The sequence below is a fragment of the Nelumbo lutea genome, chromosome 7 (assembly GCF_056320005.1).
Source record: "Nelumbo lutea isolate HS-2025 chromosome 7, American lotus-T2T, whole genome shotgun sequence".
In the NCBI taxonomy this organism is placed as follows: Eukaryota; Viridiplantae; Streptophyta; class Magnoliopsida; order Proteales; family Nelumbonaceae; genus Nelumbo; species Nelumbo lutea.
In genome coordinates, this window is record NC_142690.1 from 32,033,204 (window position 1) to 32,177,382 (window position 144,179).

Genomic DNA, 144,179 nt, shown 5'->3' on the forward strand with positions numbered 1-144,179 from the left:
ATACAATTTTGACCTCACTGGGATTGATCCCAAAATCAATCTCCACAAAAAGAGTTTTAATTTCTTAGGAATTTTTAATTTCCAGGTGCATTTAAACTAAATTAAACCAAAATTTCTCCTAATCGCTTATTCGACCACAGTATTGTGTCTTCCCTCTTATTAAAAATGTGTGTGCCTAGGATTATTTGATGATATTCCAATGGGAAAATAGGCTGAATTAGATTCTAATTCCATTGACTCGTACCCTGAATTATTAGGTCTTTCACTGTTAAGACTTTTATGTTGTTTCTCAGGGGGGACCCATTAGACAGACAAATTTGCCATCCTCATAGATCCAGGGGAAGTCCCATATATTTAATTCAGAACCTTTTTGGATTTGAAAAACTAGTTGGCCTGCTAAGGCTCAGTTTGGAAAGACAGTACAAATAGATACAAAATATTACAAAATACCAGATTTTGCACTCTATATATTTGTATTTGTACTCCTTCCAAACTGAGCCTAAAGATTAGTCTCTGGTTTAAAGCTCTCCAGACATGAGAAGCTTCCTTTGGCACTTTTTTAGGGGTTTTCTTATTTGGTTTCGAAGATATTTACCTTTTAAAACTTTGGCCTACAAAGTGTCCTATTCATGCTAATTTGACTTAACAGCCCTTTATTAAGCCAGCCTACGTTTATAAATCCTAACCCCCAAAATTCTTTGGTGCTCTCAGCTTCTCCCACCCCACCCATCTAAGCTTTCTCTTTCCATTCCCTTCTTGCCATCAGAAGTTTCTCTCAACTTTTTCCATCTCCTTAATGCTATGTTTGGTTTGAAGGAAAAAGGTAAGGAAAGGAAGGGAGATGTAGAGAAACCTATACAAGGTTTGTAAAAGGTTTTTCTACATTTTCCCTTCCTTTCCCTACTTTTTCCTTTAAACCGAACACAGTCTAATTGTTTTCAGAGAAAATTTGGTGACACTCATGCTATAGAGGAGAACCGCATGCAACACAGATTTATCAAGATAGGGAAGAAGCTTTCCAGCTGTTTAATTTTTGGTGCATTTTTTCCATCACATACTCTAGAGACTGATGTTTTTTATTTTTTCTTTCAAACACAGAGGGACCTTAGATATCTTGAGTTTTTATCAAGATCAGCCATTTTCATTTGTCTCCTTACCATCCTTTCTCTCCTGTGGAGAGTATTTTTACTGAAGAAGATACCTGATTTTTGGAAATTGACTCAAGTCATGAAAGTTTTTTTAACACATCTAAAATATTAGCTGCCTCTTCTCTATTAGTTTTTCCAAACAAAAGAACATCTTAGCAAACAGTGTGAGACTTGAAGGGACCATTTTCTTACATATTTGTATAAATCCTTTACTTATGTTTCTTTTTTCTTTTCTTATCTAAAGTGGTTGAAAAAAGAGAGAATGTAAATTGCCTTGTCCATTTTTATCATTTTGAAATGTCATCCTTTCACCCATGTGAATTTTGAAAGAGTATTTTAGTAAATTAATCTTTTTTCTGTTAATCTAGTTAATAGAGGAAAGTGCTGAAATCTAAAAGTTTAGGGATTTGTCTGGTGGTAATCTATAGTTTCAGAAGAGAGGTCAACTGATTTATATTCAAGATTAACTGGCAAAGGTGTGCTACAGGGGAAGCCTCTGGTGGAGTGTAAGTATTCTTATCAGATTCGGACTGTAAGCGCTTGGTCCAGCTAGGTGGATAGCTTATAAGTTCAAAGCGCTTCTCCCTGATAAGGCTAGAGTACTCATAAGGATCACAAAACTGCCGGAAACATTGAGAGTTGTAGATTGGGTGGAACTCCTTGAAGAATTAGCGTATAAATCTTGTTGAGAATCAGAAAAGGAACGAATGGATCATGTTGAACGCGCTCCCTGTCTCATGAGAAGTTAGTTAACTTTTCCGTTCTCATGCTTAAGTTGATGTATGCATGTAATTTCACCTGTCCAAACCTTTCTTCAATGAAGGCACTGTTTTCAAAACCGGACCGGAAAAATCGGAAACCGGTCACCTGATCAGTTCCATTTTCTTCTAAAACCGTTTTCCTCCCAAAACTGTTGATTATAGTCAGCAAACCACTGAACCAGCCGGTTAACCGTTCACCGTTTTTCAGTTTCAGTTTTTTAATTTTTTTTATTTTTTTTTTGTCAAAACAAGCCAGTTCGATCACCGGTTATTTTTAAAAACCATGAATGAAGGTGACAATATGAGGACATTCTTTTTTGGATTTTGAGAGGGGAAAAATTGGTCAATGAGATATTGGTTTACCCAAGATTCTCCTAGATGAATAAATAACTTTCTCACCTAAACAAGACAAAAAATGCCGTTTTTAATAATGAATTTTATGACTAAAATAACCATTATCTTATTTACTTACCCAGGTATGTTTCCTAGAAAAAACTTAACATCGCGTATGTTGAAGTTCTTAAAAGATCCAAACTACCATTGAATTATATTTGATCCAGATGTTTTCTTCTACTGAGGAACTCGATGGTCTCGACAACTATCCATCAACAAAACCATATTTATTTTTGGCTCGTAAGATGTTCTTCATCGCACGTTTCCAAGTCCAGAAATTGCCTCCAAGGCAAGAAAAATAAGACCAGCTCCGGATTATCACAAGGATGAGATAAAAGGGCAAATTCATCGGATCGGATCTGATTTCCATGTTGGAGTTTCCCACAGTGGAACTGGAACCTCCGCCATTAATGCAGACCAGAGCAGAGCAGTCGGAGAACAAAGGAAAAAAAGAAACAGATCAGAAGAGTTGGTTAGGCGTTGATACATAATAACTAGCACCGAAGAATGGTGCAAACTGACACAATATTATTCATTCGATGAGTATTTATAGATACAAGTGTTCAACAGCCTTAGACAAGTGGGACCACGTGGCCTTTATACAATAAAGTTGTTACAAGTTAGAACCGACTATGTCTTGCTCTCGTCTAACAAGGAGAGAAGAAAAAAAGAAAAATCTTTGTCCATGTCTGTAGTTCTTGAAGCATTGTCCTTGTCATCGCCACCGGGGTAAAAGGAGGCTAACAGATCAGGTTGGTTTTAGGCATAACGAACTTGTTTGGTGGAATCAAATCCCTTTGCTTCCGACCTTCCAAACTTTGGCCGAAAGCACACTACCTTCACTAATTCTAGATATACTAATTACACCAAGAAAACCAGTTAAATTAATCTCAAAACTAAGCATGAAAAGAGACGTGCATCACATCTATCACATACTTGAATTATAATCTATTACTCAGCAGTGGAATCCAGAATTTAGGAAACATGTTCAATGCCAGAATTAAACTCATGGGGTCCCAAAATGGTCTTAATCATCAATCAGGTTTCTTCAAGTTTAAACAGTTGTCTGCTGCTTGGTTAAATAGCTCCTGGACCTGTTTCAATTCCTGTTCTGGTAGCAATGAAAGCATGGAGTTAGCTAGTGTAAAGCAAATAGAAAACTGTCTAAGTTTACAAATCTATATATAAGAGCAAGAGGAGTGTGGGGGGGGCCAAGGGTCTCTCACCGTAAGCCTTGCACGGAGTCTCTCTTCCTCTCTCCTTCATACATGTAAAATATTAAAAACCTACTTATGTCTCCTTATAAAACCCTCTTATGTCTTAATTTTCTCTATTAAAATAAATCATTACTCTTCTCCAACAAAATAGTTCTTAATTCTCTCCCACCATCTTTCTTCGATAGTCAATGTATATGACATCTTCCCTTCCCCCATTAAATCCCTTTTATCTTTCAATCTCTTTTGGCCCTGTTTAATAAAATATGGGTATAAATTAAAATGGTCGGGTGGGGTTAAGGACCAACCTTGAACAAAGACCTTGGCCTGGAACCAAACTGATATCAAAACCTAAATTTGCCAACCCAAATCTATCAAAATTTTTATTCAACCCTATGCATTTGCATGAGTTTGCTTGCCAGTAATGGTATAAAGACCCAGTGAGCAATGCACACTGAAGTAAAAAGGGAAACATGGGCAAAAAATAAGGAAAAAAACATCAATAAATGCCTGAAGTGAAATAAACAAGTAACTTGTCATTCTGGACCATACAATCTGTGGTGTAATTTTTTTCTGAACCATATGCTATCATTATTTTGACTGTGCAGTTGTTTAGTCATAGTGATTTATCATAAAGTAATTTTCTTGCATGGTCCTTGTCAAGGCAACGTCTAGGTGACAAGGCACCCTTGGAGACTCACCTCACCTAATCGCCAAGCAGTTTTGTATTTGTGTTATAAATACTTTTATGTTCTTAATTTTTTGAGATTATAATTATAAAGTAGACATTATTAAACTAAACTATTCATTTTGTGTGTTTATATACTAATTTCTTTATATTATTTTCTTATTTGCTACCAATGTTTTTAAAATTGTGAGATTCATGATTTGAATCATACGACTCATATCGAATCAGCCCCAAAACGATTCAAATTGTATGTCCTAACCGTTTTTTAAATTAATCGTGTGATTTATGTTCCAATCATTGTATCAAATCGTAAATCACAATTTAGAACCGACTTAAAACGATTAGAACCAAAACATAATTTAAGATAAAAAGACCATTTAGTCCTCCACTTTTTTAAAAGCTATACATTTACATCAAGGGGCAGCATTGTCATTTTATTTTTATCAACTTAAATAGCATCTTTAATCAATCAAAAGAGGCTTCTTATTGAAGCTCCAATCCTCATCCCCTTGTTTGCATGAAAGGTAAGGATTTTTCTTCTTTTTTTTTTTGATCAATAACAATGAATTTTATTAATAATTGAGAAAATCAGAATTACAAGGGAATGAGCAAAAGAATCTTAACTCCCTACTACCCAATGTACACCCTAACCATGAAACAATTACAAAACAGCCCAAAAGATAGAGTTTCTGTTCACCCCTTGCCTGGCTAGACCATCTGCCAATGCATTTGCACTTCTCTTTATCTATGTACAATGAATTTCAATGTCCTTGGTGAGCCACTTGAACTTCCTCTTTCATTGCTGTATTTCAAAAGCATAGAACTGTCATCTTTTAGCCAATTCACCACAATTTCAGAATCACCTTCTATGATCAACTTTTTAATATTCATTTCCTTGACCCTTTGTATCCCTTCAAGAGCTCCTAGACTCTCAGCCCTCAAGGAATCTCCCACCCCAATTGGACCAGGATACATAGCTAACAAGTTCCCTTTTTCATCTCTTATCACTCCCCCTACTCCAAAGGGCCTTGGATTGCCCATGCTGCTGCCATCAAAATTCAGTTTGGTAAACCCATGAGGTGGAGGTGTCCAGCAGGAATTTAAGGTCTCCTTAATTGAGACTGAATCTGCAATACCCTTCCAATTTCTTATCATCTCATCAACTGAGAACATTGTAAACAATTCCAAGGTTTTCAACCAATTTATCACCCTAATGTGGATAGTCTCCAAGGTTACTTCCAAACTTTTCTCCATATTTGAGAATATCCTTGAATTTCTCTCCTCCCAAACAATCCAACACAATGCAGCCCTACCACATCTCCACATGATCTTGGCCCTTTTGGTTGGCCAGTTAGGCATGGAAGTAAATAAGCTTTGCACATTCAAAGGGGGAGTCCACCTGCACCCAAACAAAGAAGTAAACCATTCCCAAATAACTTTAACAAACTGACAAGAAATTAATAAATGGTATCCAAACTCACCATCGGATTTACAGAGGACACACCAGTGAGGAGACAAACAACTATTGGATCTTTTTCTTTGAAGTGTATCCCCTGTATTAACTCTTTCTAGAAAGGCTTCCCAACAGAAACTCCCAACCTTTGGAGGTATAGGTCAACACCACACTTCTTTAACAAGGAAAGACAATCCAATAGGAAAAGGGGGTAAAAGGGCCTTAAAGAAAGAGGCACAAGTGTAGGAACCCGAGGGAGTGAGTGTCCATATTCTATTATCTGTCTTTGATGGCTCAATGAAGACCCCTTCAAGAATGGATAATAAGGCTAAAGTACAGGCTAACTCTGTGTTCTTGACATCTCTTCTCAAGCTCAAGTTCCACCCAAACCCAGAAGGCGAATTAAAAGGTACAATAAAAGAGGAAACTGGTTCAATTTTTAAGGGAAGAGATAGCAAAGAGGCCTGGAAATTGATCTTTCAAAGAGGAATCCCCAACCCAAACATGTTCCCAAATTTTAATGAGGTTACCTAAGTGCAAATCATACCTGATCCATGGAGAGAACAAGGGCAAGATGGCTTGAATAGCTTTCCAAGGAGAAGCTCTTGTAGTCCTTGTTAGGATCCCAGAGTCCCATCCATTGTCTGCCAGCCCATGCATACTTCCCACTATCTTAACCCACAATCTTTCTTTCTCCAATAAAAATCTCCACAGCCATTTCCCTAATAATGCTAAGTTCCTAATCCTTATGTTCCCAATTCCCAAACCTCCCTCCTTCTTCTCCTCCCCCAGCTCCCAAATAAAATCTCTCATTAGTTTTTCTAGCATGCTAGCCACCTTAGCCGGAATCTTAAAGATTGACAAAAAATAGACAAGAAGGTTAGCAAGACTAAACCTAATTAAGGTGATTCTCCCTCCAAGAGAAATAATTTTTCTTCCAGTTGGCAAGTCTCTTTTCAAACCTCTCCACAACAGGGGCCCAAAAAACACCTTTTTAAGGATTATTCCCCAGTGGCAAACCAAGGTAGTTTAAGGGCCAATTAGATACTACATACCCCAAAATGTTTGCACACTCACATACCTCCCCTTCCCCCGTATTGACTCCAACTATACAACTTTTCTCAAAGTTCACTCTAAGGTTTGGCATTTGCTCAAAAAGTTGTATAGTGAGCTTCAGGTTTCTAATCCTATTGATATCCCCTCCTTCACAAAACAGAATTGTGTCATCGGCAAATTGTAGGTGTGTAAGTGGTATGTTTTCTCTTCCAACTCTCCAACCTCTTATTAAATCCCTAGAATCTGCTTTGGATATTAGTCTCCCCATCACTTCTGCAACCAATGTAAACAAAAAAAGGGGATAAGGGGTCTCCTTGTCTAATCCCTCTCAAAGCTGGGAAATAGTCTACCACTATCTCATTCACCAAAATGGAATAATGACAACCCCTAATGCAGCCCATCACCCATTTGCACCATCTGTCTCCAAACCCAAAGTTAATCATCACCTCCAATAGGAATGACCAATCAACCAAGTCATAAGCCTTTTCCATATCTAATTTACAAACCACCCCTCTTCTCCTAGATCTCTTAAGTCCTCTAGACTCTCATTTGCTACAAGTATCTAATATGTTATCTGCCTCCCCTTCACAAAAGCTCCTTGATTATTTGCTATGATTATTGGGAGCACCTTCCTAATTCTAAAGGACGACACCTTAGTGATGATCTTATAAAGGCTATTAACTAGACTAATCGGCCTATAATCCTTCGGAAGACTTGCATCACTTTTCTTGGGTACCAAAGCAATGAAAGTGGAGTTTAGCCCAGGGTTAATTACTCCTCTGGTATGGAATTCATCGAATACCAACATTAGGTCCTTTTTTATTATTTCCCAAAAATCCTGGTAAAAAGCCATCATAAAACCATCTAGGCTCGGTGCCTTTGATCTATCCATTGAAAAAACTGCATCTTTTACCTCTTCCAAATCAAATTTCTTTTCCAACCACTCCCTATCTTCTCTCTTCAGTGTTGGCATTTCAAACCTTCCAGCCACACCCTATTATTTAGGGGCCTTCTAAATATATGCCTAAAATGATCTGTAAATGTTCCTGCAATTTCTCTTTGACTTGTGACTATTACCCATTCAATCTCCAAACTGGAAATAAAGTTTCTTCTCCTTCTGCCACTTGCTAAAGCATGAAAGAACTTAGTATTCCTGTCCCCCTCTTTCAGCCACTTGCATCTTAACTTCTGCCTCCAACTTATTTCCTCCTGAAGTATATAATCCTCTAACTATTTAGGCAATTTCCATCTTTGTTCCCCATCCTCTACTGTTAGGTTGCCTCTCTCTTCTTTCCTATCCAGATCTTCAATTTGTGTAGTCACACTCTGCTTCCTTTCCTCCAGTCTCCCAAACTCTAGTAGATTCCATTCTTTGATTCTAAATTTTAGATATTGGAGTTTTTTGTGAAACCGCATCCCACACCACTCCACTGTTGGATTGCTCTCTGACCACCATTCTTCTACTTTCTTAATGAAACCAGGGTGTCCAAACCACGTGTTTTCATATCTAAATGGAGTGGAACCCGCATTTCTCACCTCCTCCTTATAAAGTACAATAGGCCAATGGTCAAAGGTCACCCTTGGGAGCGCTCTAGAGTTCAGATTCCCCCAATGTTCTTCCAAATCATTTGAAAACAAGAATTTGTCCAGCTTAGAGGGCTTGGAGATTGGACCATGTATAACACCTTTGTGACAATGGAATTTCCTTTAGTTCAAAAGCATCAATAAATTGGTTAAATCTCCTCATAGTTGTGGTAGGCCTTTGCCTAGGACTATTAGTTTCTGCCAAGAATCTGATTACATTGAAGTCACCTAAGCACCATGGCCCATCCCACAAACCCCTTATGTCAGCCAGTTCTTCCCATAATTTCCTCCTTTCTCTATAGTCATTTGGCCAATACACATTGGTAAGCACCCATTCGAATTCATCTTCCACTTGCCTAAATTTCAAGGAAACTGAAAATTGTCCTATCAATTCCTCCAGACCTACAATTACCTCATTCTTCCACATTGTAACAATACCCCCTGCAGACTCCCATGAAGGTAAAGCCACCCAACTAATCCCCCTACCTCTCCACACACTCCTTGCTCATTTGATGTCGAAATCTGCTCTTTTAATTTCTTGTAACAGTACCACATCTGGATCTATTTTCTTGATGGCCTCTTTTATTACTGCTCTCTTTCTTGCACTACCCAGTCCCCTAACATTCCAGCTAATAATCCTAATTATTCCAGCTAATAAAAGGGTTTTTCTTCTTCTTTTGACGCAAAACAGGGGCTCTGCCCATTTCTTTCGTTCTTCTGTTTTTTTTTTTTTTGCATGGAAGGTAATGGTTTTTCTTTTTTTTTTTCTGATTTCTGTTATTATTTTAGTTGTAGATGAAAGGGGTAAGGTCCAACCCTTCTTTTGGCGCAAAACATTCCTTCTATTCTGTTTTTGCATGAATTTTTTGCAATGAAAACAGGGGCTCCGCCCTATTGCATTTTGCTCTTTTTTTGCTTAATTTTTTTCCTGTTTCTTTTGTATACAAACACAGGGGCTTTAACCTCTTATACTTTTCTTTTTTTCTGATGCAAAACAAGGGCTCACCCCATTTTTCTCCATCTTATTTTTGACCCATGTTATGCTTTCATTATTTCATAAGACTTTCATTTGATCCATGCGTCATATTTTAATTTTTAAGTTAGTTGTTCTTCTTGTTATGTGTCCTTTTGTTTATAAATGGTTGGAGGCAACAATAGAATATGGCATCCTTGCTGAACACTGAAGAACTCTATATTCCTTATTGATCAGTGAGGATTTTTTTGTTAGCTTCAGTGTATAAGTCTTCATTTATGTTGGTTCAGTGGATATGGTTAGGCTTATGATTTGGCTAGATTTGTAATTTATTATACATGTCCACATAGCGTCTCTTTGGTTGTTTAGCAGTTTATGTCAATGGATGTGCTTATGAGTTATGGCCATTATGCAATGGTATTAATTACCAAAAAAAATTATTAGATTTCAGAATTTAATTTCTTTAATTGCATTGTTTCACTATTGTATTCTTGTATTGATGACTTGGCTTAAATTATTGAAACTTGAAAGACATGAAGATGAACATGATGTCATGTAAAGCTCATATTTATATAATTATTAGATCATATCAAATAGCGATACAATTAAGGATATAATTTTTTATTGCTTAAAATTGAAATTGAACTTGATCATGCCCATGGCATCTATTGAATTACGATTTATGAAAGTGGTGTAATTGTTAGACTCAGTACCAATCTACTACTATAGTACTACTACTTCTACCTATTTATTCTATGTCTATAGGCTAAAAATTAGTACAAAGTCGTTCATTTTCATAATTTTTTAGGGGTTTAGGCATTTTTGTAGTTTTTTGACAATTTTTAGAAAAATCAGAAAAAATCTTACAACTTATGATATGATTCGATTTAAACCTCTTTACGGTTTACGATACGATTACGATTTTCAGAACATTGTTTGTTAGGGTTTAATCAACATAGATGTTGCAAACTGCTTTATTGAACCCTCGAAGACTTCAAAACCTGAACCAATAAGTAAGGAAGAACTTAAGATTTTGTCCAATCAACACATTTTCTTCCTTGTAACATCTTCAACATTTTCTTTTCTTCTTTTCCTAAAACAAAAATAGGGGTTCAACCCCTATATTTTTGAATTTTCTTTTTTTTCTCATGAATATGCTGATTTTCTACATGAAGTCTATACTTATGAAAATTATGATATTATTAAGGAAATATGGTTATGAAACTTAGGGAATGCCCCTAGAATATGTGTTTTTTAGTTAAAAATCCATCCCCTAGGTGACTAGGTGACAAGGTGCCCCCTGTTGCCTAGCCTCGCCTTGGTGCCTTGAAAACTATGGTTCCAAGTAAATGGTGAACTACATGATATAATTTCTTGTGGTTCAAACATAAAATAGATGCCTAATTATGCATTTATGGGTGTGATTCTGTCCCCTCTGTACAAGCCTCTAATATGGTATTAATATTGTCCTCTTTCTTCTAGATTACACTAATCAATAAGAGAATATAGATACTAGGATATAAATTAGATATTAGGATATTTTCCTCTCTACCAAAAAAAAAAAAGATGTTAGGATATAAATAATCCGGTTTTAATGACTTCCATAAGACCCATATATGCTAGTATACTACAAAAGAGCATTTGAACAGCAGAAAAGGCTAAAGAATTTACCTGCAGCTTCTAGTTGCCTCTGAAGTTCTTGCCCAACAGCTTCATTTTCAGCCTGGAAAATTATGAAATCAAGACTTAGCATTGATTTCAGGATCTATGTAGCAAAATTTCAGAACAGGGGTGAGATTGCAGGAACAGAAAATTTTAGAAGCTCCTAACTTTAGGAGTGCCTTAGGAGTCTTTATTTGTGCATGTATACATGTACACGTGTTTGAGAGTGTATGTGAGAGGGTGACTGAGGCAAAGAATAAATGAAGAAAGAGATAGAAAGGGGGTAAAATGGATATATTAAAAATTCAAAAATAAGGCAGAAAACGGAATTTAAATAAATTTTGTTTGAAAGATAAAAAAATGAAAGAAAGAGAATGTTGGATGGTGGCAATACTTATCAATAATGAGTGATGATTTCGAACAGAGCTTTCAATTGTCAAGTCTATCATGAAACAATAAACACACTCAAGAATATTCAAAGGATAAGGCCCTAATAATCTTCTGCAATTTTGTGGCAGGCACTTGTATTATTTCTCTTCTTTGTTTGGGTGCAGACAGACTCAGCGGTGAGACATTAAAAGCCTCTTCAGATCATGTGGAAATGTATAAGTGCAGCATTATTGGGCTGCATGTAAGAAGGAAAGCAAGAATTTTCAAAGGTAAGTCTAAAAGTAAAGAGGCTATCATAGAAAACATTATCATCAAGGTTTTGGACCCACACCTCATTTACAGTATCCATCCACAAATAATGCTGGTTGATATGAGGTTGCATGAAATTTACTAACCAGCCCACAATTGTATAATTTTCTTGTATTCACCTTTTATAGGCAAGACCATCCTCCTTGGGTTGCTTCTTACTCCTAGTAATATACCCCCATTTTCCTCTACTGCAGACATGGATCTTAATTGACTGGGACCATGCTAGATAATTAGTCCCATGTCCCATCTAACTTCATTGGGGTTATGCCCCCAACAGTCTCCACAAACTTTGTTGGGCCAAACTGGGAGTTTGTAGGTTGTTTCATTTTCATCTCACCTCCAATTTGCTCCATTGGCCAAACGGAAACAAATGAAAATAAAGTTAGAATGCTACTAATAAAGACTCACTGCCCTAAGGCCAGAAGGCCCAGAACTAGTCTTCAATCAACCAAAGAAAGGATTTCACCGGACCCGGCAATACAAGAGAAAGGGAGAAAGTCTAGCCGCTCATACCAAAGTCTCCAGAAACCTCTCCAACTTGGAATGATCTCAAAGGTAATAAAAAACTTACTATTCTTACCCCAAGCACCACTTCCGAACTCCCTCTATACCCGAAACTCTCTAGTTAACTAGGGTTTTCGAGAAACTCTCCAAGATCCTGCCTTGGGCCTCAAAGAAGCACTACAATCTTCTCCACTCCAAAATCCTCCTCCAACTGGGCTGAATAATTGTTAATCAATCAACTAATCATTGTACTCCTTCCAAACTGAGCCTATGGTGTTTGCATAGCAGTCCGTTTCCAAACATGAACAGCAATTTTAAAAACCTACCTCCCCCTATATACACAGTTCTGATTACTAAGGTCAGGCAACAAATTAATCAACACCATACCTGAAGTTCTGCAATCCGTTTCAATTGTGCTTCTTCACCTCCATCTGACAATGGAAGTGCTGCAACCAATGCATCAAACTGGAAAAAAAGAAAAACCATTATTTAACTGCAAACAATGCAAGGTGCCAACTGGTTGGTTGGTAAGGGGCTTGGGATTGAATCCTGCCTACATCAAGGTTGGGAGATGGGCTACCCCCCCCCCCCCATTGTGTAGCCCCATCTATAAAAAAATAAAAAAAACAACTTGAAATATTTCTCAAAAAAACAGATATAAAATCCAAACAATTTAGACAGTAAGACACCAATTGACAGTAACCTGAACAATCAAAAATATATATTGATCATTATGCTCTCAAAGTTTCATAATATTCTGTCAATAAGCAGCAGATATCATTAGGAACACTCAATGTGCACAAAGAGTTAAAGACACAATTTACAAGTCATATGCATTGCTTGAGATTTTGGACGTGGTGCTGTTTCAAATATCAAACTAGTTAGAAAATGGTCAGCAGAGGCCAACCTAAGACAACAAATTATTCTATAGTCAGGGCAAGAATCATAACCCTGATCTTTTTTTTTTTTTTTTGATAAGTGAATTTAGATTTTATTAATTCTGAAAAATATAATCATTACAAGCATCCCTCAAAGAGGCATGAGATGCTACCTCTCTATAAACAAAACAGAAAAATTACAAGTGAGCCCAAAACAAAGATTGTCTATTCACCACTTGCTTGGCTAGAGTATCAGCTAATCCGTTTGCAGATCTCCTCACCCATTGTATCCTCAAATTCATATTCTTGGTGATCCATAAAATCCTTTTTAATTCATCCCTGTAGCACCATATCACAGATTCTGGATCCTTTAACCACCCCACCACCAATAGTTAAATCAGGGCAAGAATCATAACCCTGATCTAACTATTGATTCATTGAATGCTTGGAAATAAACCAAGAATGGTGCCACAACCTCCCTATGCATCATCTTTTCAATGGGTATATGGTGTGGCATGGCTGGCTTCTCTCTATATGTAGTTAGAACAAAATTATTAGGCTCATGCTAGCAACCTCACTTTTGAGAAAAGGGGTGATTGATGATGGTGAGCATGAGTCCATAAAGATTTCGTTGACATTTTTGTTGGTGTATTTTGGAAGGAAGGATTTAGTAGTTTATTGTGCAAGCTATGGGATTAATTCCTTAAGGATGTGTCTACACCTATAAATAGTAGTCCACCCCTTATTTTCCAAAGAAATGAAACAATCATTTTTTTTCTTTTTCTTTCCCACATAATTTGATTGTTTGTTTTTAGAACTAACTCTACTTTTGAAGGTGAAGAAAATTTTCACTCTCCATTGAATCGATCACGTTGCAATGGAGTAAGACTCTAGCCATCATCCACCACTATCACAATCTCTTCCTATTTTCCTCCTTTTCTATGCCCAGCCAACATTAAACTTCTTCACACCTTAGTTCAAAAGCAGTGTTCACACTACCAAGGAGAAGCCAAGGGGATATCCTACCCCCCATCCTTTGAAAATGTGCCTAATATATGTTAGAACTGGTAGAAAGACACCCTCCTCAGTGATGAACCTTGGTTCCACTCCTGTGTACCAGATTTTGGACCATGCAATATTAATGTATTTGTAAGAAGACCAACTTTCAAAGGGAATCCCAAGTACCGAACAGGTAAAACCTTAACACGTATTGGGGCTTTTTGTTGCCATGTTGGACACATGCACTTATGCAAGAGGTTAGATCCAACATTAATGAATTACATATGGTGGTCATACAGGGGGAAGGAGGGAGAAGACCTGATCAAATGATATCATAACAATCTATTACATTCTTTACATTTAACACAACCTAATCCATCATCTTATTGGATTTGTCATTAACCTTTACCTTTAATGGACCTTTTGCCATGTCAAGTTCCTGTTTGATTGTTATTACCCACTATTCCATTTAGAAGCAGTACTTTACATGCATAAGATACTACTAATTTTTTTATTAATCACTTCTTAAGAAAAAAATTCACCTGCTTAGCAGCTTTAACCAGAGTAGCACTCATGAGCTTGGGTTGTTCTGCAACATTTATTGCATCCTCTGAAGGATTAGCAGGTGGTTCTGGATAGTTTGGAGAAAGCCGCACAGGAGGGGCATCTCTTTGTAGTGTCCCAAAGGTATTGAAGGCAAGAGCAGCAATTGTATTGACTTGTTCTTGCAGCTGAGAGATGATGTCCATCTTACACTCTAGGGCTTATAATTTCAAAATGAATGATCCTGGATAAGAAAATGAATGAACAATCAACAAAATCAATATATACTCTGTTACGACCAAAGATTCCTGAAAGAATCTTAGGTTTGATCATCTTATACTTGTTCATGAGTAGCAATACAATGATTCACCTCATTGTTTGTAAATTATAAAATCTTAATGCTTAAGATTTTTATGCCAGAAAGCAGAGCTTTTAAGTGCAACAAAGTTGCCACCTACTGCTACTAATTTCACTTTGGTTGAATCAAGAGTTCAAGACACTACAACCATCTTATAATGTTCAATTTTCATCCATTTCCTAAAGAAAAAGAAAACAAAGAATGAAAGAAAGGGAGAGTATAATCAAAAGGTCTACAAACTTTGGTTCATAAATTAATAGTTAATAAAAAATAGTTAAATATATAAAATAAAATAAATTCAGATGTCCTTAGTTCTTCCATGCCATGCCAGACCAGCTTTATGAGAAGTACACATATGTCTATATGAAGAACTTAGTAAATTGCCTTTATTGGACCAGATCCAGATCTGGAAACGGGGGAGCAAAAAGATCCTTCCCTATGAAGAGCTTCCCAAATCAAATCCCAAAGAGAAAACCCTCTTCAGTAATGATTTCCTCCATCTATCCTAGTTGACTGAAAGTAAAACCTATCACTATCACTAACATGCACTGCCAGCTTCTCCCAACCACTAAAAACTAGTGGCTATTAACCTTGCATTCTTTTTTTTTTTTTTTGAGAAAATATTAACATTGCTTTCTACCTCTCATGAACTATGAGAATGTTCAGATGAACCTTGTAAACATGTTATACCGCTATCAGAATTTTCACATTAACATCTCAGTCACGTCCATGGTAGTAAGAAGTTTGGGCGTATCTGTTTTAAAACATCCTTTCATGGACTGCAAGGGACATGTCCATTTAATTTATGCTATTTGTCCGATTTCAAGTATGGACTATGCTTCCTTTCTTATTGCTATTAGTTGTACTGTACTGTGAGAAAGTTGAGCTTATTTTGAGTCTAATGCCCAATGTCCAGCTGCAAAACTATTAGAATCATCTTAGTTTGGATGCACTCAGTAAGTCAGTAGGTGGTCAATTAAACAGTCCAGGTAAGTAATACATGAAGTTCAACCATCTGCTTACAGATCAAAACTCTAATATGGAACTTTGCCCATCAGGGGAGATGGATAACTCACAACAAATATTCAGAAGCTTCTTTGAAGACATTGCAACTAATGGTTGTAAATTCTGTTATTTGTGACACAAGGGTACCCTTGTCTTTTTACTCTTAATGTACTGCCACCCTAATATAAATAAGGTACTAGGTGCTCCCAACCTAGTCTTTTTAGACTCAAAACTTTTCTCTCTACTTCTCTTCTTCCACTCTCTTGTTTTCTCTTATTTCTTCTTGGATAATATGGTATCAGAGCACTTTTCTAGGTGATAGAAGCAGATCAGTTCATGTTCTATGTCAGAAACTTTCCATTTTTCTTTTCTTTTTTTAATGAAGACTGTAGAAATACCTCTCAGCCTGATCTGAAGAACTAGTTTCCCCCTTTTTTTCTCTTTTTCTTGGTTGTAGTGCCAAGAAATATTATTTTGGTGGTGGCTGAGTGCTGTAATGGAAGCCTAGAGACCCCATGAGTTTGTGGATCATGGGGTCCTTCTACAGCTAGGTGTAAGCCTTGAAAGTGAGGTATGATAATGTTTTGCTACTGCTGAATGTATGATTAGTGCTTATGGTGAAAGGGTGAAGAAGTTACCCCTCATGGTTACTGAGGATTTGACTACTGTTGTTACCTCTTCAGAGGCTATGCTGAATGATGGGACGGACAGCACAACTTTTCCTATGGCTATCACACCTTTGGATGGGCTAAAATTCCTGGAATGGTCCAAGAGCATTAAACTTTACATTATAGGAAAGAGGAAGGCTGGTTATATCAATAATACAGTTAAATAGACTAAGGTTGGGACTGTAGAACATGATAGATGAGACTAGGAAAATAGTATAATTATGTCTTGGCTCCGTGCTTCTATGCAGCCACAAGGAAGAATTTCATGTAGGCAAACACTGCTTATGAGATGTGGGAGAAAGTGAAGGCGACCTATGCAGAATAGAGGCATTATGCTAGGGTTATACCAGCTACAGGCTGATAGTTGTCAAGACGACTAGGCAAGGCTAGGCGACCATGGGGCGCCGAGGTGCATAGGCGTCACCTAGGCGATGGAATCTATAAATTTAAAATCTATAGATTTTTATACTTCCTAAAGGACCTAAACTATTTTATAAATTACATTTGCTTACTAGCTACACATTACACTAAGCATAATCAATTCAGCATAGCATACAATCAAGTTTCAGAATTCAAATTTTCAAAATAAAGCATAATGCAAATCAGAAAATTCAATATTGCAATATTCATGTATTTCCTAAATCCTAAGTAAGCAAGCAACCATAATGCAAATCAGCAAATATTGCAATATACTTATATACAAATAGAAATTAAAAAAAAAAAACAGCCCTACAATCAATACAAAACTGATAAAAAAAGAAAAGAGCATTAGAGTAGTTCAGTCATGTAAAAAAAAACATTAATGAAACAAAATAAAACTTAAAACATTTCAAATCTCAGATTTTAGATTCAGCATAGCATACAATCAAGTTTCAGTTCAGAGTTTCAAAATAAAGCATTTCAAATCTCAGATTTTCAAAAAAAAAAAAAAAAAACAAAAGAATGGACTCAACTCAAGGAGTCAAGGGGCAGACGACTGTTGGACTCATGGCCTCGTGGGGCAGAATGGAAGAAGAAGAAGAGTGGAGAGAGGACTGACTACTGAGAGGAATAAAAGGGCTCCGCCCCTGTTTCTTCGAGAGAAAAAAAAAGAAAGAAAGAAAAGGAGGTTTTGTGGAGCCCCTGTTTTTTCAACTGAAATTTGAAAGAAGAAGAAGAAGAAGTGACTACAGAAGAAGGGAGGACTGGTGCCTAGCCTGGCGGACTGTTTTTTCGAAAAAACAAAAAGGAAAAAATGTTGAAGAAGAAGAAAAACTTACCTGTCACTGCCGAAGTTGGGCTGGGACTCGGACACTCGGTTCGGTTCTCCTACCTCTCCAATCGAACAGAGAAAACTCTTGTCTTAATACTAAAACCTTTTTGTTAACTTATCTTAATATTAAAATGATACTATAGCTGAATCTTCAAAATAGTGTTCCTTGCAAAAACAAGGAAGAATTTCTGCGGTGTCAGAGCAAGTGAAGACAATCTATGCAGCATAGAGGCATTATACCGAGGTGTACCAGCTATAGGTTGAATCTTCAGCTTGTAAGTAAGGAGAATGTAGTCCATCAATTAATTATTCTGCTCTTACTTTGGTGTGGAATGAGTTAGATCACTACCAGAGCACTGACTAAAAGGATCAGGAGGATGCCAAAGCCTACAAGTAACCAGTGTCACAATAGAGAGTAATTGCTTTAATGTTGGATTTGAACTTGACCTTACTCATCAAAAAAAAAAGGAGTAGGAGAAATGCTATGACTACTTTCTGAGGGGAGCAGATTTTTCTAGTTGCAGAGGGTGGTGGTAATGGCGTGAGGAAGGGTGATCCCCATTGTATACCTGAAACCGTAAGAGAACCATTTTGCTCCCACAACTATCATGTGAGAGATACGGGACGGGTCAACCCATAGAAGGGTTTCAATTTATTCAAATGAACGATTTGAACACCTATTGATTCTAACAACTGATTGCAGAGTTGATCATTCAGACCTTTCAATTCATAAATGTGGATCTCGGACCTATGAATGGGGATATTCCTGAAACTCACAAAAAAAAGGAAGTGACTTAGACAAAAAGAGAAGTGACTTGGACAAAAAAACGAGGTGACTTTTGACAAATCTTGTTTGTCAATAACCTCGGGCCAATCAATCGAATATTGATTAATACTTAATCAATCGTAATCAATCGAACACTACTTGAAAACGGCTCTTCTGCTCAGAAATGAAATGTTCCAAATGTTCCTAGAAATTCTTGCTCCCATTGAACCATTTGTGTCAATATGCATCAACCCAAAAATTGTAAAAAATGTAGAAAGATTACGGAAAATTGCAGAAATTTTGCCAAAAATATTGCAAAAAAGTATGAAAATGCAGAAAATAAATGAAAATGAAAAACAAAATTGTAGAAAGTGCAAAATTCTGCAGAAAAATTACATAAAATGAAGAAAATTGCAGACATTGCAGAAATTTTGCAGAAAATTACAGAAATTTTGCCAAAAATATTGAAAAAATGTATGAAAATGCAGACAATAAATGAAAACGCAAAAAAAAAAAACTGCAAAAAGTGCAAAAATTTTGCAGAAAATGTAGAAAATTTGCAGAAGTATTACAGAAAATGAAAAAAAAAATGCAGATATTGCAAGAAAATAGAGAAAACCTATCTTCTTTAAATAGAAAAACCGTCATTTTTATTGCTTACATCAGAAAAACCTAATACATTCTTTAGAAGTGAGGAAAGCCATGGTTTTGCTGGTACGTATGGAGGTGAATGAGTGGCTCAAACCGTTCATGGAAGGAGCACTACAGTCAAGCAAACTTACAGACTGGAAGAGCTCTAAAAAACAACAAGATCGAAGATACCTAGCAGAAAGAAGATGGAATATAAAAGGTAGATTCATTGCTCTGACTGAGTATTTTGGAGAAGGAAAGAAACAACTCGTCTGCTTTCCTGAAGGTAGAAAAGGCATGGTTTGGAGGGAGATTAAAAATATTCTACAGGACTTCTTGAAAGAGATGAAGGAAGGTACCGAGGGTGTTCAGCTTACTGGAGAAGCAAGAGTATCTCCAAGGGAGAAGGAAGAAAATGCTGGGAACATTCTGGTGAATGGCTTGGGAAGAGACAAGTTGGTTTTCAATACCGAGAAGATAGAATGGGAAAAAAAGTTGGTAGTTGAAGTCAAAAAGAAACCAGAAGATTGGAGGGTTGTAGTAGCAGATTTACTCAAGATTCTGAAGGTAAAAGGTCCAGTAATGATCACCCCTTATGAAGACTGTAAAGCAATTTTAGATCTGTTGGAGGAGGTCTTAGTAGTTAGTGCTTCAAACATCCAGTTGCGGAATGGAGCAGCTACAGTAATGAGGTGGTTTCCTAGCTCAAGCGTGAAGGACTTCTCAGTGGAGGATGGGGTAACCATAAGGCTTGCTGGCCTACCCTTCCATTTGTGGAAGCTAGAGTTATTTCAATTCATTGCTTCCTTGTGCAAAGTTAAAATGGAAGGTGTGTTCCTAAAAGACCTTCGATCAGCAGCTATGAGAGTAAGTGGAGTAAAACCAGAAGAAATTACCAGGAAGATTGAGGTTTATGTTGACAGTGCTTTCTATTCGGTGTGGCTATTCCTCCATTGAAGTAGCTCTGTGGAAGGAGTCCAGGAGGAAGGAAGATGAGGAGGTAGAAGACTACCTACGTGGATCACAAAGATTGGTGCATTTCAAATTAGCTGAAACTATCACAGAATTGGAAAGCTTAAGATGAGACAACAAGAAAGGATTACCCGAAGAGGAAAATGGAAAGAGTGCAAGCAAAGGCAAAGCTTCAGAGTTTAAAAGAACTTTTGCAGAGGTGGTGACAGGTGTGTTAAATGCAAAACCAGACTGTCAAGGCTCTTGGATTGGTGGGACTGACAAGGGGGCTAAACAGAGAGAAGTAAATGTCACTTCAAAAGTCCAAGGAGAGAATGGGCCTAAACAGACTTTAAGTAAAGCAATAAATGGGCCTTCAAAGGGGCTTACGAAGCAGGACAAGTGTTTGGGTTTGCAAAGTGGGCCATCAGATGGGCCAGGCGGAACAAGTAGAAATGGGCCAGAAAGATTAGAGAGGAGGTCATGTGACTTTTTAAGTAACCATGTGACTTTAGAAAAAGACAAAAAGAAAGGGGACAATAACTTGGGTGTATCATCGTCCCCTATCCAACCTGTTTTGAGTCTTCCCCAGCCGAGAAGCTCTGTTATGGAGAAATTTGAATGGAGGCCAAGGCTGGTCTGCTACTCAACCACCCCTGAATGAAGAAATCCGAGGTATGATAGAAACAAATAGGAAGATGGAGATTTTGACTTGGATTGGGTAAGCTGTGAAGAAGAGAATTTAGAAGAAGAGTCCTATGGCCAGTCTAGTATTGGCAGCATTAAAAGCAGTGCACGGAATGTTCTTCTGGAGGATGTAGATTTAGGAACAAGGCTACTCTTCCAAAACTCTTTGCTGACCCCAACCAAACTTTCTTTGGAACCTCAGAAGAGCGACGGTTTGAAAAGTTCTCCCTTGAGAAGAGAAAACACCCCATTCAAAGACAGTAGATCCTTCCCTTTCTATGAGACAAAACCAGGGTGTTTGTAGAGAATTTACAATTTCTCATCAATCGGAAACAAAAGCTGTAGACGGCTCCCCTTCCCCTGCTAGCTGTTCGAAGGTTAGATTGGAGGAGAACTACCCCAACATCGGCCCTGTTCAGAGTCAGCCTTCTTTTTATGACAGTCCTCCTTTGTTTCTAGGTTCTGGTATGGTTTGTCAATTTTTAGATAATTCTATCTGTGTTTCAGCTAACCCTCCCCACCCTCCTGTGTTTGTGGTCTAGCCTTCAGGTGACACCTATTCTTGTCCAGCAACTGCCAATTCTAGTGTGTCGTTGGAGGCAACAAAAGTGTTAGGAGATATTGAGGTTGTAGAGGATCCTGAGGAGGAAGGGGAGAGAATCTGGGAGATAATAATGCAGCTCTTTGATCAGTTGGTTCAGGTAGAAATATAGTCTAGAGAAGGTTTGGAGGAGGAAGGTAATAGTCCAAATCTAAAGTGCTTGAAGGAGAAGGAAGAAAGAAAGAGGGGGTTGAAAGTCAAAAACACGAAAGGAAAAAACAACAGAAAAAAGAGGTAGGAGAAAGGAAAAGATTAGAAAATAAGGAGTTAGAGTCTTCAAAAAAAAAGAAAGAAAAAGATGAATGAGGTGGAGAGGCTGAGATGTGGAGTTGATTATGAAAAAGGAGGTACAAGCAGATAGGAAAAGAAATTGGGTTAGGTTAAGAAAAAACTCAAGGGTCTCAACATCTGATTTCTCATGAAATAATCAGTTGGAATGCTAGGGGGTTGGGGAGTCAAAGAAAAAGAAGGGTGATTAAGGAAGTTTTTAGAAAAGAAAAGTCGGATACTGTTCAAATTCAAGAAACAAAGTTAGAAGAGGTGGATAGAAGATGGGTTAGAAGTTTGTGGTCAGCTAGAGGTTTAAGTTGGGCTTGTGCACAGTCGTGGGGAGCCTCAGGAGGCATCCTAACAATCTGGAAGAATGAGGAGATGGACTACATTGAAAAACTGATCGGCAACTTTACAGTCGCAGTGAAGTTTAGGAGAAAACAGGACGGGTTAGAATGAGCTTTAACTAATGTCTATGGTCCAAATTTATACAAGAAAGGGAAGAGTTTTGGGAAGAACCAGTAGCCATAAGGGGTCTCCGGAGTGGGCCTTGGTTAATGTCATTAGATTTCTAAATGAAACAACGAATCATAGCCATAGGATCACCTCTAGCATGAGGAAATTCAACCTTCTTGTGGAGTCCTTTGAGCTAAGAGAGCTGCCCATGCTACAAGCCAGTTTCACTTGGTCCAACTTTCAAGAAGAACCCGTGTTGTAAGCTAGATAGATTCTTATTCTCTGCATATTGGGAGACTGCTTGGAGGAGAATGGTAGTAAGGGCACTTCCTAGACCAACTTCGGATCATTGTCCAATTAGGCTCTCACAAGAGAAATTAGGAGGACGACCTTGTCCGTTTCGTTTTGAAAACATGTGGTTACTTCATCCTGAATTTCTAAAGAAAGTACAACAGTGGTGGGAAGAAGATCAGGTGGAGTTCAAATGCAAAGGTTATAGATTCTACAAAAAGCTACAAGTTCCAAAAGCTATGATCAAAGAGTGGAACAAAGAGAAGTTTGGAAAAGTCAAAGAAAGATAAGAATGGATTGCTAAAATGTTATGGTCACACCATCCGGCAGGCCACACAGCAGCAGGCACCGCCGCACGCACCACCGATAGCGCGCAGCACGCACCGCGCACACCCCCGGCACCGCACGGCAGCGGCATCATGGCGCGCAGCACGCACGCCAGGCTGCAGCGCGCACCGCAAGCACTGCACGGCAGCACGCACCGCGCACATGCCCGGCACCGCACAGCAGTGGCACCATGAGCCGCACGCACGCACTGCGCGACAGCGGCACCATGAGCCGCACGCACGCACCCGGCAGCAGCAGAGCGGGGCCCACACAACAGTTCATAAGGGTGGGCCCACCCTTATCTGGACACGTCAAGCCAACTCGCCGCCAGCTTACCTTATCCTTATCTTATCTTAAGTAAGAGTTACCACTAGGAGTAGGTAATTAGGAGTTTGAGTTCAAGTTGGAGTTTGAGTTTAATTAGGAATTTCCTTCTGTAATCTCCTATTTAAGGAGCTACGAATTGAAATAAAGGATTCAGTTTTCGCAGTCAAGAAAGAGAGTGAGGAGAGTTCGGGTGATCTCTTGGACAAATCACCCATTAGGAGAGTTCGGGTGGTCTCTTGGACAAATCACCCACGAGATAGTCAAAATAGGGCCTGTATGTTATGGGCCCGAGCATAGGATCGCGTCACGGTTGCTCCACCGCAGGAACCTCAGATCTTTCCTTGCCCTTGGCCTTGCGTACAGGCCCTATTTTGACTATCTCGTGGGTGATTTGTCCAAGAGACCACCCGAACTCTCCTAATGGGTGATTTGTCCAAGAGATCACCCGAACTCTCCTCACTCTCTTTCTTGACTGCGAAAACTGAATCCTTTATTTCAATTCGTAGCTCCTTAAATAGGAGATTACAGAAGGAAATTCCTAATTAAACTCAAACTCCAACTTGAACTCAAACTCATAATTACCTACTCCTAATGGTAACTCTTACTTAAGATAAGATAAAGATAAGATAAGATAAAGATAAGGAATAAGGGATAAGGGATAAGATAAGGATAAGGTAAACTAGCGGCGAGTTGGCTTAACGTGTCCAGATAAGGGTGGGCCCACCATTATGAGTTGTCGTGTGGGCCCCGCTCTGCTACTGCTACCGGGTGCGTGCGTGCGGCTCATGGTGCCGCTGTTGCGCGGTGCGTGCGCGCAGTGCTGCTGCCGCGCAGTGCGTGCGCGCGGCTCATGGTGCCGCTGCCGGGCGTGTGCGCGGTGCGTGCTGTCGTGCAATGTGTGCGGTGCGCGTTGCTGCCTGGCGGTGCGTGCTGCGCGCCATGATGCCGCTGTCGTGCGGTGCCGGGCGTGTGCGCGGTGCGTGCCGCCTGGCGGTGCGTGCTACGCGCTATCGGTGGTGCGTGTTGCTGTGCGGCGTTGCCAGGCGGTGCGTGCTGCTGTGCGGCCTGCCGGATGGTGTGACCATAACATCACACCCCTCCCGGACTACGAGCTTGTCCTCAGATCGCTCCACCGCCAGGATTCAATTTTCGCAGTCAAGAAAGAGAGTGAGGAGAGTTCGGGTGATCTCTTGGACAAATCACCCATTAGGAGAGTTCGGGTGGTCTCTTGGACAAATCACCCACGAGATAGTCAAAATAGGGCCTGTACGCAAGGCCAAGGACAAGGAAAGATCTAAGGTTCCTACGGTGGAGCGACCCGTGACGTGATCCTACGCTCGAGCCCATAACATTTTGGTATCAGAGCCAAGCGTCATGGGCAACATGGAGCAGCTATTGTCCAAGGTTCACGAGCTGGAACACCGTCTCGTGGAAAATCACGCGGAGGTAAGAGAAGTTAAAGAGGACGTCAGGGAACTTCGGCGTCTACTGGAGCTATACTTCTCCACCAGGGAAGGAAGCCCTGAAGGGGCAGCCACTAACCACAGCCACCACCCACTAACCATAGCAATCATACCCAAATACAGTCGTCTGGAGTTCCCCTCATACAGCGGCAATGGTGACCCACTTGGATGGCTGTACTGTTGTGAGCAATTCTTCCGCAATCAGTGCACGGAAGAGAAGGACAAGGTCAGCCTGGCAGCATTCCACTTGACCGATGAAGCACAGCTCTGGTTCTACCGAGTGGAGCAGGAAGAACCAAGCCTTAGTTGGGGCCAGTTCAAGTCGTTTTGCCTCCTCCGGTTCGGGCCCCCATTAACGAGCAACCCCTTGAGGGAGCTCATTAACCTCAAGCAGACCGGGACCGTTGCGAAGTATCAGCGGCAGTTCCAGACCCTTCTCGCCAGGGCCTCGTCTGTACGCCCAGACCAGTAGGTGGATATGTTCACAGCTGGTCTAACCGAACCCCTAAGAATTGATGTAGAGATGCAGAGCCCGCCTAACCTGATCATGGCAATGAATTTGGCTCGGGCCTTCGAGCACAAACTACAGATCAGCCGAGGGCTGTTCAGCATGGGATGCCCAGCAACGGCTTGGACAAACCCGAAGCCTACTAGAGGAGGGTCCTCGCTGACAGCCAATAGGGAACCACTCGAAATGGCTCCATATCCAGTAGCCAGCCCAAAACGGGAGCCACAGACGAGCACCAATTCCAGATCAACATCCAGTGTGGGGAGTAGCGGCGGTACACCCCCTATTAAGCACTTGTCCAGGGTGGAGATGGCAGAACGCAGGGCAAGGGGGCAATGTTTTAATTGCGATGAACTCTACTCAACAGGGCACAGGTGCAAGAGACTTTTCTGCCTCCTGGTGAAACAAGAGGAAGATGAGGATGAACCCCCTCCATGGGAACCCGATCCAGGAGGGCAAAGCCATCCAGGACTCCTGTGAGGGTGTCGTCGACACCCAATTCGAGCTTGAGGACAAGCTCGTAGTCCGAGAGGGGTGTGATGTTATGGTCACACCATCTGGCAGTGCCGCACAGCAGCACGCACCACCGATAGCGTGTAGCACGCACCGCGCACACGCCCGGCACCGCACGGCAGCGGCATCATGGCGCACAGCACGCACCGCCAAGCAGCAGCGCGCACCGCATGCACTGCACGGCAGCACGCACCGCGCACACGCCCGGTAGTGGCACCATGAGCCACGCGCACGCACCGCGCGACAGCGGCACCATGAGCCGCACGCTAGCACCCGGCAGCAGCAACAGCAGAGCGGGGCCCACACGACAGCTCATAAGGGTGGGCCCACCCTTATCTGGACACGTCAAGCCAACTCGCTGCAAGCTTACCTTATCCTTATCTTATCCCTTATCCCTTATCTTTATCTTATATTAAGTAAGAGTTACCATTAGGAGTAGGTAATTAGGAGTTTGAGTTCAAGTTGGAGTTTGAGTTTAATTAGGAATTTCCTTCTGTAATCTCCTATTTAAGGAGCTACGAATTGAAATAAAGGATTCAGTTTTTGCAATCAAGAAAGAGAGTGAGGAGAGTTCGGGTGATCTCTTGGACAAATCACCCATTAGGAGAGTTCGGGTGGTCTCTTGGACAAATCACCCACAAGATAGTCAAAATAGGGCCTGTACGCAAGGCCAAGGGCAAGGAAAGATCTGAGGTTCCTGCGGTGGAGCGACTCGTGACGCGATCCTACGCTCGGGCCCATAACATAAAATGATTCAGGAAATTGATATAGAGGAAGTAGAGAGAAGATTAAGAGTAGAAGAAAGGGGAGAAAGGTGGAATTTGAAACAAGAATTAGAGGAAATCTTAAGAAAAGATGAGGTAAGTTGGAGACAAAAGTCTAGATGCAAATGGCTCAAGGAGGGAGATGGAAATACTAGATTTTTTCATACCCTGGCAAATGGCAGGAGGAGGAGAACACTGTGGAGAGGTTGGAATGGAATGGAGAAGTGCTTACAAGGGAGGAAGAGATAGCAAGAGTGTTTGTGGACCACTTTAAAACCATTTATGACAGTCCTAACAGGATGAGAGAGGACATTTCTGATTTTCAGTGGCAAATAGGGAGTAGAGAACTAATGGAGGAATTGGAAAGAAATTTTGAAATCCAAGAAGCCAAAGATGCCATTTTCTCAATGGAAATATCTAAAGCCCCATGTCCAGATGGATTCACAATGGCCTTTTATCAAGATTGCTAGGGAATCATAGGAGAGGATTTAATTGAGGTGTTTTTAGAATTCTTTGAGAGAGGGAGGATTAATTCAGGTGCTAATGCTACTTTTATAACTATGTTCCCCAAAAAGATGGAAGCAAGACACCCAAAGGATTTTAGACCCATTAGTTTGATTGGCAACATGTATAGGGTCATCTCTAAGGTGTTAGCCTCATGAATTAAAAAGGTACTTCCTTATCTGATCTCTCCAAACTAGGGAGCCTTTGTGTATGGGAGACAAATCACTGATCAAATCCTTATTGTTAATGAGTGTGTTGATTATAAAAAAGAGAAAAGGAGAGAAGGGGTTGATCTGCAAACTTGATTTGGAAAAGGCTTATGACTTGGTAGATTGGGATTTTTTTATTAGAAGTGTTAAGAGAACAGAGGTTTTGGAGAAAAGTGGTGTAGATGGGTAAAAGGTTGTGTGACTTCATGCCACTACTCTATTTTGGTGAATGGGGTAGCTAGGGATTTCTTCCCTGCAAAGAGAGGTCTAAGGCCCTCTTTCCCCCTTCCTTTTTACCTTAATAGTGGATGTTTTGAGTGTTATGATCTCCAAAGATGACTCCAGAAATATTTTTCATGGGTGGAGAGTAGGGAGGCAAGAAGTAGCGGTTACTCATTTACAGTTTGCAGATGATATAATTATCTTTTGTGAGGGAGAGCCTGAGGAGATGATCAATCTGAAATTGTTGGTAGAAGGTTTTGAAAAGGTCTCTAATTTGAGAGTGAATTGGAATAAAAGTTGTGTGGCTGAGGTTAATAGATCAGATGAGGAGGTGTCTTCCTTGGCTAGGTTGTTAGGCTGTGAGTGGAGTGATTGGCCTATAAAATACTTGGGTTTACCCCTGAGGGGAAACCCAAAGTCAAAAAGTTTCAGGTACCCAGTCTTGGAAAGATTCACAAAGAGGCTAACAGGGTGGAAGAGGAATTGCATCTCTTTAGGAGGTAGAATCACTTTAATTAAGTTAACTTTAGCAAATTTGCTAGTGTACTTCCTATCTACCTTAAAAGTGTCTGTCAAGGTGGCAAATCAATTGGAAAAAGTAATGAGAGATTTCCCCTGGGAACCTAGGGAGTCAAAAAAGGATCACCTAGTGAAGTGGGAAATGGTCTCTAGGACAAAAGACAAAGGGGGTTTAGGGATTGGAAATATCCATCTAAGAAACATAGCACTCTTAGGTAAGTGGTTGTGGAGGTTTCCCAAGGAGCAAGAAAGCTTGTGGCATAGAGTGATAGAAAGCCTACATGGATTGGCAACAAATGGATGGGATGCTGGTATCAACCCAAGGGCTTCTCGTTCCTCTCTGTGGAAAGACATTGTTGGTATCTTGTCCGCCTTTTCTCCTTTCATCAGGTATGTCACTTGTTCGGGTAATAAGGTCCTTTTTTGGGAGGACGTTTGGGTTGGGGACCAGCCTTTTAAGGATAGGTACCCGGCCCTCTACTCCTTGTCCTTGAACAAATTTAAAGTCACCTCTACCTTTCATGTTTCTAATGAGGCGTGGGATTTAAGGTTCAGGAGAGGGTTGAGGGAGTCAAAAATAGAGTTGACAAATGATCTTTTCTCCCTTTTAAATTCAGTGTTTTTGGATCATTCTTGTCCTGATAATAGAATTTGATCTGAAGAGTCCTCTGGTTGTTTTTCATGTTGTTCTTTCTTCAATGCTTTAGTGCACTCTTCCAATTTAGTTTACTCTTTTCCTATAAAAGAAGTGTGGAGTGCTCTTGTACCTCCAAAGGTGAGGGCTTTTGTTGGGAAGTGGTTCTCCAAAAAATCAACACTTTGGACTTGCTTCAGGAAAAAAAAAAAAGACCGAATTGGTTCTTATCCCCTTATGTTTGTAGCCTTTGCTTGAAGAGTGGTGAGACGGTAAATCATCTACTAATATCTTGTCCTTTTGTTACTCTTATTTGGAATTGGTTTTGCTCTCTCTTTGGGTGTAGGTGAGTTCCTCCTACAAGCGTGGTGGATCTTTTTGAATCTAGCTTTTTTCATCAATCAAAGAAAAGAGGAAGGGTAATGTGGAGAGCAACAAGGGCAACAGTTGTTTGGGCAGTGTGGGAAGAGAGAAATAACAGAATCTTTCAAGGGAAAGAAAAATCAGCACATGAAGTCATAGAAGGGATCACTATCAAGATCATACATTGGCTGAAATCGCTGGATCTGTTCAGGGACTTCTCTGTAGATGACTTAATTAGAGGGTGGAGTGCGGTAGCAGCTTCTTCCTGCCCCTCTTTAGCTATTCAAGAGGATTGGTCGCCCCCGTTATCTTTGGATGTTAAGTTAAACTTTGATGGCAGTTCTATAGGTAATCCAGGCCCCTCTGGAATTGGGGGTCTTTAGAGATGGGGGAGGAAATGTCCTGGCCCTTTATTCTGGCCCGATAGGACTGAGGGACTCTCTTAGAGCAGAAGTTCTGGCACTCCTACAAGGGCTCAAACTGGCTAAACAGCTGGATTTTCAGAAGTTGGAAGTGGAAGGAGACTCGAAATTGGTAACAGGTTGGATGCAAACAAACAGCTTAGGCACCTGGTCCCTTAGACAACCTGTAAGGGAGATTATGCAACAAACAAGGGAGCTTAAAGTTAGGTTTAAATGGAGTAAGAGATCAGCCAATGCAATGGCTGATACTTTAGCAAAGCAAGGAGTTAGTAGGCAGAACCTTTTTTGGGCCTGTTTGTAATCTGTGGTGGGGTCACCTTGTTTTTTGAAGGTGACAGTTGTACTAAGTTTCTTAAAGAATTAATGAAAGTTACTGTTTTCAATCAAAAAAATTAAAGAAAACTGAAAAAAAAAAGTAGAAATTTTGCAGAAAAATGCAGAAATTGTAGAAAATGAAGAAAATTGCAAAAAAAAGTGCAGAAAATGAAGAAAAATATAGAAAATTTGCTGAAATTGCAGAAGTTGCAGAAAATGCAGAAATTACAAAAATGTTGTAGAAAAAATGCAGAAATTGCATAAATTGAAGAAAAATACAGAACCGTTGATGAAATTGCAGAAATGCAGAAAATTTACAGAAATTGCAGAAGCAAATATGCATAAAGATTGCAGAAATATTACAGAAAATGAAGAAAATGCAGAAATAGGGATGGCAATTTCACGGGAATTTTTTGGGTATCCGACCCATCCCAACCCTATTAGGACCCATTGGGTTTTGAGACTTTAGGGTATCCGATACCCGGTTTTAGTTGACATGGGTACATATATATATATATGTGTGTGTGTGTTTTACTTTTTAACATTAATAAAAAGGTTAACCAAATATTAAATTCTCAAATATAAATTCAATTATCATTTAACGATTTATACAAATATATAATTTTTACTCCAAATAAATCAACTCTGTTAACTTTTATAAAATATATCATATGCAAATTCATAATTTTTAATTACTAAAATAATTATTTCATTATTAAAATTTGAACTTCTATCTGAAATTTTATGTAATGAAATGCCAGGTAGCAACTAGAAATCATACACTGAGAAACAGCGGTGATTTGAGATAAATAAGACGATTCCATCTTGATTTCCTACTTCAGTATGCAATCACCATATAACAACTATGAAATTAAAGAAGGTGAACAATGTCCAAAGATTTACCTATCCAAAGCTCCGATCTACACGTGACTTAAGAACTCTGAGAAACAACGGCGTTGAAGATAAGAGAAAAAACTTGCTTCAATGGAAGAACATACAGAGAATTGAGAGAGCTGAGAAAAAACTTCGACCCTAACAGCTTCAAAGGCGAAACAGCGGCGTTGAAACCCTAGAAGCTTTCGACCCTGCCCTCCATTTGGTGACGAGTGGAACAGAGAACTGAGAGAATAACCTATGACTAAATTTTCAATGGCGGAACAGATTCTAGGTCCTAATAGATTTCGACCCTAACAGCTTTAATAGTGAAACAGAGAACTGAGAAAAAACTTGGAGAACTCTGTTCGACTGTTCCGACTAGCAGTGTTCTCTCTCGACTCTCTCCTCCACCTAACTGACCCCGACCCTTTACGACCCAATGGGTACCCCTCGACCCAACTCCACTCTCACCCAAGGCTGCGTTTGATTGCAGTGTAATTCTATTTGCATTAATACAAATGTACGATAGTGCAAATTTTGTTTAATTTTGAACTAGATAATGACCCCATCCTAAATGTGTGTTTAAAGTTTAAGTTATCAAAAATTAAATTAAAAAAACTAATATAGGTCTTGCATCTTTGTAATTGATAATCTATTCTGATTTATTTTATTTAAAAAATATTATTATTTTATTTTTTAATTTAATTTAATATATTAAATGATATTTTATTCATAAATAATAATCCATTTTATTTAGTATTTATTATTTATCTAATAAACATATTTTGAGTTACTCATTTTTAAAAGTTAAATTAGATTGCTTCTTAAAAGTTAAATCAAGTTTGTAGTTAATAAAATATTAGCAAAAGGGGACTATGTTGCAGGGGTTTGCTCATAAACTATTAGGCTCGAGTTCGGTTTGAGTCAAAGGTTTGGAAGTTCGAGCTTGGTTACTTTTTATTGCACGTCTCTCAAGTAACCAAGGTTCCGAGACGAGGTCTCCCTCAATTTCTAAGGTGCCAACCCTAGGTCTTTCTCACCTGTTGAAGTGTTAAGCTGTGGTTTCTCTAAAAGGAAAGGTGTCAAGCTAAGGTCTCCCTTAGGCTATGTTTGGTTTGAAAGAAAGAGTAGGGAAAGGAAGGGAAAAGTAGGAAAACCTATACAAAGTTTGTAAAGGTTTCCCTACTCTTTATTTCAAACCAAACACAACCTTAGTTGACAAGGTGTTGAGCTGAGGTCTCCCTTAGTTGTCGAGGTGCTGAGCTGAGATCTCCCTCAATTACTGAGGTGTCAAGCCGAGGTTTCCCTCGGTGGTTAAGGTGTCGTCTAATTCGAACTCGATTTGAATTAGAGACTTGAGCTTGAGCTTGAGCTCAAAAGTTCGAGCTCAGCTCGGCTCGTGCTCGACTACCTTTGATTGCAAGTCCCCTATTAACTGAGATGTCAAGCTAAAGTCTCCCTTAGTTGGAGAGAGAGAGAGAGAGAGAGAGAGAGAGAGATTCTTGTAATTTATAAGGAGAGAGAGATGGCATTTTTGTAATTTGTAAGAAAAAGAGAGAAAGATAGTTGGTAGGAGAGAGAGTGGTATTCTTGTAATTTGAAAGAAAAAAAAACAAAAGAGAGAGAGAGTTGGTAGAGAGTGGCATTCTTGTATTTTGAAAGGAAGAAAAAAGCAAAATTTACTATAAGATTCCATTTATTGGTTTCTCATGTTGGGGCTCGCTCATAAACTATCAAGCTCGAGCTTGATTCGAATTAAAGACTTGAGCTCGAGCTCGAGCTCGACTCGAGTCAAAAGCTTGGAAGTTCGAGCTCGGCTACTTTTGATTACAGGTCTCTCAAGTAGCCAAGGTGCCGAGATGAGGTTTCAAGTAGAGGTTTCTCCCTCAATTGTAGGTCCCCTAACAGCCGAGATGCTAAGTTGAGGTATCCTTCAGTTGGAGAGAGTGGCATTCTTGTAATTTATAAGGAGAGAGATGGCATTCTTGTAATTTGTAAGAAAATAGAGAGATATTTAGTATAAGAGAGAGTGGCATTCTTGTAATTTGAAAGAAAAAAAATACAAAGTATAGAGTTGGTATAGAATGTCATTCTTGTAATTTATAAGAAAAAAAGGCAAAAAATACTATTAGGTTCCATTATCCTCATCCTCATGCCTTTTTACATACACATTTCAGTTTAATATATTTATAAATATTTTCTTTTCGAAAAAAAAATCATTTAAAAACAAATCTATGTTTATGGTAATATTTTAATAGGTCCCATCATTTGTATATAATAGACTATTAATAAACATGTGTTAAGCTAATAAATAAACTATCTATTGATAATGTTTAGGAATGAAACTACCAACTTTTTGAATCATATTTCTTAAATTAATAGGATGCCACATATCTAAATGGTGGTAGTGGGTTGTGGGTTTTAACACCAAATTCTTAGAAAACGCCACGTGTCTATCATTATAGAAAAATGAGAAGGGCACATGTTTAAACAGTGGGGGGCTATAACCTGATAGTGGGTTATGGGCTTTATCAAGAATCTCTCAAAAATTGCCACATGTATAGATTTCTAGAAAAATGAAAATGCCATGTGTCTAAATGGTGAGGAGCTGTAGCTTGAAGACCTTCATTTAATATATATATTAGATTTGGTTTTACTTTAATGTGCTTCAAGTTCAGGTCACATTTTACATCATTTATACTGAAATCAAATAAAATAAGGTAAATTTTGAAAAAAAAAATCAGAATTTGGACCCAAACCATTTAAATTACCATGGTTTTGCATCAATGCAAGCAACCAAACGCAACTTAATAGATCACTCGACCCACTGTTCGAATGGATGGGTTTCAAGCGGGTGGGTTGGGTTGGTTAAATGGGTCTGGGCCAAATTGCCAGCCCTAATTAGACAGAGGACAGAGAGAGCGAAAGAGAATGCAGTGAGATGGGTGGCCAAGAGAATGTGAAGCAGCTCGAAGAGTGCTCTGTTTCCAAGTGAGTTCATCTCTCTTTCTAGAAATTTTATCCCTAGTTGGTGATGTTTTTGATTCAGTAGATAGTATCGTCATAGCAATTGCTGATTTTAGGCATTCCGAGTTACACGACTGGATGTAGAAGGAGAGACAATCTGCTTTCAGTAATTAAAATGGAGAGATCAAACCCCTTTTTATCCTCTAAAGACACCTAGTAGCAAGAAAATTACCTGAGATTTGGATAACATACAGTCATTGATTTTTTGTATGTCCATTTACCAATATCAGAACTATAAACAGAACCCAAAGCCATATAACTATAATCGTTGCAAATCAATTCTATCAATAAATATGCACATCTCCCATGTTTCTTGCCTTCAATTTTCATTAAAATTGTTTGTTATGATAACTGAACCTTTGATTGTAAAGTAAGTTACAATGAGAAGAGATCTTTGGAAAGGCATACTTGTCATTGCTTATTCAGGTATTATGCTAAACATGGAGAATCGGAGATCAGATGTGTCCACCCAAGTCTCCTTGTTTCTCCTGGTCCAAAATATATGGTATAGGGGACAATGCTTCCTTGGAACCCAATTTGCTTGTGTTTGAATCTTTGACAGATGCACTCTTTCAAACAGGCAAACCACCCAAAGATCCCTTACCCTATGCAGTCATAAGACCCTTCCTTCCAATCATTCATTTGTAGGAATCAAAACCTCTTTTTCTTCTTTATTGCTTTTCTTGTCTTTTTTACCCTTTCTCTATTGGCAAGTCCACACCCTTCTCCCCTTCCACAAATGAATGTCTAAAGTAAAAAATTGGAAACTCCTTCCCAATCTTCATTGCAGATTCTTTCATTGATTCTTTCACTTCCTTAAAAGCATTCCTTGCAAATTCCTCTCCACCTAAGGAAAAAAGCCCAATGTTTGATGACCATATTCAGATCAGCTTTATTTTTTCAACCTCGTGTATTTCATCCATCAAAATCTCGCCTTCCTTGCCTTCTGCTTCATCTCCCAAGTCATCCACAATAGGTAGCATTCTATAACCTCTTTTCCTTTGATGAATCTTTGTTTCCTTCGCGTCCAACACATTTTCTCTTTCCCTAACATTTGCTTCATCATTAATCTCACCCATGTCGAGGGTTGTCAATTGGACTGGATTTAGTTCAATCCAATCTAGTCCAACATTGGTCCATTTACAAATGGACTGGACCAAATCCGGTCCAAACCCCATACAAACCAGATCCAATCCAGTCCAATTTAAATGCAAATGGACCGGATTGGACCCAATCTAGTCCAAACTAAACGAAGCTTTAAAAATTACATGAAGCCCAGGAAATATAAAAAATTGCAGAAATATGTTATTAAAGACTTTAGAAAATATAAAAATTGAAAAAAATAAAGCCTACATTAAAACTGTATCAAGAATTATACAGTTGTATATATGAGTATAATATACAATTATATCTAAGGTTTTTAAAACCGAACTGGACAGGGAACCGTTATGGGGATTGATTCCCGGGTTGAACGGTCCAACCGTTTGAACCGAATGGACTGTCCGTTCGATGGTTCGACTGCTCGGGTCAACGATTCGCTGACCAAATCAATGGTTTTTGGCCAAAAAGTGGTTTTCGGGTAAAATAGAACCGATCAAGTGACTGGTTCCCTATTTTTCTGATCTGGTTGTCCGGTCCAGTCTGATTTTGAAAACATTGATTATATCAAGCATTAAAGCTTGTATTCTTTTACGCCAACCCAACCACAACAATTTCATACGGAAAATCGAGTTAAGTGGGTGACGTGGATTATGGATAAAAGGTTGATCCCTAGACTTCTAAGCAAGGTTTTTAAAACCAGACTGGATAGGGAACCGTTCTAGGGACCAGTTCCCGGGTCGAACGGTTATACCATTTGGGCTGAACAAACCATTCGTTTTGACAAAAATATAAAAATTAAAAGAATAAAAAAATGACAAAAAACTATTGTTCGGGTTGACGGTTTGACTGCCTGGGCCAGCAGTTCGCTGACCAAATCAACGGTTTTTGGCCAAAAAGCGATTTTGAGGTGAAAGGGAATTGATCAAGTGCCTAGTTCCCAGTTTTTCCGTTCCGACTGTCCGATCCAGTTTTGAAAACACCGCTTCTGAGGTGGGTGGACCCAACCAAATCTAGATCACATCTGAATGGTAAACAACTTTTTTGGTGAAAATGGTAAACAGGTTATTGTCCCAATATCTGATATATTTGTGCATCGGGGCAGATCATATACTATCCAAATTTGGTAGGAAAAAATCCATATTATTTGATCAGGTTCGGGTTCATTTCAAAATAATATGAACTTCGGTAGATGATCAAAATCCAAAATATGAGTAAGAGTAGGGTCAGATCTTGGATTGTATCGTTTTGTTTCATCACATCGCATTGAGAACCGAGAAGTCTCTGTAAAATGCACCTTCTTAAGTACAATACATATGGTGTCATCTCTCTGCCTACGTGAGACTGCATGAGACTGCCGTTTGGAAGTTTCAAACGAAAGAAACAGACCAACAGACTTTTGAATTAATCCAACTTCAGTCCATTCTATACATGGACGATTTATGGTATGGGTCCAACTATCCGAGTCCATACCATCTTTAGGATCATCCAATCCGTCCATACCACTTTCAATTTGGGCGGCATCCAACCCGAAACCAGTCCATTGACACCCCTACCCATGTCCTACTTCTTCCCCAATCTATCCTCCTCTTCATCTTCGTTTAACCTTTCTAGAATTTCTCACCTTTTCATCCTTATTTTTTCCAACCAAGCTCTCGGTACCAGCTTCCTCTCCACCTATGGCCCCCTTACCAAACATTTTCCTCGTATCAACCCCAACCAACAAGAGTTATGGCAGTAGTGGGTTTGGCCCGCCTTCAAGAGGAGTGACTCAATCACCTAAGACCAAGCCCATACCGGCTCAATCCATTAATCAGAGAACAATCCAGAGCTACAATATTCGAGCGTTGTGTGGTGGGACTGAATTTAGGGAGGGGAGAGATGGACAAGCTAGGAAGAGTTCTGGAATGTGAAGTAGGGGATTGGCCATTACAATATTTGGGACTACCATTGAGAGGAAATCCTAATGCAGATGGCTTTTGGTACCTAGTGATTGAAGGATTTACAAAGAAGCTAGTATGTTGGAAAAGAAACTACATTTCTTTGGGGGTAGAATAACTCTAATCAAATCTATGTTAGCCAATTTACTGGTTTACTTCCCGTCAACCTTCACAAGTAAAAGTGGCAAACCAACTAGAGACAATCATGGGGGATTTTCTATGGGAATTGGGGGATACTAATAAGGATCTTCTAGTGAAGTGAGAGATAATTTCCAGGACTAGAGATGATGGAGGCCTAGGGATAGGTAACATCAGATCGAGAAATACAACATCAGATTATTAGCATACATGGATTGGAAAACAATGGCTGGAATGTGGGTCTCGACCCTATGACTTCTCGTTGTTCTCCTTGGAAAGCTATTCATGGTATATTGCCCACTATGCTTCCTTTTTCTCAAATATGATGTTTGTGCCAGTAACAAAGTATTTTTCTTGGAAGATGTTTGGACCAGGGAGGGTTCCCTTCCATTTACTCTTATCTCAGAAAACTAAAGAAAAGTGATATCCTCAATGTTTATTGATAACTCTTGGGCTTTGGGTTTGAGGAGAGGGTTAAGGGAGTAAAAAATGGGAATGGTTGATGAACTTGTGTCTCTACTAGGGACAGTTTACATAGACCAATCTTGTTTGGATAGCAGAATTTGGAAACCTTCCTCTTTTGGCGTTTTCACTTGTTCTTCCTTCTTTAATGTCCTCCTTCAATCATCTAACTTTGTAGGAAACTTTCCAACAAAGGAGGTTTGTAGCCCTGTGCCTTCAAAAATTAGGGCTTTCTGTTGGGATATGGTACTCCAAAAAATCAATACCTTGGATTTGTTGCAAAGGAAAGGGTCATATTTATTGCCTTTCACCCCATGTTTGTATTTTTTGTTTGGGATATGGTGAGATGACCACACATTTATTAATCTCCTGCCCTTTTGTGTCCTTTATTTGGTCTTGGTTCTTTTCTCTGTTTGGTTATAGGTGGACCCCTCCCCCAGATGTGCTAGGCCTCGTTGACCCAATTTTTTCAGGCAACCAAAGATGCGGGGAAGAATTATGCAGAGAGCTACAAGAGTAACGATGCTTTGGTCAAGTTGGGAAGAAAGAAATAATAAGATTTTTAAAAGCATGGTTAGATCCAAGGAGGAAATTGTAGGAGTGACTATAAAAATTATTTGCTGGCTGAAAACAATTGGTGTATTTAAAGACTTCTCATCTGAAAATTTTTATAGGAACTAGGGTGTTGTTTTCTTTTTTTTTTTTGGATCAATAACAGGGTGTTGTGGCAAGTATAAACTCTCTTAAACCTGTGATACGAGAACTTTGGTCCCCGCCAATACAAAACAAGGTGAAGCTGAACTTTGGTGGTAGCTCTATAGGCAACCTGGGACCCTCGGATATACAGGGTGTCTTGAGAGATGGAGAAGGGGATTTGGAGTTGGTAATTGGATGGCTGTAGTTAGGTAGTTTGGGAGCATGGACACAGAGATAGTTGTTAAGGAAATTTGTCATGCTAAAAAGGGAGATTGGTGCTTGCTTCAAGTGGACAAGAAAATCAGCTAATGGATTAGTGGATGCCCTAGCAAAACAAGGGACTGTTAGGGGGAATATGTTTTGGGTAGTGTTGTAATTTAGTGTTTGTATTTCCTTGTCACCTGTGTAACTAATTTTTCGTATAGTTGTTCTTTGGCACTCCCTGTAAGAGTGCAGTTTGGATGTTTGAGATCTAACCCACAAATTGAGGGGATGGTGTCTGCGATGTTGTCGGCTCTTTTTCCGGTGACGGGATCTGGTAATGTCGGTGACTTGGTTTTAGTGAGTTTTTGTAGTTTCGTTGTTTCTTAGTTCATATGGCACGCTACTTCCCTTCCAGCAAATCTACTGGAGGGAAGAGAAGATGGGAAGCTAACAACTGGTACCAAAGAGTGGAGAAAGATGGGCGGACAAGGGCCAACTTTTCCTACAGCGATGCGGTGGCAATAGGAGCCTGGCTTGATTTTGGGTCGTCGGAGGTGAAGAAGGTTGGCGGCAAGTGGGTTGTAGTTACTGACTCTCAGGCGGTGGATGCAAGAAGGGAGTTTTTGCAGAACTGTTTGGTGGGGAGAGTGAAAGTGAAGAAAATGGCAGATGGTCTCTTCCTTTTCATTTGCCCTTCGAGAGCTGATGCGGATTGGGTTTTACAAAATGGGCCATGGCATCTGGGGAGAAATCCACTCTTGCTAGACTGGTGGGGTGTGAGTGCGGGCTGCTCCTACTCAGATCCTTTTATTGAAGGGGAGGACTTGGAGTCGGTTTGGATCAGGGTGTTTGGTCTCCCTCTCCTTCTCTGGTGTCCAAGTGTAATAAAAGCTATAGGGGATGCCTGTGGGGGATTCATTGAGACAGATGATTTGTCACCGGAGATTGCTACTTGTGAGTGGGTAAGAATCAAGGTTCGTAAGGGGGATTTCATTCCGAACAAGATTGAAGTGGTTGTGGGGGAAGTCCTGTTTACTATCCAAATATGGCAGGAGCTTCTGCCGTCTATTCGCAGATGGAGAGGGGAAGAAGAGAAGCTTTGGAATGTTCAGAGAGAGGAGAGAGGGATTTCAGACTGTACCAAGACGCTGGTCTTGGAAGAATCTGGTAAAAGCTTCCTTCCCCGAACGTCTGTAGAAGTGCAACATCAAAAGCCTCGTACTCGGTCGAGCTCCCTGATGGCCGGTGGTAGAGAAGAAGGTGAAGGGCTCAACTTTATCCCGAGCCGTCAAATCTCAGAGGCAGCGAAGGGTCCAGATGTGTTAGTAGAGGAATCTAGTGGGAAGGGATTTCAAATTTCAAAATTTGGGGCTAAAGTGCAGACTTTGGGAGTAGAGGATATTAAATGCCTGATTAGAGAATGTCTGGTTGAGATGCACGTGGCACCTAGGGAGGGCTGCTCGCCTAGAAACCAGGAGTTGGACCACCAGCTCCCTCATTCTAAGAACCATATGGCCCAAGATAACTTAGAAGAAGGTACTGGTTCTAGCTCGTCTCCTCCAGCCCAATTGGTGTTCCCCATCTTTTTTTCGGATGTTGGGCCTAGGCCCTAAGCAAGTAGTTAGCTCAGGTTTCCTCTTGGTTGTAGAATTCCCAGCAGCCCGTCTTTCAGGAATCCTGGCTCGTCCATCCAACCTCTAATGGGTTTAGGGGTCAACTGGGGCTCTCAGGACCAGTGGTCGAGCTCTCTGCGGATGGAGAAGAAGGGTTGGGGGGGGGTTGGACCTTTTCTCTCCTACTTTTAAGCCTCTGCCTCCTCCGGTTGCTTCCATTGGGGCCGGGTCCCAGGTGGATACTAATCAGTTTGTCATGTTGCGAGTTGAAGGCGATTTGATTGAGGTGGATCCGATCGCGATGGTGGTTTCAGATTCACAGGTCGAAGGTAGGGGAGATGATCAAGACCATGTTAGATCCCAGGCAGAAGGAAGAAAGATCTGTTCAACTACTGAGGGTGCTGAAATAGCAGTTCAGACGCAGGAGAACAGTAGTTTGATGTTGGTTCAGCCGAGCCTGGGAGGTAAACAACCAGTGACTTCAAGTGCTTCTTTGGTCTCATCAAAGCTGTTGGGTTTGGGTAAGTTTATGGGAATTTCGTTAGAAGGGTTGGAAGAGGAGACAATCAAATATTTGGAGGGAGTTGAACAAAGAGTGCTTCTGGCAAGGGGGAAGTTGCAGCAAAGAAGGGGGGTAACAAATCTAAGAAAAGCAGAGAAATGATACGATTGACGCGGGGTTTAAACGACAGGGCTGGCAGTAGTGAGGGGAGTGTGAGGGGGGAGAAAATCTTGAGGGTCAAGCTTTCTTTTGCTTTAGGTGTTTGTAATGGAGTTAAAATTGCTCTCTTGGAATGTTAGGGGTTTGGGGTCGGGTAGAAGGCGGTTTGTAGTGTGTGAGTCTCTGAAGAAGTCAGGGTCGAAAATTGTTTTGCTCCAAGAAACCAAGTTGGATAGTGTTGAGGCTGCAGTAGTTAGAAGCATCTGAGGGGAGGGAGAAGTTAGATGGAGATCAAAGTAAGCAGTTGGGAGTGCTGGGGGGGGGGAGAAAATCTTGAGGGTCAAGCTTTCTTTTGCTTTAGGTGTTTGTAATGGAGTTAAAATTGCTCTCTTGGAATGTTAGGGGTTTGGGGTCAGGTAGAAGGAGGCTTGTAGTGTGTGAGTCTCTGAAGAAGTGAGGGTCGAAATTTTTTTTGCTCCAAGAAACTAAGTTGGATAGTGTTGAGGCTGCAGTAGTTAGAAGCATCTGAGGGGAGGGAGAAGTTAGATGGAGATCAAAGTAAGCAGTTGGGAGTGCTGGGGGGCTGCTGAGTATGTGGGATCCATCGGTTTGTAGTTTGGTTTCCTATCATATTGGAAATTTCTCAATTACCCTAGTTTTGAAGTTTGCAGATGGTAATATTTGTCAAGTTACAAATGTGTATGGTCCTAATGACCGAAGTCTGCGAGAGGAGTTCTGGGAGGAGCTGGTTGTGGCAAGGGGAAGTTTGTCTTACCCTTGGGCTATTAGTGGTGATTTTAATGTTACTTTGTTTGTTGATGAGAGAAGCTCTAGAGGGAGAAGATCCAGGGATATGGTTTAGTTTACTGATTTCATCAACAGATTTGAACTACTAGACTTACCCCTTCATGGTAGCCAGTTTACTTGGACCAACAATCAAGACATCCCTACTCTTGTGAGACTGGACAGGTTTCTGGTTACTTTTAATTAGGAAAAGCTATTTCCAGAGTTCAAGCAGATTGCCCTTTCTAGGCCAGTTTCAGATCACATTCCAATTCAGCTGGTCTGTGGTGTCAGAGATAGAGCAAAAGCCCCTTTCAAAATGGAAAATGCTTGGTTTGAGGATGCCACTCTTGTTCCTTTGTTGAAGTTTGTGTGGGATGATCTGCAGGTATTGGGTACCAGTTCTTTCATTCTGGCAAAAAAATTGGGTGCCATCAAAGCAAGATTAGAGATTTGGAAATTGGAGAAAAATATGAGTTTAGACATTGAAAAGAAAGCTCTCTTGAGTACCATAAAGGAAATTGATTCAGAAGAAGAGTTGGGTCCTATATCAGAGGAGCATAGATTCAAAAGATCTCAGGCAAAGCTGAAGTATGATAAATTGGCAGTGTCGGAAGAAATTAAATGGAGACAAAGAGCTAAAGTGGCTTGGCTTAAAGCAGGGGACAAGAATACACACTTCTTTCACAAAATGGCAAATGCAAGAGCTAGAGCCTCCGTAATTACCAGGTTGGAGGGAGAGGGCAGGGTGGGTGTCTCTGAGACAGATATGAAGTTAGTGGCAACCAGCTTTTATAAAAAGTTGTACAAGGAGTCCTGGTTCTTCAGACTTTTTCCTAGGTCCCTTCCTTTTAAACAGTTAAGTGTTGTGCAATCTTCTCATATTGAAAGATCTTTCACGGAGGAGGAAATAAAAGTAGCAATCAAGTTGTTGGCTAATGAAAAATCTCCAGGGCCTGATGGTCTTACAAACCTTCTCTATATTAAATGTTGGGATTTTGTAAGGTAGGATATTCTGAATGTCTTCCAGGACTTCTATGAGAGAGGTTCCTTGCAGAGGAGCTTGAACACTGCCTTCATAACCCTCATTCTGAAGATTGAAGGTGCAGTAAACATTAAAGATTTCAGGCCGATTAGTCTTCTGCATAGCTTCTATAAAATCTTAGCTAAAGTTTTGTTGAGAGAATGAAAGGGGTTCTAGGTAGTGTCATCTCCAATAACCAAAGTGCCTTTGTTCCAGGTAGACATATGCTGGACTCTGTACTTATTGCTAATGAGCTTATACATTCTAGGAAAAAAGAAGGTTCCCCCGGGCTGATTAGCAAACTTGATATTGAAAAGGCTTATGATCATGCCAATTGGAGATGTGTTGATATTGTGTTACAGTAGATGAATTTTGGGCAGAAATGGAGGAATTGGGTAAAAGTTTGTATCACCTCTCCAAAATTTTCAGTTTTGGTTAATGGACAGTCCGTAGGCTTCTTTGATAGTTCCAGGGGTCTTAGACAGGGTGATCCCCTGTCTCCCCTACTCTTTATTTGTTGTGTAATGGAGATCCTCACTTTGTTTTGTAAAAAGGCTGCTGATTCCGGTGAGTTGGAAGGCTTTGCAATTTCTCCGGGGGGGAGAGAAGGTGAACATTCTCCAATTTGCAGATGATACTTTATGCTTTGTGGATGCCTCCCCCTCCTAGGTGGAGTTAATTCTTGGGATCTTGTCTTGGTTTGAGGTGATTTCTGGCCTTAAAGTCAATTGGAATAAGAGTCAAATAATTCCAGTGGGTCAGCTTTCCAATTTAGTAGATTGTGCAGAAATTTTGGCTTGTTAGATTGAGTCCCTCCCAGTCAAATATTTGGGTCTCCCTTTGGGGGTGAGTTGTGGTTTATCTTCAATCTGGGACCCGATAATTGAGAGAATGGAGAGAAAACTGGCTTCTTGGAAGGCAAAGTAACTTTCTTTTGGGGTTAGGGTGACTTTGATTAAGAGTACACTTTCCAATTTACCCACCTATTTCCTTTCTCTTTTCTCTATTCCAAACAAAGTTGCAAGTCAGCTTGAAAGTCTTCAAAGGAATTTTCTTTGGAGGGGATGGGAAGAGGAGAAAAAAGTGCACGTGGTAAGTTGGGAGCAAGTCTGCCTCCCCAAAGATGAAGGGGGGTTAGGCATAAGGAAGTTGAAATCTTTTAATTCTGCTCTCCTCGGCAAGTGGATTTGGAGATTTGGGGCAGAAAATGATGCCTGGTGGAGATCTCTCGTTGCTGATAAATATGGTGTGGAATGGGGTAATTGGAGAACGAGGAACCCTCCTCCTAGTTGGGCATAAGGAAGAATTTCTTATGGGTCTCAATTAAAGTTGAGACCCGTAAGAATTTCTCAGTTCTTGCTGTTGGGGTCTCAATTAAAGTTGGCAATGGTATTAGGACCAAGTTTTGGAAGGACTCTTGGTGCTCGGATGGTCCCCTTGCTGACTCCTTTCCTCTCCTCTTCCAGTGTGCTTCAAGTCAAGAGGCTTCAGTTGCAGAGTGCTGTAGTGTATCTGGTGGTTCAGTTCTTTGGTCTGCTTCATATAGAAGGAACTTTTTCGACTGGGAGGTGGATGAGGTTTTGAATCTGTTGACCTGTTTTCAGAATCAAGAGTTGGATTTCAGCTCAGAGGATAAGGGGCAATGGAAATGGAACTCAGATGGTGTGTTCTCTGTCAAGTCTCTGGCTTCTAACCTCTGTAGAAGGGGTGTTTCTGATTTCCCTTGTCATCAGGTGTGGAACCCCACCAGCCCAGATAAATCTAACTTCCTAGTTTGGACTATGGTTCTAAATAAATGTCTTACTAGAGCTAACCTTGTGAGAAGGGGCATTCAGCTTTCGGACCTGTCATGCAGCCTGTGTGGGAGTAGTGCTGAATCCACTGATCATTTGTGCATTCACTGCCTGTTTTCTTCTCAGCTGTGGAATCATTTCTTCAGCTCTATGAACTTAAGTTGGGTCATGCCAAGTTCAGTGAAGGAGCTGTTGTGTTGCTGGAAGCTCATGGGGTTAATCAAGAAAAAGAAGATTGTTTGGAAGACTATCCCTAATGCTGTGTTATGGTCCATCTGGACTGAGAGGAATAGAAGGATATTCTGTAACAAGGCTTTAAGTTCGGAAAAGCTAATTCAGAAAGGAATGGGCAAATTGATTTCTTGGGTGTCTGTGTCTGAGGATTTCAGAAATTGTAGTGTGTCTACTGTTTTTCTTTCTAGTTCTTGGTGGAATGTGTAACTGCTGATTAGATCAGTTGGCTGTTCTGGGACTGATCTCAGCCTCCCTTGTGTATCTCTTATCTCAATAAATATTATTTTACCTTTTCCAAAAAAAAAAAAAAGTTTAGAGACAATTTATTTTAAGTTTAGTAGAGACAGAAGTATTACATGCTTTTCCTCATTTTTAATTTGGTGAGGGGATTCTCATACCTTTCCTTAGTTCCTAAGTGGGGACCCACCAACTTTGATAAGTAAATACATGCACAATATTGAAGAAACATTGAGATGTAATAACCATGAAGTCCATGAATGGCACAAGTATATATAATATGCCAATATCAAATCTCAGGTAATGTTTCAAAAATGGACCAGGATTGCTATGCCTTTCTAGAAAGCTAACCACCACCTATTTATTCAGGTCACTGATTCATTAGTTTGATCTTGTTCTACAGGTATTGAAAACACTAGTTTAAACTAATGTCATTGGTTCATTATCCACCTCTTTCTGGACTTGAGAGTAGGACTAGTACAACATTTTTATATCTATATCTATATCTATATCTATCTATATCTATACTAATGTTAAAAGTACAAATGAGTTTTATTCATAAAAAAAAGTACAAATGAGTTTGTGAAACTTTTCTTTTGGACTAAAATATCCCTATTTTTGAATTGGTCTCTCTGTAATTGGGAGGGTAGAAAATGTAATTTGAACTATTACTTTTATCCTTTAATTTACTCTCATTTAAGTCTTATTTTTAATGTATCAACTTCCATTCTCTCTCATTAAATCCTATATTTAAGGTATTTTTTCTCACTCATTAATTCTACTAATTAGAGTTATGTCCAATACTTTTAACAATATAAATCCCATGTTTTTTTAGATCCAAAAATAAAACCATTCTTTTATCTAGGTGGCAAAAATTTGGAACATCTCTAATATTTTATATTAATCATATTAAAGAAAATAAGTGTGATAAACAAGAATTACTTTTATTGATGGAATGAAATACAAAATTTAAAACTGAGACAAAAATGAAATTTTTTTCTTGTCTAGTGGTGGGCTGATAGTTCAACATCTTGGGTTAAATGTGTCAACCCTTGATGTCATACTTAGATAACAAAAGAAAAATTAAAAATATTAAAAAAATACTAAAATTTTGTAGGAAACATTTGGTTACATCTCTAATATTATGTATTCATCATATTAAACAAAAATAAGTGTGATAATTAAGAATTATTTATATACACATTGAAATATAAAAAATTATAAAAAAACTTGGCCACATTTCCTATTATGTGAAAAATTCTAGCACTAGATCCATTGAAATATGAAAAATTCATATTGCCTGAATCTACAGATCACCTAAGTATCCATTGAAATATAAAAAATTCTAGCACTAGATCCAAACATCTCCAGTTTACATGATCATAGGCCTTTTCAATGTCCAGTTTACACACCAGCCCTGGAGTCCCCTCCCTTTGTCTTGAGTCAATGAGCTCATTTGCCACAAGAACTGAATCAAGCATTTGTCTCCCCAGGGCGAAAGCATACTGATTGCTTGATATCACACTACTCAGCACCACTTTCAATCTTTCATTCTTTCAGCCAACACTTTTTCCAGAATTTTTCTTGTGGGCTATGTGGACTGATGCCCGAATTTACAGATATCTTAAGTATCCATTGCTCAGTCTCTTCTAGATTGTGGGAATATTTTCTTATGTCTGCTGGAGTCTGTTGGGTCATGCCAAGAACAGTCAACGACCTCTTGTTTAGCTGGAATCTGACAGGTTTGAAGAAAAAAGGAAAATTAGTCTGGAAAACAATTCCTGCGGCTATTATTAGGTCCCTGTTGTCAGAAAGAAACAATAGAGTTTTTTCTAACAAGCCAAAGAGCTCTGATGAGGTGGTACAGCAGGCCGTCAGCAAGCTGATCTCCTGGGTGTCTGTAACTGCTGAATTCAAGCACCTGAATGTGTCTGAGTTGTTCAACTCAGTCCATTTGGAATCTGTAATTTCTTGTTGTTTCCGAAATAGTAAATATGTCCTGGAATCTGTTGTACCATGTTTTGTTTTATAAATAAATTTTACCTTACCTTTTCCAAAAAAAATGCTTTTAACTTTTTATTATTTATTTATTCAATATAATGTTTCAATATTAAGTAAGATAGTACAGATATTAACCATTTAACACTGACGCCCCTCCCCCTATATCCCTTTAAACAGCCCATTGGTAGGTTAAAAAACTGATAGGTATTGTATATGCATCAATATGTTGTGATAGGAAGGAACTGGGTAGATATTAGAGGTGTTTCAGTCGACTATTTCCTATTTGATGGATAGTCAACCTAAGTAAGTTGAGTTGTTAATATTAGGGCTGTTCATGGGTTGGTTTGGTTTGATTGCATTTAATTTTGTCAACTGAACCAAAAAAAGTTGGGTTGACTTTGAGGCGAACCAATACCGACCAACAAGGTGTTGGGAGAATCACGAAATCAAGCAAATTATAATCAACTTTCAAAAACAGCGGAAATAATATTTTTCTCCCTCTTTGTGTGAATCTGTTAGGAAACAATTTAGTAGAGCTTAAACCAAAGAACAAGCACACAAGAACACAACCAAATTTATGTGGAAAAACCTTCCCGGTGTGGGAAAGAAAAAAACCACGGTCACCCAAAAACTTTCACTATCAAGAAAGTGATTGTACAAGGGTTCTCTCTAGATAAAACTAGAGGCATACAATCAGTAGATCATCAAGAAAATACGTTTCTTGGAAACTAACAAATATCTTAAGATAATGGAGAAATCTCACCCAAAACGGAGGTACTGTTTGCGGACTCAGATCTCACAAACCAGTGAGCCAAACCAGATCTCCACCGTTCAGATTGAAGAACCTTAAGTCGCGAACATGCATGCAAAATTTCAGCTCAATTGGACCACAAACGACCTTCGATCGGAGCACAAGATGAAAACTGCTCAGACTAGAATTTAAAGAATCCGCTCCTTTTCTCTCTCCGTTTTTGCACGGGATTCTCTTCCTTTTTCTTCTCTTCTCCCAATCTTTTTGGCAACCAACACCACTAAAAGGTTATTTCCTTTTCCTATTTTCATTTGAACAAGAATACCCTCATCCGTGGGCTCAAAAATACCACATGGGCTTCTTGGGCCATCCACCACATAAGAGGGAAACCTAACAAATCTCCCCCTTTCCCGACTAGGTGGAGGGATTCGCCAACCCGGCGACCAAGCGACAAACTTCAAGTTTTTCTCTTGGTAATGATTTTGTTAACATATCAGAGCCATTATCATTTGTGTAAATTTTTTCAAGTTCAAGTAATTTGTTGTTTAGAGTATCTCTTATCCATTGATACCTTACATCGATATGCTTTAACCTTGCATGAAATGCTGAGTTCTTTGCCAAGTGAATAGTACTCTGATTATCACAGAACATAACATACTTCTGTTGCTTGAAACCAAGCTCTCTCACGAACTGCTTCATCCATAACAATTCTTTACAAGCTTCTGTTGCTGCAATAAACTTTGCCTCTGCTGTAGAAAGAGCAATACACTTCTGCAACCTTGACTGCCACAAAACAGTTCCACTAGAGAAAGTAATCAGATAACCTGAAGTAGACTTACGAGAATCCTCATCTCCCGCCATATCTGAATCAGTGTATCCAACTAACACTGGTTTACCACTGCCGGAACTAAGTGTTAAATTGGAAGTACCTCGAAGATATCTCATTATCCACTTTACTGCATCCCGATGCTTTCTTTCTGGGTTCGAAAGGAAACGACTAACAACTCCAACTGCATGAGCTATGTCTGGCCTTGTACATACCATTGCATACATCAAACTTCTTACTGTTGACGCATATGGAACCTTTTCCATATCTTCATTCTCTTTATCTGTTGAAGGGCCTTGATCTGATCTTAAAGTGGTTAGATAAAGGAGAAGAAACCACTTTAGCTTTATCCATATGGAACCTTTCAAGTACCTTGTTAATGTACCGTTCCTGTGACATGTACAACTTTTCTTTTTCCTATCTCGACAAATTCGAATGCCAAGAATTTGTTTTGCTGGTCCCAAGTCCTTCATGGCAAAGGACTTACTTAACTGCTTCTTCAAATTCTCAATCCTTGAAGAATTTCTGCCAACAATCAACATGTCATCAACGTAAAGTAATAAGATGATAAAATCATCATCAGAGAATTTCTGCACAAAAACACAGTGATCAGAAGTAGTCTTCTTATAGCCATGCTCCCCCATAACTGATTCAAACTTCTTATACCATTGTCTGGGTGCTTGTTTCAAACCGTAAAGGCTTTTCTTCAACCGGCAAACATAACCCTCTTTTCTTTTTACCTCGAAACCCTCTGGTTGCTCCATATAGATCTATTCCTCTAATTCACCATGAAGAAAGGCAATTTTCACATCCATCTACTCAATCTCTAAATCCAAGCTAGCTGCTAAGCCTAAAACAACACGTATGGAAGACATTTTCACAACAGGAGAGAAAATTTCATCAAAATCAATACCTTTTCTTTGACTGAATCCCTTGACAACCAATCTGCCTTTGTATCATGGTTGTGAAGTATGTTCTTCTTGCTTCACCCTGTAAACTCACTTGTTCTTCAAAGCTCTCTTACCCTTAGGCAACTTTACCAACTCAAACGTGTGATTGTCATACAAAAATTGCATCTCATCTTCCATAGCACCAACTCAATGTGCCCTGTTTTCATCTTCCATGGCTTCTGCATAACATTGAGGCTCTCCTTCATCTGTCAATAATACATACTCATTTGCATTATACCGTGTGAAAGGATGTCGATCTCTGGTAGACCTTTTGAGTGGAATTTCTGGTTCTGGCAACCGATCAATAGTCTGATGATCTATCTCGACCTGCGTAGGAGCATTTATATCATCAGTACCCTGTTGATCATCTTGGGTATTTTCTGCCTGTGCTAATAAAGGAATCGGATCCAAGTCAATCAAATCATCACTGTGTTGATGGACTGCTTTTTCTGTCTTCTCAACAAAATAGTCTGATCTTCTATAAACACAACATCACGACTCCTAACTAGCTTCTTCTCAACTGGATCATATAATCTGTACCCAAATTCATTCAGACCATAACCAACAAAGATACATTGTCGTGTCTTCACATCAAGCTTAGACCTCTCGTCTTTTGGGATGTGCACAAATGCCTTGCAACCAAAAACACGCAGATGATCATAAGAAACATCTTTGCCAGTCCAAAATCTGTTTGGAACATCAAACTGAAGAGGAACACATGGTGTGAGATTAAGAACATGCACAACTGTATTCAAAGCCTCACCCTAGAAAGATCTTGGCAACTGAGCCTGCGAAAGAAGACATCTTACTCTTTCAACTAGAGTCCTGTTCATTCTCTCAGCCAAACCACTCAACTGAGGAGTCTTGGGAGGTGTTTTTTGATGTCAAATGCCTTGATGCATGCAATACTCATCAAAAGGACCTAAATACTCTCCCCCATTATCTGTTCTGATGCATCGCAATTTCTTCCCTTTCTGTCGCTCAACTAGAGTCTGAAACTGTTTGAACACGTCTAACACTTGATCTTTGCTCTTCAAAGTGTACACCCATAACTTTCTTGAACAATCATCTATGAAGGTTACAAAATAATAGGCACCACCCAGAGTTCTTGTCTTCATAGGACCACACACATCTGAATGTACTAGATCAAGTATACCGCGTTTTCTTGAAGAAGGGGAACTGTTGAAAGAAACTCTATTCTGCTTCCCTACCAAGCAATGAATACACTTTTCCAAATGTGGATCATTCATGCCAGGAAGAAGATTCTTCTTAGCCAATACTATCAAGCCTTTCTCGCTTATGTGAGCAAGTCTCTTATGCCACAACTCTGATGTGAGCTTATCTTTCACAGCATTGATAGCGCCTTGTGAGAGTCCTACTTGCAGTATATACAAGTTAGAATGCTTGTTTCCACGAGCAACAATCATAGCACCTTTAGTAAGCTTCCACTGACCATTACTGAAGGTGTTGCAATATCCTTCATCATCAAGTTTACCTGTAGAGATCAAATTCAAGCGAATATCAGGAATATGCTTTACCCCTCTAAGAAGTAGGTTCGTGCCATTGTTCATCTCCAAGCACACATCTCCAATACCAACGCCTTTGGCTAAGCCATCATTGCCCATCTTTATTCTACCAAAGTCACATGTCGTGTAGGATGTAAAAAAGTCCTTTCGAGATGTAGCATGAATAGAGGCTCCACTATCAATAACCCAACTGGTCTCATGGCATGCAACGTTGACAATATCACTATCATAAACAACAAGAAAGTCTTCAGTAGAAGTGGTAGCAACTCTATCATTTTCCTTGTTATCACCACCCTCTTGTTCTTTTCCTTTCTTCTTGTTCTCCCGTTTCAACTGTCTACAATATTTCTTGATGTGTCCTTTCATGCCGTAGTGATGACACTCAACATTAGCAAACCCGTTGGATTTACTTCTTCATTTATTTTTGTTCCTGGAATCTTTGCTCATACTCCACCCTCTTCTTTCTGTAACCAAAATCTCTGACTACTGAGAAGACCCATGTGACTTTCTTCTCGTTTCTTCATTTAAAATATTGCTCTTAGCTAGATCCATATTGATTATACCATTCGGAGCTGAGTTACTCAGTGACATTCTGAATGTCTCCCAAGAGTCTAGCAATGTACCTAGTAGACACAACCCCTGAATCTCATCATCAAATTTGATACCCATTCCAACTAGTTGATTAATTATACCTTGGAACGTATTCAAGTGATCTGTCAACGGAGTTCCATCTCAATACCTCAAAGCCATCAACTGTTTGATGAGAATCATTTTATTATTTCCCGTTTTCCGAGCATACAACTCTTCAAGTTTATTCCAGAGTGTCCGTGCATGTGTTTCTCCACTAATATGATTCAAAACATTATCATCTACCCATTGCCTTATATACCCACAAACCTGTCGATGTAACAAGGTCTATTGTTCCTCAGACATATTTTCTGGCTTCTCAGTGGCAAACACCGGTAGATGAAATTGTTTAACATAAAGGAGATCTTCCATTTTTCCTTTCCAAGTATGGTAATTTGCACCATTCAAAGTAATCATTCTACTCAAATTAGCTTCCATATTCAGCACAAGATATTCAATAACAATAACCTGGCTCTGATACAATCAACTTTTAAGAACAGCAGAAATAATATTTTTCTCCCTCTTTGTGTGAATCTGTTAGGAAACAATTTAGTAGAGCTTAAACTAAAGAACAAGTACACAAGAACACAACCAAATTTACGTGGAAAAACCTTCCCGGTGTGGGAAAGAAAAAAACCACGGTCACCCAAAAACTTTCACTATCAAGAAAGTGATTGTACAAGGGTTCTCTCTAGATAAAACTAGAGGCATACAATCAGCAGATCATCAAGAAAATACGTTTCTTGGAAACTAACAAATATCTCAAGATAATGGAGAAATCTCACCCAAAACAGAGGTACTGTTTGCGGACTCAGATCTCACAAACCAGTGAGTCAAACCAGATCTCCACCGTTCTGATTGAAGAACCTTAAGTCGCGAACATGCCTGCAAAATTTCAGCTCAATCGGACCACAAACGACCTTCGATCGGAGCACAAGATAAAAACTGCGCAGACTGGAATTTAAAGAATCTGCTCCTTTTCTCTCTCCGTTTTTGCATGAGATTCTCTTCCTTTTTCTTCTCTTCTTCTCCTAATCTTTTTGGCAACCAACACCACTAAAAGGTTATTTCCTTTTCCTATTTTCATTTGAACAAGAGTATGGGCTCAAAAATACCACATGGGCTTCTTGGGCCATCCTTCACATAAGAGGGAAACCCAACACAAGGAGGGAAAACTGACCTCAATTTTTCATTTTGCTTGACATCGGTTTAATCGGTTTTAAGTAAACTGAACCAAAATCAATGGTTGCAGCTTAAAAAGGTCAATCTTAAATAAGTGGGCTCAGCATCTAATTATGCTCCCTACACCAACTGCAGTTGGCCAGTTGCAGTGTTGTGACTATTCTTGATGAACAATTATGTTGTCTCTTCAGTCCTCTCCTGGTCTCATAGAGTCACAGTTAGCTTTTACTTTTTGTCAGCTTTCACTTTTTTTGGCTTTTTGTGGAAGTATGGAACAAAAACAAGAGGATTGAATGAAGAAAGAGATGGGTGAGATGACAGAATGTGGAGAGTAGTGGTTGTCAAACAAAAAAAAAGAAACAAAAAAACAAAAAAAAACTAAAAGGCATAATATATATATGCATGTATGTGTGTCGGTTCAGATCGGTTTCGCATTTGGTTACAAAAGGCATTACTGCAACCAAACAAAGTCATCAGGCTCTGCCATTTTCTAAACTGAGACCAACTGGATCATTTTAGAAACTGACCATCTTGGGACAAGCTGGTCCAGTTTGGTCGGTTTACAACATCTTGTGAACTGTCCTACTTAATATGCAATTTTGTAGATACTGACCACACTATATCCTCGTTCCAGATCAATGAGGATATGGTATGGTCATTCAGGTTTTTTAGTGGTCAATCACAATGCAAGAGGGGGTGCAGCCTTGTTAATTGGCCTACAGATTGCCTACTGCCTATATTTTTTTAATGGTGAACAATGAAGATCTGAAGCAAGACCTTTAGTAACCAAATTGAACCCCTCATTCTGCTGAGTTCTGAGATCTGCAATTATAGTTGCAGGTAACCCAGGTAGAGGTGTTTGAAAAGAAAGCATTGGCATCAAGGTTTACCTTGTTTTCCTGGGTGCTTTTGTATATTTATATAATGAAGCAAGTACTACAAAAACAAGAAGCTCAACTATAAATGTAACACAAGGCAAGGAGTTTCTTTGAATGAAGTGAAATAGCACTTTGAAAAAAAAATCAAAAATATATTTTATATAAAGAAGAACTTGTAAATTTAAATTCAGATAGAAATAAAAATATTTCAATATGTGTATTAGCTTAATTGGTTCAAGTCTGTGAGCCTGGGTGCAGTTATTTTTTTATTACACTGAATTTTTTGGGGTTTTTGTGAGCCTGTATACAACATGATATCCAAATATATACTGTTAAGTTTATTCTTTAATAAAAGGGGAGCAATTTTGTCGCATGCTTTTTTTAATAAATTGGGCATATCCCTAGTTAAAAGACAAGGAAACCACAGCCAGAAGGCAAATATTTTTGTCTTTTAAAGCATGAACCTTTTTACCAAACAATTAGGGGTGTTTCACTATTAAAAATTGAATTTGTCCAAATCAATCACGTAGTATGATATGCATTGACTTTGCAACAAAGAACAAGAGGAAGATGCTGTGTTTTAAAGGTTTATCTGTGATGCAGTACTGCTGAGATTTCTTCCAATTCTATCATGGGCTAATGGTGATGCCAATCATGCCATGACGGCAGTTGGTATCTATTATGATTTATGAAGTATGCTGTGATCAAAACGATTGTTGCTCTGTGCTGTATGTTTAGGTTGCAATGAGGAGGCTCTCTGATCAGTAGGGTTGTGTTATTTTATGGTGGATGGATCTGTGTGTTCTTGCCTTCTTGGTGGCATAATAGCAAAAGAAAAAATTATATTTTCACCTGCAGTTCTGTAACAATTAACCAATTACCAAGGAACCTCTTGATCCTGAACGTTTCCAGTTTTCTTCATAAATGCTATCGTGCTTAAATATCCATATAGAAGCATATTTGCCTTGAGGCCCAGTTGGTAGACCTTAAAAGTTATCCAAAATTTTCCTTATTAAGGGTATACAGCATATCCTGAACCTTTCCAGATTTCATTATTAATTAAAATGAAAAGATCATGTTTGTGTGGTACATGTTCTGAAGAAGCTTGACTAGCAACATAATCCATCCAGAGTGATCTTCACAATCACTTGGTATTTCTAGGCATGATGTTTTACCTCTTTGGTGCAGCCATGCAAATTTGTCCTCGCTTACTTCAATATAGTGGTGATCAGATACTAACTTGTGGGATGTCTATAGTGCACTAGGCACATGGGTTTTCTCAGTAGCAGGAGCTTTGCTTGCAATTCCTGTGGGGATACGTCGGAAGTCTTTAGCACCCTTGGTATTCTTTGGGACAACTGGTACTATGCTCGATATTATCATGGGAATTAGTGCATGTGAAAGAGAACATGCAGAACGCCAAATGAAGCTTTTGGAAGCACAAAATCTTGCAACTGATGCATCTTTGGTAGAGACTGGAAATGAATCTTAATGTTATCAACTTGTTTGCACTTAATGTTTTTGAGGACTGGTTTCAACTTCTATTGCTATGTAAAGCAAATACTTTTTGTGGATAAGCTTTTCATCAGTTCTTGTATCAATGAAATGGATAATTTGTTTCTTTGGTTTAATCTTTTCCCTTTATGTTCTCTGATTTCTGATATTAGTACAATTAAGCATGGCCTTACTGCTAAAAGGGTTGAGATTATTTGGCTAAATCAGGTGATGCTCTTGGATTTATACAAAAAGAAAGGCAACGTTCTTTGATATCATTGGGGATAGAATACTTAAAGAGGATGTTCTTTAAACCGAAATATGTTGTATGTTGATTCAGATACATGCCAGGTAGGAACCAAGGCAATTTGGACGGATTGGACAGAACAACAAGACATTGGATTGGACCAATTTGGTCCAAAATATTTATTAGATTGGATTGGACCTGGTCCATCCATAATAAATTATCTATATAAATATATTAAGCTGAAATGTGTACATAAGAAGGACTGAGGATGAAGGAAATAGAATCTAACAGTATTTTTTGCCTTTTTTCATAGAAATTACAAGAATACCACTCTCTACCAAATTTATATTGGACTGAGTTGGATTAAGCCAATATTTGATCCATTGATATTGTCAATGGACCGGGTTTGGATTCAAACCAATCTAAATTAAAACAAATTTGAACAGATTCGACAGTCCAAACATTGGTCCAAATGGTCCAAAATATTCATTGGATTGGATTGGACCTGGTCCATTTGTAATGGACTTACATTGGACTTGATCGGATTGGACCAAATCCAGTCCAATTGACACCCCTAGTAGGAACTGATCTATCTTATCTTCTAATTGATGTAATGGATGCTTGAATTAGTTTCTTTACTAGACACCCCTCCCCCCATAAACATGATTATTCAATGTTTTCTTTTTTCTCTGAATATCATTTGGTTCTTAATTTAGTTGGCATTCAACATCTTTTCTTAGGGCCCGTTTGGCAAGATCTGGGCAGCCTGAAGACCGTTTGGTAGATTTACATCTTTCCGTGTCGTTTCAGGTCTTTTCGTGCGAGATTAAAACGTGAAAGGCGCAAGAAGCTTCATTTAGAGCTTCTTGAAATAAACCCAAAATGGGCTTTTCACGTCTTTCCGGCGTCCTGTCTTTTGGCGGCTAGATCTTTTGTGTGCCAAATGGAAATGGACCGATTTTTGGTATTCCCGACTTGTAAAAAGCCAAAAAACTGCATGGAAAGACATGCCAAATGGGCCTACTCTTTGGGCCCATTTGGGAGGGCTTTCATACAGCAGAATCAGGCTTTGCAAAGTGGTCCCTGCACAAAAAGCCTAGAAACTATGTTTGGTAATATATATATATATATATATATATATATATATGCGCTTTTATTGGGCTAATAAATCAGTTTTTTAGTGAAGCCAGCTTTAGTAAGTCCGGATCTGCTCACAACAATATACTTTCGCAACACGTTCTAATATCATCTGTATACGCACATCCTACAATGACACAGATGAGTTCACATATCCGCCTGTATTGAGAACATCTCCTGATGATAATATCACTCCCGATGATGTCATCATCAAGAGATGTTCTCAATACACAGCAGGGATGTACTGTGGGACGTTGTGGGGCAGTCCCTGGGGCGGAAATGTGAACTCATCTGTCATAGTGGGAAGATCCCAGTTCAGTTTTAATAACATCAAAGCCTTCCATACAGCTCCAATCAAAGCTGAATACCTGACAAACAGTTTTTTTTTCCTATTTTTATGTGCTTATTTACCTCAATAGTTCACCCACCTCAATGTTTCCATCAACTTCTCTCCTATCTTCTCATTCATGTGATTTGTATCTTCCACCTCATAGGGGATTTTTAAATTAAAAATAGAAAAAAAAATCCACAATAAAATCCTCTATAAATTGCATTTAACTCCTAGGGATGTCAGTGGGTCTGATTTAGGGGTAAACCCACCTTGAGTCAATCTAATCATGTCAGGCTTGGCCTTGGTCTAAATGGGGTTTCAAGTGGATTATATCTTTGAGTATTATTAAATATATATTAACTTTAATTTTAGATAAATTACAAAGACCTCAGTACTTGGGTCTGTGAGAAAGATCCCCTGTAATTTGTTTTGCGACAAAAAACCCCCGTACTATGACCCTGAAACAAAGACCCCCGTCCAAAAAACAGTCATCTTCCCCGACCTCACGATGGCAGTAATCCTCTCTACCTCTGTTTTCCGTTCCTCTCGGCCATAGCCGCCCCAACTCCTTGCAGCGGCTAATTCCGTTCCTTCTTCTCCACCAAGATTCGGTTCTCGACTTCTCTCCAATATCCAAATATTGCTCCAAAAGTCCCCCCTCCCCTCCAACGAAGACGATGACGAATTCTATGAGAACATCGAAGCCCCCAAGTTTGTGGATTTCACTACACCTGATTTATCACGCTCAGACGATCATTTTTGGTTGTGTTTGCGTGTTGATGAGTTATAGGTCTATCTCTTTTCGTTTAACAATGAATTCCGATTGGTTTTTGTTCCAGTTCTGCGGATTTCAATGGTTAGGCAGTTAATTTTGTGTAACCTGACATTTTCTGCCTAAATTGATTTTGTTTTCTTTTTCACTGTCTACGTTGTTTATTTGTTTCTATTTCCAAATCTGTCGTTTGATTTTCATGTTGCTTATTCTCGTCTACCGACCAAAATCTGCTCCTATGTTGCTTTCACTTTGTCTAATCCAAATTAATTTCAACCTCCTTGTTATTAACCCAACCTTCTATTGTTCTTTTTATGCTGGTCTTAAATGTTAAACTGAACCTCAATTGCTTCTTCTTTTAGGTAGTGTTTGAGAACAAAGGTAAGAAGTATTTTTTTATGGGTGTTTGGTAAAAAAGTGAGAAAGTATTTATTTGAAAAAGTGATTTCAAGTGGTTTATAATAGAACAAATCCATCCCTGACAATTTTTTATAATGACCAAAATGCCCCTATGAGGTTATACCTCCCCCTTCTCCGCTCATTCGACCCTCAAGCCCTAACAGCAGTGGTGCACCAGTTGGCAGGTCCACCGGCGATGATCGGCAGTGAGGAACAGTGGCCGGCAGACCTGTTGTTTGGTCACTTCCTCCTATTTTCTGAAGTTTGTTTCTCATTTTAATCATTTATTTTGATTTTTTTCCCATCTACACTTGAATTCCCTTATTCCTAGTGTTTTTTTTTTTAACTTAAAACTCGACAGAGATCGATCTCTGTTTTTTGTTTCTGGTTTTTTTTAACTTGAAACTCGACAGAGAGCTCGAAAAATGTTTGATAATGATTTGCTTAGTTCCCTAACCCAAATTTAGACATCAACTTCAACTACATCAAAAGACTGCTTGGCTGTTATTCTCAAAAGCACATACCTTATGGAAAATCTGTTTTGCTTCTTCAGTTATTCTTCTTTCTTGTGGATTTCTTTTCCCCACGTACTGAGAGTGAAACCCACTAAACGACATGTCCAATTTTCTCACGGGTCCCTCGATGTTTGAGGAATGGAAGAGTTGCATGAATTCCTATTTTATCTAGAATTTCTCAGTAGGCTACACAGTTCCTAACTTGTATGATAACAGTGCGGCTAATTGTGATTCAGAGACACTCTGGAATCTGGATCCCTCAACTGTTCAATGTTTGAGGAAGATCTGTTCAATGTTCTAATTGATTCAGGGACACTCTTCAGATTTGGCATTGACCACTGAAAGACTATTTCAAAGCAAGTTTCTAATTGTTCAATGTTGTAATTTCTGATTTGTGTGTGACAGTCTAAAGTCTTGGCGTTACCACTGAAAGCCTACCTATTTCAAAGCAAGTTTCTTCTCCACATCTTACAGCTAGAAATAGGTAAATTCAGACCCCTTTTCTTTACAATATTCAGGGTTTAAAAATCAATGCTAATTTCACAAGAATTCTTATTCTTTTCAACATTTTCACCATTTCCTAAAGCATATGTTGCATCACTTTTTTTACGTTTTAGAAGCTTATATGGTTATGATTCAGACAAAAATTCACCACTTTCTTCATTCTGATATTTTTTGGTTGCATTAGCTGAATTTATACTATGCTGAAAAGATCTGATCAATTGCAAATATGCAATTTATTAGAGATAAACTTGCTATTTGCTGAAATGAACTCTTCAGAACTAGAAATTTCTATGCCAGGGGCTGGGCTGAAATGAACTATTTTTGGTTGTTTTAGTACAAATTGAAAAAGATATGTTTCAAATGTTTAAAATCTATTATGAATTATGATAGATCACTCATCGGAAATCTAAAATCATGAAATCATCAATAATAAAACATAAAACTGTGAAACAAAATTCAGTGATGTAACTAGTCCTTAGGATTAGGGCATAAGAATTGGGCCAAAACAACTACTCAACATTAAGAAGTCAACTAAGGGTTACCTAACTTCATGGATAGTTGAAAATCCCAGATATTTCTGATCATAATTCATACACTTGGCTTTAGGTATTTATTATTTTAGAGATTTTCTTTTAGAGATAAACCTAGGTCCAAACAATATCCCCTTAGTTAGTGCAACTAATGTGTCACAAACTGTCAACCTAAGCTCATTGCCACCTAGAATCCTAAGTCCATTCCTATCTAGAAGCCCACCTTAGGCCCAAGCTCATCTCAAACTGATTCCATGCTCAGCCCAACTCGGCCAAGGCCATATAGGCCGGCTGTAACCTTAGGTCCAAACCATTCCAACCCACATCCAAAATCTGCCAAGGACAAGGAAGTCTAAGCCCAAACACATTTCAGCCTATGGCCCAACCAAGGCCAATGTCAAATAGGCCCAGGCCAAGATATAGGGTGTGAGGTAGGATGTGTATAAACATGCACTTATGTAAAAATAATAATAAAAATGTAGCCATGAAAGATTCTTTGGATTCCCCCCACCCAAAAAAAAGAAACAAGAACAAAGTGATATGTTAAGTGGGGTAGAGCTAAACCTACGTCCAAGCCCGTATACCCTTAATTAGTGCAACTAAAGTGTCGAACTGTCAACCTAAGTTCATTGCCACCTCAAAAAGTATCTTGAGAAAAGTACTCTGCAGCTCATTGCAGAATTCTGAATTACAGTCCCCAGTCATTCCCCCAAACCAACCCTAATACCAATCCTAGCAACAAGCCAAATGCATTTGAGAAATCTTTCACATTGCAATGGGCTATATTTTGAAAGGATTTTTTTACTGCTCATCCATTGCAGACCTCCATATAAAGGATTTAACTTTTAAATCAAATCAGCCTCCAAGAATCCTTGTCCAAACAGCATCTCTGACTGACTCAAGTGGCCATGAAGTGGGTCCAAGCATCTCTAATCCCTATGAGCCACCTTTGGAAGGTAGATTCAAAATTAATGTTAGATGCAGGTTTTAACTTGCTACTGGTGTTTCTTTTGGTGGAATTGCCTTGGAGAGCTGGTTCCTTTTGAAGTAGTTCATCTTTATTTTCAAGCAGAAGCATTGACTATGATTTTTGGTTTAAATCTAGCAAGACTGGTTGGGTGAATATGCAACTTCATTTTAGAACGTGAATATAAACTTCACAATTGTAATCAGTCCTTAGACAATCATAATAAGAATAGTTCTATCAAATGAGGGAATGTCAATCTATCAAGAATGGAATGAAATTCGAATTGCATTCAACCAAACAGTTGGAATCAGTTCGTCACTTATTTTTCTTCTGAACTCCTTCGTTTCTTTTATGAAAATTGAGCTGTCTTGAAAAACTAAATCAAACCAATATAGCAATAAAATCATGCCGTTCTCTTGATAACTAAAAACAAAGAATAGAAAATGAAAATTAGGGTTGGAAGAAAGATCAGAGATCTGGCTTTTAAATCTCCGCTATGAAATAGTGGAGAAGATTGAAGAAGCACAGTTCGAATCAACGTCGATCATATGGGGAAAGTCTCCTCATTTCTAATTCCCCCAACCCAATCAGTCTGGAATCGTCAAACCATAGTTCTAAAAGTGCAACCTACTGGTTAAAACGAAATAACACAGATGGATGGATCAGATTCCTGGCTTGCATTTTCTCCAAAGAGAAAATTTGATAAAAAGCTCAGTATAATCAGTGTCGATCATCTGGGGAAAGGCTCATCCTTTCCATCCATCTTAACCTTTTAGTTCGCAAAGGGAAGAAAGGGAATCAAGAACAAATACTAAAGAAGAAATAACCCAAAGACAATATTTCCTCCGTTTCTGCTCTCTAAATCCTTTAAAAAAAAAATTGGATTTTAGGGTTTGCAGACATGGAGAACGAGCAATTGTAGCGTCGGCTCATACACAAACACCCATTCAGAAAATAGAGTGCCGGTAATCAGTATTCGACGCAACCATGAGAAACTCCTAAAATTCATAAAAAGAAAGAAAATGAGACGGAACCGGAGAGAGGACGAGAATTGTAATCAATCAGAGACCTCGAAATTCCTGATTGCTTCTCTCTCCCCTCTAACGCTGGATCGGCGAAGTTAGTCGAGAGACCTCCTAAAGAATGCACATAAATCCTGATATCGAAGAAACAGCATTCTAATCCCGTTATTTATAGTTGAGACTGGAACTCAAAAACCCTAAAACCCTAAACCTAATTACGATAGAATTAGCGGTCTGTTTAGGCACCACGTGTACGGTTCATATTTTAATGGGAGAATGAACAATCAACGTACTTTTCCGTATTTTAATTCCGATAAAAACCTTTACCATTAGGGCATTAAAATGATCTATGAGAGGCGGAGTGGAAACTATAAATCCAAATATTGTGATTTGCTCCTCACGTACCGCTACTCACGCCGATCCATCTTGGGAATATCTCCCGTGAATTTTGATTCGGAAGTACGAGAGATGTTCCTGATGTGTGGTTGGGATATCAGGTGTGAAGAGTGTTATTTGAGGAGCAGATTCGGACTATAAAAACGGATCCAACAAAATAAAAAGTAAGAGTTATAAGCATTCGGCTTATTCAATTAAAAACTAAATTGAGTAAACTGAAATTTAAAAAACTGAAATAAAAAGTGAGAATCGAATCAAAACTGAATTACAAGAAAATCGAAATAATCGAAACCGAATCCAAATTTCACTAACAAACATAATATTATGAAGTTGAGTTTTTTAAATTATAATATATAATATATTAATAAATAAATATATAGTTATATATGAAGTTGAGTTTATTAAAATATATAATATATTAATAAATGAATATATAGAATATTATATATTACATGTTATATAATGAAATTTGGTTAATTCAACTTTTTCGGTTAATCAAATTTCTAATTCTAAAAACCAACCAAATTTTGGTTTTAACCAAATAATGCTCACCCCTAGAGAGAAGTAGTAACTAAAATTTAGAATAAGTACAAATTAATGATTAGATGAAAATTTGATATGGATGACTGAAAATCGGCCTTCATTCACATGAAGCCATGTTAGCATATAAATGAACATGGTGAAGGGATGAAAGTTGTTTATCATATATTTTCTATTCTCTTTTTTCTTTTTCTTTTTTCAATTTATCAAAAAATAGGCAAATCATATCTCTTTTTCATGGAACCAAGAGGGGGGAGGGGGGTAGCTCAACCCCAAAAATCAAAATGGCAAACAGAAACAATAGGAAGGTTAAAATGAGAACTAACTTCTGAGCTTCATGGTGAAGGGATGAAAGTTGTTTATCATATATTTTCTATTCTCTTTTTTCTTTTTCTTTTTCTTTTTTCAATTTATCAAAAAATAGGCAAATCATATCTCTTTTTTATGGAACCAAGAGGGGGGGGGGGGGTAGCTCAACCCCAAAAATCAAAATGGCAAACAGAAACAATAGGAAGGTTAAAATGAGAACTAACTTCTGAGCTTCATGGTGAAGGGATGAAAGTTGTTTATCATATATTTTCTATTCTCTTTTTTCTTTTTCTTTTTCTTTTTTCAATTTATCAAAAAATAGGCAAATCATCTCTCTTTTTTATGGAACCAAGAGGGGGGGGGGGGGGTAGCTCAACCCCAAAAATCAAAATGGCAAACAGAAACAATAGGAAGGTTAAAATGAGAACTAACTTCTGAGCTTCATGGTGAAGGGATGAAAGTTGTTTATCATATATTTTCTATTCTCTTTTTTCTTTTTCTTTTTCTTTTTTCAATTTATCAAAAAATAGGCAAATCATCTCTCTTTTTTTATGGAACCAAGAGGGGGGGGGGGGTAGCTCAACCCCAAAAATCAAAATGGCAAACAGAAACAATAGGAAGGTTAAACTGAGAACTAACTTCTGAGCTTCATGGTGAAGGGATGAAAGTTGTTTATCATATATTTTCTATTCTCTTTTTTCTTTTTCTTTTTTCAATTTATCAAAAAATAGGCAAATCATCTCTCTTTTTTATGGAACCAAGAGGAGGGGGGGGGGGGGGGTAGCTCAACCCCAAAAATCAAAATGGCAAACAGAAACAATAGGAAGGTTAAACTGAGAACTAACTTCTGAGCTTCATGGTGAAGGGATGAAAGTTGTTTATCATATATTTTCTATTCTATTTTTTCTTTTTCTTTTTTTCAATTTATCAAAAAATAGGCAAATCATCTCTCTTTTTTATGGAACCAAGAGGGGGGGGGGGTAGCTCAACCCCAAAAATCAAAATGGCAAACAGAAACAATAGGAAGGTTAAACTGAGAACTAACTTCTGAGCTTCATGGTGAAGGGATGAAAGTTGTTTATCATATATTTTCTATTCTCTTTTTTCTTTTTCTTTTTTCAATTTATCAAAAAATAGGCAAATCATCTCTCTTTTTTATGGAACCAAGAGGGGGGGGGGTAGCTCAACCCCAAAAATCAAAATGGCAAACAGAAACAATAGGAAGGTTACAGAGATTAAAAGAGACTAAACTGCGAACTAACTTCTGAGCTTCATGAGTGAGCCAATCTGCACTCCACTCCCTCCAATTGGTCCTTCAGCTTTAAGCAATCCAGAATTATGTTCCTTAGTTTCCAACGTGGGTCAATCACTTGTTTGACAAAAGATCACTAGCTTTGAATCGCCCTTTATGATGATGGGATGGTCTTTGAAATTCATTGTCTAAGTTGTGAGCTTCCCAAGGAAATAAGCTTTCTGATGATGGGGTGATCTTTGAAATTCATCACCTAAGTTGTGAGATTCCCAAGGAAATAAGATTTTCCATCAACAATTTCATCCAAATGATTTCTAGCTATTGTCATTGAGCATGTGCCCCCATTAAAACGGGAAGCATCAAAATTTATTTTAATTGGTGACGGGATTTGCTCCTCACAAATGGGTGCCTCATAGGCACATACACTGTGCATTGGGAACATCTCCCATGGATATTCACTAATAAGTACGAGAGATGTTCCCAATGCATGGTAAGATGTGTGTGTGAGGCACTAGGTGTGAGGAGCAGATCCGGTGTCTTTTAATTGACCCATGTTTCGGAGATTGCCATGTAATTGCCTTCCAAATCTTGGAAATATTCTCCTTCAAAACAAATTCTTTAGCTTCTTTGATTTTTATTTTTCCACCAATCTATCAAGGATGGGTCCATATTAGTAGGTCCCTCGATATTAGGCCTGACCATATGCCAAATTTGCTTAGCAAAAGAGTAGCTTTTGAAAATGTGCTTTGTATCCTCCTCATCCTCATTATAAAGGTTGTAATCCCCATCTATATCTATAAGAATAGGCAGCTTAGCCGATAGTCTAGGTTTATGAGTAGGAAATAGCAGCTAGCTATATAGGCCATCCTTCCATTCGTCATTTCCGGAAGAAGGCGGAGTTGGCCTTCTTCGTACTACGTATTCTCTGTCCTTCTTGTTTTCATCTCTCTCTCTCTCTCTCTCTTCCTTCTTTCGATTTAGGCTCCTTCATAGCCATATGGATGAGGATTGGTCTTCATATCCTTCATCAACATGAACTGTGTCTTTTTATTGATTGTGGAAGACTTTATTTTAGGACGAAATGTAAATAGGTAGGGAAGATCGAAACTAGTGGGTGAATGTCATCATGAAATATCCCATAGTGATTGAGTCATCTTAGCTACCACAATTTCTTTTTACTAATCATTGATTCTCCTTTTTTTAATTTACTATTCCATCAACCTTCCTTGATAATTGTCCAACTTTCCTTGGTTATTCCCTTCTCGATAATGCTGATAAAGTGTGATAAAAACTTAAAAATGTGTTAACCCTCAATGGCAAAACTAAATAATAAAAACTTAAAAAAAGATAAAAACACAAAAAATATAATTATGTAGAAAACATTTTAGCACAACTTCGGACTTCATTTTTGAGAATTGGATTTGATACTTCATTTTAGAGGAAATGGACCCTCATTTCAGCTTTGAAAACTCGATTTTCAGTCCTTTGATAGTGACTCCCTTCTCCATCCAAAAAGGCACCTAATCAAGAGATTTTGGATTCCCAAGGATTGGGAGAGGAAAAGTGTTTGGAACATCTCTCTCCAAGTTGTTGTAGTAGCCTATTATGAGAGTTATTTAGGCTCATTTCTAATGAAAAATAAAATAAAGTGATTGCAAGAATTTCCAAAATCTAGAGAAAATGCTCTTAACTTCTCTTGAGAGCGATTTTGAGGTGATGCTATTAGGCCTTAGGTACTAACTTCCCTAAAACCCATACCTCTTTACCTCTTTTTCTTAGTCTAGACAAAATTGAGAACAATGGTTTTCCATGGTCTCAAACAAGCAACCGAAAAAAATAAAAACTCGAGCTAAAAGAAGGGGTGAGAGGCACTTCCAGTAGTTGAACTAAACAAAAGAGTGATTGAATGAGCTCAATAGAGGTTTGAAATTGTTGAATGCTTGGAGGTTTTGTGCAAATTTTCAGATCTGAAACACAGTGGACGAATTTAAAGTTTTATAGAGATTTTGTTGAGAGTGGGAGTTCTACAGAGGTTAAGAATGCTCTTGAGGTCTCTCTTCTGTTTCTCCCTTCTCTAATCCACCCCCCGAGCTTGAGTTGGGTCTCTATTTATAGAGAAAAGGAGGGGAAATCAAAGAGCTTGGGCTTGAAGAGAGCTTTTATAAGAAAATGACCAAGATTTTTTACATAAAAAAGGTACTCAGTTGACATTTCCTTGTTGGTGAAAAGGTTCTCCTTGATTTGGAGTTGTTTTTCTTGGGTTTTGTGTGACCAATTGGAGCTTAGGGCATGCTTGTTATCATAATCTCATATTTGGGGTTGTTAGTGGCATAAAATGTAACTTTGACTCACTTATAAATATTGTTTTTTGTTTTATTAACTTTAAGTGGGGGTATCTTTGGGTTTTTGGGTTTTTTAAGTTTACTAGGCCTAATTTTATTAGTCCAGGTGTTTTAACATGTCAAGCAAGGGGCTAATGTCAGCCCCCACCCTTTCAAAATCGCAAGAGGGGATAGCTAATGTGGTAATTTAATATGATGTGTCAAAATTGAGCCTTTCTAGATTAATGGTCAAACGGGTAAATTAGGTCGTAAAATTTGATGTACAAGGGTTTTTGGGTTTTTGAACACAGTGGTGAGGCATGACTGGTCAAAAAGGGTTGGGATGATGGAGATCTACGGCTGAAAAATTCGGATCAACATGATTTATTGAAATAGAATCTTTGCTCGATGAATGTTTTAAATGAATGAATTTTGTGATGAAATTTGGTGGGTAAACATTTTTGAACGTTCTGTATTTGATGAAGGCGATGCATCTTTTATTGGAGGTGTGGATTGATAGGTTTGGTTTGGGTCCAAGTTTTAGCCAATGGTTTATTAATTAATAAGAATGTTCGAAATAGAATTTCACTTTTTTAACTGTTAAATAGAGGAGTTTGGTTATGAAATTTGACGTAGAAGGTTTTTTAGTTTCTGGACATAATAGTGAGGTCTGATTGGCCAAATAGGGTCAAGATGATGGAGATTTATGGCTATCAAGTTCAGATTAACAAGATTTGTCAAAATAGAAACTTGACTTGATGGAGGGTTAAATGAGGGAATCTTGGGTTGAAATTTGGTGGATAATCACTTTTTAATGCCCTAAAGATGATGGAAGTGATGGATCTTTGATCAGAAATGTGGATTGAAATATTTGGTTTGGAATAAGGTTTTGGCTAATGAAAAATCCAAAGTGGAATCTTGTTTATTCTAGAAGGAAATGGAGGGATTTAAGGCTAAATATGATGGGTGATTTATTTTAAGAATTTTGGACCTGGGATATGACTTTTTGTGTGATTTAATTGTAAATGTCAAATCGAAATCTTTATTGGCTGAATGGTTAAGCAAGGGAATGTTGTGTTGAAATTTGATGTGTGAGCACGAATTAAGGTTAGGAGTCAAGTGGATGGTTACGATCTAAGAAATAAATAGTTGATCTTGGTTTTCTAGCTGTAATCGTTTAGGGTCGTCAAAATGGAATCTTAGTATTTTCAAGGTGGAATTTGGGGGGTGAGCCTATCTTAATGTTGCTGGTGTAATGAACGTGTCAGATTTGGATTCGCGGAGTCACGGTTTAGACATCGTGTAGATCGGGAGCGCTAGAAAGGAGGTTGGCATGATGAAGTGTAACTAAGCCTTAGTTTCCTAAGTCTAAGGATTATATTTAATCTAATGTTTGATCTCGTTTGTCATGTGGATTGCATAAAAAATAGCAATTTTGGGCTTTGGCAAGGTTTAATTTTGTTTTCAAGTGTTGGGGGCTAAAAAGAGGTAGGTGAAGGGACCTAGCAAAAATTGGGTGCTGGCAGTAGGTGTTTTGGGGTCTGACATGATTGAGGGGGTAAACATGCTTTAAATTAAACCCTTAAACCAGTTAAAAAAAAAAACTAAAAAGTGCACAGCTTGATACACCCCAACCGACATATCGGCCTATATCGATATTTAGAACCTTGATAAAAATGATAGTGAATAGTAAACCGTTTAACCAAAATTTTTTTGTATACTGTCTATAAAATTCACCCTTTTAAACATAAGATACAACAAAAATTTTATATATACTATACTATAATATAATAATATAATTGATTTGGAACAACAATAACCAATCCCAACCCAATTATTAATCGAGACACAAACCACATAATCAGTTCAGTTTGTTCGGTTCTATTGGGTGGACGCAACCTATTTACAGCTTTAGGTTGAAAACCTTGTAAAACAAAAACAGAAAAAAAAAAAAGAAAAAAGCTCTAGCAAACAGCCCCTCTAGACAAGAATTGTTTTTAAGTAATAAATACTACATACCCAATAGATCTAAATAGAAAATGGAACAAGTTAAATAAATCATAGTGCTCCAACTATCAGGAATATTATTAAGTAGTATACGTATGGGTATATTCTTTGAAAAGAAAAAAGTGTTTCTTACAATTTGCTTAGACTCAATATTTTATTATTTAATTATTTTATTTATTAAAAGATAAAACAATAAAATTTTCAGTTCAGCCATTTCAGCTATTAGCAAACAGCCCCTCTAGACTTCTGGACCCAGACATTCATAGCCAGAAGCAAAGTTGCTTTTGGGTCGCCGGCCGGTTCTTAGAAATGTTGATTTGATCAAGTTTATTAAAAATACATGCATATTTTAATTAATAATTAATTGGTATTATAACATGTAATATTTACAGTTTTATGATTATTTTGATGTGAAATCGAAATAGGTTTAAAAATTAATATATGGAAACCATTTTCTATATTCTTCTATCCATTTTTAGATTTTTATTTAAGTCAAACAATCAATCTCATAACGTTGGCCTTTGTGGTGGTGGATAAAACTTAATTGGGTGCAACAAAAAGGCACCAACCGTTTGATAAATTTTCTCTGTGGTTCAACCACCAACCCTTTCTGAATTGAGTGCTCAAGCATAAATACCCATGTACGTAGCTAGGCATCTTCCAGCTAGCTAGCATCCGTTCTTGTCATGTCATGTATCAGAGTTCGGCCATGGCAAGACTCCACTCCAGACTATTTCAGGCTGATCGATTCGCCATTGCAAGCAGTTGGTTATAACCAGATCGATTATGGCTTCAGGGGTCGCCATGAGTACTATCATGTAAGACAAGCATTTCTCAGAAGTTACCAGTTCTCTACACAAACAAGTTTCAAAGAGAAACTGAAGAGATCAGTGAAGGAGCTCAATGAGAGAGCCATGGATGTCATCGTGGAAATTTGGCAGGAGATGTCCCCCAGAAAATTGAGAATCAGAATGCTTCGCTGCAGATTGTCCCATTTCCCATCTTTTGTTTTCCGGTGTTTTTCTGTTCAAGGAGACAGAAGGAGATGTTTCAGTGTGATTCGTCTTAATGGATGAGTGGTGCTGTTTTTTCCTTACCTGTATTTTTAATTCAGTGTTCTCAATGTTTTACTACTGTTTGTTTTTTATTGTTTTGGAAACAAGGGGAGTTTGTTTCTGAAAACACCCCAATTACTGAAGTTGAAAACAAAAAGTTTTCAAAAGCTGAAACACTTTTCTCTTGTTGCAAAGCATCCAAGAACGTAATCATAAACTTCTCTATCTTCAGCTTTTAGACCCAAAAACGAGATCGGACTGGACGGTCGGACCGGTTGACCCGGGAATGGTTATGGCTCCAGGTCCGGTTTTGGACTCCAAACCGTCCAACCAGGGTTTGGAATGGATGGTTGGACAGTTTGACCCAGGAACCGGTGGTCAAATCGATTCTATTTTCGATCCAATTTTCAAAACCATATTTCCAATCTGGTCGGCCACTTGATTTCCTTCTCTGTATATATCCAAATAATGAAATTCCATATCTTCCTCCCTCCTGATGATATATAGGGATGCAAGTTGAGCCAGGTTAGGCAACGTTGAGATCAACCCTAACCCAACCCTAAAATTTCAAGTTGGATTGGAATTGGTTTGGGTTTAGATTGGGCTTGGGTTGGGCTCGGATTAGTCTTGGGCTGGCCTGACTTCTCTACTTGCTTCTGCTGAGTGTACTTATTTCCTAAACTTCATTGTTACATGTTAAATCAGTATTAGCGTTGTAGAAAAAAATGTTTTTAAACTTAATATTTTTGGCATGCAATATACATTCAAACATGTATATATAGATAAATATGTATATACATAAATACATAAATACTTGTAGTGGAAAATACATAAATATATAGATATATATATTTGTGGATATAGAGTAGCAAATATATAAACGCATGAATAGTGATTACACATAACTAACCGAGGGCTGGCTAGTTGGTGTGTTAGATGGTTTGTTCCAACCTTGACATGGAATCAAATCCCGCAACCAGCACTTTGAAGAAAAAGGAGTCAGGGGAAGTTATTAATGGTGCATAGCACTGAATACAAAAAAATTGGTGATTACACATACAGATAAGTATTTACATGCATAAATACACAGTTATATAATATTAAGTTTGGGTTCAGATTGATCAAGGCTTTTTTAGGCTAGGTTCAGGATAATCTAACCCAAGTTGCTTTCTTAACGGTATGACAATAGCCTTGAATTAGCCATGATGGATTTATACAGTCCCGTTTACTTTTCGGTAGGTTATTTATCCGGGTAATTGCACTTACCTATGTTCTTTTCTTTCCCAGGTAAATAAGGCAATGACCATTTTAGCCATAACAATTCATTATTAAAATGGGCATTTTTGTCCCATTCAAGGGTTGGCAATTTTCTCCCAAGGTGGGAAAGTTATTTACCCACTTAGGAGATGGGTATCCAGGAAAATAAACTGGTCCCTACATATATTTAAAAGAAGAACATGAGATTCCTGGGGAAGGGCTAGCACGCAATGCCCCGTCCTATTATCAAGCTAGTTTAGGTTCAGTCCAAAAGGATCTCAGTTAGATTTTATTTTATTTTTTTTTGATTCCTAGGGAAGGGCTACCCCTGTCTTATGTAGCCCCTAAGTTTTTCCTATAAAAAAAAAGAACATGAGATTCTTGGTCAATAAGAACCAAAATCCCATTAACCAACTTTTCTCAGCCCCCCTCTCAAAATCCAAAAGAAGAAGGCCCCCTTAATGAGTCAGGGTCAGTCTAGGATAGGTCCACTCTTGAGAAACTCAAGGACTAAACCTAGGCCCAGTCTAAAAATGAAAAGGCCCAAGATTTTGGATCTGGGTTCAGCCCAAGGATCAAATTTCCAACCCAGTTCATGTAAAATTTCATATTGGGCAGTTCAGGCTTGGGTTGGGCCCATCCTAATTGCACCCTCTACTAGCAAGCCCTTGGAAAACATTCTAGAATAACCTAATATCCTATTAGCAGCTTCTACTGGTTAAGGTAACATTCAGAGCGCATTAGCAACATGCAATGACTAACTAAATAGTGTGAAATACATTGAATTGATAAACAAATTCCCTATATTTCTTGAGGGAAAACATATGATGCCGGGAAGATATTGTATCGGAAATAAAGGTTTTGACTAATCACAACTCCCATGAATTTTGATGAAAACCACTTAAAACTTATATGATGCCGATTGATTAATTACAAGTTTTTCTGTATCATATCTTTCCGGCATTATAGTCAAACCCATTTCTTAATCATGTTAGTTTAAGTCTTGAGGATCTGATTCTTTGAGGTGCCTTCTTTGCTCCAACATTGAAGAGATCAAATCAGCCCCCCACAAGATTGCCCCCCCATAACGTCTCATAATATATTCCGGCCATTATTTGAGAACATCTCCCGGTGATAATACCAGAAATGATGATATCATTATTGGGAGATGTTCCCAATACACGGCGGAGATATGCTGTGAGAAGTTATGGGAGACAATCTTATTGGGGGGGGGGGGCTGATTTAAACTCAACATTGAGGTCTAATTACATTTACTGAGTTCAAAGGTTGCATGAATCATTCACAACTCTGATGTATTCGATGGAGCAGTTAAATAAGGATAAGAAACGGAGACAAATGAGATGGTTCTTATTAAAATAAAAATGTCTGACAGGTAAAACTGATAAATAATTAAAACATGAATACATACAATGATACAAAGCTCCAACACTCAGAGATCACTCACAAACGAACGCCAAAATAATGATAAAAAAAAACAAGGAAAAGTAAATTCGGTGCAATCATCAAATAAACATAAGGAGGATCCAAGCCAATATACTGAAAACCCCATAGGTATTTCTTCCACCTGAACTTTTGTTTTTTGTACTACTCGAATCTGTTGTATTTGTAGTGCTCTTACCTGTTTGTAAACAACCCAGAAAAAAGAAAACCAAAGAAATTAGTAGATAGAAATTAAATAGTTGTTCATATTAGTACATAATATAAACAATTAAGACAAACATTTATACATCAATTCTATCTATCTAAATAGAGTTTGAATATAAGTATATTTACTAGTCATAGGTTGAAGTCTTATGAGTTATTTTCAGTTCAAAGTAATGTTCATTTATTAGTTATAAATGATCATTTTTACTTTAATTTATCAATGGTATTCAATATCTAAATCAAACCTGAGTCCCATTTGAATCTGAAAGCTAATAGGGTTGATCATTTTTACCTAATTCTGTATTGTTCGGCCTGATATAGGCCTTAAATTTTTAGGCCTAAACGGCCTGCCTTATAGCAGAAATTATATATGTATGTATGTATGTATGTATGTATGATGCATGTATTTCCAAACAAATAATTTTATTAATTTATAAGATAAAATATAAAAACCTCTCTTGAAGTTTCTAACAATCATAATAATTTTCCCTGAGGTTTCATTTTAACAAAAACCTCTCTTGTTGTTTTATAAAAACCTACAATTACCTCTCTTCCACCTTTGTCCCAGTTATGGAAACCTCAAAGTTACGAAATTACCCTTGCATCTTATTAGGGCATCTTTCAATAGAATTTAAAATGTCAGATTTTCCGTTCTAGACCACACTAAACCTAACATTTTTATAGAGTAAAATTATTTCATTCTTCTCGGTGTAAGTTCGGGGATTTTTTTAATTAAAAGTGAATAATTCTTTTAGAGGTATTTTAATAAATTTTCATATGAATGATAGATATAAGAGTAAAATAAGTATTTTTGAAAAACTGATGCAATAATAAAAGGGAAGTAACTGACAGGTTTTTTTAATACTACCAACTGGTTGGTTGCTAAGGCCTCCTGCTGGTTGTAGCGGGACTGAATCCTGACTTGGGGGGGGGGGGAGGTTTTTATGAAAATGAAATCACAGGTGAAATTTTTATGATTGTCAGAAACATTAGGGGAGGTTTTTATATTTTATCCTAATTCATATGAGTGGACCTGGGTGTGTAGCCCGACTCCAGGTCCAGACGAGTTGATATCTACTACGACGGCCATGGCCAATGAAATATGAACACACCAGCATTTGACTCAAATTAAAAATCAGTATATGTGATGTTTTCGGATTGAGCAACAGGTTCACAGCAAATGTGAATTAGGCCCAGACGTGTATTATCAAGCCCAGGTGCAAACCTGTCCTGAGAAACATGAACTCAGTCATCATCACTTGCAGTTGTGCATTGAGAATATCTTTTCATGAAAAAAACATACAAGTAGGGAGATATTAATCTCAATACACAGTTGCAAGTGGCTGTGAGTATGGTGTGAGCACGGTCTTGTGAGGATTGAATTTGGTCTCTGTCCCAAGGAGCCTAAAATGCTGTTATTTCCCTGTAATAAGTCTGCCCATGCTCGGCCCATGATCATCTTTAACAGATAAGATTCAATTCGATCCATTTACAGCCCTAACAACTCTCCATACAGGCTGCACTTACCTGCGACAAAATTCAATGTTGCAGAGGTCTGTGATCGGTGCTCCGACATGAAATAATCCGGTGAAGCTGGAAAGCTGTTCTGTGGCCCAACAGCATATATCAAATTAGGGTTAGGCTGAGTAGTTTTGAGTTGGAAGGCAAGGTACAAACGTGACGACTGAGAAACAATGGTCATGTTTGCAACTTCTAGTTCCCCTTTGTCTGGGGTGCAGGTCTGTGGCTTCATTCCTCCTAGAAAGTACTGCTTTATTACTCCTTTGCTTCCTGTAGGAACCCAGCCTACAATTGAACTAGACCCAACCATTCTCCCATTAGGAGAGAATCCAATGGCTACATATGAACTCTTGTCTGGCACTGAGAGAAGGAAATTCCACAAGCTTGGTCCATTCTGTTGATACTGCAAAATTTTCCCAATGTTAGTCCAACCAAGTATATGAAAGTAATGGTTGCAGTGCAAATTTCATTTGTGTTAAGCTAAAATGATGGGAGTGTAGATGGGCTGATGTAAATTCTGGTTTAGTTTTGCTTCAGAGCTGACTTTGTCTTGGTTGTTTGTGAGAAGTAAAATGATGTGGTCTCCAACTTTTATACAAGAGAATGGTTGTAGGAGCCAGGAGGATGGCTATTTGTTATTGAGAGTGAGGTAGAAAGCTAGATGATGTGATCTCCACTTTATATATATGATAAAGAATTGTGGTAGAACCGTAGAAAAAAGGTGGTGCAAATAAGAAAGCAAAACTGAACATAGGGGTGCAAATTTTGCATCGATCTGATTCGCATTGCCATTTCGAACAAACAAAGCCTAATGAACTTACCCTAAGTATGAAATCTTCAGAACTCCAAACTGGTTGGCAAATAAGAGAAGTTGTGTTGAAGGCAATACCCACGATTTTAAGATTAGAATTGCAAGAATCTATCTGAGAATTTGTCAAGGAAGAGAAGCCAAGCAAGCAGAGGAAGTAGAATGTGGCAACAAAAGAGGTTTTTATCTCCATCTCTCTCTGTGTTTTGCTCTCCCTCTCTCTTTGGTTTTTGCACTTGGGATGATATGAAGTCGCAAGCAAATCCAGATGAGGAACTGTGTGAGATTAGTTTGCGTGGTGGCCAATATAAGAAGAGAAGGAATTGACTTGCATATGGCATATGTGACAAGTACAAATTTGCTTGGCCGTACAGATTACAAGTACAAACACTAGAACCCTCCACTGAATGTGTCCAGGAGAAATCTTAAGTAATCGCAAGGAAATGGAACCATTTCATTCTACTTTTGCCTTTTCATAGATTCTGAACCCATCTTCATATAATTTAATATCAGCCTGGTCAGAAAAATTGCACATGAGTTCATTTGGAAAGAAATGAAATAAAATGACCTCATCCCAATATTTTATTTGCAAATTAGAATTCACAAAAGACCCCTTTTAGATTATGATTCTTGATTTAAATATGTGGGGAATTTTGACTTTTTGATCAACAGAATAATCAAAGTATCATCATAACCACTTGCTTTCATCAGGCTGTCTTCTTAATTTTTTTTACGGAAAATTTCTGATTAGTATCTATACGTTCATCTTACTGTCACTTTGATCTCTAAACTTTAAAATGTGATAATTCAATACTTAAACTTTTAAAACGTGACAATCCAATACTTGTTGTTAAATAGTTGTTAACCAGCCATTAAGGGACATTTGAAAAAAAACACAAATGCCCTTCAAGTGCTATTTAATTTTCTTTATCAACTATCTAAAAGTTGACAAAAAATTTATAGTCCCAAATGTTTGCCTTTTCCATTCAAGAAAGTTGGGGCCATGTTTGAGTGGGTATTCTGGTGACCCCAACTTTCTTGAACAGAAGAGGCAAGGATTTGAGACTGTTAATTTTTTGTTTGTTTGGATGATTGATAAAGAATATTAGATGACATTCAAAAGACATTTATTTTTTGCAAATGCCACTTAACGGCTGGTTAACAACTAATTAACAGTAGATATTAGATTGTCATATTTTAAAAATTTCATATATTAAATTATTGTATTTTAAAATTCGAGGACCAAAGTAACACTAGACCCAAAATACAAGATGATAATTGAGAATTTTCCCTTTTTTTTAAACCCCTTTTTGGTCTACTTTACTATTAAGGTAGGGCCCAGTCCACGTTGGTCCCTCACCCTCTTACATTGGGCACCTACACATGGTTCCAAAGGATGAAAGGACTATTGCACAGTCATAGGATAGGCTAGCTCCAAATTTTATTCATTTATGTTTTGGATCCGATTTTAGATTGCAATTGGATATTGAATAGCATCAATAATTAAGTTTAAAATATATCAAAATATCATATTATTGAATCAACTTAGTAAAAACAAAATATTTAAATCAATTGTATTTATATTGAATCATATTGGATCAGATATGATGAATTACAAACCAATCAAATTCGAGTCACCCCTCATCAGATCGAACTAGAATTTGGATTCGGATCATCCATGTTCAAAAGATCAGATATGATTCAGTGAATTTCTACCTTCAAATTGGCTTCGAATAACTCATAGGTCTGTTTGTTTTGACTTATCTGAGCATAGGGATGTCAGTGGATCAGATTAAATGAAAATTTGGCTTGACCCATATACGGTTGGGTTAGGGTTAATATATTTGGCATTAGGGTCGTGTTGGGGTTTAGTTTTGGTTGACCTGTCTTTTGGGTCATGATACCTTGTATATATACAATATATTCTTGTTACTTTTTGACTTATAACTCTATAGTTTTAAAGTTTAAAATTTATTTACATGTTGGGTTTGATTTTTTTTTTCTTTTTCTTAATAGGAAAAGTGACATCTTAAATTCTATAAAACAATTTCCTAACTTAAGTTAACGGATTTTAGGTCTTCAAAACATATTAAAAAATATAATTGAAATACTACAGGTCAGGTCAGGTCGGTATCGGGTTAGACCCTATAGGTTCAGGTTGGATTTAGAAATCATGTATTTTAAGGTGGGTTGGATCGGGTTCAGGTTGAGGCATTGTAGGGTTGGGTTAGGATTGAGACAAACCCATGCCAAACCTGACCCGTTGACTTTCCTACTTGGGCACGTAGGTTTATCTGTACAAGTATTTCCTAGGTAAAACTTACCCGAATAAGATAAATCCCAGCATTCTTGTGTGAGACAAGTTACTTGATTAAAAGAAAAAATGGGAGGGAAGAGCATTGTTTTAGTACAGATAAATTATTTATCCATCCTCCATGGATATCAATTACTCTTTAGAATGGTTGCTTATCATGATACCCAATATAGCGATTACCGGCCGATTGTCTTTCCGGGAGGATTTGGACGGTGAGGGAACTCCTACTATAAAATGATCGTCGTTCTGGAAACAATGTATAAATTACAAGGTACCTTGTCATGGCATTATTTTAAATATGGAACGCATGGAGAATTACAAAACTGTAACGCCACAGGTATGCGTCATGTGGGTTCACACTAAATACAATACGGAAAGGTCTTCTATTGGACGGTTGAGAAATGAGATGGAGGAATCTCCTTCTGCAACTGGTATAATCACTGGTTCTACAATAAGTCTTTCATAGCACATTAACACTGACCATGTGCCATAGACAAGTTGGCCTCATCAAGGATTACTTTTTTCTTTTTTAATTTTCATTTTTCTTTCATTGATAGATGGACATGGACCGGCGATGGTGGGCTTTTACGTGGTGTTAGGATTAGATTCTTGGGCCCACGTGGTTTGGTCGGTTAGCTGGGTTTAATTATAAATACTGTTGCCTGTTCTCATTCCTGATACCGCCTTACACTTGGGGAAGGGATTTAAAAAACAGAAAATTTTTGTTTGATGGGTGCGACTATGATATAGAAAACATATGATATCTCAAACAACTGACCAATACGGTAGAATCATACACCTCTTGTAGCAAATAAGGTGTTATTTATCAAAATTTATGGATGGATTTTGATTAGTCCAAAACTCTTTTTGTGTCATATCTTTCCCGCATCATAGATTTACCCATATATATATTTGAGTATATTTTTGTGTTTTTTGAATTATTTCTGTTCAAAATGTTTAGTTTTTATAATTCTTAATTTCTGTTTGTAAAATAAAAAATATTTTTATATGTATATTTTTATTATTTTTTTAAAATTGGCTTGCAGTCAAGCTCGAGCTGAGCCAAGCTCGAACTTGCAAGCTTTGAACCGAGCCGAGCTCAAGTTAAAGTTTCTAGCTCGACTCGAGCTCAAGCCTAGTACAGTTTCAGCGAGCTAGGCTTGAATAGCCAAGTATTTGGCTCAGTTCAGCTAGAATCCACCCCTATTTGCATGGTTTTTGCTTTTAGAAAATCTTGTTCCTTGACAAAGAGGATGGTTGAAGGTTTATGAGTAAAACTCAGGTGGGGTTGGGATGGATTGGAGGTTGATGAAACAAGAAATGAAAATTTCACGGGAATTATATTTTAGGGGTGCTCAATTGTTCCCAACCCTAACAGGACCCAATTTATCAAAACCTATAGGATTTGGGTTTTGACCTTAGGGTAGCCGGTACAGAGAGAGAGAGAGAGAGAGAGAGAGAGAGAGAGAGAGAGAGAGAGAGAGAGAGAGAGAGAGAGAGAGAGAGAGAGATCACCCCAATCGAACATCGGACTGCAAAGTTATGGCCTCCAAAAGTTTGCACATAATTAATTGTGCAACCCGTAACCCAATGACTGGGTCAAAGGGGTCAATGGTTGAAATGCCCGGGTTAGACGGGTTTTGATTGAAAGGGAGAGCCTCAACAAAACTAGATCCAAAATCAAGGTTGAGTGGCGGTTCAAATGGTTCAATCAACCGGGTCAATGATGGGTTGAAAACACTGATGATAGATAAGAAATATTTTTAGTAAAGGTGGAATGGAGTATAAAATTTCAAACCAATTGGAAATAAAATTATTTTCTTTTACTATCTTATTAAATATCATATCTAAGTTATATTCTCTTAAATCTTATATTTAAGATATATATATTTTTTTACCAATCAACTGGTATAGAAAATGTGGTAGCCAATTAGATGTTACTTATCAAAATTCATCGGTGAATTTTGATTGGCCAAAACTCTTCTGGTACCATGCCTTTCCACCATTATAGATTTTTATATATTAATTATGTCAAACAAAATTAAGTGTGATAAGTAAAAGTTATTTATATAATGTAGATGGAGTATATTATTTAAAATTAATCCAGAAGAAAAGTTATTTTCTTATTTAAATGGCGGGTCATTTATCCAACTTTTCTAAGAAGCTCATGATGTCATAACTAAAAAATAAATATTTAAAAAGATAGAACACAAAAAATGAAAATTATAGAATTTTGTCAAAAACATTTAGGAACATTTCTAATGTTATATATTCATCATATAAATAAAAGTAATTATTAAATAAAATTGTTTTTATTTGTGATAGAAATGGAATACAAAACTTAATAATAATAATAATAATAATAATAATAATAATAATAATAATAATAATAATAATAATAATAATAATAATAATAATTGTTATTGCAATTTAAAATTTCCACTATAGTGCATGTGCACATTTACTATAAGTATTTAAATTTAATTTTAAACATACTATTATTTTTGTTAATTTTCAATTCCTATCTTAACTATGATATATCTAAAATTCAAGTAATTAATATGAGAAAAAAATCTTACGTGCAATAGGCATGTTTAACTACTAGTGGCATAAAAGACTTCAATATACCTTGAGTTTTCATAAATTGACTTAAATGTACCCTAAGTTTTTCAAAAAGACTTAAACATACCAACCATCAATAAAAAAGTAAATTTGAGGTGTCAATTAAAATTTTAAAATCCTATTTTACCCTTTTGGGCAATAAACAAACATACACAATATATATGTACCAATAAACGTGTACGTGCATTTGCACGTAGTTCATACTTTCATGCATTTGCTGCATTTATTTAAGCCTTATCTATTTATTGATGATAAAGTGTGGGAGCTGTATGTGCCATTTCTCTTTTTCATCTCCACGATACTATCGTCGTAAAGACTCTTTAGTAGACCTTTTCTTATACAGTTAGAAGTGGGCAGTTTCTGAAGTGAGGGTAAGGCTATGTTTGGAAGGAATACAGATACAAATTTGTAGAGTACAAAACCTTGTATTTTGTATTATTTTGTATGCATTTGCACTGTATATATTTGTATTTGCATTCCTACCAAACTGAGCCTAAAGGACATATATGCCCTCATTATGCCCACTTTATGCTTATATATATATATATATATATATATATATATATATATATATATATATAATATAATATATATATTATAATATTATATAATTTTAAAAAATTTGATTGTAACTGAAAACTGAATTTGAAATCACAATTTCGGATCAGTTTTCCATTTCAATTTTTGGTTTATTCGCTTCAGTTTTTAACTGAATAAACCAATTGCTCACCCCTAGTTATGGGAATGGAAAGAGAAATTTTTCATGAGTACTCTGCTTATTGCCATCTCTAACCCAAGCCAAGTGCAAACCTTGGGCTTTGACTTTGCCCAACCTCAGGTTAAGTCCAAATTTATCAACCCAGACCCAACCTGAACTTAGCTTAACACAATTCGGGTTGGGTTCAGGTTTTGATTGGGCTGGGCCATGCTATTTAGGCTTGGGCGGGTTGGTTAGGTTTGAAAGAATTTCTGTATAAAGTTTTATATAACTATCTTTTATTAGGTTTTACGAGCAGAATTAATTGAAAGTAGTTTATTTAAAAAACATGATTTTTTAGTAAAAACAAAATATTTAATACTGATATAAAATTCGAGTATATATAAACATATGTATTTAAATTGAATCATATCGAATGAGATAGGATGAATTACAAACCGATCAAATTCGAGTCACCCCAAACCAGATCGAATTAGAATTTGGATTCGGACATGTTGAGAGGATGAGGATGAGAACTTGTGATTTAGTTAATTTCCACCTTGAAATTGACTTGGAATTACACATAATGTGGCTGAGGGGATTTGGACGGTGAGAGAACTTTGAAAGAAACTTTGTCAATGTCATCATTTTAAATATAGAAGGCATGGAGAATTACAGAACTCCAACGCCACGGATATACATCATGTGGGTCCACAACAAATACAGAAAAGTCTTTTATTGGACGGTTGAGATTTGACATATTTTTATCTTTTTGGATTATCTTTTTTGATAGAAATTATTAAAGAATGCTTGATTATGTTAAAATTTGCTTTTAATGATACATATAAGGGGGCGTTCTTTTTTCGGATTTTGAGAGGGGGAAAGTTGGTCAATGGGATTTTGGTTCCCATTGACCAAAAATCCCTTCCTTTTTCAGATTTATGTAGGGACAAGGGAAAGTTCATTTTCCTGGGTACTACTTACCCGGTAAGTGATACCCATCACCTAGGTGGGTAAATAATTTTCTCACCTAGGGGGAAAATTGCCAACACTTGAATGGAACAAAAATGCCCATTTTAATAATTGATTTTTATGGCTAAAATAGTCATTGTCTTATTTACATGAGAAATAAAAGAACATAGATAAGTGCACTTACCCGGATAAATGTTTTCTAGGAAAAACTTACCCAGATAACTGCATTTACCCAGATAAATAACTTACCAAAAAGCAAATCGGGCCTAAATAATGTATTCTCTTAAATAATTGCTTTTAGGGGTAGAAAAACTTAAAAAAAAAAGAACAATGTGCAATAAGATAAGGGCCACCTCCTCATAGAATAATAAGTCAGAATTGAGAATGTGGGAATCTCATTATGGTATATAGTCACTGGTTCTAGAACTCCTTCATAGAACATTAGCACTGACGCAAATACACAAGTTGGTCTCATCAAGGTTTTATTTTGTCTTATCCATGATATTTATCAATTAGAATATGTTTTTTCTTTATTTTCTTTTTTCTTGCATTCGTAGATGGCATGACCAGCGAAGTTGGGCGTTTACTTGGGGAATGAGATTAAAAGCATAGAAAATTTTTGTTTGATTTAAAAATAAAAAAAATATATATATGTGATTATATTTTAATTTTTTGAATTAATCATTGTAGAAATTAAAACTTTCATGGGCTCCTAAACTGGCCCTACCCCCATAAACTCAAATTTACCCGTGGACCTTAATATGGATCATTCTATTTGGACCATACTCCCTACTCTCAAATATGTGCATGAGCCTTAACACTTGGCTTTGCTGTTGGAAATCCATTAGCATGGTGGAAGAGTCTTATGTGAGACTCACTTTGAAGTCAAGCTTAAATTCAAATTTGAATTATAAGTCTTAGCGGTTTATGGAAATAATCCAACTATAACCCATCTCAAGTTCTAAAAATGGAAATATAATTAATGATTGAAAATGGAATAATTGATTGAAAATCATTCTCTCCACAATGGCAAATTGCTAATTTTCTCCTATATGAAAAGGCAACTAAAGCCAATCAAATCTCTAGTCAATTAAAGCACATTTTCCCATAGATGGAAACTGAGTAATGATTGAAGAGAGAGAATGATAAATTATTCTCTCCAAGAATGTCAACAATTACAAACTTTTACTTTTTAAAAAGGGTAAGAAGAACTAATCAAATTCTCAATCAAGGCAAAGAAGAAATTAGACCAAGAGATATATAAATAGGGGTTCCCATAAGAGGGAGGGGACATTTTTTGATCAAAGAGGAAAACTAAGTGAAGTAAGAAGGCTCTTGAGAAGAAAGAAGACACACACACCACACACACACACACACACTCCATCTTCTAAAGAGGAAAACTAAGTGAAGCTTTCCAAGCCCAATTTATGGAAGTAATCCCCATTGTTGTCTAAAGTATGGGAGCACGCCATCACACAAATATTCATCCAACCTTAGCAATTTTTTCACACAAATATTCATCCAACCTCTCAAAGAAATAATCATAAAAAAAAAAAAACAAAAAAACTAAACATGGAGGGGAAGAGTTTGGGCGAACTCACCTTCTTGTCACCGGCTTCTGGATGGTGTGATATTAATGTTGAAGTCGCCCAAACACAGATTTGCATTCAGAGAGAAAAGGAGAGTTTCAAACTTCAAAAAAAATGCAAAAAATAGCCTCAAATCAATGGAATACTATAGAAAAACAAAGATAAGAGCAAAACAACAGGTTCATTAGCCATTTTTTGCTCACCGTCGAACGTTGTCGGTGGACCTGCAATTGACATCATCACTACTTGGTATGTTGTAGGGTTTGAAAGGAGGAGGAGGATGATAACCTCATGTGGGGGTATTTTTGTCATTAAAAAATAGGGACAGGTTCATCCCATTTGAATTAAGAAGCACTTCTTCAAAAAGTGTTGAAAAAAAAACCACAACCAGGTCACTTTTTTAAGAAGTGCTTCTTTTAACAAGAAGACTTTTAAAAAGAAGTACTTCTTCCCCACTTTTTTACCGAACACCTATAAGTACTTAAAAACTACTTAATGTGTGGTCCCATGTCTTAAAAGTACTTGTTGAAAGAAATACTTTTTAAAAGTGGAATCAAACAGGGCCTAAATCCACCAACATCATTAGTAGCACAATCAACATCATCCTCATCATCATCTTCCCTATCAAGTTCTATGTCTTCATCTTCATTATCCTCAATGTTTCTATCCCACATTGAGTTTTCTTATTCTTCTTGTTCTTGCACAACACTTTTTTCTTTGTCTTGTCCCCTACCATTGCTTTTTTTTTTTTTTTTTTTATCAATAATGAGTAAACTTTATTAGAAGAAAGTTTTCCCTATCAAGTTCTATGTCTTCTTCTTGTTCTTGTCCCCTATCTTTCCCTTCCTTTTCCTACATTTTCCTTCAAACCAAACATAGCCTAAGGGAACTAACCAAGCCAAGACGCCTTGACTTCAATGTCTTTTGTTAGCCATTTGAACTGCTTCCTTTTGTTGCTATAATTCTAGAAACCATCAGTTTTCTTCTTTATCTAGTCCACCACCAACTTTAAGCCTCCCTCAATAATCAACTTTCTAATGTTCAATTCCTTCACCCTCTTAGCCCTTCCATAGATACCAAAATCTCATACCTTAATGAATCGCCCACCCTAATTGGACTTAAGAATAAAGCAATTATATTTCCTTCATCATCTCTAAAAATTCCACCAACTCCTCGTTGCCCTAGGTTTCCAACATTACTCTCATCAAAATTCAGTTTTACAAATTCATTAGTTAGGGGGCACTAAGCCTGAATTAAGGCCTCTTTAGTTAGAGACGAAGAAGCAATTTCCTTCAAATTACTTAGGAAATTTTCCATTGGGACATCTTTAAAGAGATCCATTGCCTTTAGCCAATGCAGAGCTTTGTTAAAAGCCACCTCAATGATAACTTCTTTGCTTTTCTCTTTATCTAAGAATAGCCTTAAGTTTCTTTCTTCCCAAGTGGTCCAAATTATTGCAGCCCTTACACATCTCCACATTACTCGACCTCCCTTCTTTGGACAACTAAAAGCTGTAGAGCAAAGAAGCTTTGCATATTTGGTGAAAGGAACTACCTGTACCCAAACAAAGATAGAAACCAGAGCCAAATACTTTTAGTAAAAGTGCAGGAGATTAATAAGTGATAATTGGTCTCACCATCAACCTTATAGAGAATGCACCAGTGAGGGGATAAGCAGTTGTTAGGTCTCTTTCTTTGAAGCAAGACACGTGAATTGATTCTTTCTAAGAAGACTTCTCAGCATAGACTCCCAACCATAAGAGGAATAGGCCTATTCCAAACATCTTTCACAATGAAAGAATGTCCACCACTATCAGTAGGGTGAGTAAAGGATATGAAAAAAGAGGCACAAGAGAACATACCAGAGGGTGATGTGGTCCCAAATTCGGCTATCAAAGTTATTAGGGTCTAAGAAAGTTCTGTTAAGAATATTAAGAAACACTACTCACCACCTTCATGAACTGGTTTCAATTGCTTCTTGGCCTATTTGACCCCTCAATGGCTTCAGTTGCTCCTAATGCTTCATTCATTTTATTCTACGTGAGATCACCACCTTCATGAACTGGCTTATATGATGGGTCTTTTCCAACAAATAAGAAGATTATAAAAATAAAATATTCTAAGTTTTATAATCAATTAATAATATAATTACTTACATGCTCAAAGGTGCTCCTAGTTACATTCACAGGTAAAAGATGTATATGTGAGACCTAATATGCATAATGCAATACGCCTAAGGTCCAATGTGCAATGTCTATAAGTATGCTACCAATCAACTAAAAAGTATAAATTACAAAATAGAGAAATAAATTAAATTATAAAATACAAATTTAAATAACAATATAAAAATATTAATGAATTAACAATAAGATTTTAGAGATAGATATTACTTAGATATTTTGTTTCCTATTGTGTAATTGTCATTTCCTTAGAAAATGCATAATGGGCATATGCTTATATTCTTCCCATTGATGAAAAATCTAATCTTGAATTTCAATATCACTTACCATCATCTTAATGCAATCTACAAAATCCATTTCAAACTTCTCAATTGATGTTTTATCTTCAACTTTAGCTTTATAAAAGATGGTTGGATTGAGGAAGAAACTAGCAAGGTGCACAAGATATTGCATCATATTATTCTAAAATTTGTAAAACATTTCCAAAATGGACTTATTTTCTTTCTCTCACCAAAATTTGTTTTTATCTTTTCTCTTGCCTATTCCATTGCATAGTATAAATACCCCATGTAGGTTTTCATCACCATTAACCAATCGTAAGACCACCACAATTGGTTGGGAATCTAAAAAGGGAATTCTTATATTTTTCTAAAATATAACAAAAAGAATAGTGCTTAAGACTCTTAAACCCTTTGGTTTGTTTGCCCATTTACTTTTATTTCATACATCACTAACAAATAAAGAATGCAATGGCTCCTTGAAAGTGATGTCTACTTCATATAAGTAAGGAGGAAATGATGTCTATAAATAAAGGTCGTCACTTGTCATGCCTTAGCAATACAACTTGTTGTATACCTTTATCCTCCAATATCCTTCAACATGGGGTCTAAACAATAAACAATGTAAGAAGTCCAAAATAAATTCTTTCTCTTTGTCTTCAAAAGATCACTTACAACAATATAAGCAGAGTGGTCATCAATAATCATTTGCACCACATGTTCTCATATTTCCTCCACAACCTTATCTATCAGTTCATATAATTAAGTTGCATTGTGGATTTCATTGGAGCTATCAACTAATTTCAAGAGAAAGGTACCTTTAGGAGAATTCACTAAAAAGTTTATCAAATTTATTTGCCTCTTATCTGTCCATCCAAGAGGCCTCACATTTCTTAAAAAGAAACTTTGTTTTCTCAACCTCCCCTTTCAAGAGTAGCTTTCTTAACTCATGATAAATTGGAGGCTTGTACCCAGACCCAAATTGTGCAATTGTTTCCACCATAATCTTAAAACTCTTCAATTTTATTGTGTTAAAGAGTATTCTGGCTTGATAAAACCACTTCACAACAAATTCATTCACCTTTTTCTTTCTTTCTTTTTCAACAGGCTTTCTATGCTTGTTTGCACTAAATCTCCTTTGTGCCTTGCTTCTACCACTTCTTTTAGACTTGGCCTCACAAAAGCATCTATCTCCTCTAACATTTTTCTTCTTTTTTTTGGGCACTATGTGGTTTAATGTTTGGGCACTTCTATCAGTTGAAATGTAGTCACCTACTTCTGTAGGTTGGTTACTTTCATAACATGTTGCTCTCTTAGAAACCATTTGCCCCTAGGGCCCAGAATTTTTCTCAACTATAAAATAATTTAATGGTTTATTCCTCTTAGTTTTGAACATGTATTTTTGCATCTTCTTTGCAATACTCGTAGATTTTAAGCACTTATTAATGTCCCCAAATCTTTCAATTAAATGTTGTTTTATTCTCTTAATTCTTCATTTGACAATCTTGCCACATAACACGTAATATCATTTATATACTCCATATCATGCCAATGCTCATATTTCCATGTTGGATCCTTTGATTGAGTCTTATTCCTATTGCTAGAAGTGTTTTGATTTCCCTCCTCATCTACCATTATCTAATGAAAATAAAACCGGTGACCATTAAGTCAAAGACTAACAAAATTAAGTTAATTAATAAACACAAATTAACAATAACAATAATAAAACATTTTCTTAGAATTACTAAATCTGATTTACATTCACTAATGATACATCATGCATGAACAAAAACTAATTCTCATTCACTAATGATATTAAAAAGGCTAATATAAGTGCAAAAATTCATGGACAAACATAATACATGCAAATAAAAAATAAAAAATAAAAACATAATCAATATAAAAAGTAAATGATATGTATCATGTATGATCAGTCCAACATGCAAGTCAATGTCCATTTATTGAATTTTTTCTACTTGCTACTTTCTATTTGCTATTGGAAAAAACCTTGATTTTTATAATTTTTTTACACAACAGGTGAAGAACAAGCGGAGGTGAATCCCATTATTTTTTACACAAAAATGAACAAAAAAAGGGGGTGAATCCCCTGTTTTATCAAACAAGAATTAAAGGGAGGGGGGCTGTTTTTGGGGACTGTGGTTTTTAACAAACTAAAGAAGAAGAAGAAGAAGACAACTTAGTTTTAAGACAACAAATAGAATCTTGGTTAATATATTACGGGGTGTTTGTTAAAAACATAAAACCACCAATACCATTTCATAAAAAAATTAAAAAATGTCAAGATTAATTACACTAGGTGCCTCACTTGTATTTAGTCACCTAGGCAGCCGCCTAATATCTTGGGTAGGTGCCTAATGTTAAAAACTTCAGTCGTCTAGGCGAGGCAATCTCTGAAAACCGCCTAATCACGTAGGCAATGTAGAATTTTAGAAACTGAATGCATGATATTTAGAATTTTAGACCTTTTGGATTAGAATTTTAGAAACTTAATCCAAAACCACCTTTCGGATTGAATTTTAGACCTACAAACTGAATGCATAATGTATAGAATCAATTGCAAACTAGCTGAAGTAGCAAGCAAATCAATGGGCATAGACAATAAAGCACGTTAGATGAAATACTTGAGATTACACAGAAGCCAATTGTAACAAGTTTGAAGGACATCTCTAAGGATTGAACTGAGGAATGGTATAATTTTCAATTTGAGAAATTACCAGTTTTTTGTTACCTTTGTTACGTTATTGGCCATGAAGAATGTAAATGCTTCACAAATTATGATTTGAAAATTGAAATGAAGAGGAAAGGGAAAATTCTGCTGAAAAGAAAAAAGAACCAGCAAGGATCCAACCCTTAATCTTATGGGCCTTGGCTTTATGCCATATCTCTATGGAGTGGGGGATGAAGATCATAACATGGAGTGTGAATCGAGATTAGAGGAGCTAGTTAGAAAAGCTATTTGGACTCCTCAATAGGTATGGAAGGGAAATCTTTGATAGCTAGTTAGGTGTTGCCAATCTTAGATCAAGCTTCCCCAATGGAGATTAGTTCTACAAAGCTTCTTGCATCCATAAACAAAGGAAAAGTGGTGAGTAATAAAGATGATGCTAGCGGCTGCAGTAGGGATGCAAATGGATTTGATTGGATTAGAATAAGGCTATATTTGAATTTGATTCGACATTGTTAAGAAATGATCTGAAGCTTCGATCGGATCTCATAAGTATAGATTCAAATTCGAATCCGATGAAGAAGTTTGATTTTTGGATCTAATCTAATCTAATTTAAATTTCTCAAAAAATTAATAAATTATAAAAATAAAAATATAATATAATAAATAAAAAAACAAAAAATGCAAGTATCTTTCAACTATTTTCATCATATATATACATATTTTTTGTTAAAAAATAATTAATATAACAAATTTACAAAAATGCAATATAAATAATATGTTTATAAATAAATAAATAACATATATGTATTATATATATTTATTTATTTATAATAACATATATATACAATGTTTTTGAACCATCGTTGACCCGGATGGTTAGATCGTTCAGCCTAAAAACCATTCAAACAACCGGTTCCGTTTCACCCCTAACCCGCTCCTAGGTAAAAAACCATTGACTTTGTCAAAAAACTACTAATCCGGACAACAGTTCACAGTATAAAATTGTAGGAGAGAAGCACACGAACTTAGGTTTGAGTTCATGTCTCAAATCTGAAGAAGAAGAAGAAGAAGAAGAAGAAGAAGAAGAAGAAGAAGAAGAAAAGAAGATATGAGAACTTAGATCTCAAATCCGAGAACTCAGATTTGTGTTTGTTGCCGCCGCCTCGCTGTCGCCATTGCCATTATCGTCACTGGTGAGTCTCGAACCACCCTCCTCTTCCTTCTTCTTCCCTCCTTCCCTCCTTCCCTCCTTCCTTTCCTTTCTCTTCTTTTCTTTTTCCCTTTTTCCTTTCTTTATTTCTTTTCTTCTTTCTCAGCCGACAACATCTCTTCTCTCCTTTCTCAAATCTCATAACTAGTATAAAATATTTGCCCTACTATGCAAACTGTCCAAACCGTTCGACTCGGACGGTCGAACTACCGACCCAGAAACTGGTAGCTAGAATGGTTCCATTTTTGGGTCGGTTTTTAAAACCTTATATATATATATATCAGACCTGATCTTCTCGAAACGGATAGGGGGATCTGAATCCGATCCGATTTCTGATCAAATCCTATTTCCTAATCCGATCCAAAGATCCAAACAGGGGAGATTTGAATCCAACAAAATAGGATCGGATCCATTTGCACCCCTAGATTGCAGCTAGGGATGTCAATTGGATTGGATTTGGTCCAATCCGATCCAGTCCAATGTGAGTCCATTATAAATGGACCAGGTCCAATCCAGTCCAATGAATATTTTGGACCAGTCCAATTCAATGTCTGGACCATCCAATCTGTTCAAATTGTTTTGATTTAGATTGGTTTCAACCCAAACCTGGTCTATTGACACCTATATTCTTATCTTATATCAATGAACCAGATATTGGCTTAATCCAACCTAATCCCATATAAATTTATTATGGACGGAACAGGTCCAATCCAATCTAATAAATATTTTGGACCGGATTGGTCTAATCCAATATGTCTTATTAGTCTGTCCAATCTGTCCAAATTGATTTTGAACTGGACGAGGTCCAATCCAAAACCAGTCCATTGACACCCTTAGCTATAGCAACAAGATGTGGGGAAAGAGATCAGGTTAACTCAAGCATCAAAATCCAAGGAGACAAGCACATGGAATTGGCTGATGTTCTAAAAATTATGGAGATACATAAGAGTGAAGAAGTCTTTCTTTAAGTGGTATCTTCCATTAGCCTACAAGTAGGCAGGAACTATACATAAATTAGTGGGGATAGACACTGATACAGGGTTGTCCTCTTTCCATCTTGGTCTGAAGGGGAAAGACTCGTGTAGAAATAACAGGAATACCCCTTCTCAAAGACTCATGTGAGCCTATAAAACAAGAACCGATAAGTCAAATGACTATTATCAGCTACATAGTTACTTCCCTAAGATTACTCATGCTCGCTTGTGAAACTGGGTCTAGGTCATTATTATTTTATGGGATTATAGATGATAAGGGCAACTTTTGGGCCCTAATATCATTAAAGATAATCCTTTTAATATAATTTCTAAAATAGATTAACTTTTTAAAAAATATATCAAATAAGGAAAAAGACACTACTCATCTTCTTCCTCCAAGCAAACCAGTGGTGAGTCGCCTGAACCCAGAGGATTGCTGATGACACTAAGCACCTGGTGGTTGGCATTGTTGAACAGAGACCCGTGACTCGGAGGTGCTTAGTTTCCTGAACCTAGAGGATTTCCGATGCCCCATCTCTCTTGAGATTATGACCGGTCCTGATGGTTTCTTTCATTTTAAGATTAAAGTATCATCCCTCTCTTCTCCCCTATTAGTTATTACCAGAGTATTTTGGTAACCCTTTCAATTTAGGTGTGACATCTCTTCTCCCCTGTCCCAGAACAGGGGAGAAGCTAACAAATACAGAGTTGGTCCCCAATACAACTCTTAGAAAAAGTCCCATCTCTCTTCCTCTCCTACCGCCTCTACATGAAGCCATTTTCCTCTTGGAGGAAAAATGATTCAAAGAAACTCCATGTCAATAGATTGGCGGTAGTCATTGGTGTAGTAGAGGCAATGTCGTCAGATTGGTGTTTCCAGAGGTGAGTGGAGGTGGGTGGAGGCGGTGGCGGCGCTGGTGGATGATGGTCATTGAAATTCGTAGGGCTGGGGCGGAAGTGGTTTGGAAGACGAAGAAGATGAATAGTATTTTTGCCCTTATTTACTATATTTTTTTAAAAGTTAACATATTTTAAAAATTATATTGGAAGGATTATTTTTATTGATATTAGGACCCAAAAGTTGCCCTTATCAACTACAGTCCCTTATTTTATTATAATTTAAAAAAAATCTTGTTTTATTAAACTGAGTCCGGGTCAACTGGACTCCAGACCTGTAGAGGCGGTTCATTCAAGCAGTGGAGCAGCTAGGTATGGATAAGGCAGTCCCCTCAAGAGTTTTGGAGGTCATGGGAATCGATTGTGTTACCCACCACAACATTGCTAGCCACCTTCAAGTACTCATCTTTCTTAGTTGTTGAGACTGTTTCCTTCGTTAGCTCACTTGGGTTTTTTGAGAATTTCATCAACTTTTCTAGTGTTAAAAAATATGTTGAAGAATGGAGGCCATACGTGGGGAGCTCCAGCTTGGCTCTTTAGTTTATACAAGTTCATGAGAAGAGATTCCAAAATCTGAAATCTCGACTAGTATGAAACGAAAAGTATATTTATCTGAAAACTTGCATTTCTTTTACCAAATTTAATGAGAATATTCAGAGAATTATATAATTTTTATTTTTGTAGAAATGTCGATCACATCAGAAACATTTTCTAGCATGGGAGGCTGAGGCGGGGAGCTGGAGACAGAGACAACAAATGTACGGTGGCGCCGGAGGAGGGAGTGTCAGAGATATGAACCCTCCTAGGTGTCCAAGATTCAAAGTCTGTGTGGTGTGTGTTTCGATTGCAAACAAAATGTTAGGATTCGAGCCAGATCTGCAATGGCAACGGTATGCTTTGTTGCACAACAGGTGAGAGTTCCAGAAGTCAAAACATGATGGAAGATAGGAGGAAGAGGAAGAACAAGTCGGGTTTGAGTTTGAATAATTGAATTAAACCTACAAAAAAAAAAGGAGTTATAACAAACTCAAGGATACTTTAACATATTTGCCCAAGGTTAAAACCCTTTGTTTTTACTACGAGGATTGAGCTGTTCAGTATTTCTGCTTGATCCAAGATAAGAACTCCATTACCCTATTCTCTCAAGGTAACCAAGATCGTTCTCTACTTCTCTCTACCAAAACAACGTACAAACAAAAAAAAAGTGGGCTAGTCACAGATAATTAAGATTGAGATACAAGAAGTGAAGAAAGCTCCAAAGTTTACTATATAAACAAAACAAAGTTGAAAGACATACAAGGAAATATTTGTCATATCTAGAGGTATAAATCGAGCTATGCTGCCGGTGGGCTGGCCCGGCACGACAGTCTAAGGGCTGTATTGAGCCTGGGGTTTTAGGTCCATGGGCTGGCACAATACGACACGACCCATATATATATTATATATATAAACAATATATTATAATTATATAATAATATATAGTATATAATATATTAATAAAATAAATATATTTTCTTTAATTTTACTATACTAATTTATTTAATTATTGTATATATAAGCAATTGTATACAGAAAATTCATATAAAATTAAAATTTTAAAATTTGTCATTTTTTTAAATAAATAGCTTTGGCCCGACGCACGACCCAACCTGGCCCAAGGCTTGGCCTGTGGCATGGGCCCACACGGGCCTGGGCCGTGGGCCGTGCTGGGCCGACCCCCAAAATTTTCACCGGGAAGGGCAGCACGACCCGTAACACCCCGCACTTTGTACGGGCCACCTGCGGGCCGTTCCATGCTGGCCCGGCACAGCCCACTTTACATTTACACCTCTAGTCATATCCGACCTTCCTACCCAACAACCAGGATGATTTAATAAGTATACAAAATCTATATACCCAGATACAGAGAGGAAACGACTGGACATAGTGTCAAATATTAAGCTTACACCAGAAGTTGGAATATCAAAGATGGTATAGCAGACTTCTACAGGTATCCAGGTATCATAGAAGAAACTATACAATGCAAATTTAATACAAATTCATAAATGAAGAAAATGGGCAAACATATATAAACATTACAAGCAGCTGCATCTAAATATATATCAACTATGATGTTAAAATTCCTACCTATCCAAAAGGGTATAAAAGATGTGAAAAGGAAGCACAACAGAATAACAGTCAATAACATAAAACGAACTTAAGTAGCTAATGACAAAAAATACTGTAAACCACTCAAACTTATGAATACTTTCATCAGTTCATGTATTGCAGAACAAGTTTTCTGGATCATATGTGCTGTCCATTTAGTGCTGCCCATGTTGTTAAGTGTATACAAATTTTCCCCTGCTGCACAGAAGCAGGGATGATGAAATATTTATTAACTGATTCTTTGAATGATATGGACAATTCCCAGGATGCTACCACAGAATTAATTTTATATTAAGTAGAAGTATTCCTTGAAGAGCATAATCATGTCATTTGCTTCAAAGTAAATTCCATACATGCTTGCCAACAAAAGCATAATGAGGAATATCAGAATTCAGAACCCTATGTTACCCAGATACACAAGGATATCCAGGTACTATAGATGTCTAAAAACTCACGGTTCTTTTTTTTTTTTTTTTTTTTTTTTATATCTATTATTCACTAGAAAACAGCAAGGGAAAGAGAGAATGAGAGGAAGAGAGGAGAAGAGAGGGAGAGGAAGAGAAAAGTTTGAGAGGCAAGAATCTGGGCTAGCGGCGTCCCCTTGTCTATTTATACTTAAGTGACAGAAAATAAAAAGGGAAGTTACAGAAGTGCCCTTGTGGCACAAGCTATTATAAGACATTGTTACTACATCTGATCTTTCTTCAATTTTCTTGGCATAAAATCAAAAGAATAGCATGTCATAAAAAATGTCTACTTGCACCAAAATTGTCATAAATCAAGTCTTACCAGAATCTAGGGTTTACAGATGAAGGATTGCAGGTTTATTGTATTTTTTTGAAGGTAAAAAAGAAAATTCATTAAAAAGAAGCAAATATAACCTAGAGAGATGTTGAGGTTACACCTCCAAACAAAGCTAAGGATTGCAGGTTTATTGTATGGCCGTTGATGTTATCCATACAAATGGTGGCATAGATAGTGCTCCAAGAACTGTGCAATCAGATTTTTTTTGAAGATAAATAAAAAATAAACTTTATTAGAGAGAAAGGAAAGGAAATTGCAGCAGGGTGATACGGAATCACTCAACAATAGCAGACCTAAAAAACAACAGACCCACCCTAACAAAGCCCCTAAAAACAGAGAAAAAACATACAGACATACCAAAGCACCTTAAGAAACAAACCCATATCCAAATATATCCAATTCCAATATAATATGATGAATAATCATCCAATATGATGATTTAGGTTAAATAAGAGTCAAATAATGAAGAAGAATAGAAAAGAGGAAGAAGGAAGAAAAGTTTGAGTAAAAGGGGCAAGTATCTTTCTTGGTTATCATACCCCAGTCATTAGTATTTGTACTAGAGTGTGAAATAATTACAAACATACCTCTCATTAGGCGCCCCATTATTAGATTGATTACAATGACTAAAATACCCTCAACAATTATATTACCCACTGAACATAATTGTTGCAATGGAGAGTATAAAACAAGCAAGTCTGGAGAAGGATAAAGAAAAGAGTCAAGAATCTCGGGTGGAGGTAGAAAGAGAAGAAAATTTTTGGATTAGGGTAAAGAAATGACAATAATTTTTCATAAATAGCTTCCGTAATGTGATAATGGTAATAATTTTTCAAGAACAAATGGTGCCTCACAAGGTACCTGACAAAATGATTATAATCAGCATATAGGTAGCATAGATAACTGAAGTTCTTTGCCCCCCCCCCCCCCCCCACAAAAAAAAAAAAAAAAAAAAAAAATCGAGTATACCAAATAAGAAACTACAAACACTACAATTTGAATAGAATAATACCAGAAAAGTTTGTACATTCTATGCAACCATTAGCAAAATATACTACATAAGGCAAATATGGTTCTGCATAGGCCAAACATATACAGAGGATAATAGGATAACATAGTCAAGGGCATGGAAATGGGAAAGTAATGAATGTAGTTCATTCTTCATTCAGGAGCCAAAACAGTATTAGGCTCCAATTACAAACTTAGACAAACACATCCAATCATGAACTCAGACAAACTGTTTTTCAATTTGACCATGATCTCTTCTCTTAACCCTTTTTTTCATCATTTCAGACCACCTAGAAAATAAATTGGCAACCGCAAACTTTCCAGAGAACTTCATTTTCTGAGCCAGCTCCCCTAAAATATCAGGCTTCCCAGCTCTAGAGTAATCAGCTGCGAACTTATTGTAATCAAGCTGAGGAACCTTCATTCCTTTCTCTATCATCTCCTCTATGTATTTACAAGCCTCTTCTGGTCTTCCTTGTCTTATGAGCCCCCCAATGAAAACAGTATAAGAATTATCATCAGGGCAACACTCCTTCTGATTCATCTCATCCCAAACAGCACACCCCATCTCATAATTCCCTGCTATGAAGTAGGATTTCATGATCATGTTATAAGTGTGGATTGTTGGCTGGTTACCACTCTCAATCATCTTCTTGTAAACCCTAACTGCATCATCTGGCATTTGCCTATTGGTCATAAGTTTGATCAAGGCATTGTAAGTTCGGCCATCAGGAGGGCATCCCTTCTCTTTCATCTCCTTCAGCAGTCCATACACCTTATCCATCTTCTTTTGGTTTCCAAACCCCACAATCAAACATGTATAAACAGCAGGGTCTGGCTGGCAACCACAATCAAGCATCTCATCAAAGTACTCAACAGCTTGTTGCATCTTACTACCTTTGCACAAATCTCTTATCAAGATGGTATAGCTTCGGACATTTGGAGAAGGACCCTTGGCCTTCATGATCTCAAACAGCTTGATTGCTTCAGATCTCTTCTTACCCCTCAACAACCCTTCAAGCATTATGTTATGGGCTACAATGTCAGGTTTAAGACCCTTATCAATCATCTCATTCCAAACTTTCCCTGCCTCCATTAAATTCTTCACTTTACACCATCCAGCAAGAAGAACTGAATAAGTCTGCAAATTTGGTGGGAACCGATCCTTGAACTTCTCAAAGAGAGCTTGAGCTTCCTTTCCAAGCTTTGCCCTACCCAAGGCGTCAAGCAAGCAATTGAATGTATCAACACCTGCTTTGAACTTATGCTTTTTCATCAACTCAAAAATCCCAACTGCCTTTTTCATATGCCGTGCAGCAGCAAAAGCCTTGATAGCAATGGAGAACGTCTCTACTGTTAGAAGCCCTTGTTTACCCATCTCTTCAAGCATAACCACCATGCTCTCAAACTGCCTCGTCTTCCCAAGTATGCCCATCATTGAATTATACGTTATTGAATTATGTGAAAATCCAGGCCTCTGTCCTGCCCAACAGAAGAATCGGAATGCCGGACGCCAGGCATGCCGGAACCGAGCCAGCACATCCACAACAAGGTCATGAGAGATATCAACTCCGCATTGATCAAGAACCGCTTCCATGCTCCTGTCTGATGTAAACAATTCTTCAATCACCTTGCAGACTCTTTCCACCTCTTTTGGATCTGCAGTGGACTCGAAACACTTGTCCTCACTCCTAATATCCCCACCTTCACCATCTTCCTCCATATCTCCTTCCTCTTCATTTATTCTTGTATCCTCATCTGAAACCCCAGAAAACAACCTAATGTTTGAAGCTTTTGAATTCAAAACAATCATTTTTTCTGGTAGAACGAAGTGAAGCGGCTGTGAATAGGAGCGTAGCCAAATAACTGGAGCAACCCCACTAGAACCATCAAATCGATGATTCAGACAATAACGCAAACAAGAAGGTGGCGCAGATCTAGCGACGAAATCGACATTACCGCCACCACTTCTAGGAATGTCGATTTCTTCCATTGGGTGTCTGTGTGTCGAATATTCGTATGAAACCCCAGAACAACTCCCAGTGCTAAAAACCCTAGAGCCCAGGGCTAGCATTTCTTCTTGTAAAACAAACTCGAGAGACCGTGAAAAGGGATATGACAGAAAGCACGAAACTTCACTACGAGAACGATGGAAACGACCGTGAGGAGGATAATGAATAAAACGAGACAAGGGCAAAGAGCTACCACTAAGAAGGCGCATTTGCTGTCGCCATAACCGTCCTTCTCGTCTGGTTCGTTGTCTCTGACCTCCAGAGCATAGCTTGGAACAGGAGCAGCTGCCATGGAGACCTGGGATTGTAGAAACTTTAGTACCACAGCAGTGAAAATGTCGGACAAAAGTCGAGTCTTTGACGAGGGTTCTCAGGGATGGAGCCGTCATTCGAACGCCATACCACGAATGGATTGAAAGATTTGATGCGGCTCGGAGACGGAGATCGGAGATGTATCCAGATCCAGTTATGAGTCTACTCGGAGTCAAGTACAATCAAATCACTCGCTCATACCACGAATCAAGGATTCTGAATTTCTGACCAGAAGAATTTATGCAAGTTGTGGGACCCGTTAGTTCATGGGTTGAGGTCAAGTCGGCCGCGTTAGGTTGGGTTTAAGAGCACCTTACCCAACCCGAGATGTTTGGCATTGTGCTGATGTGTGTGGGTAAGAAAAATGAATAGGAAATCCTATTTGCACAGAGTGTTCCTCACGCCAATCTCACGGCGTATTCTAATTTTTTCTAGGAGATGTTCATCAATACTCTACCTTTGCCAAATGTTTTCTTTTCCTTATTCCTAATTCAAGAATTGAGTCAATTCCGTTTTAGCGTTATAGGGAAATAGACTTAAACCTCCCATGGTTTATGCTAAATACTAAAACCTCCACTCTTTTCAAAACGGTCTAATGCCTCCCTTGTCAGGTGACATTATTAGACAAAAGTCTCCCCTTCATTAAGAATTTATCAAGGCCAGTTGCATATTAATTGACATATAGTTAAATATTTTCAAAAATCCAATTTTGCCCTCTAAAATATTCCCCATTCAGCAAAGAGACTCATGGGCATTCAATTGACCATTGCAACTATTATTTCATCATCAAGTAGTAAGTTTGAATAAAAAAAAAAAAAAACAAAGTCATCCTCTTGATTTTCTTAGGGACTCTGACTCAACCCTTCTATCTACAGCTATTCTTTGTCTATAGGAGCATTGCCTTCTCGTTTATTGGTCAAAGATTTCTATAGATTATTATTAATTACTCTTAGTTGAGTCAATCATGGCTTCTTCTACAAAATGCCTTGGTTCTTGACCACTTATGTTATGTTCAATTTATCCCAAATTGGTAGTATGGGATGCTAATGTGAGGTATCCCACATTGATAGTATGGGATGTTTTGTGGGGTATATATGTGTTTGGGTTCCGTCTCTCTGACAACTAGCTTTTAGGGGTGAGTTCTCGTAAGGCACATAACAAATGATATCAGAGCCTACACTATGCCTCCCAGTTGCAATCATGTGGTGCAAGTGGTGATGTCATTATTGTAGTGTTCGGCCGAGACTAGGTGGACTAGTGCAAAGCTAGCGTATGTGGGTGTCGAGAATCTAGAGTATGGTGGAATGTTATGATCCATTTGTCCCACATTCATAGTATGGAATGATAATGTAAGGTATCTCACATTGGTAGTATGGGATGCTGTTGTGGGTATATATGTGGTTGGATTCCCTCCCTCTATCAGCTAACTTTTAGGGGTAAGTTCTCCTAAGGAACATAACAACTTCCATGACCTCAACTAGAAAATATCACATTTCTTGATGTAATTTTGACATTCAAAAAACTTCATCTAACTCTAAACATTAGAATGCATTTAGAATTTTTGAAAAAATAAAGCATGAAGATCCAAGTTATTTGTTTACTTGATGAATTTGAGCAAGGCCGAATGGTTGATGTTGTGAAATTATGAATTTTCTTTATAAGAAAATTAAGGATTCAAGTAGCAAAAATTTTGTAGAATTAAGATTGAGATTCTATAGGAATAGGTTTATAATCATGAAGGGAACAACAAATCAACTGTATAAGTACTCAAAGGCTTCATTTCACTCATTAGGTATTGCAGATTCTTGCTTTTTGGATTTGAGGAAAAGAAGAAATGGGTTTTGGAAAATAGAAGAAGGCACAAAAGGTGAAGAGTCTTATTTATCAGGAATTGGGAAGACCTTTGTTACTATTCCAATTATTGCCCAATCTCATTGGATTTGATGAGAGATCCATTTATAACTTCTACCAAGCAAACTTATGACCAATCATCGATTTCTCAATAGATGAAATAATGTCACTATAGCTGTCCAAAAATGGGGGAAATGCTTCTCACACACATCTTGTTCTAAACAATGCTCCTTGAAGTTTTATTTCACAATGGTAAAAACAATTGATACCCATGGCCTTGAGTTAAGATTGCTAGAGAATTAGGAGAAATTCCCCTTCTTCATTGATACTCTCTTCACCCCATCTAGTTGCATTAGAATCCAATGAGATGGCTAGTATTACTGTTCAGATGGAAGAAATATGTTGGATTGGTAAGAGGTGGCCCCAATTCCACTGTTGATAACTTGTGTTGTCTAATGGCCTATCCCAAGAGGGGGAGGGTGGATTGGGTTTCTTAAAAAACTTTCCTAAGATTTCTTCTCCTATTGAGGGTGCAACAATGAATAAATAGACAACTGTTGTAAAACTAGATGTATATACACAAGTATGTGTAAAAACAAAGATAACAAGAAAGCATATTAGAATTATAGAGGTTTGGCTATTCACAACCTGCATTCTCTCCTCAGTTACACTACCTAAGGGTTTTCAATCCATTAACCAATTAGATTTTTGGGTGTTAAAAAATCTCTTACAACTTCCTAGATAGACTTATAGGTGCTATGCAACCTTTCAATGTTCAATCCCAACCATAACAACAATAACAATAAAGAATGCATACAACAATAATAAAATGCCTCTATAAATTTAATATGCAAGTACAATGCAAAACTTTTCAAATGCAATTGTGCACATATACAATAATACTAGGGCTCAAGCTCTCAAGAGAGTTAGATTTCTCAGTGAGAAACCAACTATAATTCAAATTCATCTTTTCATTTTCTCACTAAGATTTCACTCTTTTTGGCTGAAGAATGCTCTTCAAACTCTTTTCTTCTCTTTGTCACTTGTTTTCCTCTTCTATTTTCCTTTCCTTATTCTTGTTAGGGTTTTTCAACTGAAAACATGCTTAAATACTCTTGAATTAAAAGCTTGAATTTGAACATTTTTAGTCTATTGAAGAGTAATAAAACTTCTATTGGAAAGTTTCAGAGATAATTTCCAATAGGATTCAAAGCTTGCTTGAAGAGGAAAGAGTTGTTGCTCTTCAAATGGTCAAAATTTTCCTCTTGTTAGAGAGGAATCTATGTAAAGTAGTCGACTATCAAACTCTAGTAGTTGATTAAACCTATCTGAGTCACGAGACTCTAACATGCTTGACTGGAGTTAACTATGTAGCCTTGATAGTCGACTCTCAGATGAAGAGTAACATTCCTAGGCTCGACTATCTCAGTTAGTAGACTACTTGGTCTAAGTAGTCAACTACTTGTGCCTTGCTTCCAAATCAGCCTATTGCAGTTAGTTGACAATAAGGGTTAAATAGTCAATTGCTTGCTACAAGTTTCTTTGGAAAGCTCAAGTAATTGCTACAATAAGGGTTAATTTTTCTTCTTAACTCAAGGTTTAGGAAATTTCCTAAGGCCTTACTTAGCCTTACCATTGGTCCCTAAGGTATGAGTTGAACCATTGTGGGTCTATAATGAGCTTATGCATTGCACATGCATGTTAATTACATCAAGTTTGTATACAAAAGACTCTTGAAGTTCCTGAACTTCGATCTTATTAATCTTCAAAGATAAAAGTTTTGCATTTCTTGCTCAATTTCCATTTCAAATGCAAGAGAATAAAAAAATTATCTACACATCTGGAGTCACATCATATTAGTACCTTCAACGAGTTTGTTATGATCAAAACAAATATGACCAACAACTTGTTGCAACAATGATGGAAGCAATGACAACAATTAGTATTGCTAGAAGGTTGAAGATGGTTTGTTTTGTTTTTTTTTTTGTTTTTTGTTTTTTTTTTAATCAATCTAAGCCCATATGGGCATATTTGTTTCTTAACAATTTTGTTAGACATAATGGCTAAAAATATATCTTGTAGGAGGTATTAGTCCATTTTAAAAAGAGAGGGGATGCCTTAGTATTTGGCATAAATCTTAGAGGAGGTTTAAGTCTTTTATCTTGTTATATACTAGTGTATGCATGTGGGCAAGTAAAGAAAAAAGAACAAAAAAATTAGAAAATGGATTTTAAATTAATATTTGGACAAATGTTGTTTGTAAAATATTACTCTTATATATATAACATGATGATAATGTGATTTAAATTTGATGGTAAACTAAGTATCAACATTATATACTTATAGATAAACATGTTTTGGAAAAGTTTTGCCTTTAAAATTAAAATTGTTGACATACGTACATGCATATACAAAGATAATAACATGTGTACATACATACATTTATAGATGCATAGTTGCATATATAAATATATGCATATGCACATGTAATACATAAATACCCACGTGTACTTACATACATAAATATATGTTTATATACTTTCTTTAAGTTTGTTTAACATTATATTGTGAGAGAATTAAAGTGTAACTTTATTTAAGTTAATGGAATGGCCTTTTGGGGCTTCAAAAAGAGAAAAATAAGTCAAGTTGGTCAAGTCCACAACCCTAACCCAACCGGAACAGCTGCAAATTGATCAAAGTGAACTTGATATAGGTAGATCCAAATTTGATTTATTTATATTCAAATTCAAATTGGATCATATCTATCATATTTATATTGGATTCAAATTGAATTTTGATTATAATTGAATATTGACTAGTATTAATGAACATAGACTAAAATTGATCAGAACATTATGTATTATTAATAAAATGAATTAAAAGTGACTTTGATATTGTATTTCATGAAAAAAGTGAACCAAAAATAACATGTATGAAACTTGAATCTATGACAATTTAGTAAAGGCATAATATTGAAACCAAATTTATAAATAGACTATAAAACCTAAGTACACACACACATACATACATACATACGTACATACATACTACCAAATTCATAGAAATTAATACAATATCTAGCCCTACCAATTGGAAGTTAAGTCAGGTTCATAGTTTTCAACCAGATGCCTAATTATAATTGTCAATGCATCACCTATGTGCCTCATCCAAATGCCTAGCAATTAGGCACCTCTCTAGGCAACAAAAATGATGATGTATGCACCTTATTATAATATCATCTATATTGTTACATCTTATTTATCAAAAAAAAATGTTACATCTTATTAATATGTGTATTGACATTCTATTACATATCATTTATACTTTGTTTTAGTTTATTATTGAAATTTAAAAGCCCAAAGGGCTTTGAGCAAAAAATGAAGAAAGGAATAGAAGTATATAGAAGTTTCTCTTCAATTAAATAAAACAACATCTGCATCCTTATTTTCATTTTCTATTTAGCTTTCCATCTTGAATTTTTATTATATAAAATTAATAGCCTCCCCTAGCTGCTAATTGATATGAAATTGCTCTTTACAAATAGCATTATTTTTAAAAATGAAATTGATATATTTAAAATAATTTTATTTTTTAGGTTGATGGTTTGCCACATTTTGAGAGGAAATTTAATGTTATTAAGAAAAAGAATGTTATTTTTCAATTAATGTGCATGTTGAATGGTATATAACATTAGGAACTAGCTAGACAAAAGTTAGTTCTTTATTTTGTAAAATTCTTGTGGCCTCAGTGTTGTCTAGTGTCACCTATAATCACTTAGACACCTTAACAACTATGCCCCCAATCCAAACTTCAAACCGACCCAACCTAACTTGACTTTTTCAGGTTTTGTTTTAGGCTAACTTGAACCAAGCTGCAGCCCTATACGTGGGTGCCATTATGATAGGAATAGGATGTCAATGGGTTGAAAAGATTTGAAAAAATCAAACAAAACTAACCTAAATATATAATGTTTGGGTCTCCAGTATGTGTTATCATCATAATTGGGTGGATATTGGGTAATGATACTTTGACTTTTGATATATAGTTGAGTTGGAACTGGTTTTGATTGTTCCAATCAAATAAGATCCAAATCTATGTGTATATTATAGGGGTGAGAATGGGTCGATTTGGTTTGGTTCCACGGTAGAACTTGGAATGTACCTTGTAGGAGTTGATTCTAGGTTATTGAAATTGGAACCCGCCGTTGACCTGACTAGTTGAACCGTTCAAACCGTCACCCAACCAGGATTCCAAGTCTAGTTCAGTCAAGACCCGTTAGACAGTAAAAAGCCATTGACTTGGTCAAGAACCATTTGACCCGATCTGTTTGACCATTGACCCATTTGACTTGGTGACCGGGTCGTGGGTTGCACACTTAGTGCATGAAAACTTTTGAAGGCCATAATTTTGCACTTTGATGCCCGATTGGGGAGATATTTTTTTTTTTATTTTGGGCAACTTTTTGAGATCTATGCGTCCCAAAAAGCTAGTTGTCAGAGAGAGGGACCTACCTATTTGCTCGCCCCTACTATATTATTCCTCAAGTCTAATAGCTATGTTCGTCATAATATACTTGTAATATTATGGACTAAAGGTTCCAACATGGCAAGTAAATTGTTAAATATAAATTATAGGTTAAAAGAATTGTTGTCAATTATAATTGGGTCTTACTAGGTCAGCTCAATAGTCCCAATTAATGAACTGGTCGGTTTTGCATCTATAGTAACAAAACTTGTAGCTCTGGTTTGGAGTTGGTTATGTGCATTTATTTATCGGGTTAGGACTGGGTCAACCCTAATCTAGCAAGAACCAACCCATTGATAACACTAATTGAAATAAAATAAAGGAGTTATATAAACTTTTGCTCTCCCTCTCAATGCTCTAGTCAAGAATTGTTGGCTTTTGTTTATTGGAATTCAGGTAGACTAGTTTTTCTTTTATTTTAATTTTCTCATTTTTGTAATATATTTTAAATTGCTACCAAATCTGAAGACAAGGGCAGCTCCATCACTTCTGAGGTGAAGAGGCCAAGGGTTCCACCTACGAACAGTCAAAAGACATCAGAGTCCCCGAGATGTGGTCTCAGAGGCGAGGACTTTGACATTCAAGTTAGATAAGGACCAAAAGAAGGCCAAGGTCTCAGTAAGAAAGAGCGGTTGAGACTTTAGAGTATTAATGTGTGTAAGAGAACTATTTGAGGCCATGGGTCCTTTATATAGTCAATGTTACCCGGGAGTCAACATGGTGTGTGTTGTGTAACGGTTCTACACGTTAGGGACCTTGACTGTGAGAGTTAATGGTAACGTGATCCACACGGCTAAGCATTACCCTTCCATAAATGCACTAGGGATGGCTCGACCAGGACCGTAGTGCCTGCAGTGAAGGCTCCCGCATTAAAGACAATGAGAAAGGATAGAGATGCCCATTTTACAATAAAAAAGGAAGGAGAGAAGGGGTTGGAAGCCTATCATTCACATTCCATCATTGCTAGGGAGCTTCTAGAACACCTTGGCCAGCTTTCTTGCATCCGATTTCTTGGAGTCACCGTACATTCTCTTTGCTTAGGTAAGATATCATCCCTAATCATGTCTACTTTAGACTTTAGTCGAGAGGCTTATCCTTCTTGATATGACCCCAGGCATTCAATCTTATTCCACATCCTGAGTCTAGGTTCGATTTTGAGAGTTGTTTGGCTTCTAGAGGTGGAGGTCCTAGAGAGGAGGGTTGTAGCTCGCGGTTGAGCACGACTAGATTTCCAACTCATCAATAAAGGAGAGTACTGGGTCGACAAGGTCAAGGGCTTCAAGGGATGACACTCCCAATGGAAATCCAGTAGTGAATTTGGAGGGTGAGGAAGGAGAGGGATCAACCGAAGTTGAGGATAGTTAGGCCAAGGGGAATGAAGTTGAGGTTGAGGGTGCCAAGGCCGTACAATCAGAGTTGGGTTGCACCCTTCATTATGCGGATATAGATAGACTTTGTGATAAGTACCATATCCCCGACGACTTTAGGGCTAGGATTCCTTGTGTGGGTGACAGGCCTTGGTCAACCAAGGAAGGCAAGGTGTGCACTCACAAGCATTATCTGCAGTTCATGCTTTAGTTTCCTTTGCATCCCTTCATACATACTCTCTTAAATCACTGCAAGATTACCCTCATCATGTTTACACCTAACACCATTAGGACCATCATTGCTGTCCTCATAGTGGCTCACCACTAAGGGGTTTTATTGATGCTCAATCTCTTTATAAACTTGTTTGCGTTGAGGAAGCATCCTATTGGTGAGGGATGGTGTTACTTCTAGTTCCAACAGGGGAAGATGGTGGATCAAGGTCATGCCCCTAGTGTAGGAGGAGCCTATTAGCAGAGAAGATAAAGTTGACCAACTCCAAAGAAGATGAGGTGCTATTAAACGGTTTAAGGATATGCAAGATTTCAAGGCTAAGCCCCTGGTGTGGGAAGAGGCCTTAGTAGAAGCTATTCTCAGCCCTACGCCCCCATAGTAGTGACACTTCAATTACCCATTGTCAAGTGAAATCTTCCTTGATTTGCTTTCTGACTTGGCGTTGTTCTTGTGCAGATATGGATCCTTCCCAAAAGAAGTTGCTTATCGAGGTTACAAAGGAAATAGTCACCGATAAGGGTAAGACTGTGAAGAAGGGATCTGAGGTTGTGGCTGCCCAAAAGAGGGCTACAGCTGATGGTATAAGGAAAAAGGTAGAGGTCAAAGTTGCCTAGAAGAGGGTGGTGGCAACTAGGGGTGTCCATAAAAAACCGAAAAACCGAAAAACCGAATCGAACCAAGAAAATCAAACTGCAAAATGTGGTTAACCAAACTGATCGGTTCGTGTTTCGGTTTGAGATTTTTGGAAAACCAAAGGACCGGTTCGGTTTTCGGTTAACCTACAAAAAAACCAATGGTTAACCGAACCGACTGGTATATATATTTTTATGTATATTTTATATTATTTTTAATTTATGTCACATATTTTCTATGCATTATATTTAAATATATATTCATTATATATAATATATACGTATATTATATTTATAATGACCTATTTATAAATATATTATATATATAATATATTATTCAAATATTTATAATATATTATATATCATTTATCATTTATTACATAATATTATACATATATTTGTATAATATATATTATAAATATAAAAAACCAAAGAACCGAACCGGTTAAAAACCAAAGTCGACGGGCCAATTAACGGGTGGTACTAGTTCGGTTTCGGTTTGGTGAATTGGAAAAACCGGTACCACTAGTTCAGTTTACAAAAAAGTGCCATGGTTCGGTTAACCAACCCGTGGACACCTCTAGTGGCACTGAAGACGCCTTTTGATGGAAGAAAGGACAACATGCCCCAGAAGATAATAGATGTCAACAGGTGGTTCTTCACGCCGAGATGAGGGCCCTTCCACAACTCAAACCCATCAATAGGTGGTGCTTCTCACTACCTTGACTGCATTGCTAAGGAATGATGATGAAGAGCCACTAATCCACAAGCTCCTTTCCACCCCACTTAGAATGCGAAGGAGGGCGATACAATCTTGAAGGAAGGTGTCAGCTAGCAACTCACAATGAGGGTAGTTGCTCCTTGAAAACCATTAATCTTGGTTTTAGGAGTCATCTTCAACTATCCAGGGCATGTTACTAGACAAAATAGCCAAGATGAGTGTTTAAATTTCCTTACGCTGGCTAGTTATCCTATTTTAATTTGCTGCTATATCCTAACTTGTTTGTATTATAGTTGGCTTTGGTGTCTATTGGGTTCTGCAACTAATTCAAGGTCTAATCCTAATCGTTGAGATAGGTGAGGACCAAGGCCAAGGTCAAGAGCAACTTTAAGTGGGAGTTGGTTGAGATAAATGGTCATGTTAAGGGGGCCAAGTAGAAGCTTAGGGAGGCCAAGGGATGAGGCCGAGGCTATGTCATCGAAGAGCCTTGTGATGGACATAAAGATGACATTGACGTCCATGGGGAAGGAACTAGAAAAGGTGGTGGCCAAGGTTGTTGAAGCTTACAAGGCTTCACGAGCACAAGAAAGACTTGGCTAACTTCGAAGGCCTATCTTACTTAGAGGGGTTTGAACTGTGCAAGGGACAGGTGTTGGTTGTTGTCCTTGATTTTGATGTAGGCATTTTAGTCCCCTTTGCTGAAGTTGGGCAGGACAAGACAAGCCTGAAAACAACTGAGGACAAGTAGGAGATCTCGGCCAAGGGGTAGACTAGGGATGCCATAGTTTAATTTTATTTTTTCTTTTTAAAGATATTTTTGTTATCAGTCCTGCATGCCCTTTTGATTTTGTTCTCTCTCTCTCTCTCTTCAATGGAAATTGAATTTTACGCTTGGTGTAGTTGTGCAATGTACTTTGGTGTGGTGCACTGGTAGTTAGACTTGTGATGGCCAAGGGCTATTAAGTATTAATTATCTTAGCACCTAAACAATAGCAAGGTCTAGTGGTCCTTTGTTCGGTCGAGGTGACCTATTGAGCATGTAGCCGTTTAGGGCTGTATGCCTTAGTTCGTAGCTAAGGTCAAGTCGGAGTCAAGAGAAATCACATACAAAATTGCACTAAGTAATTAAAAGTGCAAGTACAAGAGAATGGTAAAGAGAAAATTTTGGTTTTTCATTACACTTGAGTACATCGGCTTACATGAATGCTAATACATTCAAAGGTTCTCTGAATTCCAAGTGTATGGCACTGATCTTCCATCAATGTTTTCAAGTTGATAGGTTCCTGGTCTCACTACTTGTTTGACTCTATATGGCCCTTCCAAGTTGGGGTCGATCTTTCCCATGCCAAGTTCTGGAACGTTGAATTTTTTGAGGAATAGGTCACCTTACTTGAATTGATGTTTTCTGACTCAGGAGTTGTATATCGTGCTACTGCTTACTAGTAGGATACAACTCTAATTTGAGCTTGTTCTCGAACACCTTCTAGTATGTCAAGATTACCTCAAAGTTTTTCACTGTTCTTAGCCTCATCTTAGGCTTTAATTCGAAGTATCGTCTGGTCTTTAAGCCATCAAGGTGTTGTTCTATAAGCCCACAATACACTGGGGAGTTCATCTTTCCATAGTTCTTTGGCTCTGTATAGTCTAGTTTTCAGGCCATCAAGGATGGTTTTGTTGGTGAACTTGGCTAATCAATTTGTCTGAGGGTAACCGATCAAGGTGTACCACTACTTTATCCCAAAATTTGTGCACCACTCCCTGAATTTGGCATTATCAAATTGTCCGCCATTATTAATGACAAGCATGTAAGGTATGACAAACTGGTAGTCAATGTTTTTACAAAAGTAGTTCTGGAATGTTCCTCGTTGTGATGACTGTAAGGGGCTCAACTTCCACCCATTTGGTGAAGTAGTTGATTGCCATGATCAGATGTTTCCTCTAACTTGTTGTAGGAGGAAAGGGGAAGAAGATGTCCATCCCCCATTGTGCAAAGGGCCATGGGATACTAAGGAAGGGGAGTGTTGTGGCAAGCTAATAGGGCATGTTGGAACCTCTCTAGCATCGGTTGCATTTCTAGACTTATTGGAGCACATCTTCCTTCATGTATTTGCCTAAGGATTGCCATAGAGGCCTTCATGCATCTCCCTAAGGACATAATTCCCCTTGTCTAGATATAGGAATTTGAGGCAGGGCAGTGTGAAAGATCTTTTGTAAAGCTTGTCTTCTAGTAGTACATACTGAGCCAATTTGTGCATAGCATTTCTGGCTTCATTCTTGTCATCGAGTAGATGTTCATGACATAGATAGGCAAGGATTGGGTCCATCCAGCATGGCACCATCTAGATTGGGCACACTTGCTTCTCTTTAATAATGAGGTGAGCCAATTCTTCAATGCGAATAGTGCGGCCAAGGTCGAAGCCCAAGGAGTTGGTGATCTTAGAGAGGGCAATAGCTTCTCCAACCGTGGCACTTGTAATAGAGTGAAGCACAAAAACTGTCCAATTCACTCTTAGACTTTTCTTAGGTTCTTGGCCATGGTAGGTTCTCTAGCCTCGTACTCCCCTTTCATCTAGTTGATAGCTAGTTGTGAATCGCTAAAGGCCTCAACTTGCTCTAATGCTAAATCTTTGGTTGAGTGTAGAGTAACTAGTAAAGCTCCATACTAAACTTCATTGTTTGAGGTGGACAAACTGAACCAAAGTGCATATTCTACTTTGTTATGGTTCGGGGTCAATAGGATGAGGCCAAATTAGCTCTCCTTGGTCTTAGAAGATCCATCTACATGCAAAGTCCAAGTTGGTAAGTGTTCTTCTAGTGCTAGGACGTTGTTGCTGAATGTATATTTGACTAGGAAGTCTGATAATGTTTGGGCTTTGATTGTAGGCCTCAACTTGTAAATGATGTCAAACTTTGTCAACTCTGTTACCCACTTCATCAACCGACCCGAGATCTCTACTTTTGCAAGTTCTACTTCAGAGGTTGGTTGGTCATGACGACTATGGAGTGAGCTTGGAAGTTGCGTCTCAACTTTCTGGACAAGGTATCTAGTCTCTGCATTGGGAAGAACCTTGCTCACCTAGTACACTAGTTTTTGAATCCCATCTTCTTCTCGGACCAGTACTGAGTTGATTGCTTCATCGCCCATCAATAGTTACAAGTAGATTTCTTCTCTTGGGTTTGGCCTGCTCAATTGTGGTGGGGAGGCCAAATATGTCTTTAGCTCATCAAAGGCTTTCTAATAGTCCTTTGTTCATTTGAAGTTTTTTAGTTTTTTAATGGCTTAGAAGAAGGGTAGGCATCAATTGGATGACAGAGACATGAACCTATTGGGTGTTGTTATGCGGTTTGTGAGTTTCTATGTTTCCTTGGCCAAATGTGGGGGTTCCATCTTGAGGATGGATTGAATCTTCTCAAGGTTGTTTTCCATGCCTCGCTATGTGACTACGAAGCTGAGGAGCTTGCTCGAAGTAACCCCAAAGGCACACTTTGTGGGGTTCAACTTCATTAAGTACTTCTGTAAGACTTCAAAGACCTTGTCGAGGTCGATAATGTGCTAGTGAGCTTTGAGACTTTTCATCAACATATCATCGATATAGGCTTCGATCTTGTGGCCTCTAATCCTTGAACACTTTGTTGGCAAGCTTTTGATAGGTGGCATCAATGTTCTCTTCATCTCTAGGGTGCATCCTGATCTATTTGTAGTTGAAAAAAATGCATTGTTAAAGTTGAGGAGTTCATACCCAGAGGTGGCGTCCATGAGGCAAATCTATCCTCGGTAAGGGAAAGCTATCCTTAGGGCAAACCTTATTTAGATCTATGAAATCGGTCTCTCTGATCACTTCCTAGCATTCTAGTGCATTTTTTTTCCAAACCAACTTATAACTTAGGTCCACACTCAGCCTGTAAGTAATGATGAAAGGGTTAATTTTTGTCATATCAATGATAGACCAAGCAAAAACGTCAGCATTGACTTTGAGGAAGCTTACCAATTCGGAAAGGGTGTTGTCAGAGGGGAGAGACCCAACTTATATAGTTTTTTTCAGGTTTGGCCTCATCTAGGGGTGTGGTAATGAGGTCTTCCATTGGTTCATCTCTAAGGTCAAGCCCTTCAACTGGTAGAGTTTCTTTGTTCTTTCCTTTTAGTGCTATTATGTAGCACTCCTTGGCTATCTGTTGGTCACCTCGGACCACCCCAATGTCGTGCTTCGTGGGGAACTTCATCACTAGATGGTATGAATATACCACCACCTTGAGTGCTTGCAGGGTCGGCTAGCCGAGGATGGCATTGTACGATGAACCAACCTTGACGAACCAAAACTTGGTTATTAGGGTAGTGTGTTGAGATTCTACCCCCACCGTGAGTGGCAAGGTGATCTTCCCTTTAGGGTACATGGCTGCCCCAAAGTAACTGACCCAAGGGACGTTGAAGGTTGGAGTTGATCCAAGGGCAGTTTCATATTCTTAAAGGCCTCGAAGAACAAAATGTCGGCTAAAAAGTCATCGTCTATGAAGATCCTTCCAACTTCGTAGTTTGTTATTATGACTACTAGTGCATCATCATGGGGTGTAGAGACCCCTTTCAATTTTCTGTTGGAGAAAGTGATAACCTCCTCTAGCTTTTGCCTCTTTGGTGGCTTGTGTCCTACTTGCATCTGTCGGGCATAGACCTTATGGGCAGAGGAACTTCCTCTGGATACTGTGCCTTTAGAAATGACATTGATGACCCCTGCAAGGGGCCTGTTTGATTGGGAATCGACTACCTTCAAGGCCGATCTTGTTAGGCATTCACCCTAGACATAGTCCTTGAGATGCCCTTTTTTGATAGGGGACTCTACTTCGTTCTTCAGCTTGCGACATTCTTCTGTGTCATAGCCGATGCTACGGTGGTACTTGCAGTATTTGTCTTGGTTGCCTTTTTTGGGGCTTTTCTTCATTTTAGTTGGCCATTGCATGTACTCCTGGTCGTTGACTTAGTTTCCCTTTCAAGTAGTGTTCAACAGAGTGTAGCTATTGTATGATGGTGCGAATGGCTTCTTTTCTTTTCTTTTCTGCTATTAGAGATGTTGAGCCTCGGCTAGTCTTTGTCTTTCCTCTTCCTATCGGTTTGCTCTTGGGCTAGTGGACACTTACTGGCTTCGGTCTTCTTAGCATTGATGTATTTCTCTACCCTCATTAGGAACTTGGCCATGTTTTGAGGTGGTTTCTTAAGGTCCTTTACTTCTAATGCTTCAATGTTGAAGCGCTAGATAATCTCTGCAATGATTCCTTGGGCTTCTATTTTATGGCCATGAGGGCAGCCGAGGTCTTCTAACATCTTCAGCTGCTAACAAAATGTGATAGGAAGAGGTCTGGCACTATCGATTGTTAAAAATCAGTTAACCATTTGGTTTTGGTTTCCGGTTTTTCAAAAACGGGTGGTACCCATTAGATTAAAAAAAAGTGTCATAGTTCTATTAACCAAACCGTGAGCACCCCAATCGACATCTACTAGATGCCAAAGGTCTTTATCCATTGTAGGTAGTGTATATGTATACTACTAATAACAAAGTGGGGATAGAAATATAAATTTAGGAAAGAATAATTTTGTTGTAAGAAATCAAAGAGATTTGAGAGAAAACATTTAAATAAAAAAGTAGAAAACCAATAACAACAAGTAAAAGAAAAAGGAGAAAATTGGACTTATCGACTAAGGTGTGTCTAGGACATTGTCCTTAAGTAGAATTTTGCCTCCTCCGAATTAAATCCAGCCCGTAGCAATCTTCCAACTTGGTTGATGCAACGTATGAAAACGGGAAAATGCCAAAAACAAGTGTAGAAAAAAATTAGGAGAGGAGAATATTCTTCCTTGTGTGTGTTGATTCTCAAATGTCCTTAGGTATACAGAGATCCAATGGCACCTTGTGACAAATGCACCTATGAAAGGTTACCAAATTCTAAATCAAAATACACTTAATAAAGGCAAATAGGTTAAATCAGATCCAATTTGAATCCAAATTCAATCCAATAAAAGCCGGGTTTGGATACCTCCCTTGATACTAACAATTTGAATGGGATCGGAAAAGTTTGATCCATTTAGTTAACAAATTGAATTTGGATATCCCTCGATCTGATCTGCCACAACCCAATCCGATCCGATAGTTATGAAATATTATATAAATAATATAATTGTATCATAAAATTTGTTATTACAATTCTAATCGAATCAGATATCCGATAGGATATTCCAATTCAAATTCGAATCATACTCTTGAAAATCCATTGGATTTCTTCTCATATTGGATGGGATATATCTTTTTGCCAAATTGGATCCGATCCATTTGCAGCCCTAGTTCTAAATGAAGAGTTGCTAATGAAAAGTCACTAATAAAAGACATGTTTAAAAGACACTTTTAAAAATGAAGAGGCACTTCAATGAAAGTTCACTAATTTAAATTAAAAGACATATTTAAAGAAACTTTAAATGAAAAGATATTTTAAATTGAAAAATCATTTAGAGTAAGAAAAGTCACTTAGTGATGAAAGGTCATTTAAAAGTTTAAATTTAAATTAAAAAAATTATTTAAAAGAACTTTGGATAAACTACACATATGTTTTAATTCATAAGCATGTGAAAAAAAAAAAAACAAAATTACCCCTACAAAACTTTTCAATCAAATACACAAAAAATAAAAGGAAATTGTCTAAAATTCACCATGAGTTTTGAGCATTTCTCTTAAACTCACCACAACTTTTCAAAATGTCTAAAACTCACCATGTCACTAACTTGACGTTAAGCAAACTAATAGGTGTTAATATATTACCATTTTAATATTCATAAAAAAATATAAAAATATTTACAAAATAAATTAACGGGTGTTAATATATTACCATTTTAATATTTAGACATGAAAAAAATGGAAAAAAGTTCAAAAAAACATAAAAGCATAGAAATTACAAAAAATATAACAAAATTATAGAAATTTCAAACAAAATAAAAAATTGTTTTCAAATTATAGAAACTATAGAAATTGAAAAACAAAATCAAAAAATAAAAATTGTAGAAAAATCACTAAAAATTATAGAAAACACAGGAACTGCAAGTAAATAGCAAAAAATATAGGAAAAATTATAGATTGTAGAAAATAGAAAAATGTAAAAAAACACAAATTATAAAAAACACAAATGAAAAAAACAAAAATATTGAAAATTGAAAAAGGCATTTTCCTCTAACTCGCCATTCAAGTGTAATTTGGTTATAAAAATTGTTATTTGTGCTGACATGGACACCTCTGTTAAGAACCATTAACGATGCACCAACAGAAGGTGAGTTTTGGGAAATAAAAACTTACCGATATTGTGAGTTTTAGACATTTTGAAAAATTGTGAGTTTAAGAGAAATGCTGAAAAGTCATTGTGAGTTTTAGGCAATTTCCCAAAAATAAAAGAAATGCAAGATCCATTCCACCCTTTCCAAGACTCCGACAAACATTAGTTAGTGGCCTTTCAATGCGACAAGGGCATCTCTGCTCACGCAATTGAAGTAAATAGATAGGTTTTGCTCTCACCTGCTACATAATTTCAAGAGATTGGATCTTCTTAGTCTAGTATCAGTTGGCCACTCGGCATCATTCCCTTTGAGGAGGTGCGGGCTCAAACCTGTGGAAACATAGTCTCCAAATAATGAATGCAAGTGTGGTGTGTGGACCCATGTGCGTACAGGTGTACCCTGACAATGCTGCCACTAGACCTGTTCACGGGCTGGGCTTTGGGCTTGGCTTATACTGTGTGGGGTTTGGGCTTCAGGCCAAGCCTCATTCAAAATTTGGCAAAAGCCAAGCCCAAGCCCAACCCATAAACAGGTCTAACTGCCACCATTGCCTCGCTAACTGGAATTCGCATAGGTGGTCGGCCAACATGTGCTCCATAGTACATCCCAACTGTGTATTAGAAACATTGTCATGACAGGTACGGGAGATATATGTTCCCAATGCACGCTGAGATGTGCATGTAAGACGCCTGTGGGGCATGCTCTGTGGGGAGCCAATCTTAACTCCACTAACTGGGTTTAGCATACAACACTCACCACTTGTGGGGGCCAAAGCTGCATCACATGTACCAAAAAAAAAGCAACTTGATTGGAGTTCAATGGGGTTCAATTGGAAGGTGAGGTATAGATGTGGTGACTGCGATATATCACCATTGAGTTGTTCATAATTTGATTAGTTGCCCCTTGAGCATCCCACACAGCATAGCAATGGAGAAAAGTTGTGCCAGATGATACAAAACCACAAAGGTAGCAATACCAAGGAAGATGAACAAATGTATCCACAAAAAATTCTTCATTCTCATCTCTTGTCTTTCTCCTCATGGGTTTGTTGATGGAATCAAACTACTTTTGTTATAGTGGGAGCTGGTTAGAGTCAGTTGAGAATTATTGTTCATTATTGTCATACAAGGGGTCCAACATGAGAAGTTTGTCTGGGCTATAAAATAAAGCATGAGAGAATTATTGGAATTCTAATATTATTCATTTGGATGAAGAGTTCAATTTATGAAGAGATCAATTGTTGTAGGCCATCTTTCTCAGACCCAGCAGCTGAAGCTACCTAATTGTGTTTTTTAATTATAAAATTGGAAGGCTTAACATTGAATACTGCAGTAACAAGGATATATAGTATCTAGGTTAAAGACCCATGCAGACATCTAGTGAATGAGTTAGGCGGTGTTTGGTATATCTTCTGCTTATTTGATAAACAGTATTATATATATTATCGCCAAATCAGCATTTATCCCATCATGCTAATTCATACGTATTGGTATTGATAAAAGTTGGCCTTGATTTATGTGTGTCAATCGTGTTGACGGTTAAATGTTTATTTACTATTCCACTGATATATCACCTAGTTAAACAGTTTATCAAATACTTTTTCTTGATTTTAAAAATAAATCAAATACAAATGTTTATTTAATAAACAAAAGCTATACCAAATACATACTTAGTCTCACCCAGAAGATTTTTTTTTTATACTCAACCTTCTAATAATTAAGCTGCATCCACAAACATTTGGATCATAAAAAAATAAACATTTGTCTTTCATCAAAGAAATGGTCCTGTACAAGAGAGTAGTCATTGGACAACCACAACAAATTAAAATGATAGAATTTGCACAACCCATGTAATACAGTCTTGATATAAAAAGTTGTTAACACTTCCTCCCTATATCTTACCCTTTTATTCAATTAAACAAGCTGGTGCATGATACCTATATTGGAGTGGTTGATCACAACTAAACCAACTCCCTGTATCGTATTACATTATTAACAACTGACCTAATCAAGATGACCTGTATTTCAATTTATTATTTTTATTGAGTTGGATTTGATGAATATGCAATAATAATTAGTAATTAATGCGATGAAGGGTAGAACAAAATTACCTAGGCACACGAATGAAAATGACACCATAAAAAAAGAATCAAATTAGCATCACTGTGTCGGCAAATCAACATAATTTCCCCAATAATCCTAGAGAGAGAGAGAGGGAGAGAGAGTCCAGAACTGATGAAGCTCTCCCTAAGGCTAGTGGGCCTTATGTTCATCCTGCACTGATCCCATTACAGAAGTTAAAAGGGCTCACAGAGAGTTTGATACAAGCCATTTGATAACCATTGAAGTTGGGTTAATGACTTAGGATCCGATTGGTTTGTAGTTGGAATCGGAATCGAAATCTGCTTTTGGAATCAGAATCAAAATGATTCATTCCCATAGTCTGTTTGGTTAAGACATGAATGAAAATAGGAATTGAAATTAGCAGGAATGAGATTTCATTCACAAGGGAGGAGCAAGGAATGGCCATTCCCTCAAATGGGAGAATGTCATTCCAGCAGAAATGGGAATAGAATTCTGATTCTGCCCAACTAAATAGTTGGAATTGGAACATTCTGATTCCGATTCTATACTCTCATTCCAGTGAATCAAACGGGGCCTTATTGCTAAAAGATAAAATATTCAAGGGTATTATAATCAACCCCATGATAGCTTCACCCGTTAAGGAACTCACAACCTCCTTTAAAAGCTTATTCACTTAAAAACAAAGCACTAAATCATTCAGTTCAGCCATTTTAACTGTAATCAAATGGTATGAAGAACAAGAGGAATAAAAATAAAGTATACATGCTGTTAGTGAAAGCAAAGTATTAGAATTAAAGAGAGTGAAACTTACCTGTGAGGCCCTCTTCAATTTTTAGGAACCTATTTTCTATTTTCAGTAAGTGCATTTATACATTTTCTTTTTTGTTTAATTTTCTAGACAAGTATGTATCTTGTGAAGGCATTTTTGATCATTTCAATTTTTATTTTCATTTACCCTACTTGAGAAACTCAATTTTACCCTCTACCAAGTAAGCGAAGATACTTGAGAAAATCAATTTCGCTATGAATCTTACACGTTCCGAAATAAGAATATGGGTGAATTGATTGATGAGAACCACAATCTTATTAACCAACTTTCTTCTTTCAAATCTCAAAAACGAACGGTACCTAAGAGGTAATAGATATTGACAATAGGTATGTCGTTAAAAATACAAAGATGATGTACCAAATGGTTTTGATGACAAGATAGTGTTCAGCATATGTGGAGAAGCCTTAGAAAAAAATTTTCCAGCATACCCAGAATCAGCCCTAATTCATCTAACCAATATAGTCAATTAGAAGCCAGTGTTCATGGCAGCAAAGCTTTATAATGAAAATCAATTAACAAGTTGAAAGTGCACAAACGTTAACCTAGATAACACTCATATACACATTAAATGAATGAGGATGGGGTAATATGATTGAAAACACATGCGAAGATTGTGTCACCCAGCAATGGATTGAAATCTTCAAGGTCATCATGCCATTTTACACATACACACATCTATTTATTGGCTCTATGAGTTGATCAAAACTTAGGTTGGGTTGTGAACGGTTGGTTTGTAATATAAAGAAGAGAAAAACAGAAATTGCAATGTTTTAAAATCTGACCCGGAATCAGAATCATTTTGGCTATCGGTTTCTGGGTTGATGGTTCAACCTTCCAATTCGAACAAACAATCCATTATTCACAAAAATTTAAAAAATAATTAAAATAAAAAGGCTAAAACCCGTTTAACAGGTCAAATGGGTCGACAGTTTGACTGCTTGGGTCAATGAATTGTTGACCAATTCAACGGTTTTTAGCTGGGGACTAGGTTTGAGGTAAAATGGATTTGGTTGCTCGGACGGTTTCCAGTCTGAATGGTCTGACCGTCATGATCAACGACGGTTAAAAAACATTGATAAATTGAGGGAAAGACATCTTACCATGTCTTTTCGATATCATAAATTTTTTGGACTATGATGCCAGAAAGACATGATGGAAGAAAATTTTAAAGTCAACCAACTGGTATGATAAAAGATGTCATCAATAAGTGGTATTCATGCATTAAAAAAAAAAGGTGGTATTCATCAAAATTTATGGGGTTGTTTTGATTGGTCAAAGCTCTTTGGTGCCATATATTTTCGGTGTCATAGATTTTCCCTAATTGAATATAGTGGAAATACTAGCTCTCTATCAACAACATAAATTCTAGATTTTTACCAGAGTGGTAAATGATTTAATTGAATATAGTAGAATTTCAATGGGATTCTTGGTAGACATATATAAGAACAATACTAAAAAAATCAATGAGAATGGAATGACTTAGTCCATGATGATTGGTCTCTTGAATCATTTAAATAGAGAAGTTACAAGAGAACAAATATGTATAGAAGATAACAATTACAGAGTGAGAGTTTATCTAAGAAATTACATGATAATGAGATAAGTTGATCAGTTATCTAGGATAGCTATCCTAGATAACCATGATCAGTTATCTATGATAGCTATTAAAGATACCCATCCCAGTTACAAGTCTATCATAACTATTGAGATACTCTAACATCCCCCTACAAACTTAGTGGTCTCTTGGAGACGATAAGCTTGGTTGTAAGTCATGAAACCGTGTTGAAGGCAGCAGTTTAGTAAGAATGTCTACAATCTGATCATGGCTAGGAATGTGATTGATCAACAGAAGGTTGGCTAGAACTTTTTCTCGTATGAAGTGAACACCCAATTCTATGTGCTTGGTGCGAGAATGGTGGACAATATTGGAGGAGAGAAACTTGGCACTCAAATTGTCGCACCGGATGACAAATGGGCGAGGGAGCTTCAATCCAAGCTCCATGAAATCAGATTACGACCCAGGTAAACACAGAAACCACATTGAGAGCGACGATCAATAGGGCAACTAGCCTAGTCAGCATCAGAAAAGGCTTTGAGAGCCAATTCTAGAGAAGAACGAAAAGTAAGGACATGATCAATTGTGGACTTGAGATAATGAAGGATCTGCTTGACTGCACTCCAATGAACATCAGTGGGTTCTTTCATAAACTGGAAAACTTTGTTAACTGAGAAGCTGATGTTTGGCCGAGTAAGGGTAACATATTGTAGTGCCCCCACCACACTAAGATATTTGGTGTTATCTGGAAGAGGAGAACCATTGCTCACATCAAGTCTGGTAGATGCCGCCATCGGTGTATGAACAGGTTTAGCCTCATGCATCTTGCTCCTAACGAGAAGATCATGAATATATCTACGTTGGGATAGGTGCACCCCATCTGAACTGCGATTCAGTTCCAAACCTAAAAAGTAATGAGCTTCCCCAAGATCTCGAAGAGCAAAGGTGGTAGAGAGCTGAGAGATGAGCTGAGTAAGTGCAGAAGTAGAAGAGCCAGTGATCAATAAGTCATCCACATATACAAGAAGAAAAATGACATCAGTGCCAGTCCACCGCATGAATAAATAACTATCTACTTAGGATTCCGGAAAACCAAGGTGAACCAAATGATCCCTTAATCGAGTAAACCAAGCCCGCAGGGCTTGTTTCAAACCATAAAGGGAGCGTTTAAGATGACATACAAAATGCGGTCATGCTGGATCAACGAAACCCATAGGTTGTTTCATAAATACTTCTTCACTAAGATAGCCATGAAGGAAGGCATTGCTCACATCAAGTTGTCTAAGATTCCAACCATAGTGAACTGCGAGAGATATTATTAACAGAATAGTGGTTGGTTTAACCACCAGACTAAAAGTCTCAGCAAAGTCAATACCGGCTTGTTGAGTAAACCCTTGACCAATCGCGCTTTGTATCTTTCAATGGTCCCATCCGGACGTCTCTTAATCTTATAAATCCATCTATTTCCCACAATGTTGTTATGAGGAGGTGGAGGTACAAGATCCCAGGTATCATTGTGCAATAACGCTTTGCACTCATCTTCCATTGCTAGTACCCAATGGGGATCTTTCTTGGCAATAGTGTAGCAAGAGGGTTCAACATCGGGGTCAACAAAGGCTTCCAAAGCATATCGAGGGTTTGGCTTACGAATGCCACTCTTGCTCCGTGTCATCATGGGGTGAGCATTAAGTCCAAGCATATCGAGGGCGTATCTGATGGCGTTGATGATGATGGTAGCAATTCGGCATAACTAACACTAGTAGATATAATAGGTGGGCTAGGGGAGGTGGAGTCGGGGGGTACGAGAATGGTTTGAGGAGAGGTGCACAGGTATGTAACGATAGGAGGCCCAACGACAGTGTCGGTAGCCGATTTGGGAGGTGGAGTTGGGCTGCCAGAAGTGCATGGGAAGGTATGTTCATAAAAAACCACATTACGGGAAATATATAGACGTCTAGATGTTAAGTCCAAGCATTTGTACCCTTTGTGATGTAAACTGTAACTCAGAAATAAACAATGCTTGGATCGATTGTCCAACTTAGAACAGTTATAGGGTTTGAGATGCAGATAGCAAGCACATCCGAAAGTGCGCAACATAGTGTAATCAGGTTTAGTGCCAAAGAGACACTCTAAGGGAGAATTCATGTCCAGTATTGGAGAAGAGAGCCAGTTAATTAAAAAAATTATAGTCTCAAAGGCATCATACCAGTAATGTTTGGGCATTGAAGCCATAGCCAGGAGGGTGAGACCCATTCCAACAATATGGCGATGGCGTCATTCGACAGCCCCATTTTGGTCATGAATATGAGGACATGAGAGACGATGAGTAATGCCTGAATTAGAGAGAATAGGGAGAAGCGGTTTGTATTCTGCACCTCCATCTATTTGCAAAGTTTTGATAGATGTGTTAAATAAATTCTCCACATTCTTCTTAAAAACAATAAAAATAGAGACAACTTGAGTTTTAGAGGTCATATGAAAAATCCATATATACTTGCTGTAAGCATCAACAAAAATCAAATAATAGCGAAAACCATGTCTTGTAGAGATAGGGGCTGGTCCCCAAACATCAGAAAATAAAACTTCTAATTGATACTTTGCAACAAAAGTACTACTAGAAAACGACAAGGTATGACTCTTGGCTAGTGGTCAGGATGGACAAAAAAAGATGTCATTATTTGAAATTAGATGCTGAAATGAAGATAAGATGTAGGCAGCTACTCGCTTGCTAGGATGTCCTATCCGCTGATGCCATACTAAAGACGATGCTTTCTCACCAATGAACACCGATGAAGCTATAGATGTGCAATTTGTCTTTAGCTGATAGAGCCCTCCCTTAATCGGCCCTTGGAGGAGAGTTTTCTCGATCGCTTTGTCCTTAACAGAGTAGCCAACAGCGTAAAAAATAAAAGTTGCATTATTATCCTTACAAAATTGACTGATAGAGAGCAAGTTCTTAGATATATTAGGAACTCTGAGAATGTTTTTCAAGACCCAAAATCGGTATTCAAAATTGAAGAGCCAATGTGAGAAATGTCTAGACCCGTACCATTACCGACCAGGATATGATCTGTTCCATGTTACTCATCATAAAGAAAGAGATTCACAAGATCTGAAGTCATATGATTGGTTACTCCAAAATCAAGATACCAATTTTCATCACGAGCAGATCGTGAAGATAAGGTTGTATGAGCTTGCTTGGTAGGCTTATTAGCAGTGAGTTCCAGATAATGACAGCAAGTAGTTGTTGTATGCCAGGATACCCACAGAGTTGACAAACCACAATGGTGTTCTTGGAATTGGATCTGTTGCGATTATTGTTATAATAAGAAGTTTTCTTGGAGTTGTCAGAACCACCATCATTATTAAATTGTCGAGGCTTATAAGAAGAGGACTGATTGCGATTGAAGGTTTTCTTCTTATTGGCCAAATTAGCAGAAGGAGAATCCAATACAAATTGTGAAGAGTGACGCTCTAAGCGCTTTTCAAAGGTAAGTAACAAACTTTGAATTTCAGCAAAAGAAAGACAATCTAGTCTAGTAGTCACAAAGAGCACAAAGGTATCATATTCAGTAGGTAAACCACCAAGAAGATAATGAATTTGATCAACATCAATGAGAAAATGTCCAGAAGCAGCTAAAGCATCAGATAAACTTTTAACTTTCTGAACATAATCACAGACAGTGAGAGTACCCTTCTTCAGATAAGCTAATTCTAATTTCAAATCATGGATTTGAGTTTTATCGATAGATGAAAAGAGAACATAAAGTCGATCCCGTACCTCTCTTGATGTCTTACAGCCAACTACTTGAGCTAGAACTAGCTCTGTTAATGAAGATAATAAATAGCTTATGATCAACTGGTCTTGTTCGATCCATGCTGTATGATCTGGGTTGCTGCGGCTGGACCCTTGGCTACTGCCATCTTCCAATAAGAGTGGAGGACAAGAAAAATATCCGTTCACATAGCCGTATAAACGATGCCCTCTGAGAGCTGGTGTAGTTTGAGAGCTCCAAAGCAAGAAGTTAGTACGATCCAATTTTACTGAGACTACATTCATAAAATTGGAAAGAGAGACCACTATAATGGTTCGACCATCTGTCGATCAAGGTTGCATTTGTCTCTGGACGGCATGAGCAGTGGTGCTTGTTTATAAAGCCATGACGTTTGTCAAAATGGCTTTGGTACCATATAAGAGCAATACTAAAAACACAATGAGAATGGAATGACTCAGTCCATGATGACTGATCTCTTGAATCATTTAAATAGAGAAGTTACAAGCGGATAACTATGTATAGAAGATAACAATTACAAAATTAGAGTTTATTTAGGAAATTACATGATAATGAGATAAGGTGATCAGTTATCTAGGATAGCTATCCTACATAACCATGATCAGTTATCTAGGATAGCTATTAGAGATACCCATCCCGGTTACAAGTCTATCATAACTATTGAGATACTCTAACAACATAACTTCAGTATATGTTTGGCATTGATGCTGCAGATACAACACCTATTGATGTCTGGGTTGGAAACACCATTTTTTGAGAAAACAATGTCTTTTTTTTGTTTGGAAACATTGCTGCCAGGTAGGACGTTTCCTGAAGCAACAACACCTTCTGTTTGGTACCAGTGCTCCATATCTGTTTTCAGCACTAGTACCCATTCTAGGAAGTCCACATCACTGCCACATCATGTCCTCATTAATGACAGCAACAAGCTCCAATTTGAGAAAATGTCGAATTCGGTGTTGCTCCAAACCATGCCTTCTTGATTTCCAAGGCGTGGCTTGGAGCACTGTTTTTTATGGAAAAACGGTTCCAAATATATTGACATTTTCTAGAGCACCATTTTGTTTCCAATGTGGCGTTGATGTATCACCTTTCTGGAAAAGTGACATCGATGCCAAACAGACATTAATGTGCTGAACCACGTAAATCTGTGGGTATTACTTCTCTTTTGGTGTTTGATTTCTTTACTTAATTTTTTATTCTTCTTTTTGTTACATAGCTTAAGAATTGTCAAAGTGCAGAAAATGCTCATTGATCACTATTATATTGTATGGGCTAGTAGTCATACCTAGAGAATAAAAATTCATTCAAGGACCTCACCTAACGGTTTAAGCTTTTATCTTGAATGATTTCTTGATATGGCATGATCCAAATCTGTTAGACCAACTAATCTAATATTGGATACTTATTACTTCCATTATAATTAATTAAGTTTCAGCACAAGACATAAATGGGTCCATGCTTATCCGTGCTTCAAACCCATTGGACTTTAACATGAGGGGACATGTTAGAGAATAAAAACTTATTAATGCACGCAAATCAAAGAAGATTAATAGAAAATAATAACACTGAAATGAACTAATACAAGTAGAAATGACAATGGTGGAACTGAAAGATATCTCTGTATGGTACAAAAAAGAAAAAAAAATCACTCTTCTAGAAGGAGTATCACTTTTTCACCCAAAACCTAACCTCTAAAACTATGACAATAAGAGCCAAGATTGCAAGAATGATGCCATAGCCAGCATTCCATGAATCTCCACCATTGCTAATGCTGATTCCATAGAAAATATTTCCTATCCCCAACAAAATTGCACCCCTTCCAAAGTAGTGATGAAACCAGTTCCAGTACCTTCGGATCTTCGACGCCTTGTCTGGTCGAAGTAGAAATGCCGATACCTACAAAATTCAATAAGAACAGTGTCAAGATGATTGATCATGGAGGTCGGATTAAATGAACAAGCTGGATGATCCAGTTTTAGTGCATTTAGAAGCTAGTTGAATCTAACATAGTTTTCGAACCATCATTGACTTAGACAGTTGGACTGTTTGGCCTGGAAATCATATAGGGAATTGGTTCTGTTTCACCCCTGGTTTGGTCTTTTGTCAAAAACCGTTGATTTGGTCAGTGACCTGCTGACAAGGGTGATGAAATTGTTGACCTATTTGATCAAATAACGATTTTTGGCCATTTTTTATTTTAATTATTTTTTTATTTTTAAAATTGCAATAAATTATCCATTCAGATCAGATGGTCGAACTATTGACCTGAAAAATAATTGAATATCAATCTTCCAAAAATGAAGCCATGGCCATTGGTTTGGTCTAGGAATATAGCACAATTGCTCAAGCCCAATTTGGGCTACACAAAATAGGTCTCTGAAGATGGTAAGTCAATGAATGTAGACATTACAAGATACAAGATATCCCAATGCAACTTTTCTTCCACAAACCAATGTGACTAGTTAAGACATTAGACCTCATAGAGCTTCTGTAAATCATGAGAAACTAGACCACATGGCAGCCGAGAAGGCTTCCACGTGTTCACCTAATCATCATCCCCCTTATTCCATGCACCCTAATTGGCAGCCACGTGGCAAATTAAAGAAGCTTACTTATGTTTCTTTATTCTATTATTTTATTTTAATTCAAAGTTGAAACTTCAAAAACAGGTTCAGTGATCACATGGCCAGCTCTAACTTCTAACTGTCATTATCTGATTGATGGGCACTGGATTTAAATTGCCACGTCATATCTACATGGTTAAAGCAAATAGGCGCATGATAGTCAAGGAATAGAAGAAGATCAATCCAGAGGAAAAGATGAAAACAAACCCTAAATTATAACGGTAAGTGGGTGCATGTCACAAATTAAAGAAACGCCCACAGTTTTAACTAGGATAAGCTCATCTTATCTCGAAGCTTTATCTTTCCAAATAAAGAAGCGTTGAGTCAACGAAATTATCAATTTTTTTTTTCTCTTTAAATCAAGAAAAGAGAACAAAGAATTAAAAGAGCATATGTCATCAAACAGACAAATTAGACCTGTAAAGCAAAGACTGTCAAAAACATCATTATCAGCTACACAGTGTTCTCAATGAAATCGAGTTAGAAAAGAAAGTAGTAGTCATGAAAGAAACAAATGGAGGAGTGGTCCAAAAGCAGAATTGCTTCTCCGGGAAAACTAAATTGGAAAGCAATTGAGCAACCAGTTCAAGACCAATCAAACTAAGTTGAAAATCTGAAGCAGAAAACTGACCAACTCTGCAAGTTTTTGGATTCTTTAATTTGGTTCCAGAATCGGGCCATATACAGATAACAGGAATTATAAGTTCACCAATGGGATTAATGGAAGATAAAAAATGAAACCAGAGGAGTGATGATAGACGAACCTGGCAGCATCCCAGCACAAGGACGAAGATCCCAATGGCCTTGTGGGTGTCGACATCACCACTGGTTTGATCTTCCAAGAAAAAACCAGTGATTATTCCCGCTATTGCCAGGACGAATCCTGTCAACTGGATGGTAAGATGTGCGTAGAACCAGGTTGGGTCGTAGCGCTTGAAGTAGCGAGCCATTATGACTCCAAGGATCATTAGGATGCCCCATGACAAGATGTTCAGAGCTCCATGAGTAGTCTTCAGAGTCGACCCTGTGTTTGTTGATGCGCTCTGGCCTGTTCATGACAGATGGAAGAGCACCCATCTCATTGATCAAAACCTTTCATTTTCATGTCTTAGAAATGATAGATCTTATCTACCGAGAGGAACCCACTTAGGTTGCACTCACCTGTGGCGAAATTCAAGGATGTGGAGGTCTGAGAACGGTGCTCAGCCATGAGATAATCCGGCGAAGATGGAAGATTGTTCCTTGGCCCAACGGCGTAAATCAGGCCAGACTGAGGTTGAGTGGTCTGCAATTGGAAGACGAGGAACAAACGTGATGATTGAGATGTAATGCTCATGTTTGCAACGCTGAGGCTTCCGGTATCTGGCAGGCAGGACTGAGAACCCGTCCCTCTTAGATAGTACTGCTTGATTACTCCGGCGGTGCTACTGCCGGACGGCACCCACCCGGCAATGGCACTAGTGCCGACCATCCTCCCATTGGACGAGAACCCAATTGAAACCCAGGAATTCGTGTCTGGCGTCGAGAGGATGAAGTTCCATACTGATCCAGTCTGTTCATACTGAACAAGAAAAGAGAAATTAATCCTCCCACAAGTTAATCAAGGTATGAAGAACTAATCAAAGAAACCTATATATAGATAATGAGAAGCTTACTCGAAGGATGAAATCCTCAGAAGCCCAAACAGATTCACATTTAAGAGAGGTAGTCGAAAATGGAATATCCTGAAGACTGAGATTGGAAGTGCAAGAATCCTGTGAATGCACCAAGGAAGAAAACACAAGCAAGGAGACGAAGAATGTGGAAACCAGAGAGGTCTGCATCTCTCTCTGTGTGCGTGCTTAATCTTCCTTCTCTGGTCTAAGATTTTGGTCAGATAAGTTTCTTTGGAAGGTCCAAAAGATGGGCGGTGAAAGTTTAGGATGAATTCTGATGATCAATAAACGGGAAGCTATCTATAATATTTATGCTTATCAGTAGAGAGAGCTGTTGAGTTCTAAATTATTAAGGGAAGGTGTTTTCAACAGGACCATACAACGGTCAAGCCTCCCAGTACAGACTATTTCAAACCCACCACTACCTGTCCTACCTAAGAGATGAGTGATCAGAGTTTTTTTTAACCATCTGATCTGATCTTATAATGTTATTTTTCACAAAAATACATTACTATAGCATCTTAGGTGGGACCCACCAAGTGTGGGTCCATAATATATGGACACGTGTCCCATCATGATTTAGAGGTTAATTCCCAAGGAAAGTTCCTTGGGGTTCTCATCTTATGTCTAGAATAAGAACTAATTAAAGTGAAAAAAAAGTGTTTTTTTCTTTGTACAGAGAAAAATAAATAAAATAAAATAAAAATGTGAGAATTTCCCTAATATATATATTTGGTTACCAAATATGGTGAAGATATTTGTAAATGGTATATTTGATTACCACATCTCTCTATACATATATTCAAACCAACACTTGGGGTGGGTTGGTCGATTTCGGTTTAGCTGTTCATTAATCTATTAAGTTGGTTTGATTGGCCAAAATACTTGCAATTGAATTGATTCAACCCGTGTATACTCTAATCATGCTAGATGGATATATGGAACCCATATTTTTTATTCAACGTTTAAAGTATCAGGAATGTAAGGTGCTTCCCAAAGATATAATTTTAAAATGATAATTACAAGTTTTATATAATTGTAAATAAGTTATTTAAAAGTAAAAAAACTGTAATTTAATGATTTATATAAAATTTAAGATATCGGGATACACTCAATAACTATTGCCAAATGATGGAATAACTAAAATGTGGAAAAACAAAAAAAGAAAAACTAAAATGTATATTGATATACATTAGTTTTAAAATAATCAATATAATTTATCTTAATATTTATTAAGATATAAAATTTTAATAATTAATTCTAACATTTATTGATAAGCATACACTAAGAAAAAGAAAAAAATACTTAAAAATAAAAATTCATAAACCTATAGCAAGAAAATGGGCGTGGCTTAGTCGCAAACCTTTAGTTGTTAAAGCCTAATTAATGGTTAGGGTTTGAATCTTACTATTGCTAAGTTTGTAGTTTTATACAAACAAAACAAATCTAATGAAAAAGAGGGTTATTAATTAACGAAATTAATGAGAAGAGTATTGAACTAAAATTGAAATCCAAATTTAAAGTTACGCATTAATTATAGGAGTGATTAATTAACTAGTTAACGAGAAACAAATTGCAATTAAATATAAGAGTAAATATAAAATTAATGAGGGATAATTTGGCCCTAAATATAATTTAATGAAATTAATTAGAGAGAAGGGGACTTGTATTAGGTTGTATCGGATTGTTTTGGAACTGTATCAGCCGATATAGGGCCAAAACAGTCGATACAGACCTATACAAACGAAAAGAAATACTATCGATAATTTCTATGCATTTTGTGTATCGGACTTGTACCGAAACTATACGTATCGGCCAATATGGTTTGGTACATTGTGGAATTTTGAACCTTGTTCCTGTTCACTTTTCTTACCCGCCATGAATTGCAGTCACACATCTCTCAATTCATGACAGGTAGAGAGTGGGTAAGAAAAGTGAGTAGGAAATCCCATTTGGGATATATGGGTGGATGAAGTTAATCAGTCATTCAGTAGAGTTAGCGGTGGTAATCAAAAACTGAAAACCGACAAATTGAACCAATGGTGAAGGTTTTAAAAATTGACTTGGAACTAGAATCGTTCTAATCACCTGTTTTTGGGTCAATGATTCAACTGTCTGACCGAAAGAATGTTTTGTTCCAACTAAAAAATAAAAAATTAAAAAACAATCATGGATCACATAGATTAACGGTTTGACCACCCGAATCAATGAATCACTGAACAATTCAACAGTTTTTGGCTTAAAAACAGGTTTAGAATAAAACGGAATCAATTACTTAAACGATTCCCAGGTTGAACGGCACTTCGAAAACATTGCCAACGGTTAACAAAAATGATCAATCAGTTAATTTGATGAATTTGATTTGATTTTGGTTATCGATTTTTAAAAAATTGATAACACAGATTCGATTTAAAAAAATAGGCCCACGATTCAAACACTGTGGACACCTCACGCTGTCGGAAGATAGACAGCGAGTTTTAAGGACAGGGTAAATTGATGAATTGACTCTGATGTCATGTCACTTTTCAGCAAAGAAAGAAAGGCAACCGTCATCAATGCTCGATAGTTATCCAATTATCAACAAAGAAAGCTTAGTAGCTCGGATTTGCTTTTAAAAACAAAAATAATTGTCCCATCAGTAAAATTTTATTATTTTTATTAATATAAAAAGATGTTTTTATTTTAAAAACAAAATTAACCATGTAGAGTCTAAATTGATCTTACTTAAGTAAGATCAATATTTTTTTTTAATTGGTTCAGGTGAGCTAATTTAAGGCTCTTTCACCCGTGAACCGGCCAGAATCTCGAGACATTGTCTCGAAAAGTTTCCGAAATGATATATATTGATCGATACGTATTGATACTTTGAACCTTAGATTAAGCATTTGTGTGACTGCGTATAAATAACTAAATTCTTCAAATTATGATACCCAATTTGTACCTCAGATGGGATCTGTTACTACTAATACAAATGTGAGAATCTTAAAAAACATTGATATGTTGTATCATAATTGATCATTTAGACAGGTTCACACACACACACACTTGTGTTCCATCAGATTTAGATTCCTCATACCCCTGTAATTTATATATATTGGGCATTGTTTGGATAAATGCAAGGTGCTAACTGGTTAGGTGGTAAGGCCTCCTAATTGTAACTGAGGGCGGGAGAATTCCGCTTGCACTAGGGTTGGGGGGTCATGGGTTGGCGGATGGGCTACCCCTGTTGTGTAGTCCCATGGCGTTGTAATCCCGCTGCCTACACCAGGGTTGGGAGTTAACTTTGGCTGTTGGCCAACAACCTATACTGTTGAGAGCATTTTTAGGCTGAACAGGTTCACTTATTCATGTCCATGTCTATGTTTATGTTTCAAAAGAAATAGGGAGATATTACTATTTTACCCTACTCTATGGGTTACCCCTATTGTGTTGCCTCATGGCATTGTTTGGATATATGGACCATTTGATGTTAAAAGAAATCAGATTGAAAGTGAAAAATGAGAGTTCTGTTTGGTGAAGAGTGGAAATGATATATGCATTCAGAGTTGGTCAATATTAAAAAGGTGGATTCCAGTTTTGGAGTTGTATTTATATGTATCACAATTAAAAATCATTTGGCAAGAGCACAAAATATCGTTGTAAAATAAAACCAACTTTGCATTTTTGTAAACAAGACATTAACATTTGTAGTAAACATTTTTTGTATTTGCGCTCTTCCAAACAGAGCCTACTTTTTTATAACTTTAGTAAGGAGCATTGCTATGCCATGCTACCCATTTCTGCCATGTGGTTGGATCATCTAGCTGATCCTGGCCATACTTCATATAAGAGATCCAGTGGATTGGTCATCCATCACGGTTACCACTAGGGTGAGCATTACTTGGTTTTTTGTTTCGGTTTTTGGAATTAGAATTTCGGTTAATCGAATTAATTGAAATTATTATTATTATATATAATATATAATATATTATATATTTATATATTAATATATAATATATTGAACTGAATAAAAATTTTCAGTTTTGGTTATTTTAGTTTTTCTAAATTTAGGTTTCGGTTCAGTTTTTTTTTTTTTTTTTTTTTAATTTGGTTTTTAAAATTTTGGTTTATTCGGTTGGGTTTTAACCGAATAAACCGAATGCTCACCCCTAGCTACCACAGCCCATGTCAGCCTTATATCTAGAGGTGTCAATTGGACCAGATTTGGTCTAATCCTATCCAGTCCAATATGAATCCATTATAAATGGACCATGTCCAATCCAATCTGATGAGTATTCTTATTTTCTATCAATGAATGAGATACTGGTTCAATGTTACCCAATCCAATATAAATCCATTACAGGTGGACCATGCCCAATCCAATCTAATAAATTCTTTGACCATTAAGTCAAGATTGGTCTGATTCAATATGACTTATTGGTTCATCCAATCTGTCCAAATTGATTTTAATTGAACGGGATTCAACCCAAAACCGATCCATTAATACCCATACTTATATCCAAATTTGTATAAAAGAGTTTCTCAACCCTAACCGATAATAGCTTTTACATTTTTAAATTTTAATATAAAGATTACTCATAATAAAATGGCCACTCTACATAGTATTTTGTACCAATTTGGAGAGAGTAAAACTACAAAGGCTCCCATCAATGGAGGGCTTAGAGAGGGATAGATGTATGAAACTGCTTATATATGGTATTTCTAAACCTTGTATTTATATTGTACATATTTGTATTTACACTCTTCCCAAATTGAGTTCAGGTTGGAAATTAGTTTTCATAAGGTTATTGATGGATGAAATTGAGAGTACATTTGCTGGAACACTGGTCTATTGATAAAATAAAAAACGTGTAATTTGTACACACGTTGAAACATAACATCCAACCATGCATTGCCAACATCTAAGAATCTTCATTAACTGGAACCATAATCACAATGCATCCTTATGACCCCACAGCATAAATGAAAACATGAACACATTGACATCAGATTTGGTCTTCACAAGACTGTCCCTCACACCATCCTCACAGTACCTTTTAGCTGTACATTGGGAATGTCATCCTCTAAAAAAAAGTACTGACATATTCCCAATGCACGGCTACAAAAGGCTATGGGAACGGTGTAAGGATGGTTTTGTAAGGACCAAATCCAAACTTGCACATATTAGATATGGATATAAAAAAAGGGGGAGAATGACGTTTCATTTGAGGGTCAAAATTTTTAGGTTCAAAGTACAGTTGGGGTAGGTGCTAGCTCGGAATTGATGCCAATTCACAGGCAGACATTGATATATAGAATAGAGTTTTTGACATTTTGAATATTTATAGATCTGCAGTGGAATTCAAAAATCTTCATTGGGCTTGTTTGTACTATTTCGTAAAAAAAGTAGTTCATATGATTTTTTGAATTTATTTCCACCACCCTATGCAACACATGTGAATTAGGAATATGGAAACTTCTTTCAAGCTATAAATTAAGTTCGATTGGCAGATTTCCATATTATTTACAGAAAGCTCACCAAATGATCTGCCTGACAAATCTGTAGTTCTCATAAATTTTTATATGTTTGATGCTTTTCTATCATCAACTGTGTAATTTAGCCCACCCCACCATTAAAATCAATGTTTTCAGATTTGGACCGGGCAATCGAGTGGAAAAATAATAAGGGGCTCTTTGATAACAGTCAAAGTTGACGAACCGAAAGAATACTTATTGTTAAAGTAAATAAATAATAGAGAAAATTCCAGATTAGTACCTAGTGCCATTTTGGTCCTCGAATTTTAAAACTTGACAATTTAGTATCCAAATTTTCAAAACGTGCTAATCTAGTATCTATTATTAACTAGTTCGTTAATCAACTATTAAGTGCCATTTGAAAAGATAAAAATACCCTTCGAGTGTTATCTAATTATCTTCATCAATCATCCAAACGTTGATAAAAAATGAATAGTCCCAAATCCTTGCCTCTTGTTCAAAAAACTTGGGGTCACCAGAATACCTACTGAGACATAATCCCAACTTTCTTGAATAGAAGAGGCAAGGATTTGATACTATTCATTTTTATCAACATGTGGATGGTTGATAAAGAAAATTAGATGACACTCAAAAGGCATTTGTGTCTTTTTCAAATGTCACTTAACGGCTAGTTAACGGATTGATTAACGATAGGTACCAGATTGACACATTTTGAAAGTTCAGGTATTGAATTGTCGCATTTTAAAGTTCGGGGCTAGTTCAGATTGATTAATGACAGGTATTGGATTGACACATTTTAAAAATCCATTACTGAATTGTTGCATTTTAAAGTTCAGGGACCAAAGCGACACTAGGCCTAAAATAGAAGGTACTAATCACGATTTTTTCCTAAATAATAAATTTTTTAAAGATATAATGATCGATTCAACTTCAGTTTCAGCCAAATTTTCATTGTTTTGAAGGAAAGATCTATGAAATACCATATTTGATGATATTGATCACAAGTTTTTCAGGACCCAAACCCGAACCAGATGCAGATGTACCTAGACCCGACTCGTTGGCACAGCCAGTATCATCTGGGGCAGGTCAACCTAAAAATGTTTCTACAACGAAAAGGGGATCCAGTTCATTTCCTCCATTTAAAAAATAATAAGGCAGATGTAATTGTTTGGCTACCGAACGCCACTACACCTTCTTAAGCATTGCGTTTGCTCATGTCACATGTGATCAAATAACTATTCTAATTATAACATATATCTTTAGTTTAATTTCTTTCTTCTTCTTCAAACAACAGCAACACCTCAACATAAACTATTGAGAACTGAAAACAAAATAAACAGCATCTCCATGCATTCTACACACCTATTATTTACTTTCTTAAAGGCCAAACGATATTAAAATATCTCCACTGCATTTTGAGCCTTTATATTACATAAATTGGGGCCTATACATAATGGGCCCACAATAACCTTAATATTATATATATTGGGGGCTATATATCATGGGCCCACAAAAGAACTTGTTATTTTAGTGTGCCACTGTAGTGGGGTTGTAGTGCTTCTGAGGTGCTTGACTTGATAGCATTTCATTTCAAATATGGTGAAATTAGAAAGCCCATTTTAGTGGGTAGTTCATGTATATTTTTTATTTGGGCCCACTATATGATATAATTTCTAGGGCAATGTCTAGAATCATGGTCGTTTGTTTCTACTTGAAATGCTATCACACCAGAGCCACCTAGGAGATTTTTAAGTTTAAAGGTCAATGCTTTTTCAATGATTTTCAGACATTTAACGGTGATAAAATGTTTGGACTTCAAATATAAAATAAGAGTTATTGATGTTTCTCACCTTGTTTTGGGAGGCAAAGTCTCAAAGTGGTGAAAATCGGATCGGAATTGGAATGGTCAATTCCCATAGTCTGTTTGGTTCAGATAGGAGTGGGAATGGAAATTGGAATAAGAAGGAATGTGATTCCATTTCCAAGGGAGGGCACGGAATGGCCATTCTCTTAAATGGGGGAATGTCATTCCAGCATGAATGGGAATGGGGTTCTGATTCTGCCCAACCAAACAGTTGGAATCAGAATAACCCATTCTGATTCCAATTCTAGACCCCTACTCTCGCGAACCAAACGGGGCCTAAGTAGAGTTGAGTCGACTATCAGGCTTCTCGAGCTCGAGCTCAATTCAAAAGTACATTGTTCTAAATTCTATTTGAGCTCGATTGAGTTTTATGTATTTGGCTTGAACTTGATTCGAGTTGATACTAGAATTTTGTTTGGTTTAAGTTGATCAATTATAAATAAATTAGTATTAAAAATTTTAGATAAATTAATATTATAAATACTATAAATAAAGATATATTATGAAAATCAATTATAAATGTATTTATTTATATCATAAATAAGTTATTGTCAAAATATCAATGTTTATCTATATTATAAATGCAGTTTATTATGGGCTCAATTAGTATCACGAGCCACTTGAGCAGGGTATTACAAAGCTTTAACTCAATTACTGTGAGCTGAGTTCCAGTATTTAACGAGTCAAGCCCAAATAGCTCATGAGTAGGCTCATCTCGCTTACACTCTTAGTATTAACAAAGGGGGTATTTTTCAATACATATGATTTTGTTATTCAAAAAGAAAAAAACAATTAATCAATTGCCAATTTAGCAAAAGTAGCTCGGGTATTCTGATCTTCTCTCTCTCTTTATAGATTGACCAAGCGACCTATCTAGTCCAGTGTCCGAACTGTCCTCCAACAGGGAGTTACCACATCGTGCATCATCACCATACAAATAAAATCATACATGTAGAAGAACACCTCAATTGACCAGGTGTTGCATGTTTTATTTTTTTTAGGGTTACGTAAACCATTATCTTGCCACCTTTAAAGAAGAAAAAAAAAAAAAAAGAAAAACAAGAACCAAGAAGAAAAAAAGACTTGTTTAATATACACACTCGTGTAAAGGGCAGCGACCAGGTGTTGGGTGTTATTTATTTTGGGTGGGGGTTTACTTAAACAATTTTCTTGCCACCTTTGAGAAGAATGAAAAGAAGAAGAAAAAGAAATACAAGAAGCAAAATAAGACTTTTTTTAATATACAAAACTGTAAAAGACAGCGTGTTATGGAATGCATGTCTTCTTTTTTTTTTCATAAAAAAACCTAAAATGTATAAAAAAACCTAAAATGCATGTCTTCAAGTGGTTGATCATAAAATCAAAATTAACTTTTATATTTAAAGTAAAACAATGTTTTAAAAATTGACCTAGAACCGAAACCACTTTGATCACTGGATTTTGGATCGTCATTGGACTGTCCAATTTGAACGAATGGCCCAATCCAATTTAAAGAAGTATAAAATAAATAAATAACATTGTATAAATTGAATGGTTTAATAGTTCGACCGCATGGATCAGCGGATTGCTAGCCAACCAATGAACCGGTATAACAACCAATCAACTGGCATTTATCAAAATTCACATGGTCAAACCAGTTTTGATAAAATATCTTTCCGACGTCATAGATTTTGCCATGAGAAAAAATTCTCAATACACAGCTGAACAGATTGCAAGGATGGCGCGTGACAAACACAATCAACAACGGTAAATGGTAAATGTCAAAGCGCGTGGCAGACACACGCTTTCTTCTTATATTCTTTACAGAATTTCTTTCAGTCACGTGCCCATGGCCCACCATTCTACGTCAGCTACAGGGTAAGTCCATGCTCCCCTATTCCTCTTAATAATTTGCAGTTTCTTTATTATTTTTATTTCGGAGCGCGTGGTGATGCAGGTTTTATCTCTAAGCGCGTGCACGCCACCTTCCTACCCAAATTTCTCTACTTGTATTAATTTAATAGAACCCTTCAGTTTCAAATCTTTGCCCATTACTCACACGCTTTCACATGCCGTTTTCTCACCGTTTTTCTCGTGTTAGACTCTTCCCTACTTGCTAGGCTGCAGGCTTTCAGCTGTTTCTTGCTTCTTCTTGTTTTTTTAGAGGTTGTTTGTGATTGGTGCGTTTCACGATCATTTTGTTTCTGCTGATGTATTATGTTTGCCACATCAGCAAATATATGAAATCGGTAAAAAAAATAGCAATTAGTAGTCCTGTTTTTTAAGAAAACATTTTTATGATAATAGCTTTGGAATTTAGGAAAGAAAGGGTTTTTTGAAATGTTAAATTTTCGTTTCTTGAATCGCCTTAATGATCTTGAATCACCATGGTGGCGTGGCGCATAAGAATTTGAAAAAGCTGATCACTTTTTGAGACAAATAGTTGTCATTATAAATATATTAAGTCAATCAGTTTAAATGTTTAGTCAGCCTATATCCCTTTTTTTTTTTTGTATTTTTCAAAACAATAGATGAAACGAATCACTTGTAAATTGGGGCCCACTGTGAAACGAAACGATCGTAAAATGCAACGGTCCCAAACAACCTCTTAAAAAGCAGAACCTAAAAGATTGAGCTTCATGAGCAGTCCAATCTGCAGCATGATTCGTCTCTAGGTAGACATAACGATACTTCATTTCATTCTCGAACTAGATCTTCAGATCAAGACAGTCTTCAATGAAATTCTTTATACTCCATGGAGGCTCAATTTCATTTCGCAGGTAGGAGATGACAAGCTTTGAATCACCCTCATTATAATAGGGAAGAATTTCCTATTTTCTCCTTGTGCAGCCTCTTTCTCTCTAGTAGGCCGTGTTTGGATTTTACAAATTTTCTCTCAGTTTTTTTGTTATTTTCTTATTTCTTTCTGTCAAACTAAAAACATCTTTACGGTCAGGTTTATCCAACAGAATCAAGCCAACCGAATCAATTATGTCAGCTTTGGTTATGTGGTTGTGTCCCAATTAATAATTTGGTTGGGACCGGTTCTTGCTATTCTGAACCAATTATATAGTTGATAATATATAGAGGTCTCCTAAGTCCTGATGTCAGAAAGACATCATATCAGAGACTTTGATCAATCACAACTCCCTATGAATTTTGACGAAAATCCATCTGATTGATTCCTACTTTTATGATGCCATTTGATTGGTTATAAATTTTTTCAGTATCACGTCTTTCTGACATCATAGTCGAACGCATTTTTTTGTTATATTATAAACAGTTTACTATTTTATTGTTATATGAACGTCATATTATAAAAAATAAAGTTCTAAGCTGTTAGTATCATAGGGTCTAATGGAGTCAGACCTGATTATCCCCATTAGTAATTAGTTGGGCCCTGAAGTTGTTTTGTAAAACCAATTAATAATCAGTTCAGGAGCCCGGCCCATTGAAAGCTATTGAATGCTTTCAAATGCTTAATTGAATGAATTTTGGAAATAGAAAGTAGAGTTTATTAATTGGATTTTCAATACTCTCTAGGGAAGTTGGGGCTTTGGACAATATAGCATCCCTGGGGGTTTGGCCCACTAGTCAATGAATGTCGGAGAGGGAGAGAGCACCAAGAAATCGGCAAGTTCAATGAATGTTTGGTGATCATTTGGGCTGAAAACAACATTCAGAAAGCTCAGGAACAATCTGTTTTTTTTTTTTGTATTGTATTGGTTTTGATTCTAAAACAATCCTTTTAACAATCAAAATCAGTGAATTAATTAACAGCTCACAGTCTCGATCATTTGGTCATGTCTAATTTTCGTGTGGCAATAATCCATTAGTCTGGACCAATCAGTGGATATTATACAAATTGTAGCTGAGACACAAGCAATCACATGCAAGAGCATGCACTCATAGATCTTTTGATAAAGACCTCCTCTTTGAAGCATTTCCATTGAAAACAGAAAGAAAATGGATTTACCCAGCCTTCACGCTGAGTAGTAATACATAAAAGATATATATATATATAGATAGATAGAGAGAGAGAGAGAGAGAGGTCATTAATAAGTAATACGCCATAGGAAAATCTTTACAAACCTTGTATAGGCTTTCCTACATTTTCCTTCAAACCAAATGTAGCCTTAGATTAAGGGTTTTTTTTTTTTATTAATTGGCCTTTCATGTATTGGAAACACTAAGGCCCCATAATTGAATAAGTGGCATCCTTCTTAAAGTTAGGTAAGTTGAGTTTCCCAAGTAACGGGTTAATGAAAAAAAAAATGAAATGGTGAAAAATGCCCCTGCAAGAAACATTTATCCAGATAAACTAAACAGAAAAGAACATGGGTAAATACATTTACCTCCAAGAAACACATATCCGAGTAAATACACTAAACCGGAAAAACAGGTTCCTGAAAAACGAAAAAGACCTAAAGATAGCTTGATCAAGAAGGTGGCAAAATAATCATAACTTGCCACAGGAGGAGATGTCAAAGAGGTCATGGTTTTAGCCACAAGTTAAGGCAGTGTTGTAAGTCACAAGTAAAATAATGAGCCTATTAGAGATGATCCGAGTTCAAGACCAGTTGGTACATGCCCCAAGCATGAGAGGCTTTAATGGCCACTTAGGGAGCACTCTTTTTTTGGATTTTGAGAGGGGGGAAAGTTGGTCAATGGGATTTTGATTCCCATTGACAAAGAATCCCATGTTCTTTTTTCATATTAATGTGGGGATTAGGGAACATTTATTTTCCTGGGTATCACGTACTCGGGTAAGTGATACCCATCTCCAAGGTGGGCAAATAACATTCCCACCTGGGGGAAAAGTTTCCAACTCTTGAATGAGACAAAAATGCCCCTTTTAATAATGGATTTTTATGGCTAAATTGGTCATTTCCTTTTTTTTTTCCTTGGGAAATAAAAGAATATGGATAAATACACTTACCTTGGTAAGTGTTTCCCAAGAAAAACTTACCCAAATAATTGCATTTACTCGAATAAATAACTTACAAAAAGCAAATGGGGCCGTATAGTAACATGCATGATTTGGAATAGAATTACAGTTTTCCTATTTTCAGTGTTGTAATTCAAATATTGTACTTTGTAACTAACAAAAGCTGTACAATTTAATCAAATTTATAGTGAGAATCCCATGGAATGGGACAAGATCTTCACAGGCTCAAAATTGTTCATTTCCTCTTTCATGGCATCATCCACTACACATAGTCCTATTAAATGGGATTCCACTACAACTAGGTGGTACAAATGTACCACCTCTGATTCAAATCCATGGCTTTACCAATCTAATATCCATGAAACTCACAAAGAATTACTATATCCTGTAGTGGCACAATTAATTATTTGTTCCAATGTTGAGAGGTCTTTGCATTTTCAGCTATGTAGATGGATCCTTTCCACTGTCCATTCCAATACTGCATGGATTGAGCCAGACCAATTGATTTTGAGTTAGCTCCTCTCATCCCATACACTGGTTGTTGGTTGTACCACTTCTACCCTCAATAGATTGCTTTCTTCTCCAAATTCATCTTCGAGTAGTGATTTGAAACTTGAATTCGGGGGGGATTTTGAAGAGCTTTTGGTCTAAAAAATCCCTTAAGTGTCTCCAAAATCATCTTTCAATTATTTGAATTCTAGTTGATCTTTGTTGATAAGTTGTCTAGAACATATTTTAGACATCCTCTAGAAGAAACAAATCATTCTCCACCATTTTCTTTCTTGCATCTCACCAGAGCTCTACTCAAAAATTCCTTTTCCAAGATGAAGAGGGGGTCTCCCCTACCGCACCCCCCTGGTAGATTTGAAGAACACTGTCATAGCACCATTCCAGATTATTGAGAACCAACAGTTATGGATTGTTTTCAATATAAGATCAACCCATCTTGTGCTTGAAACCAAATTTGAGAAGAACTTGTTGAAGGAAGTACCAATTTTGCCAATCATATGCCTTGGTCATGTCAAATTTGATAACCACATTTCCCCCTAAACTTTCTTGTCTATATCAGTCACAACTTCTTGTACTATAAAGATAATAACCACAAATATTTATCCCTTTAATAAAAGCCCCATGTTCCAAAGCTACCAACTTATTCAAAACACCTGAAAGTTGTTTAGTAAAAATTCTAGCAATTATTTTGAAACAGAAGTTGCCAAGACTAATGGGATGAATTAAAGTCTAAAAACCTTTTAGGAGATGAGGAGCATTTGGGAATTAAAGAAACAAAAGAGGTAGTATAGCTTATTGGAAAATTTCCACCCTCAAAAAAATTGAATTACATGGATCACATCTAGACCAATAATATCCCAACAACTTCTATATAAATGACCCGTAAAGCCATCAGGGCCCGGGCCACTTTGTCTAGGGACCACACGGCTGCTTTAACTTCATCTAGGTTTGGTATAGTTTCCAGCATACCATTATCTTCCTTTGTCACTAAGTTAGGGATTATTAAAAGGAGATCTTCATTAAGGGTGTCAATGGACCGGTTTTGGGTTGGACCCCATCCAGTCCAAAATCAATTTGGATGGATTGGATGGACCAACAAGACATATTGGATTGGACCAATTCGGTCAAAAATATTTACTAGATTGGATTGGACCCCGTCCAGTCCAAAATCAATTTGGACAGGTTGGACAGACCAACAAGACACATTGGATTGGACCAATCCAGTCAAAAATATTTACTAGATTGGATTGGACCTGATCCGTCCGTAACAAATTTATATTGGATTGGGTTGGATTAAGCCAATATCTGGTCCATTGATATAATATAAGAATATATGTGCCAAAGGACCAGGTTTGGATTGAAACCAATCTTAATCAAAATGAATTTGAATACATTGGACGGTCCAGACATTGAATTGGATCAGTCCAAATTAATCCAAAGTATTCATTAGATTGGATTGAACCTGGTCCATTTGTAATGGACTCACATTGAACTGGATCGGATTAGACCAAACCCAGTCCAATTGACAGCCCTAGTAACAAGTTCCACATGCTGTTTTAACATATTTTCCTCTTCAAGTCAATCACCACTATTAGTAGTTAAGCTGCAAATGTTTAACAGTGAAGGGCCTCAGGCCATTCATGATGAGACAGTTAAGGTATTTTTACTGGTATCGGCTTACGACCTAATGAAGGGCCTCGGGCCATCAGTTGGATAGATTTAACAGTTTTTAAGTATTTTTTGTGTACAAGTCATTGAATAAAATGTTCTTTGTTTACAAAAAACTAAAAATTTTAACAGTTTTTAAATTTAATCGGTTCTTATCAGGCCGGACCCGGTTGTCCTAATAACCGGCGGGATAGGTACTGGTTCTAATTTTATAGAACCATTAAGGTCTGGGTGTACTAATTTAACAATCGGTTCAGAATGGCTCTACCTTGCCCCAAACCCCAAACCGGACCCAAACTGTTGATAGCCCTAGTTCCAAATAAGTTTCCATGGGTGCCACTAGTGGGGTTGTATTTGATTGTCTAATCACCCTCCTGGGCTGATACACCTGTATAACCCTAGTTGGTCTAGGAGGTCATTTTGTTATTTCTTTCTCAGTTGGTTTTGGGGCTTCACTCTACATAGACATCGGGTCTTTCGATTCTTTCTTCATTTTCAATTTGCATTCTGAAATGTCATGGCCATGTAGGGATGGCAATTTCACCAGAATTTTCGGGTGTCCGACCCGTCTCAACTCTAATAGGACCCGTTTATTAAAATCCTATAGGGTTTGGGATTTTAAATTAAAACCCTATAGGGTTTGGGTTTTGACTTTAGGGTATCCGATACTCGATACCCGGGATGCATATATATGAACCTATTATATTATATATCATGCATAAATTTATAAATTTTAAGTACTAAGATAGTTATTCTATTATTAATATTTTATTTATATAAATTTTTTGGGATTAAAATCATCATTTGATGTAAATTTGGATTTGATAGATTGTTTATTTCATTTAGTTATAAAATGCTAATTTTAAATTTTATTTCTTTTAATTTTTAGTTGGAATTGTTAATATATATGTATTGATTGTTTTGATGAACACAAAGGTTAATAAAACCTATTTTATTTCATTAAATAACACAAAAGGTGAAGTGACTTAGTGGCTTAAAGTAGTGCTAAGAGATTTGGTGCTATTTTGATCCGGGTTTAAGTCAAGTTATAAGCATTAATAATTTTTTTTTGTAGAAATTGTTGGGCCAAGGGAGTTTAACGAGTTAACGGGTTTAGGAAATTGAGAGGAAAAGTTAGATGGATTTGGGACAGATTTGCACGGTACCCTACCTGTTGCCATTCCTATGACCATGTTTATAGAAATTTTGACAAAGATCTTCATAAATGATTCCTTTTGCCAAAAGCACTCTTTCCCCATTCCAGCCCAAACTCGGTTAGGGTTATCTTTCAAAAGATCGAATTCAATACAAACCCAAGCCATAGTTGTTCTTGTCAATAATTTGGTGGCTTCATCCACCTTTGGCACCCTTCCAACCACTTGTGTGGTGAAACACAGAAGAGGATCATTGTATTCATTGGAATTATGAGAGACAGAGAGAGAGATCCAAAGTGGAACAATTGAGGACCCAACTTCATACCTAACATCCACTTGAGGAAACCGAATAAGAAAATCTTTAATTAACACAACTTCTCTCATCCAAACTCGTAAAAGCTCACCTTCATCCTTGAACCGTAGAAGAACATGGCACAAATCCAAAGGAATAAATGCATTTTCCTATAAGAGAAAATTGTAATGAAGCCAATGACTTTGCAAATTCCTCATGAATAAATTTAATCATCAGTTCACCTCATTTTAGGGTTGGATGTTTCAAAGCCACATCAATCACAAGAGGATCTAGGTAGGAAGGAAACAGATTGGACAAAGATGCCAACACACTAGTGAAGGAGGGTGCCTCTAGGGGTTTCACTAATGGTCAATATTTAAATCTATGTCAAGGGTTTGGTGGGCCATCACATGTACCAATTAATTCCATGCTTGGAAAGCTAGTTTTAATTAGATTAAAGTAACATTTCCCCATTTGGTTTTGGTCTAGTATATGGGTTGAATTGTTTTTTGCAGTTGGACCCATATACCATGTTACATTTATGTGAGAAATACATTGGATTCATGGGATAATAGTGTGTTAATCTAAATGGGCCTAGGTTTTACAAGTTTAATTAGTTACTTATATTGGATGTTATATGTTATTTGAATGTGATTCTGACACATGGGCCATAAGTGTTTGGCCCATGTTGAGACTTTGTGGTTCTCTGCGTTCATCATGGTTGAATGCATAATTACCATGGTGATTTCCAAATCATGGAATGATCCCCTTGCTTATAGGTCTCTCTCTTGTTTCCTCTCCAAAGAGGGGAATCCTGCAATAATGCTAACCTATGGAACTCATATGAATATAATTTGATGAAAGTCAGTAGGAGCCACCTTGGTAAGATCTACGCATTAAATTTGGGACTATTACTTTAATTCCCTTATGAATAATATAAGTTCATGATGATAGAGATTGACATTAGATAATATCTCTAAAGGCCTTCTATCATTTCTGTTAATACAGGGTAAAACAATAAGCAAAGACTCACCATAAAATTTAGCTATCTATTTCACTATGAAAGTCAGTTAGTTCACCTCATTTGATGATTGGGCTTTATAGACTAGTGGAAAGGGCTTATCATAAAATGGAAGACCCTCTCATGGTACCTTGAGACTCCCGATATGACCGGTAAGAACTTACCAATTAAAACGGATTAACTTAAAATGACTATGAATCTTGCCTGATAGAGGCTAAAGAGAAAACTCATAAAGGATGGGAGGATTCATGATCCTTTACAGAAAGCGATGGAACTATGAAGCTGAAACAATTGTCTGTATGAACCTATGTTATTCCTTACATTCTTGGAGATATGAATATGGAAATCTCAAAGTTGAATAAATAAGGATGGAACATAGATGAAATCCCATTCTACACATAGTAACATGAAATAAGTTCAAATGACCTTTTGCTAGTGACACAGACCTTTTGCTAGGCTTAACAATAAGTTCAAATGACCCAATTACACCAATTGGTTATGCAACCTTAACATTGTACTTGCATCTAAGAAACTTGACAAGATTGTTGTCTAAAAGGCATTAGAAGCTCTCACTGATAAAACTTTTGAGGGTAGAAAAGAGTATTAGGAATGGGATAAGAAGAACTCTCTTCCTTGGTGTTACATCATAACATCATTAGATAATTATATCCAGAAGCAACTGGATAAAATCACCTCATGCAAGCTGATTCTAGATAGTTTTAAAACAGTGTATGGGGAGCATAATTCTTCTACTCGACAAAAAGTCCTCAAATTGTTGATGATCACAAAGATGTATGAGAATCAATTGGGTCATAGCCATGTTATGAAAATGATAAGTTTCATAAATGAATCGGAGGCTCTTGGCTCTAAACTATACGATGACACTAAAATTGATGCCATCCTTAACTCATTGCCCATGTTCTTCAATTAGTTTCTCCTTAACTACAATATGAACATACTAAAAACTAGCTTGCAAGAGTTCGACAATATGTTGCAATGGGCTAAGGAACTACTTAAGAAAGAGAAACCAATAGCCATGCTTCTTGAAGGTGAAAATTTTAGCAAGAAGAAGCCTTAGATGAAGGTCGACAAACCTAAGAAGTAGAAAAGAGACAAGTCATCTAATAAATGCCACTTTTACAAGTAGACCAGGCACTAGAAAATGAATTATCCTTAGAATTTGGACTCCCTCAAGAAAAAGAAATAAGGTATATCTGAAACTAAAGTTAT

General features: G+C 37.3%; 5 protein-coding genes and 2 non-coding genes across 13 annotated transcripts; 1 reads left to right on the forward strand and 6 right to left on the reverse strand.

Annotated features, from left to right (window-relative positions):
* Positions 1-2,782: 2,782 nt before the first annotated feature.
* Positions 2,783-31,023, reverse strand: MED21 (mediator 21). Of its 7 annotated transcripts, XM_088954417.1 has the most exons (6): positions 20,338-20,415; positions 20,131-20,246; positions 14,555-14,799; positions 12,523-12,600; positions 10,942-10,993; positions 2,783-3,413 (listed from the first exon to the last, which is right to left on the reverse strand). In XM_088954417.1, the coding sequence occupies exons 3-6, from the start codon at positions 14,759-14,761 to the stop codon at positions 3,337-3,339; spliced, it is 414 nt and encodes a 137-aa protein (XP_088810543.1). In that variant the 5' UTR covers positions 14,762-14,799; positions 20,131-20,246; positions 20,338-20,415; the 3' UTR covers positions 2,783-3,336. The 7 variants fall into 7 exon arrangements, with proteins under 7 accessions (XP_088810543.1, XP_088810541.1, XP_088810544.1 ...); XM_088954415.1 differs by lacking the exons at positions 20,131-20,246; positions 20,338-20,415 and adding an exon at positions 30,484-31,023; XM_088954418.1 differs by lacking the exons at positions 20,131-20,246; positions 20,338-20,415 and adding an exon at positions 30,484-30,940 and having other exon boundaries at positions 2,783-3,408.
* A 2,284-nt stretch (positions 31,024-33,307) lies between these two features.
* Positions 33,308-54,738, forward strand: LOC148845995 (uncharacterized). The gene is made up of 2 exons (XM_088954898.1): positions 33,308-33,447; positions 54,365-54,738. The coding sequence occupies exons 1-2, from the start codon at positions 33,398-33,400 to the stop codon at positions 54,597-54,599; spliced, it is 285 nt and encodes a 94-aa protein (XP_088811024.1). The 5' UTR covers positions 33,308-33,397; the 3' UTR covers positions 54,600-54,738.
* A 5,728-nt stretch (positions 54,739-60,466) lies between these two features.
* On the reverse strand, positions 60,467-60,576 carry LOC148845996 (small nucleolar RNA Z103). Its single transcript, XR_016102759.1, has one exon. It is a non-coding gene; the product is annotated as a small nucleolar RNA Z103 (small nucleolar RNA).
* An 84-nt stretch (positions 60,577-60,660) lies between these two features.
* On the reverse strand, positions 60,661-60,762 carry LOC148845997 (small nucleolar RNA Z103). Its single transcript, XR_016102758.1, has one exon. It is a non-coding gene; the product is annotated as a small nucleolar RNA Z103 (small nucleolar RNA).
* A 10,734-nt stretch (positions 60,763-71,496) lies between these two features.
* On the reverse strand, positions 71,497-74,453 carry LOC148845998 (cytochrome b561 and DOMON domain-containing protein At3g07570-like). The gene is made up of 3 exons (XM_088956255.1): positions 74,170-74,453; positions 73,355-73,751; positions 71,497-71,801 (listed from the first exon to the last, which is right to left on the reverse strand). The coding sequence occupies exons 1-3, from the start codon at positions 74,347-74,349 to the stop codon at positions 71,686-71,688; spliced, it is 693 nt and encodes a 230-aa protein (XP_088812381.1). The 5' UTR covers positions 74,350-74,453; the 3' UTR covers positions 71,497-71,685.
* Positions 74,454-94,502: 20,049 nt separating this feature from the next.
* On the reverse strand, positions 94,503-97,305 carry LOC148845999 (uncharacterized). Its single transcript, XM_088956012.1, has one exon. It carries the CDS (start codon positions 96,936-96,938, stop codon positions 94,758-94,760), a length of 2,181 nt encoding a protein of 726 aa, XP_088812138.1. The 5' UTR covers positions 96,939-97,305; the 3' UTR covers positions 94,503-94,757.
* Positions 97,306-123,263: 25,958 nt separating this feature from the next.
* Positions 123,264-126,421, reverse strand: LOC148846000 (cytochrome b561 and DOMON domain-containing protein At3g07570-like). Its single transcript, XM_088955110.1, has 4 exons — positions 126,039-126,421; positions 125,545-125,944; positions 125,148-125,431; positions 123,264-123,655 (listed from the first exon to the last, which is right to left on the reverse strand). Exons 1-4 carry the CDS (start codon positions 126,204-126,206, stop codon positions 123,425-123,427), a joined length of 1,083 nt encoding a protein of 360 aa, XP_088811236.1. The 5' UTR covers positions 126,207-126,421; the 3' UTR covers positions 123,264-123,424.
* Between the last annotated feature and the right edge of the window lie 17,758 nt (positions 126,422-144,179).

Coding starts and splice junctions, on each gene's coding strand:
- MED21 (XM_088954415.1), bottom strand. CDS start 14,761: ATGGACATCATCTCTCAGCTGCAAGAACAAGTCAATACAATTGCTGCT. Junction 12,601..14,554: donor TGGTTAAAGCTGCTAAGCAG/GTGAATTTTTTT, acceptor CTTTTTTTCCAG/TTTGATGCATTGGTTGCAGC. Junction 10,994..12,522: donor AACGGATTGCAGAACTTCAG/GTATGGTGTTGA, acceptor ATAATTTTCCAG/GCTGAAAATGAAGCTGTTGG.
- LOC148845995 (XM_088954898.1), top strand. CDS start 33,398: ATGGGTGGCCAAGAGAATGTGAAGCAGCTCGAAGAGTGCTCTGTTTCC. Junction 33,448..54,364: donor GAAGAGTGCTCTGTTTCCAA/GTGAGTTCATCT, acceptor GGATGTCTATAG/TGCACTAGGCACATGGGTTT.
- LOC148845998 (XM_088956255.1), bottom strand. CDS start 74,349: ATGGAGATAAAAACCTCTTTTGTTGCCACATTCTACTTCCTCTGCTTG. Junction 73,752..74,169: donor CTGAAGATTTCATACTTAGG/GTAAGTTCATTA, acceptor AAAATTTTGCAG/TATCAACAGAATGGACCAAG. Junction 71,802..73,354: donor AACATTGAATTTTGTCGCAG/GTAAGTGCAGCC, acceptor GTTTACAAACAG/GTAAGAGCACTACAAATACA.
- LOC148845999 (XM_088956012.1), bottom strand. CDS start 96,938: ATGACGGCTCCATCCCTGAGAACCCTCGTCAAAGACTCGACTTTTGTC.
- LOC148846000 (XM_088955110.1), bottom strand. CDS start 126,206: ATGCAGACCTCTCTGGTTTCCACATTCTTCGTCTCCTTGCTTGTGTTT. Junction 125,945..126,038: donor CTGAGGATTTCATCCTTCGA/GTAAGCTTCTCA, acceptor TTTCTTGTTCAG/TATGAACAGACTGGATCAGT. Junction 123,656..125,147: donor TTGTGCTGGGATGCTGCCAG/GTTCGTCTATCA, acceptor TGAATTTTGTAG/GTATCGGCATTTCTACTTCG.